We start from the raw sequence: 144,179 nt of genomic DNA, 5'->3' as shown, positions 1-144,179 counted from the left end.
CTATTGTATTCTACAGAACTTATCTGTTATCTGCTATGTAACCTGTGCCTTTTCTCCTTTTTTCCAGCTTGAATGGCTGCCCCCGTGGCTACACAGCAGCTTATTATATAAATTATAGTAGTGTTACTGTAGCAAACACACCAGTTTTACCAGTGCAGGGCAACAGTGCATTAAATTTTTATTACTTTAAAGCTCTTTCATTTTTTGGTGTTACTGTTCCTTTAAGTACTTGAGATTTGTGGACAATGTGCTAGTTATTTGAAGCAGCACTGATTTCCATGATATTTTAAATAAAGCAAACAGAAAGCCAACCAAACTTTAAAATTTACAGTAGAAATTTCAGAAACATGTTTCATTGCCCAGAAATATTGTAATTCATGTTGGGTAATTTTTATAGGCAAAATTGGTTTCCTCAACGCAGAAGGTTTATGAAGCTGCAGGACTTAAACTGACACACAGGTTCACAGTTAAAGGGTATAACCAGAAATATATATATATATATATATATATACACTATAGTCACACAGGTTGGACTGATAGACTGAGAAAGCCTTTTGGTACAGAACAACTAAAAAAGTCTCATAGTAACTTTATGCTAACTGTTATAAAATACTGTGCCCAATGATATAGATAGACATGAAGCAGACAAAAAATTCTTGGAACAAAAAGATTGGATTTGAGGTGATGTTTTAAGGTTGCTGCTCCAGAGGGAGACAATTTGGATAAAATAATTAAATACCCGGGTGACACTTGGAATGAATGATGCATGAAGTCTTAAGTGCGTTGGCTAAGAATAGAATGGAGGTTAGACCAGTTAATTTCTGTATACAGACAGTCGCTAAGCTCATAAATTCCTCTTGCTTTTGTAATCATATTTCGTGTAGCAATTCTAGGTAGGCCTTAAAGGCAGTACCAATTTGTCATGTATCTATCTGCATGTTAGGATTTATGCAATGGACTACAATGGGCAATTGTATGGACACCTGTTGGGATTTTGGCCTTCTCCACAAGTGTGATTGACATTATATGAACTGGTGTTGAAGGCAACTCGAGTGCTGGGCACTTCAGACTACTCAAAGGTTAACATGGATGCAAAAAGAAGGTGGGGTAATGATAATGTAACTTCTTGTGATGTGGAAATTTTACTTTTATACACTCACACAAAGGCTTCATGCTAACCCAAAACATGTCATTTAAATAAAGCCCTGGCCCAGTATTACTTGTGTTATATATTTACTGCATGATAGCAACACCACATTTGTAAATCTCCCCCTAGGATGGAATCTGACCTGTCTTACTCAAAGTCCAACCCTTTAGCAACTGAGTAAATGAACATTGTTTGCAAACAGTGAAACAATCAGAGTGTAGGGGATAAGATTCACCAATCAGCATAAATCTTCTTTCAGTTACAATAATGAAAGTGAATGTCATTGTACTATGGGTAGATGAGTGGAAAAATTACCTATGGATGAATTCACAGCAGAAGCTCTGAGTTTTTCCATTGCAAAGTTTTTGTCTATTTTTTTTGTGAAAATTCACAAGCAGGAGATGCAATTGGATTTCCCTGGCTGTCAAAGCAAATGGAGAAAAAGGTTGCCATCTTTTCGCTCTGAGTTTCCAAAATCTCCAGGATTTACTGCAGTTCTACAAATGCATACAGTGTTGTTAAATGTGCCACATTCTGATGGCGTTTTGTTCCCTTGGCATCACTATTATGGTCTACAACAATATTAATCACTATAAATATTGTATACAGGATTCCATCATTATTATTATGGCCATTAAAATACCAGTGCAACTGTTTATATAGAACATTAAAGGATTTGAACTGGAAAATCCGTCTTATTTATATAACTAGAGATTACAAATGGAGAATGGAACTTTATGAAAGACCACATTTGTGCGTATAAAAGGAATATGTGCATCAACATGGTTTTACTATTATTAAAAAACTTTTTCCATAACAACAGAATGTGCAATTCTAAGAACATTTTGAATATATATTTATTTAAAGGGGGAGTTCACATTTCAATGTACTATTAGTATGATGCTGACAGTGATATTTTGAGACAATTTGCAATTGTTCATTTTTTTTTTCCTTTTGCAAATTTGGCCTTTTTTACAGAAGCTCATCGACTTGCTGCAACTGTTGTAGGGTGCTATATGCCATTCACAGCCCGATCCACTGTGCAACACTCTACATGCCAAGTTTCCTTCCATTAAAATCATTTATTATATCTGCCTAAGGAAGGGAGGTGGAACGCCAGCAAAATGTTGTGCCACCAGAGCTGCCATCAGAAACTTTGTGGCCATGTACATGGGGCAAAACATAAGCGTGCAGTACCCACATTTTTGGCCATGCCTTTTATGTGTGCTACACAAAATTGCTGGGTCTTCAACCATAGCTACTATGATACAAACTCATCAATCATTTTACTGAAAGGAAACAGGCCCGGCTATTGCTGCTAAGCAGCTGCAATATATGTCCATGGAAAAAGTCTTTTTCTCAAAGTTTAGGGTCCCAATGATGTTGCTGTGGGGCCTAATAACCAGTCATTCCACTGCTGGAAAGTTCATGTAGGAGACACTCATATCATTCAGTAAATAGGTCCCAATATAAACAGCTATTGTAAGTCTAAAATAAGTAAATAGTTCTATTAATGAATATGTTAATTAGTCAGCCAGTTTATTGGGGGTCCACAAAATTCACCCGAAGTTTAAAGCCTACACCCCTACCTGTCCCTGTTTTGTGCTGTCATTGCTTGATATGGAAATTACAGAAGTTTTTGCACAAGTTATGTAAACTGTGTAGGTTTAGGGGCCCAATAACTAGTCAGCAGTAGATCATATAAATATAAATAAAAAGATCATATAAATATCAAAAATAATTCATTAATGTGCTAATAAAGTTTAATTGTGGGGCAGTAGAATCTACTTTAAGTTTTTTTTTATTCATTGGAGGTCAGTGATTTGCCCTAAGTTTAAATCAACCCACCACCTACCTGCCCCTGTCAACCTGCTCTGCCTTCTCATTGCTTGATATGTAAGTTACATAACTTTCTTAAAAAGTAACATTTAGGGGGCCCAGTGATGTTGCTGTATTTCTCTGTACTGTTATTGACTGAAACGTAACTTACATAAGCTTCTGTGTATGTTATATAAGGTTATAGGCAAGTCAGGGCAGTTTCTGTGGTATGTAAATTTTACCAGAACTTTATACGTACCTTATGCAATTTGTTTAAGTTTTGAGATGCGGCCAGGCCCCCCTTCAGACAAAGATTTCTCTGGGCCCTGGGACAATCCCCTCTTCCCACCCCCCCACCCCCCTAGAGGGGGCCAAGCATTCCACTCACTGTTTGCACTGTACAACTTATAATAAGTAAGATTTATTAACACATGGTAGAGCTGTGCACAGAGCTCAGTGAGGTACATAATCTCTTCTGCAACAAAAATAAGTGGTTAATATGTAATGTCTCCCTTTTCACAATGGGTAGATTTCCAGGTTTAGGGAAAAAATCCCTTTCTTTTCACATTTTCACCACTGAAAAAAATTAAGTTACCTGGTACTTATCAATGACTCCAAGCATTTTTTTTCCATAAGGTGAAGATTTCTTGGTTGGGGAAAAATTAAAATTGTTTTCCCAAATTATATCACCAGTGAAAAAACATCATTTACATCTAAAAAAAAAAGTGGAAAAACTCTGATAAATGAGTCGTATTAATGTTTCAGAATGTAGGTAACAGAAATGTAAATGTTACATATTTTTGAAAAGAGGAAAAAATTCAAATTTTTACCAGAAAAGCAATTAGCTCTTTGAAATACTCAGTAAATATACTTATTCCTAGACAACTCTCATTTTTTTACTGGGGATAAAATGTAAAAAGTAAGTAAGTAGCTCCTCACTTCCAGTATTATTATTCCAGTAACCTACTGAGTTACATAGACAAAAAATGGATTTCCCTGTTTTCATATGTTCCCAAATTCATAAACATTTTTTCTGTTATACTGAGTTAAATAGTAATATGAAGGGTATTTATGAATGGAAGTAATAGAATCTAAACATAAACCATAGAAACATAGAATTATTTTTATAAAATGTTGTTGATAATGTTTCCTTCCCAGTCATGACATAACCTACTCCCATTCTTTCCCCTGTGATATTGGTTAAGTGAGTACATGAGGAACATCATGCACACTTGGGACTTGTTAGACAAGCTTCTGTAGTTTCCAGTACGAAACTCCAAAATCCTTTGAAAAGCTTTTGAAAAGCAATCATTTACATATTCTCACTTAATTGCTATAATCTTTTGAAAAAGAAGTGGGTCTCTCGTGGTACAGTATCACCTCTGGCCTGGAGGCAGGTTGGTGGGCGCATGCTTTAATCTGATTGGTTAAAAGCAGATGCCATCACTGGAAGTTGGCTTATATAATGCAAAGGCATCAGAGGTTGATTCATGTAGAGACAGCAATTTACATTTTGGAGGACAAAGGTAAGAAACTGTCCTTATTGTTTCTTCATCTTGTTCTGACTTTCCTTTATTTAATTAAATTAAGATGTTATTTACTTACAGCTATAAACTGCTCTTTGTAATTAAAAATGTAATTTCTTTTTTTTTTTAGGAAATGCATGTAACTATATTTCTATATATACTGATATTTTATTATTATCCTTTATTTATATTTTGTTTTTCCTCAGCATTTTCAGAGATTAAATGGGCCTTTTCTACTTGAGACAATTCGGATGTCTGCTGTTCTTGGGTGTGCACGTTCAGTGGGTTTCATCAGAGGTGAGTGTCAATTCAACTCTAGCACCCATTCCTATGGCCTGCCACTAGGGTGGGGATTATAGGAGCAGTCACACCAAGCATGCAGTCTTAAAAGTAGTTTCAGGTGTATCTACCAAAAACCTGTTGTGCACCACTATTTATTGTAACTTACTGACATGATTACAGTAACCAGTCTTAAGCCTCTGGGGAACACATTAGGTTTTCAATGCATTATGCAAAAACCAGTAATAGGATAGTAAAGCCTGGGTCACCTTTCTCTGCACTCTTTTTTCTTCCTTACCTCATCTGTCACCCTTTAATTCTGTATGAAATATACACTTAAAAACATAAATGTTTACTTATTGATTCCCATGCTTGGCCTAAATATCTAGCAACCACATTTCAATTAGGAACACATGCATCATGATATATTATATTGTTATATTATACCTAATATGTTTTTTTTTAACATAAACATTATATTCTTCAGCACTGAAATTATTTAAATAGCATTCTACTATTAGTGGATCTAAAATGATTATTTTAAATGAAGTAGTAGGAGTATAAAAGGGTGTGTACAACCGGTTAAGTCTCTATGTTGGAAACTCAGACTATCCTATTTATGACTTTTTCTGAAATATTTAGCACTAATTTCATTTTTATCTTTGTTATTACAGGTTTTCCCCACAGAAAACCCTCTAGGTGAGATTCGTTTTACACTTTACCCCCTATCAATTTTGTGGAAGCAGAAAAGCGTTAAGGCTAATATCTGCTTAATTGCCAAACCCTAATGTAATAATCCAGAACAGGATTACAGTACTTTTGTAGCACCCCTATAAATGATTGTCAGTATGTAAAGCCCTTTTTTAAATTCTTAAGAAAATAATTCACCTGCATCCTATAAGCTGATGTTATTAAGCCTTGCATTGAATGCAATTGAATTGAAATTGAATTGCAATTGATTTGAAAAAATGTATTTCTCTCAGGAAAAACACAACAAAGCAATCTCCAATTACATTATAGGCAATGGGTATACCAGGGTTTATGGTACATGTGAGAAAATATTAAGCAAATACACATCAACACCCAGTTTTGGGTCATGTCTGACATAATCAGCCCATCTTATATTATCTGTAATGAGAAGCAGTTTAAGGGAATCACAGCTATTTATTTAAGCAGAAAACCCTGTTACAAGAATACAAGTGCCATAGGCTTAAGAGTTCCCATACATTTAATTTAATGTTACTTTTGTTTACAGGTTATGACTGTTCGCATATCTGGGAAAGAAACAATGAATCTGTCAGTGGGATTTACACAATAAAACCTCTAGGTGCCAGCACATCTTTTCAGGTATACAAGTACTAAATGCCAGCAGATCTGTGCTATAATATCTATTACAGTTCTACAGATGTTGGAAAACTTGCCAGTCTGACATTCTGGATCTGGTTTACCTGCAGGTTTTCTGTGAAATGAAAGCTGATGGGGGCTGGACACTCATACAGAGACATGACGGACAAGATGGCCTTCTCTTCACTAGAACCTGGGCTGAATACAAACTAGGATTTGGAAACATCTCTGGTAAGAATTTATATGATCAGCAGAGTTCATTTATTGACATCCATGGTTACTGTAAAGTTCAATCTGCTTTACCAATTTAATGTTGGGTTTCTTGTGTGACATTCAGAGCTGATATGGCACAAAAACAAGAAAGGCATTAACAGTGCAATGACTGATATTTTCTGCATTTGTATCACTTGGTACTTGCAACTTCTATCTGATCATCTATCTAGACATCTATCATAATCCTAGAGCCCATCGCAAAGTAGGCCCCTCTTCTGTTGTTGGCCTGGGGGCCCCTCCTCTAATTCTGTCTTTGTTAGCATTGTTAAAGATACCTCATATAATACAGTATATATATCTTAATTCCCATCGTGTTTTTATTTATACCAATTAGTAAATATTAATACTCTTTGGTACGTATTTCTAAAACTACTGGGGATCAGATTTTGTGTAAGTTTGACAATAATATTTCATGTGCCTTTTTTAGGAGAACACTGGCTGGGACTGGAAAACATGCATATACTGACTAACCAGGATAGCAGAGCCTCAGAACTGTTCATCAGCCTTGAGGCCTTTGATGATAGTGATGGAGCCTTCGCCTTGTACAGCTCATTCATAGTTGCTCCTGAAAGCAAATTATACCAGCTCTCTGTGGGAAATTATTCTGGAAACGCAGGTAAGATCTTGAATTAAAATCACGAGGGGATTGTCATTAGGCCAGTCAATGTAATTATCCAGAACTGTACAATAGTTCCATCAATCATTTTAACTTAAGAAACTTGACATTACCCTTCTATAAAGTCACAAAAGATCATCCAAGTGAGTTACAGGTAAAACTTAAGGTCCCCATACACGGGCTGATTGTAGCTGCCGATATCGGTCACTTAGACCAATTCGGCAGCTAATCGGCCCGTGTATTGGCACTACAGATGAGCCTGCCCAACCAATATCTGGCCTGAAATTGGCCAGATATCGATCGGGCAGGTTAAAAAATCTAGTCGAATCGGGGACCGTATCGGCTCGTTGATGCGGTCCCCGGACCAACTTTGCCTATTCCCGTTGTTATAATTTGATCGTTTGGCCCCAGGGCCAAACAATCTAATTAGCCTGGATTCTCCCGATATTGCCCACCTGTAGGTGGGGGATATCGGTAGAAGATCCGCACGCTTGGCGACATCGCCAAGCAAGCGGATCTGAAGGTGTATGGGCACCTTTAGTCTCTTTGTAAAATGTAGAAATAGTGGAATTCGTAATGAATCAGATAAAAGTGAGTGTAGGACTGGCCAGACTGGGGATGACTTTAATGTAGTTGGCCAGCTTGAAGTATAGTGCAATATATGAACAAACAATCCCTGTTTTGCTTAAAGGGGAGGGCAATGCTTGGTAGCTTAATGCACAGAATGTCTTAATGTCCTATATATATTGATAATGGGTGAGTTCAGAGGATCTCTTGTTGTTGTCTGTATGAATTTTGTGGTCACATTGCACCCCCGCCTAATGGTTTAAAAATAATATTCATATGTTAGGTTGGCACGCCAAAATACTATTACATTCAAAAGGATGGGTGCAAACTGTAAAGAAGGCTACCTATAAGTCTCCAAAAAAAGATCAATAAATGAATAGAGGGACAGGGCACACCAATGTGTAAAACTAAATTCTTTATTTCATCTTAAGTACAAAAAAACCAATGCGGTTCAACTCCAGGGGCACATTTAAGGTACATTTTTTACCTTTAATATGGTTTCCCCTGACGAAGGCCCCACTTTGTGGAGTTTTTTAAAATAGAATAAAGATTTTGTTATTTTTACACATTGGTGTGCCCTGTCTGCTTAAAGGCAGCGCATTTTTTGGTGCAAACAGTAGCAAATTAAATAAATAAGTTGGGATGTTTAAAAAAAGCTATATTAAATTCATGGAAAAATTGTTGAAAAATTTAATGATTTTCCACATTGCACATATTTTTCCATTAACAGCTTATTTAATTCCCCCTGTTATGCAAATCCAGCAGCTATGTAATAGTAACCTCTATGTCTGTTGTTTATTGGGCACCAAGTAATGAGAGACCTTTGATTGCAGGAGATGCTTTTAGAACTGGAAACAACAATCAAGATGGCAACTTTTTTACCACCAAAGATAAGGACAATGACAAGTGCAATCCATGTAAGATTGGTGACACCAGGTTTTCAAGTTGCAGCCGTTATCAGTCTAGTTCTGGATGGTGGTTTAGCAGCTGCGGCAATGCGAATCTGAATGGTCAGTGGCGCCCTGAAGAAAATAACGTGGGCTGGGCCTCTTCAGTGCACTGGGGGTCATACAGAGCCACGGAATCACTGAAATACAGCAAGATGTTTGTTAGGAATTATTGATCCATTTTCTGGCTGTATCTTTGTAAATAGTTCTAAACATGCACAACAGGGATACCTCCTGCAACTCTAAATATTTGATATTTTGAAAGGATTATTGCAGTATTTTGATTACCTCAGATATCTTTTGTGGGTTTTTTTTTTAATTTAGTCACTTAAATGAAAACTATACCTTCAGAATAAATAATGAACCAACATATAATCAATATCATAACAAGGGACATCTTAAATATTTATCAAGTTGGCAGTCAAATTTGGCCTTGTATAACTTGAGCCAACATTCTGTAATGTTCTTAGTGTCACTCATTGAAATATGTAGGTTCTAACTGGAACAGGAATGAGCCCAAGTGGAAAAGACACAGCTCTGTCCATTCATTGGCTGACATCCTAGCATGTATAAGTGCCTTTGGTTGTGTGCCCACAGGGTAGTAGTTACAATTGCATTTTCTATATGGGATTATCTAGTGGTACACACTACTAGAAAAATATATTTTCCATGAAAAGGCTTTATTTATATAAAACAATGTTTTACATATGGATTGTTTTATGTGATATATTTGTAAAGAGACCTATAGTGTTCAAGGGCATAGGTGCCCATTAAATATATCCGTGCTAATAAGGAAACATTCTCTCACACAAGACAGAGAATGCAGCAAACATCTGATAGAATATGCCGTACTGCTGTAAATAGTTTATTAGATGCTTGTTGTATCTGTTTTCTTTTTTATTTCTATTAATGTGTTTTTTTCATTCTATTGTGTTTTTTTAATTAACTTTTTATACGTTATTGTATTCACTGAACACTTGAATAAATGAACAAAAGAAAACATATTGTGTATTCTTTTATGGAATATATTGAATTGCTATGTTAAATAATGAATTATGAATGAATGATGAAATATGATGAATTTTGGTTTTAAACAACAGTACTGCCTTCAGTTGCCCAACTAGAAGTTACTAGGTTGTACAGCTCAGTTTACCAGCGCACTGCTCACCTAATGCTAAAATCTGCATGTTGGTGTCATTAAGATTCTGTAGAATGGCTACATTTTAGTCTTCTAAACTGTTCTCCCATCAGCGCTACCTTTGCAGAAAAGGTGGGTGTAAGGTAACTTTCTTCTAGAGGGGCTTATTGACAGAATAGCAGATCCTGTTACTGCTGAGGGGGGAAGGGAGGCACAGAGTGATAATTGGTTTAATATCACACCAAGTGGCAGCTCTGATTATGATACATGTCTTCTCATATCTGAAATTAAACTGATACTAATATCTAATATTCTGATACTGTCTATCTATCTTGTATTTAAACCAGTTTTGAATGCCCCTTTTTTAAAGCAGCAGTGCTATTGTCTTTCATATTAGGGGTTATAAAAAATACAGTTATTTGTGAATGCAATTGCAGCTGAATGTAGTGTTTGTTTATCCTTTTTTATGTTCTCTGGCCCTGACTCTAAAGCTGGCCATACACGCACCGATACTATCGTACGAAACCTCGTTTCGTACGATATTCGGTGCGTGTATGGCATGTCGGCGAGTCGACCGATATCGCAGGAAGCTGCTGATATCGGACGACTCGCCGATCGGCCAGGTTAGAAAATTTTGATCGGGCGCCATAGAAGGCGCCTGACCAAAATCTGCCGTCAGGGCTGAATCGGCAGAAGGAGGTAGAAATCCTATTGTTTCTACCTCCTTATCTGCTGTTTCAGCCCTGACGGTGTGTGGCGGATCTGACGATGTTTCGTGCGACCAAACATCGTTAGATCGCCACGTGTATGGCCACCTTTAGGGCCATGACAGATGGGGAGATTAGTCGGCTGCATGGGATGGCATATGTGGCGCGGTGATTTCCCGAAATCGCCAAAGTTGCCTTGAGAGGAAATTTCAGCAATTTTGGCGCTGTGTATGCCATCCCACCAGCGATTTACATTCTAGCCAGTGGGATGGCATATCAGGGAGATTTGTTGCGCGACGACTAATCTGCCCGTCTGCCATGGCCCTTAGGCTGATGCCACACAAGGCTGATTATTGACCTGCAGGAAATTTTCAATAAATCAAACTGAAATGAAATGAAACACTACTTTTTTAAGCACTTTCCTTCTATATTTAGAGGAGTATAATGCACTGGCACATTCTAGTTATTCACATAATATGTCTCTTTTAATAGATCTAGAGGAGGCGCAGGAAAGGTAGGAGGCTCATGCCAGCGGAGGGGCTGATTCTCAACAAGCGTTTTTCTTTTGCAGACTGAGAATCAGCCCCATGTGGCATCAGCCTTAAACCAATGTAACAAGAGTCAGGTCTCCTCCAGATCTCCAGAGGAGAAATATTGTGTGAAAAAACAAAAATGTTCCAGTGCATTATACTTCTCTAAATATAGAAGGAAATGCATAAAAAGTAGTGTTACTGGTTAATTTATTGAAAATTTCTGCAAAAATCCTACTAGTCCTGCCCATCTGTTCCCCTTCCTGCTGCCTCCATTTCCAGGCTGTGCAGGAGGACTGGCACCACTCAGCTCACTGCACTGTAGGATTGGAACCAATAAGCAGCTAGACTGACCTGATAGGGAACTGAAGCCTGTATTTGTTTGTGTGACTGCAGGGCTGTGATTGGCTACCCCCTCCTATCCACAGACAGGATATATAGGGAGCTCCAATTAAGTGGTCTTTTTTTAGGGATTCTGTCAGGATTTTTTATGATATACTTTCTAAATTACACTGTTTACATAGCAAATAATTCACTCTACCATTTATAATGTTATTCTTGAACCAACAAATGTATTTTTTAGCTGTAATATTGGTGTGTAGGCGCCATCTCAGTGCATTGTGCCTGAGTCTGAACTTTCAGAAGGAGCCAGCGCTACACATTAGAACTGCTTTCAGGTAACCTATTGTTTCTCCTACTCCCGTGTAACTGGAGGAGTCCCAAGCTGGACTTGGATATCTTACTATTGAGTGCTATTCTGATACCTACTGGGAGCTGATAGCTTGCTGCCTTCCTATTGTTCTGCTGATCGGCTGTGACACCATGGGAAATGAGGAATATGGCTATTCCCATTTGAAATGTCAACATTAAATATAAAAAAATCTGTATGTGCTTTAGAAAAATGTATTTCAATGCATGATGCTGCTGGAGAAGCTCTATCAACTGATGTGTTTTGGAAAAGAACCTGTTTTCCCATGACAGTATTCCTTTAAAGATAATGTTAAAGATTTTTAGCCCAAAAAGCAACACCATATGTTACCATATGTACCGAATTTTACCTAAGAAAACTGGAAAAACTTATTGACTCGAGTATAAGCCTAGGGTGGAAAATGCAGCCGCTACTGCTAAGTTTCAATAATCAAATTATTTAATAAAAGGACACTCACAAAAAGTGTGTAAGTAACAGGAATGATACTGAGAATTCTACAGTGTATTAAAGATAGAAACAAAGATATTTACATGTTAAATTATACAGAACCATACGCAAAGAAACAGGCATCTTACACTTCTTATTTGTGCATTTACATGACTCCACTATGAATTGGCAGTTAATTTTTTTTGTACACATCGAAAAGCAAAACTGATACCATAAGAAATTCCAATTATCAAAACTTCTGCTTACCTCATACTACATGCCCTCTCAATGTTTTTAAGAGGTGGTCAGCAACCGAGTACAGCGCTCGTGCAACTGATGCGGCGTTGCTAGTAGGTAGGATTGCGAGTGCTCGGGCGACCCACGGGGTGGTGGGGGTGGCGAAGGCGCACCATGCATGCATGACGTGCCTGATGTGCTCGAGTATAAGCTGAGGATTCCTTTTTTTGCACATTTTTAGTGCTGAAAAACTCGGCTTATACTCGAGTATATACGGAGTATATCTTCTGGCTTGCAACATTGTTTTGGGTTCAGAGTACAGTAAATGCACACAGTCAGATACTTCTTCAATAACAACTGCATTTGCAAACATTTTTAAAACCACTGTATTTAGAATTACATTTTCTGTCAGTATCCAAAAAATAGTTTTGGGTAGAGGGCTCCTTTAGGCCTAAAGTGAATTAAACATTTACATTAATTAATATAGACCCCATCTCTGCATGCCAGCCTGGTGATGGAACAAAGGTGTGAATTCTTGTTTTTCTGGTATTCCTCCAGCATTGTTGGCAAAACTAAAACACAGTAGGCACTAACCTTTGCATCATCTTTTCAAACCCATTGATGGAGAGGATTTTGGCACTGGGCATTTGGTAGGTGAAGAGATGTCAGTTGTATGGCCCATTAAGTAAAGGAGTTCCTGGGGTACTTGAGGTTTCAGAATGGCCTAAAATGTTGCCTATTATTGTGAGGTTTTGAGGCAATAAATTACACTTCCCAACACTTCATTTTTTTTAGTGCAAAAAAAGCACCAGAATCCTCAACTGGGCATTAGTGTGGTTAAGAGCGTACCAGTTCTAGTATTATCCATGTTAAAGGACACGTAAAGCTTACATTTGCCTACAATGTATATCAGTTGGGCACGTCTCCCCCTCCCAAATGGCATTATTTGTACTGCATATAGCCCTTCCTTTTGCCAGCACCATCACATTTTCCTAAAGCAAATAGCAGCTTTTACCCAGTGGCCATTGTTCCTCTGATACATAATCAGATACATTTAAATCTGCAAACAGCATACACACACAGACCCTTATTCAGCATACAGCAGACAGCTAGAGCTGAGTTTCTATGGGAACCAGCAATTCCATCTCTTTACTCAGGGCTCATTTATGAATACAGAGCAATGTGCAAAATGCTATAATTGGATGCAAATCACCATGTATGTGTATTCCAGTGTAATAGCGGGTGCACACTGCAGGGCACATTTATGATCCATTTATGTTGGTGGGTGGGCAAACCAATAGCAGAAAAGACAAGGTATTTTTTGGAGTCAAGTGCAGGAAAAAACAGAAGCAACTGCAGAAAAGATAAGCAAGTTCTTATATTTTCTGCAATGATTTTACCTGGCACAAACATGATGGATCATAAATCTGCCCCTTATAATGGGGATGGAGTTAAGTCCAGTCCACCAATGCAGCAGGTGTCATTAATGGCATTAGCTTTCCAGTCACTTGTCACAAGTCAGATGCATCCATAAATACAACCCCTTAGGGCAGTGATCCCCAACCAGTGGCTCGGGGGCAACATATTGCTCACAACCCCTTGGATGTTGCTCTCAGTGCCCCCAAACCAGGGTGTTATTTTTGAATTCCTGACTTATTGGCCAGTTTTGGTTTAATAAAAACAAGATTTACTACCAAATAAAGCCTCCTGTAAGCTGATAGTGTGCATATAGGCTACCTAATAGCCAATCTTAGCCCTTATTTGGCACCTCCATGAACTTTTATGATGCTTGTGTTGCTCTCCAAGTCTTTTTACATTTGACTGTGGCTCACAAGCAAGAAAGTTTGGGGACCCCTGCCTTAGGGAAACCATACTCACAGGTTTCTGTAGTGTGCAGTTGTATGTAATTCATTAGGTAGACTGAAATGGTGCATTCAAAGTTGCAGCAAGTTGCTAGGAGCATGTATGGGTGCCTTTCTAGTTAATAGCATCAATGAGTGCTCAATTTTGCATTCTTTTTAGCATTTTGCATTTATACTGGTTACTACTAGTTGATTTCCAAAAAAGCTCACTTTATCTAGCACCTGAAACAAGACTGCCAATTTATGTATGTGGTAGGCAGCACTGCACAGTCCCAGGAGACAGTTCTTTTATTTCAAACCAGGTTGTAACTTTGAATTGAAAGGTTCTACTGCTCAGTCATTGTGTCTTTGTGATTAGCATTAGAGTTAACTAGTGCCTAAAACAAGACTGAGGTCTTTTTAGATAGGGCAGCCAGCACAGCAGAGCGTGCTAATTACTATGTGATCTAATTGCTGTACTGATTGCTATCTGTATTATTGGAAGCTGAAAACTCAAGCATCCTGTAAATTCATCATGGAGTTTTATTACTCTTAACAGGTCTTTCGTGAAATTATCCAATTATTTTGAAACATCTTGGAGTCAATCAAAGGAGCCATTTACTAGATTCTTATCAGGCGTTGTACTGGTTACCCTTCATTTAAGTCTAGGAATAGGTCCCCTGTGGGGTAATGGTTGGTATACTGGAAACAAGGAATACCTGAAACCACCCAAGACACCATCCACTAAATACAATAGAAACTGCATGTAATCACTGGTACAGGTAAATTTTGGTCTCAAAACACTAGCGGCCAATTGTGAGCGGGAAAAACACATTTTTTTCACTGACATTAGCCTTTTCATTAATCTCAGCTGACCACATAGAGCCAGGGTCTTTCCTCTTACCCCTCAGCTTACTGCAAGGTAGGTGGTTGGGGGGTCCTAGGATAGAGGTTAACTTAGTTTTCTAATCTGAACCCAACACAACATTATGTATCCAAGGTACACATATGTCTAAATGTCTACTGCAGTTGGTGTATTTGTATGTATGCATATACAGGGTTGGCCCAGAACTGATCCCTGCTGTGCGCTCCCTTGGGGGGGTGTGGGGCCAGTCTGACCATGTACATATATATGAGTGCTTGTAGGTATGTGTCATATGTCAGGTTTTGTATCGATGCATATACTCTCACCTTTTAGCCACATGCTAAATTTAGTACTAATTGTGGGGGCCAAGTGACTCAAAGTGCTTCCCATTCAAGTAAACAGGAAGAGATCCAGGCCTGGTAGATTGTACTGACAATTAAAGTACCAAACATGACACAGCACATAGAAAATCTATGGGGATATCAGGAAATGTACCAGTATATTAGGCTGTATTAATATCCCCAAGCCAGTTAAAAAACAGCCACCTTGTTATCACATTTTTTTAAATTTTTTATCCAAAAGATTGCAAAAAAAAAAAATAAACATCTGATAATATCATTAATAATATAATACAAAATAAAAATAAACAGGAACATCAAACAGCAATATCCTGTGACTGTACAAGATATTAGAGAATATCTCTAGTAATACTATATAACAATAGGTGCAAAGATTTGGTTTTGTATGAGTTATATAGAGGGATAATTCCCAACAAACATCTTGCTGTATTTCAGTGATTCCACGATTCGGTATGTCCCCCAGTACACTGAAGAGGCCCAGCCCACATTATTTTCTTCAGGGCGCCACTGACCATTCAGATTCGCATTGCCGCAGCTGCCAAACCACCATCCAGAACTAGACTGATAACGGCTGCAACTTGCAAACCTGGTGTCACCAATCTTACATGAAATACACTTGTCATTGTCCTTATCTTTAGTGCTAAAATAGCTGCCATCTTGATTGCTGTTCCCCACTCTAAAAGCATCTCCTGCAATTAAACAGACAATTGACTTGTTATTTTGTGCTTGTGTTTTATCTTACGTTAATCTGTTTCAGTTGTTACCACATATTTTGTTCAGCATAATAGGAATGCCATCTTGCCTCTTTAATATTGGCCACATATTGAATAGACACTAACTGGAAAATCAGAAAATATTGCTCTTTTAAATCCTTCCCCTTGACCCATCATTTTGTGATGGGCTATGTGCTGCCTCAGAGATCACCTGACAGGAATTGATGCAACTCTGACTGTAACAGAAAGTAGTGTGTAAGCAAAAGGCAGAACTCTATCCATTCATTGGCAGATGTGCCCTAGCATGTATGTGTGCCTTGGCTTGTTTGTGTGCACTGTGAATTCTATGATCCCAGGAGGCGGCCCTTAATTCTTAAAATTTTCTATTTAGGAGTACCCAATAGCACATACTACTAATAAACTATATTTTTATGAAAATTGTTTATTTAGATGACGCAGGGTTTGTTTATGCTATATATTTTTATACAGACCTACATTGTTTGGGGGTATAGTTTTCCTTTAAAGGGGTGAGTTGGAAACCCTATCTATTAACCAATGAAAACTTGAAGCATGTATTTTTATTTCCCCTGCTTATTTACTCTAAAAAGTCAGTAAGTGACTGGAGCGTTCTTGTTACTTTATCCGCAGAGCTTATGGGGCAGATCTTTGCAGTCCCTGTTTGGGTAACCAATTGCTAAAAAAACAAGTAGTTCCTGAACTCATTCGATTTTTCTGCAATTGATTGTTGTGGCGCATTGGATTTTAAAAACTGAGATCTTTTTTCCACAAGTGGGTTTTTTACAATAATAAAAAGGTTGTCGGCCTTTAGGTGTCAAGCCTTTTAGTTTGTCAAAAACCCACTTGTGTAAAAGAAAACTTAATTTCTTGCAGGCCAGAGAAATTGTTTGCAGAAAAGGTGAGTTCAGGAAATCAGCAATTTGTCAGCAAAAGGATGACACACACGTGGTATATCTGCATCTATGTATGTGTAAGTTCCCCTCCGTTTTCTCTTGCAGTTACTAACACATTTGTAAGGTATATTAGTAATCCTTCAATAAATTAAACTCTCCACTTGTAGAAATATAAATGTCAGGATCAGTTTAGATTGTTAGGTAGTGAAGATTGAAGCAGACTAGAAGCACGTTAAAAAAAGTAGAAAAGACAGGGAAAGTGAGGGTAAAGAGAAGAGCAGGAGAAAGATGGAGTAAAGGATAAGGAACGAACAAACGAAAAGAGCAGAAGGGAAAAGGTGCAGTAATAATAGAGAGATCAGAGTAGAAGAAGCAGTTGCATAACTTGACTTTCTTGGGCCCCCTGCAAAAATGTTCTGCAACCCTCCATATAACACTATGTCACTGGGTAAAGTAGAAGAAAAAGAAGAAAAAATAGAGAAAGGTTTCAAGGAAAGGAGAGATAATAAGTACCGTAGTAAACAAACAAATAATTAAAGAGAAGACAAAAGAGAAAGCCACATGAAATATGGAAGGGTGAAAAACTAGGAGATAGAAATGAAAACAAAATGAACAGAAAATAAAATGGAAATAATAATTATTGTAGTGTGTAGGCCAAGGGCATATGGAGCATGTGCCCCTGGCTTTAGACATAGGAAGAACAGAAGAAAAGTATGAAAGGTAAAATGGGCTGCAGAAGAGAAAGATAGCATAACAACTGAGAGCAGGCTTGTGATGATTGGTGTTTTACTGAGCACCTAGCACCCCTGTCTAACAGTTTTCTTACCAGCACTTCCTGAATATTCTCCCACAGAGAGCTGGTACAAATTGCTCTGAGGACCAACTCTGAATGAGCTGTACAAGGAGAAAGCTTCATTTCCCTCAAAGGTGCCAAGGCTGATGAGTAGCTTAGAGGTTCTGCCATCCTGGTTGGTCAGCATATACATTTGATCTAATCCCAGCCAGTGCTCACCTTAAAAGGAAGACAGAATAAAGTAAAATGTAAAAAGATATTGCTTATCATCTTTTGCCTGTTACTTTGACCAAACAATAAATCCTTCTACTTGTAGATCCTTCAAACTTTGAATTATGGAATTGTAACCTTTTTGACATTTTGTCCAAGACCATTTATTTTGTACACTATGCCACAAGCTGACCCATTAGGGCTATGACAAACAAGAAGATTAGTCGCTCACGATAAATCTCCTTTACCACGGGCAACTAATCTCCTCCAAATGCCTTCCCATTGGCAATAATGTAAATAACTAGTGGGAAAATATATCTGTTGGTTTAGATTTCCGAAATTAACTGAAGTTTCTTCAGGCGACTTTGCAAAGCCAAAGTAACGCATGTTATTTACATTATTGCTGGTAGGAAGGCATTTGGAGGAGACTTGCGACTAATCTTCTCATCTGTCATTGCCCTTAACCATCAAGCAATTGTGAGAGCTATGTGTAAAGATGATAATTACTGTGACCATCTGATTAAAGACAGGGAAGGCTGCAATGTAAAAGGGTGGCATTTCACTGAAGAAAGGTTTAAAGCATCGCAGCAATTACACATATTAAAAGCTCATACCCGAGATGTTTCCAAATCCAATTTTGTAATCAGCCCATACTCTGTTGAAGAGTAGACCATCTTGCCCGTCATGTCTCTGTATGAGTGTCCAGCCCCCATCAGCTTTCATTTCACAGAAAACCTGCAGGCAAGCCAAACAAAGCGCGTGATGCTGACACGTTTGCTATTAACATCTACAGAGTAGCACACTTTATTTAAGCACTGATCTAGCCTAGATCAATATATATATATATATACCTGAAAAGATGCGATGGCCCCCAGAGGTTTTATTGTGTAAATCCCACTGATAGAGTCATTGTTTCTTTCCCAGATGTGGGAACAGTCATAACCTGTAAACAAACGGAAGATTATTTTAGTCCTGTCTTCGATTATGCATCAACCTCAAGTAGTCTGGTTATTCTTTAATGTAACTGGTGTGATGGGATTAAACTTGCTAGTAGGAGAAATCTTTGGTAGGCATGTCCTTCTTCCAAATACATTTTAAACTTCAGTAAAATAGAGCTAACAGACAGGATTTTTTTTTGGTCCTCTGTTGTTTAGGCAATTCCAATTTGATGCTAAGGGTAAACTATGCTGCTTAGTTGGCAAAGGTAAGTTAAAGAAGTTGTCCTCCAGTTTGGATTTCAGAGGCTATCTTATTGCTAAGGTCCGATTTAACCTAGCAACCAAGCAGTGAATTATAAGAAAGAAGGGGATATGAATAGAGGGCCTAAACAGAAAGATAAGTAATTCAAAGTAACACACAGAGCAATAGTTTTTTTGCTGCTGGGGTCAGTGACCCCCATTTGATAGCTGGAAAAAGTCAGAAGAAAAAGGCAAATAATGCAAAATCTATAAAGAATAAAGACCAATTGAAAAGTTGCTAAGAAAAAGTCGTTCTATAACTAAAAGTTGGCATTCCCTTTTATGAAAATGTTTAGAAGGAATATATATCTCACCTTGAGCATTTTGGGAAAGATCAACCTGTAATAATCAAATTAAAGCAAATTAGTAAGTAATATTTGCAGAAAAAATAGAAGTAAATTCTGCAGCACATAGCTAGGCAAGTAAAGCAAGGCACATATTTAGGCAAGTAAACTGAACAATAGACAGAAAAGATGGGAATACACAGATATAAGCCTTCCAACTGCCTGCTAATGTTAGGCATATACTCACCTGAGCTATAACATACTGAACATGAAATCCCAATAACAGAAGACAGCCAATCTGGTTCAGCAGCAAAAAGTTCATTTCTCTAACAGGAAAAAAAGGAACTTAGTTATTGATAGCCAACAATTTAAGACCTTACTATTCTGATTTACATTCATAAGTACTAAAAAAAGGAATTGAAAAGTCAAGGAGATGTACACTGAAGACAGATGCTTACCTATGTCAGCACACTGTACACTCACTACCCAACCTGGTGGCTTCCCATTATATAGGCCAGCCTTCCTACAGAATTTTATGTTAAGACCATCACATGCTATTGTAATATCAATCCCTAATCTGTCTTTTACCCTCCAGGCTGGAAGTGATACCATGTAAAGACACTGAAAAGAGATTACTTTCTTTGGGAATATGTTAATTACTGCTTTTCAGTTTCAAAGACTTTCCCAGTTTTGCCGGTCTAGCGTTCAAAGAGCGCATGCCAGTAAACATGTACTCACTTTGTCATTCTTATTCTAAAAGAGAATGGAGCATCCAGTAAAGTTATGGCGGGGCTGGCTAATGGGAGCCAAAGAGCTATCCACTGTAAATTAAATACAATAAAAAAACATTACTTTGCAATTTATATGCAGAAATTACAACATTTTACATATATATCTTTAAAAATTGGTGACTGCTCCATATACTGGTATAGGTGTCAAAAAGCCAGCAATTACTTATTAGAGTGACAGATCCCCTTTAAGATAAGGATCAATAGAAATATATGCATTTTAACTATACTATTACATTTGCTGTTATTCTGTGAGTATACCAAGTTGTGTGGGCACATTGTGTTTAAATACTTAAAATACATATGTACATCTGCGCTATTATATGCTTTTCCCTTTCAAGATTAGGAATATTGAGTGAATACTTTATGATATCATGGACTCAGCATGAAATTGGTTGAAGCATCATTATTTTTATGTTTGGTGTGCAGGCCTAGACTGCGAACTGTAGGAGTCTGACTCTGGTAGCCCTTATACTGCACCTAACACTGGCTGCCCTCATGCTGCATCTGATTTTCATGGTCCTGAAGCTGGCTTTGGTGGTTTCCTAGCATCGATGCTAGTGGCTCCTAGTTCTTGTACCGATACTAGTGGCTCTCTTAATGCCATTAACAATAGTGGCTCCCTTGCTGCCACGGGTAGTTCCGTAGCTGCCACTGGCACTGGTCATTTTCTGCAACAAATGAGTTTTTTTTAAGCCCTTCTACTCTGGCACCTGACCCAGACACCCGCCTGCTCTGTCACTGCTTAAGTTCCTGTTATTGATCTTTAATTCCTGAGCCCTGAATTTCTTCCCTTGTCCATGTCTACATCAAGTGGCCTGTCCTATTCTGTACTGTATGCATAATATCAAAAATCAATTTGACCGTGTTCACCCAAAGGCAAAGCTACGGGTTTTATTTTGGATAATATAAAGAGTTCTTGTGTGTCACCACAAACAAAAGCTACAATAATGCAGCTTTTATGGACTTCTAATGAAGAATCTTTAAGACATACATTAACCATCAATCATTATTCTTCTAACACATACAATGAACTGTAGGTAAAAAAATATTCTAAAGAAAAGTTGCCAAAGGCTAATTCCCCTTAGGTACATTCTTTATGGTATTTCCAGTAGTAAAACAAACAGGTTTGCTCTTCTCAGCATATATCATTAGGTCATGAGTATTATTATCTGCTAGAAAAAGACAGACAAAAGCAAATGTTAATTTAGTGGACATGAGTGGATTCACATAGTGTCTAACAGTAAGTGCCGAAAGTTTCTTTGTAGTGTGATTTGCATTTAGCTTTCCACTACACACATTATATGAACTTTGTTTAGAGATCATAGCTTAGTTTCAGCACCTAGTATGTGATCTCTGGGGGAGCGCACATACCTAAATGGTGCATCAAGGGAAAAGATGTAAAAGGGCAATATTTACGGGTATATATATATTCCAGTTTGGTAAAATTCTTTTATAGGTCACTTAACATAATATGCATCTGTTGGTTAAGTATTCATTCTGGGGGTATAGTTTTCTGTTTAAGTCAGGCATTAAGACAGACATGGCAAAAGTGGTCACTTCCACCAAACAGCAACAGTTAGTGAACATTTGTTTATATTATGAAGATTAATAAATAGAGACACTTTGGTCGTGTTACAGAAATTTGTTTGGAAGATACGGAGGGCATGTTCTTGATGAAGGCAGAAAGGAAAATAATTCCAAATATATATAGTGCACTTTGAGAGAAAGGTTTAAACATGAGAAGTCAAAGTGGTGTTGGAAGAAAACTACAGGTATGGGATCCCTTATCCAGAAAGTTTCAAATTACAGAAAGGCCATCTCCTATAGACTCTATTATAAGCAAATTTTAATTTTATAAAATGATTTCATTTTTCTCTGTAATTATAAAACAGTACCTTGTACTTGATCCTAAGATATAATTAATCCTTATCGGAGATTGGAGACAAAACAAGCCTATTGGGTTTATTCAATATTTAAATGATTTATAGCAGACTTAAGTTATGGAGATCCCAATTACGGAAAGATTCCTTATCTGGAAAACCCCAGGTCCCGAGCATTCTGGATAACAGGTCCCATACCTGTACTGTGACTCTGTCAGGAATGGAGGAGATTTCTCACCACAAGTGACACACAAGGTGCTTCAAAGTCAGTGGAAAATCATGTATGGTACATAGCAGGTGTTTGGACCTCCATACTGCTAGCTTTCAAAGGTATACACTACATACCATATCTGACAGTTTTGATTTAATAAAATCTTTACTACAATAACTGTTAAAATAGTTCTCCTTTCTGTAAAAAGCTAGGCTGACAGAAATGAGTTGAAGGAATCTGTTTTCGAAGGGCTGTCTGGGCCAAAACTCCTGCCCGGTTTCCCAATTTAGGAAAACCAGGTAGGACTCACTAACCCTGACGCGGCGATCGGCTAATCGCTGATCATGCGTCATAGCCCCACTCCTCTGATGGCACGGCTCCACCTCTTCTCGGGCCCCGTGACATCACAGCCCCATCTCTTCTCCACCAAGTGACATCACAGGCTGTGATAGATCGCTGCTACCGCGGGTGACTAACTGCTCCAAAATGCCTTTCCACCAGCAACAAAACGAGTCACTGTCGTTAAGCCCGGCACATCACTTTGGCTTTTCGAAACTGTGCAAAGTTGCCTGCAGGAAGATACTTTGGGCAACGAACTTCAGAATGCCGAAGTGATGCACAGATGACTAACTCGCTCTGTGGGTCCTTAGCAATACAGGTGCCAGGTAGTTGCTATTTTAAAAATGATTTTAATGCAGGAAAGAAAAATGTATCATCATAATGATAATTTAATACATTCATTGCAATTCATGAAGAAAAATATAATAAAAAAAACATAATAGGCAGAATTAGGCACATGTGTGAGAGGCAATATATATTCTGCACATATACAGTAATAGAATAAAAGCCAAATGTATATGGCACATGCTGCATATTTCTGGCTGTTATTGTTTTCTTCTTGCTAAAACAATGGCATCACAAAGCTCCAAATAAACCCAAGAGGCTCCCTAAGGGTTATGTTTATGTTTATGGTTATGTGTGAAAACATCAGCACCAAAGAGCAAACACAACAGGCAAAACATACAAAATTGCACAGTGTACCATTGCTCTCTGTTTAATATGTTAATAACCAAACAAGTGGCATAAGAGGACACAGAAACCATAATGGCTAGTGCATAGGAAGACACCATCAAAATATGCCACAAAGATTATAAAAAAGCAGTATTAGTTGAAGGAAGCCACATGGCAAGGATCAACTTAACTGTAAGTGCTTCTGAGAGACGGCTCTCAAGTTTGGAAGGAACATATAGATGACAGACTTTGCATATTGATTCAGTCCTAAAGATGAATTAATAACCTTTTATTCAGAATACTTAGAACCTGGTGTTTTCCAGATAAAGGGGTCTTTCCGTAATTTTGATCTCCATACCATGAGTCTACTAAAAAAAAATTTAAACATGAATCAAATGTTTTATGATTATTTTGCCTCTACAAAGGACTAATTATATCAAGTAAGGTACTATTTTATTATTACAAAAAAGGAAATCATTTCTGACAACTAGAGCTATTTGATTAAAATGTTTGGAATAAAAATTGGAATTTTCTGGAGGACAGGTTTCTGAATAATGGGTCCCATTCTTGTAATCATTTTCCAGTTATTTCAAACTCTAGTTAGAATGACGCCAGTGTCAGTAGACATAATTTATACAGTGAAATGTTTGGATGGATAAATATTGACTGGAATGCATTTGTTTAATTCAAGGGGAATCCTTAAAAAAATCCTCAAAACAAACAAACAAAACAAGAATGATTGTTTCTCCCAACTGGAGTGTGGTCTCTATTAGCCTGCACCTCTGGTGGGGTAAAGACTTGCCAGGTGATAGGAGCCCTTTAATGGCTTGGACATAAAGGTGATAACATCTGAAAAATACACAATAACAGAGATTATGAGACAAAACGGAAAGAGGAATGACCAAAAGACACTGCATGAATTCTAAAAAAAGTTCATGATGTTCCCCAGTTTTCCACTATTTCACATGTTAGTTCATCAGAACGTGTTTTACAGCTTTGTGAATTTGTTAATCTTTTGTTGATGGGGTGGTAGTGCTCATCAATTCAAAGACTTACTACCAGATTTAAATCACATGTAGACAGAAGGATTCAGACAAAACGATTCTGCGCTTGAGCAAATGATTCAATCACTCGAGAGAAATTATTAAAAAGGAAATCCCTGATTTTTGTATACTGGGCAAAATCCACGGGCATGATAAATTGGTCCCGTACAGTCTGTTACAAAACAAACAAGTACATGTAATAGTCGTTTCTTTAAGGCCATTTCTAAGTCATGTGTCTTTCCACATAGCTCTAGTAATGAGAGGATCAGATTTCTGTGCTATAAACCCTTGGCCCAGTAGCAGCTAGGGAGTTAGAATCTTACTGTGAAAAGCGACTTTAACAGAGCATGAACACTGTAAATTAAGGCTTTTTCAGAAAACCACAGACAAAAGTAGTCGCTGCCTAAAATGTGAAGAAGGGTTATGCTGTTTTATCCCTTGGGTTTGACTGTTTCTAACTGCAATATCTAGAACAGTTGTCTTTGTCATAACCTTTGGATGTAAAACCTTCTGTTACATGTTATAGTATTTTCCTTTACTTTGCCTTAAAGGGGTGGTTCACCTCTAAGTAAACTTTTAGTATGTTAAACAATATATCATTCCTAGTAACTTTGTAATTAGTCTTAATTTTTTTATAGTTGTTGATTTATTGCTCTTCTGACTCTTTCCAGGTTTTAAATGGGCTCACTGTCCCCAGCGGCTTAAAACTATTGCTCTGTGAGGCTTCTATTGTATTGTTATGGTTACTTTTTATTACTTATTTTTCTATTTAGGATTTCCTTTATTCATTCATTTATTATTCATTTATTTCCAACTCTTGTTTAAACAACTGGTTGCTAGGGAAAACTGCACCATATACCAAATACCAAACTGGAGAGCTGCTAAACAAAAACCCTAAATAACCAAAAAAACATAAAAAATAAAGACCAATTGTAAAATGACTTAAAATAACAAAGTTGAAATCATACTAAAAATTATTTTAAAGGTGAACTACCCCTATTCAGGTACATATTCCTTTTGGTAGACAGATTTTGATTTTCTCAAAGCAAATGCTAATTTTGTGGACATGAGTGGATTCACATACACTGTAGTAGTTTCTACATTGCCTTTTCCCTGTAAGTTTCTTTGTAGCTTGATTTGAATGGAGCTTTCATGGATGTTTCAGAGTGATTTGAATTCAAATGAAATTAACACACTTTTATATTAACTGTGGTTAGAGGTCATACTGAACTCTCAGAGCCTTAAGCAGTTTTTCATAAATCACTTTGGTAAATTATATAAAGATAAAGGGCAATGGACATAACCAAGCTGGCTAATCACAGCTTGTGCAAAATTTCCAAACAGACCAGCATATATCTTCAGTTTTGTAGTTGCTTATCATCAAAACTGTTAAATTGATGGTCTATTGACCTACAAAGCCTGGGTTTCAAGCTACTGGTACATCAAAACGGCAAAAAGAAGACCAATGGCAGGGCCAGTGATATAATACACAACACAGTCCCTAGCCCATTTGATTCATAGTTAAAGACCTACCACTCTTTGTAGTGTGCATTTGTATTTTACATAACACGGAGGTGTTTGAGATGCAGGTGCAACAGTCAGTCAGCTAGAATCTCAGGCACCATTTTGCCAACAGGCTCACATATTCCAGTGCTTTACTACCAAGCAAAATCTAGGTTGTGGGCTAATCTTGCAAGACTATGGGAAGGATACCAGGGCCATCAATGTTATGTTGACAACCATTCATCACCATTGGCAACATGGTATCAGTGTTGCCAATGGTAATGAATCCTAAGTTAAAGACAATAAAGCATAACTGTACCATATTGGTTCAGTACAATAAAGTGGAAAAGTCCCAAATCCATTTAACAAAGACAAGTGGATGACTGGTGTCTTTATGTACCTTAGGCAAACATAGGTAACTTGTGTGACAGTATGTTTATTCATCAATAATTTTCCCTACACCTACAAGTATTTTTTGATTGCCTTTAACCTGTGTAACTTGCTACACACTGCCACCTCAGGCAAAGTTTTCGCCCTGCCTCATGACAAAAATCGCCCTGCCTCATGACAAAAATAGCCCTGAATGGCACTCCTGTCTGCCACCTACTTTTTTTAAACCTGTGCCCAGCTTTATTTTGAGGAATTTAGAAAGACACGAAGGTGGACATTTCCATCAATCTGCTTAAAGGACATGTAAAGCCTACATTTGCCTACAATGTATATCAGTTGGGCACGTTTGCTGAGAATGAGGCAGATCTCTATGAAGACAGAAAGAATTCCTGTACATTGTGATCATAGTTGAGAGATAATGGAATGGCAAAATCACATTTTCTGGTCAAGGGAGACAGTACAGAGATTACAATAACTACATTGCTGCAGAGGTATTAGCTATCAACTATTAGTATCTGACCCAAGAGTGGTAGAATTGTGGGGAAATGCTGCATTGCATGGGAAAAAAATGTAAATTGCACCATTTTCCTTGGCTTAGCAATTTGCCTCACCAGTAAATGGTACCTTTGCAAAAAATTGGGCCCTATCAAATGGGAGTTCTGGAAAATATAGAATACATGACAGTGCTCCATCTAGTGTCCAGTGGCACAATTGACCTAAAGATAGGAGCATAGATTAACAGCATGTTATAAACAATACATATATAAATAAATATGTCTTTATAACCAAAATTCCTTTGGGTCCATTTGTAAACATAGCCCTGTTTATATCATGCAAATATTTCTGTGCTGTAACCTCCTGGCCCAGGATCAATGGAAAAAGTTGCAATTTCACAATGAAAAAAAAAAACACGTTCCATACCATACATAGGGGCACATTTACTAACCCACGAATCCGAATTGGAAAAATTCCGATTGGAAAATGAACATTTTGCGGCTTTTTCGTATTTTTCGAGTTTTTCGTAGCCATTACGATTCGCTCGTATCTTGTCGCAACTTTTTCGTATTGAGCGCTCGTAAGCAGCGGGCGAAACTTTCAGACTTAGGGGCTGATTTACTTACCCACGAACGGGTCGAATGGAGTCCGATTGCGTTTTTTTCGTAATGATCGGTACTTTGCAATTTTTTCGTATGTTTTGCGATTTTTTCGGATTCTTTACGAATTTTTCGGATCCAATACGATTTTTGCGTAAAAACGCGAGTTTTCCTATCCATTACGAAAGTTGCGTAAAAAGTTGCGCATTTTGCGTAGCGTTAAAACTTACGCGAAAAGTTGCGCATTTTTCGTAGCGTTAAGTTTTAACGCTACGAAAAATGCGCAACTTTTCGCGTAAGTTTTAACGCTACGCAAAATGCGCAACTTTTTACGCAACTTTCGTAATGGATACGAAAAACTCGCGTTTTTACGCAAAAATCGTATTGGATCCGAAAAATTCGTACAGAATCCGAAAAAATCGCAAAACATACGAAAAAGTCGCAAAATATTCGTTTTCAAGTCGGAACTTTTCCAATTCGGGTCGGATTCGTGGGTAAGTAAATCAGCCCCTTAGTATGATTTTGGAAGCCTCCCATAGGACTCAATGGCACCCTGCAGCTCCAACCTGGCCCAAGAAAAGTCACCATACTGAAGCTTGAATGAATCCGAATCTTTCGTACTCGGCGCGAAAGTTGCGAAAAAGTCGCAACTTTTTGCGCAACATTCGGAATGGCTACGAAAAAGTCGCGACAAATTTCCGAAAAATCGCAAAATACCAATCATTACGAAAAAAACGCAATTGGACGCATTCGGCCCGTTCGTGGGTTAGTAAATGTGCCCCATAGTGTGTACCCATATACCAAAACCTTACAAGTAATAGTAGGCACTTAAATATCCTAATATAATAAAATTTAGCATAGACAGCCCAGTTATATAACCCTATATACATATAGATAGATCAAAATACCAATATATATCTGATTGACAGGTCACATGGCCAGGGCCATATACACTGTCATAAAATTAACTTAATATTGCTGGGTCATCAGACAGTATTAACCTACTCAAAAGTACAATTATGACCAAGTGTTTAATACTCATAAGGATAATAAGCTGACCCACCCTCTAAAATTCAATATTGTAAATAACCAAGGTGTAAAATCACAATTTCATCAAAAAAGTGAATAAATAAGTGAATAAAATTTATGATATACTACTTAGAAATGAAAAATGCATGTATCAAACCATAAAATATTAAAAACAACAAGGAAATCGATACACATAGGACCATGGGCATCACCTAGAACAAAATCAATAATCAAGGTCATGATTCTTTATATCACATAAACAGCTTAGATAGGAATCAATCAACATCCAAATATATTAGCTTCATAATTATCAATGATCTTATCCCCATAGCTATCATAATTATAATCAAACAAGCAGCATTCTATTACATGTTGAAAATGACCGAGAACATATCAAATAGTTTATATAAAGCAAAAAAGTGAGAATCTCTGAGGGGCAATGGTGTCAAGTCTGCACAGTGACAAATAGCAGCTGGGGGCTGACGGAGCACTGTTTACGGTAAGAATCCACAGAGCAGTTCAGTCGCTTTCCACCGGCAACACCAGAAGTCACTGGTGAAAAGCCCTTGGCATCGCTTAGGTCAGTGGTCCCCAACCAGTGGCTTGTGAGCAACATGTTGCTCCCCAACCCCTTGGATGTTGCTCTCAGTGGCCCCAAAGCAGGTGCTCATTGTTGAATTCTTGGCTTGGAGGCAAGTTTTGGTTGCATAAAAATCCAATATAATGCCAAACAGAGCCTTCTGTAGGCTGCCAGTCCATATAGGGTCTATTAAATAGCCAATTAAAGCTCTTATTGGCACCACCAGGAACCTTTTTCATGCTTGTGTTGCTCTCCAACACTTTTTCCATTTAAATGTGGCTCACGTGTATAAAAGGTTGGGGATCCCTGGCTTAGGTATTCTCATGCTTTCCTCCTGCAGGTAACTTTGGAAAATGAAGTGATGCGAATGCCTTTCCACTGGTGACTCGCTGGTGGAAAGCCATTTTGGAGCGGTTAGCAGGCGACCTCTTCTTGGGTTCTTACCCTTAGGGGTAGGCAGAAGAGGTATCTGATGGTGCCCCCCTCATCACTGCACCCTAGGCAGGTGTCTCTTCTGCCTACTCCTAGATCCAACAATGGACAGGAAGGACATTTTGCTGTGTGCAACTATACGGAAGTGTGCATCTTGACGCAAGTTCTTTTAATAAGAGTGGTTTTAGAAGCAGCTCTCTAGGGAAAAGTGCAAATTGCGCACTGCGTCTTTGGACATAAATAAGCCATTCAGTCTGTTCAAAGGAAAATAAGTGCTGGATATTCACCTTATATACTGTATATATTTCACCTTTAGACTGAAGCTGTCCAACTCTTTCCTTGTGGAAGCCCACTTATCCATGACATCAACATGTGGTCTACAGGTATATCCTACTTGAATAATAAAAATTATTTTTATATAACATTTAAATATAAATATTTAAATAATGGCAGCATACCAGAGATATCTATGGATGCATGTGTCTGTTCCCAGGCCTTTAGATCTGTAGCTGTATTTTATTAAAACCATCTGCCAGCTACATTTACCTCACTCTTACTTATTTATGCACTCATTTATTCCTCTCTTGATCAAAACATTTCTGCATAAGTTTGGCTTTAGGTCTAGCTACACATAAACAGCAGCATTCACCCAATGCTCCTCTAGGATAAATACCACACTGAAGTAACCCCACCCCCCATATACTTATAAATATACAGCTACATTCAGATATTAACCAACTTGCTTCTACAGACCAATAATGTACAATAATGTACAGCGTTTCCTGGCATGCCTTATGCTTTTTGGGGGTTGCAATTTACCTTGGTGCTTGGCATTAATATACTTAACAAAAAAAAATCTCAGCAAAAGCCAAAGAGAGAAAGGAGAAACTTCTTATTTTGAGTTCTCACTCTACAGGTTAGATTGGTCTGAAATTGGCCATAGGGAGAATAGTTTCAGCCTCTGCAGCCTTCTTCTTTAAGTTATGACAGGAATTCTGTAACTAAATGTAAACATATCCAAATAAAAAACCCTCTTTCTAATTACATCCAATAGACTTGGGAGATTGGGTGGGTGGTTTGAAGGTTTATGGATAAGTAGGTTAGCATGATGGGCTTGCACCGAGTGCAATACTCCTGTTGCACTTAAAGGAAAACTATACCCCAAACAATAAAAATATGTAAAACCCTCCATCATCTAAATAAACCATTTTCATTAAGCCAAGGCACACATACATGCTAGGTCACATCAGCCAATTAATTGACAGAGTTCTGCCTTCTGCTTCCACACTTCTTCCTGTTACAGTTAGAGCTGCATTATTTCTGGTTGTGTGATCTCTGAGGGAACACACAGCCCATCACTAAATGGTGGATCCAGTGAAAGGATGTGAAAGGGCAATATTTACTGATATATATATTCCACTTTGGCCAGATTTTTACCCATAATAAAAGGATTAATCATAGAGATCCTGTTTACTATTCCCAAAGGTGTGCTGTGATGAGACCAGCAGTATCTAGAGCACCAAAGGTTTCTAATCCCTGCATCAGTGTGAAGATATGAATTATGAAGTTTTATTCTGTCTCCAATTTGTATTCATACTGCTAAACTAGTTTTAATGCAAGTGTTCACATAGTAGGTAATAGAATTTAATGGAAATACTGCCGTACTATATGGAATTCTGAATTCTTATAAAAGGCTGTGGGATTTCTATACATTTATTAATTTTTTTAAGATTAAAAATCTTTCAACAGTGATGAACACTTTTCTTTTATATCCTCTGAAAAATTATCAATGAAAGTTCTGATTGGTTCCCACTGTGCTGATAAAACTGAGAATAGCACCTGCTGCAACGAGCATTGTAGGCAGTGCTGTCTAAGGCTGCTTGAGCCATAATAATGAATTGTTTTTCACAGAATTCCAGTGTAAAAGCAGCCACAAGTGCCTGTCGCTTTAACTAGTGTGTATGAAAAATGGATATTACTGGGCCCCACAGCAGATTCAATTTAGGGAACCAAAACATTGGTATATTGACTTATTCTATGAAGATATATTAACTTTGCCCATTAATTAGGGCCTCACTGGGCTCGGGCTCTCACCCCCCTATTCTGGGCCCCCATTCTGCTCTCCCGTGTTATCCTGCTGATTTTTCCTCTTGCTCTCTAACTAGTTTTTATCCTGCCTCAATTGCTTTAATTCTTTGAAATCCACTCTCTCTACTTTTATTGTTATCCGACATTACCTATGCATAGTTTTTTTTTTTAACTACTTTGTTTCGTGTCTCTTCTTAATTAACCTTCTTCCTTCCTATCAATTATTATATCAGCTTGTTTCCATTCTACTAAACTTGCATTTTGATGTCCTTCCCAATGTTTCTGCACTCTAACTTCCTGTTTTCTCTGACTAGTAACGCCTGCTCTATTCTTTTCATATTGTTTTCTGGCTGATGAGAAATGGGGTAGAAACTAAATCAAAGTCTAAGAATAGAGAAAAATTAGTACCTTGGTGATGTCCCTGGTGCATATAAGCAAGGGCTTTTAATTGTTAATAACAAGTGGGACTCAATACAAAGATAACAGATTCCGGAACTTTAGCTTTTTTTCCCCTGAAATTATCCCGGGTCCTGCCACTAGGTGATTGGCTAGGCTGGAGGAAGGTTCAAATGTATTCCTTTTCAGCCTAGCCAATCCCTTTGAGGTAGAACCGGGACTTACAGCTTCAAGAGAAGAACTACAGTGTAAAGATATATTTTTTTCACTTGTTTTTCCCCCCTTCTTACTATTTTTTGTTAGCCAGGTTTGGGGAGGCTTAGCCTTCCCTAGCTTTAATGAAAATCCACCTATGTTAAGGGGGTGTTAACCTTTTTGTTAACTTTTAGTATGGTGTAAAGCAGTGATCCCCAACCAGTGGTTTGTGAGCAACATGTTGCTCCCCAACCCCTAGGACGTTGCTCCCAGGGACCTCAAAGTAGCTGCTCATTTTAGAATTCCTGGCTTGGAGGCAAGTTTTGGTTGCATGAAACCCAGTGTAAAGCCAAACTGAGCCTACATACAGGCTACCAAATAGCCAATTATAGCTCTTATTTGGCACCCCCAGGAACGTTTTCCATGCGCGTGTTGCTCCCCAAAACTTTTTCCATCTGAATGTGGCTCACGGGTATAAAAGGTTGGGGATCCCTGGTGTAAAGAGTGATATTCTAAAACAATTTTCAACTGGTCTTTATTTTTTAGTGTGTTTTATCTCCACCACTAGGTGGCAATAATAACCTTTTCAATATAATCCATTTTGGTTTCATGGCATAATCTCCCACTGGAAAAGAGTGCTCGCACGAAACATCGTCAGATCGCCACGTGTATGGCCACCTTAAGGATCAGGTAGCTTCTGAAATTCCAAACTGCTGGACAAAAAAAATAAAAGAAAAACAAAAAACATACATAACCATAAATAATAAAAGAACCAAGCCCAACTGTAAATTGTCTCTGAGGTCGAACCTTTGTGGCAGAGAAGTGACCAGTACCTAATTTGTTTTATATATTTTCTGCTTTAATATTCATAATGAACTCTTAGCAATTGAATACAACTTCATTAGTTGTAGTATTAGGTGTAGTTGTAGTTATAGTTTTTACTATATGTATACTTCCTTATTGGGATATATCAATTTATTATAGTAAATTATTGCTCTATATTTTTGGTGAAGCAAAATTTCTTAATGATACAGCTTGACTATGTTCAATCAATCCTTAGATGGATGCGACCCCTAGGATCTCAGTAGTGTCAGTTTATACATGTTTTGCACGTTTTCAACGCGTGATTAGTATACGGGTATAAATATATGTGTACATAACAAATTTCTTAACCAACAATATTAAATTATATTTTATCATATTTTATCATATGTTGACCAATACTGAATGTATAAGTTTTCAACGGCTGTTATTATTTGTACTGCAGATTATTTTTCTGCATAATGTAAATATTAATGTTTGAAAATATTTTAATGCCTTTATTTGGCTATAATGTTTAAAAAATCCCAATAAAAATGATTGAAACTAATATTCATAACGCAAAAGTACGCTCTTGATGAGAAAGTAAGAGCTATGGACATTTAATACTTTTAGAGTCCTCCATATTTATTGTGTCGCCAGATCAACACTATGGTATCATGTTCCTCACACAACGGCGGCGCAACTCTCTCAGCATCACGTTTCTCACTTGTGGGGTTGCTACAGCAACTTACCGGAAATAAACCTGTGCAGTCCTTCACTCTGCCAGAAACCTTTCAACTTGCCATTTAGTTCCGACTATGGTTTACATACACCGGTTTTATTAATCATGTACCTGAATAGTGATACGTTTTATTGTTTAGTAGAACTAGTGTATTGCACAGTAAGACAAAAGGCCAAACCACGAATCCACAATACAGTTGCCTAGGTTTGGTTTAATTTACCTTTACACCACTCCATTAAGTGCTTCCGGTCCACGTCTAAACTAAGTATACAGCCTTTGCAAGAAGGCGTGGCTGCAGAACGTCACGTGTTGGAGACCGTCACTTGATGGTGACGTCACTCACGGCCATTCGCAACTAGGAACTAGCAGCCACGCTGATTTGATTTGATGGCAGCCTGTCGAGCGAGTACTTTGTGCGGGGGGACTTTTCGCTCTGGGCTCCCGGCATTATGGCGCCTTCGAAATATGGAGCCGATAGGAAGTGAGGAGATAACTCACGCGTGATTTTATGTTGTATTAGTCAGTGGTTATTATAGGAGCATTCACTTAAGAAAAAGGCTTGTTTGACGGTGACCTTCTGCATCCTGTACGTCCAGAGTAGTTTAGGGTATGACAGTAGTGGGAGAAAATAATTCTGAGCAACTTCCCTGTTCCTTATAAATGTAATTGCTATTAAAGCATTATCTGCATGGCTTCCATGGACTTTATGGTTGCAATTTATTTTGAGAACACAGATGGAAAAAGTAACTTGTCACTGCTTTAAGAAACGTTGTCATTTAAAAATGTTTACATTAATGTCCATATGTTTTTTTAGATGGAATAGCAAATCCACTTTATTACAAATCAACATATGCAGCACTTCCAGATGATTACAATTGGTATGTATTTTATTTATACTCAGATTCTTAGTTTGATAAAGAATTTACATTATATACTTTTACTTTCCATTAAATTGTATGTAAAGCCAAAAAACAGAAGCCGGTTTCAGCTCCTCCTCAAAAACAAAGCTATCTTTAGTTTACTTCCATTTCAAAATTGGTGCCATTTTAATGAATATGGCAATTATTTGCATACTGGGCATAGAAATCCTTAGATGGCTGCTGGCTGTTTTTTGTTGTAAAACATCATTGCTGTTCTGAACTGCATAAAAGCAGTGTGCGGAGTTGTTTCATGTGTTTGTTTCTCGCCTAATCTTTGTGAGAACCAATCCTGCTTTCCTGCAGTGCTGATCCTTTACAACAGGGGTCCCCAAACTTTCTTAATTGTGAGCCATAGTCAAATGTATAAAGAATTGGTGAGTTTATGGACGTGCCAAATAAGAGCTAAGATTGGATATTAGGCAGCCTCTATGCACACTATCAGCTTACAGGAGGCTTTATTTGGTAGTAAATCTTGTTTTTATTCAGCCAAAACTTGCCACCAATTCAGGAATTTTAAAAATAACTGCCTCATTCAAGGGGTTGGTGAGCAACAATGTTTCTCACAAGCCACTGGTTGGGGTTCACTGTTTTACAAGTAAAAAGCTGGTGGCTGCCTGGAGGTTTCTATGCACAGTAATTGGAGGTATTGAAGGAGAGAATGCACCAGAAAGGATATTAGTTTTCATAAAAATGGTACTATTTTACAAATTGAAGTATATTGAAGGTAGCTTTGTTTCTAAGGGGGGGATACATGAAAATTGGCTTTCATTTTTTTGACTTTACATTCCCCTTAATAACAACCATTTGTGTTATGCCATCAGCAACAGAGCTTTCCATTTATGATCATTAGGCAAAAGTCTCACTTGCTGACACATGTCAGCAAGGTATATAACATACCTTAAATAGGTTATAACAGTTCATGCATCATACTCTATGGTGGCTACTTAAAGGACAAGGAAAGTCAAAATCTATTAAGCACACTATTAAATAGTACTACTATTGCTGTGTAAAAACGCAGCATGCCTGTATGGGGTATTGCTGAAAAGCACAAGCCAGTTCCCCCCCCACACCCCGCCGCTCCGATTCCCGCACCTGCTGGCTCACAAACCCTGATCGCCCCCCCCCCCCCACACCCCGCCGCTCCGATTCCCGCACCTGCTGGCTCACAAACCCTGATAGCCCCCCACCCCGCCGCTCCGATCCCCACACCTGTCGGCTCACAAACCATCCCCTCCCGCTCCGAAAACGCACTTTTATATTGTATTTTGTAAATTCATATAAAAACTCTCTAGTGACATATATCGGCTCTCAAGGCGATCAGCAAAATGTCTCCTCCTTCATATTTTTGCCTGACACTTGTGTCTGCCATGCTTCCCCTTCTGCCACAAACCACATCCCCCCCCTCGCTCCGATCCCCGCACCTGCCGCTTGCCGGGTGGGCATGGCACAGAGTATAGCACTTATATAGCATGGGGTATTGCTGAAAAGCACAAAACTAGTCCCCCCCCGCTCACCGTTCCTCGCTTCTCGCTCCTGTCGGCTGCGTCCTCTTCTGAGTCGCCATAGCAACCAGACGCTCCTGGTGTGTGCGCATGTGCAAGCTAAGGATCTGGTCGTAGTGTCTGTGCAGGAGCGTTGCATTATGGGAATCATCTCTACCCAGCTCAACGGTTTGTTTTTTTTTCCAATTTGGCTTCTGATCTTCTGAACAGGTGAAATATGGGGAGACTTAAGGGCAGCATTAAGACAACTGAAGGTATGCCAGCAGCTTGAGATTAACTCTTTACTAGCCTTTCCTTCTCCATTAAGATGCTGAATGTTGCAGTATTTTAAAAGGAAAAAATAAATTCTAGCACACGAAAGAAACAATGCAGTTTTTCATTCTTTAAATTGTGCTTCTTCAGCAAGGTGGAGTTGGCCATGACATCAGACGGGAAAACAATTGTCTGTTACCATCCATCAGTTGAAGTCCCATATGAACATACAAAGGTAGAAAAATTAATCTGTTGAATAGTTATAGCTTCATGTTTAAAGGTTTTATTTTGTGTGCACAAAAACTAAAGCAAACCCATTTATGCTATTTTTGAGGAGAAACGTGTTCTATAGGGCAGCCAATACCCCCCGCGGAAAAGTTACTTTAGCAGCCCATACTGTGCTATTAGTGCTTAGAGATACTGAAGCCCTAAAATTATAAAGATACACACCTCCATTGCTGCTTCCACACTGCCATATCAATAACCTGGCGCCACCCTCTATGTTTTACATAAGTATTTTGAAAAAATACACAAACTGAAATTGTAACAAATAAAAGGTACAGTTTGGCAGTATTTCATAGGGTTTGTAAGGGTGATTTTGTTTTGCTGGCCTAAAGTTATACCCTGTGGGGAAAAAAAAAATATGGCTAGAAACTTACTGCACTGGGTGGGGTCACCATCTTGGATTTTGTTTGGAGTGCTCTGGGCAGCTGTTAAGAAGCTAAGCTTTGAGATACTCAAAAATCGTGAAGCACAAAATGAGGTTCATATCAGAAAAAACTAATGCTACAGGTGATGAGACTTTGGATGAAGTACTAATCAGCCTTGTATTGTGACTTATATTACTGTATATACAGTATATTGTGTGTTGGTCCCTAAGCTCAGGTGAGTGACAGCAGCAGTGAGTCAGCAGAGAAGACGGGGGCGTACTGTTGGCATCTTTGGAGGCACAGATCTTCCCTGCTAAAGGGCTGTGGTTGGCTTGGGGTGGCACAGAATCTCCAAACATAATTTGCAATATTTACTTCTTTGTAAAAACTTTAGTTCTTTTAACGTGAATCCATATTGAAGGCAGAACAACCTTTTTTTATTATTAATAGTGTTTTTAGTAAAGCAAGTAAAGCATGGAGCCTTATGGATGTTACCCCTGTATTCCAAATATTATAACCCAGTGCAATAATTGTCTATTGGTGTCATTCACAAATGAAGAATGTGTTGCAGTGTTTGACTATGTTCTTGGCATAGGAAGCTCATTAAAATGCCATAAAAAATAAATGGTGTAAAACATGATGAGTGTATGTCTAAGTTACCTTACTTGTTTTTCAATAAAATTACAGTGAGTGATCTGTTTATGGAAAACTGCAGTACTTATAACAAAATATGATTTAGTTGGGCCATGCTGGCTATTAAGTTCCCAAGCATCACCAATTCTGAAGTAGCGAACCTTAATGACAAACTGAGTACTAGATGCTTAGGGAATAATATCAGTGGCAAACTGCAGCAGTTAGCCAGTGTTTGTGTTTGTCATTGCAATCAAAAAACAATACTGTGATATAAGCCATAGTCACTTGGTTTGTATTGAATGCTTAATTACCAATGTTTTATTACAGCCTCTTCCCCAGAAGGACCCATTAACCAGCCACACACAAACACATGAGCTTGTCCTAAAGGCCAGGCTTAATGAAGTTAAAGCTAAACCTGAGCCAACAAAAGAAGAGCTTAGCAAAATGTTCTATACAACCAAACATCAGTGGTATCCAGTTGGACAGTAAGTAACTTCTGATAAATATAACTCACAATATTCCCTTACGTTTTGGAATTAAATGTAAACTGATCAAATATGTAAGTTTAACTACTGCAAAATATGTAGCTGACATTAAATCTATTACAATACATTATTGTTAAACACAACCTGTGCTGAGCCATGATGGAATCATTTGATTGGTTCGTTTGATTAAATTAAAAGGATATTATGCCTCTGCTTTACCTGACATGAGATTGTGTCAATATTAAGGGTTACAAATAAATGTAGTGTGAATTTTGGGAGTTTGATGTGATAACATTTAGGCACAGTATGAATAAATTTCAACTAAAATGTAGGTTATCTGTAAAGACTTTATTAATAGTGCGGTGGAATAGATAGTTTACTAATAGTGTGGTGGAATAGATATTGTTTGGAAATTTTGTAGTCAGAAGACTGTACCAATGTTTGGCTGCTTTCTCAAGGTTTAAGGAAAAAGCCAAATTCATCAGGGTGTGTCAATTTTTTAGGCACCCCCAGTGAATAAAAACATTAAATTTCCTTACCCTGGCCTAGTGCTCCTCTTCTATAACAGGGTGGTTTACATCTGATTGCTGTGCAACCATCTTATTTTATGTTGCCTGGCATGGCATGTAAAGTATTGTACATACACTGTCTCAGGGTGTCTTATATGATTCCTGACAATTGTTTTGTAATTGCATGGTGATTGGTTGTTAACAATATTTTAAAAACCATACACATTCCAGTTATTTACAAAATAGCATAATCTCCAGTGATGCTTTGTAACCATATCAAATAATGCCATTAATATAGTGACTAGAAGTATGTGTACCGATGCTATATGTAGTGTTTACCTTTAATTCAGTTTTCCTTAAATAGATGCTACGTTCTTAAATTAAAGGTAATTTTTACATATGTAATTTTAAGGGACTTGGCAAACATATAAGTAAATATTTATCAGTGCTGCACTTAATTATAATACGTGCACATTGTTTGATTTCCAGGTACCACAGAAGACGTATGAAGAAAGATCCCCCAAAGGACCGATGATATCTTCTATTCCACATTTGTTACTCTACATATTTATCTTTTGGCATGCAACTGTGTTAATAAATATTGCACATTTCTTCACAAAAAAAATCCTGTATGCAAGTCTTTTGATAAGGTTGTTTTTTAGCAATGTATTACTGTGCAAGGAGAAGAGAATAATTAGGGTAGATATTGGGAGATGCAGCATATGATAAGGAGGAGCAAATGGGTCAGGCTTGAGGGTAAGAGGATTAGAAAGTATTACTGGAAGGAGCGAAAAGACATAAGGAAAAAATGGGAGGACAGAGTTTATTAAAACAGAGGAGTGAAAGGAAGAGTTCACTATTTGATAAATACGCCTCTAAAAATCCAGTAAAAAGAATAAAGCGTAATGGAATGCCACTCTGGTGAACTGTGGCAAGCTCTAGTTTCAATATATCATAAATATGCCCTATAAGATGAAGGAAAGCCAGGGAGGATAAGAAACAACACGAGAGTAAAGGTAAGAAAACAGGAAGAAGATATAAGAAAAAATGAGGCGTGGAAAATAAGAAAAAGGGAAGAGAAGAATCCAAAAATGGCAAAGTAGCACTAAACATTATTTTTAATACTGATCTGGATATGCACTTTTATGTATGTATTTATATAGCACCACAAATGTACACAGTGCTATACAAGGCCTAAACACAAACAGGGGTATAGTAATATAAATTAAAGGAGAAGGAAAGGCTAAGTCACTTGGGGTGCCAAAATGTTAGGCACCCCCAAGTGACTTTTATCGCTTACCTTGTACCCCGGGCTGGTGCCCCTGTTAGAAAAAAACGCACCGGCCCGGGGTACCTGCAGCGAGCACTTCCTTCTTAGGTATGTCTTCTGCAGGCAAAATCCCTGGGCTGGTGCATGCGCAGAATAGTGAAAACCCGACTTTGTTGTTAAAGTTTGGCTTTTCACTCTACTGTGCATGCGCAAGCACATAAAGCAGGAAGAGGAGACGCTTGCAGCTACCCCGGGCTGTTGCGGTTCTCAGGTATAATATCCAGTCTGTGGGCCACATTGGTCTTATGTACCCTGGTGGTTAGTGCATTTGGCACAGCAGGCTTTGATGGGACAAGTCAGAAGCTGAGGAGGAAATTAGTGCAGCATATGTTAATAAAACTATAGTATAACAATTGAAACTTGTTCAGCTTGGAATTTTGGGAACTAAATGGAAGATATAAATTACAAGTTAGTAAAACTAACTAACTTCAGTTCTACTTAATAACTGATTAAAATGTAGGCAGTTTGCAACTGTACAACTTGTGCAAGCTCATTTCCGTTTCCAATACCTATACCTCTTGTGAAAAAAATAGTATAATGATATTTTTCTGAAGCTTATTATAAATCATTTCCTGGATAGAGTAAGCAGACTGATTCAAAAATAAAAGTTCGTATATAACATTTTACAAAAATTAAAACAAAAGTGCTTGCATCACTGTTAAAAGATTGCATACATCTGATGTTATGATATTTATGTATGATGTTATGAGAAGTTTGTTGAAAAATAGTATACTGATATTTTTCTGAAACTTATAAATCATTTCCGGGATAGAGTAAGCAGACTGAATCAAAAATAAAAGTTTGTATATAACATTTTACATGTTACAAAAATTTAAACATTGTTAAAAGATTGCATACATCTGATGTTATGATATTTATATATGATGTTATGAGAAGTTTGTTGACCAGAGAATAAACACAAGCACACTTCTCTGCTTGTCTGAATAATGTTTTACAGTCTAAGGAAAACCATAAACTATGAGAAGTATGCCATATATTTTCCAGCATGAATCCAGCCATACAGACTTAAATTTGTTAATAGGAAATCACCCAGCCCTTCTCCCTCTTTTATTTATTTATTTTTTTTTCCTGCTGAAATTCGGAACTCAATTTCTTCTGAACTGTAGTTCTAAAAGCTTGTGCAGTGACTAAATCTGCTGTAGCACAAAATAAATCAAATGTTTTAATCCAAACAAGTAAATTTTTTTAACTGTGAGATGCTAACAATTGTAATTAGTAAGTGCTACTGAAATTTAAAAAAGTGGAAGGGAATTTTGGAAAAAGACTATGTAATCTATATGTGACTATTTACCATGGGCACAAGTGGTACAGAGCTATGGGGTGCAAAATTGCATGTATCATTAAGACTTTGCATTCGAGCCCTGGCCCATAGTTGGTTCTAATGCACTTAATGTCTGATTGGGGTGTTGAATCTGGTGTAAGGCATAAAGTACAGGGCTCCCTGGCATCCCTTGATACACATTCCTTTCTCATGTTAAATGACACCCAATCTAGGGACATATGCCTCCCATGCAGTGCTATCAGGCACTGTCAGTGCCACATACAGCGATGCAACCATTTGTGCTCCATTGTGGGAGCACAAAAAGTTGCTTCTAAGGGCGATAAGGTGCAGTATGGTGAAAAATATAGCACATTGTAACTCCTTAGTAAATCAGCCTTGATATGTGACTCTAGAAGTTTCATTAACATAAACCACTGGACAAAAGCGAACAGGTGTCAGGTTTTGAGTCACCTTTAAATAAACTTTTAGTATGATATAGATATTTTAAGACAATTTCCAATTGGTTTTCATTTTTTAATTTTTGTGGTTTTTCAGTTATTTAGTTTTTTGTTCAGTTGCTCTCCAGTTTGGCAGCTGCAGCTATCGGATTACTATGGTCTTATTTACCTTAGCAACCAGGCATTGGTTTGAATGACAGACTAGAATAATATTTTTGCTTCACAGAGCAACAGTTTTTGGCTCCTGAGGTCAGTGATCCCCATTTTGAAAGCTAGAAAGAGGCAAAAGATGAAGGCAAAATAATACCAATTGCAAAGTTGCTAGGAATAGGGCATTCTATAAATATACTAAAAGCTAACAGTGAACCTCCCTTTTAAAATGGGTTTTTTCCAGGTCTGTTAATTGCCTGGCTTCTGCTGCATCATTTAAGGAGTAAAAAACAGAGAAAAAAATATACACAAATACTTTAAGCTGCAATTACATTTACAGATAACTTTCAAAACACTGAACATTTTTAATTATAATTGTTTATTGTAGCTTTTTAAATAATGCTGTTTTTCTGATTACTAGCCATCCATAACTTCTCATTCCTTCATATCAACTGTTATACTGTACAGGTATGGGATCCCTTATCTGGAAACCCATTATCCGGAAAGTTCTGAATTACAGGAAGGCCATCTTCCATTGACTCCATTTTAATCAAATAATTCACATTTTTAAAAATGATTTCCTATTTGTCTGTAATAATATAACAATCCTGTTATGTTAATTCAATGTTTAAGTGATTTTTAGTAGCTTTAAGGTACAAAGATACAAATTACGGAAAGATCCCTTATCCGGGAAAACCCTTGGGCCCCCCAAGTATTGTGGATAATGGGTCCTATACCTGTACTTTTATTAGCATAGATTGTACTGTTTTCCTCCACAGCTTCTGACTGTATGTATTTGTCCACATCAAAGCCTGCCGTGCCTGGTCCTTTGTAAACTATGTCTGGCTATTAGTCAAGTTTTCCCTTTGCATATGCATCTGTGATGGAACATCTGTTGTTTTGAACACAATCTTTGAATATTGCAGTGTCATTTCCAATTTATAAATATCCAAAAGGACAACTGATATCATCCTTGATAGAATGAATTTATAACAAAACATGGGTCCAGGAAATGTGCAATTATCAATACTTTTTTTTTGTACATTTAAAGCAAATATGGCTAGGCCAGTTGTACTTCCTTTATACTTCTCTAATTAGCCTTGAAATGCTTCCTCAGCCCCATTTGTACTTTTGCAATAAAAATTGTTAGTTCATTTACAAAGCACGAGTGCAGTTGTGATTAAGCAAAGTTTGCCACAGTTGTTGCAGCAAGTTCTTGCACTTCCTCATAGATGCTCTCAGCAGCACTGGGTCCATATCTCCTTTTCTTCATGCAGGGTACCCACAGTGAATCTTACCTGTATTGTCTAAATGTATTAGGCGCCTAGTATTAAAAATAAGGAGAGATAAGTATTTTTAAAGGTAGTTTACCTTTAAATTAACATTTACTATGTAATGTCTTATTAGCAACTTTTTAATTTTAATTTGTTTATATTTGCCTTCTTCATTTGCCTCTCTTTTCAGCTCTTAAATAAGGTTCTATAACTCACAACAGTTTATGAATCTCACTGTAAATTACAATTATTACGATTAAACAACATTAAAATGTTAAGATCACATCACTGTCTAATTTAGTTTAATTAAAAAGTACTTCCCATTCCCATAAAAACAAGCAAGGAGTAATACCAAAAACTTTGGAGGGGCCCCTCTGTACTGAGAACATCAATTGTGAACTGGCCAAATGAATGTACATTATGCGCTTGTGTATATTAAAGGCCAGCTTCTTTATGTCACATGATTGTGTGATGTCACAGGATGTGTGCTCCTTTGAAGGGGAACCCTCCCTAGTTCCAAATGTAACTATAGTAACTCCACTTTGCTCCAGATTAACTTCTATAATAACATTCAAGTGCCCATGCATCCAGTTAACCACTGTGTAAAGCACATTATATAACCAAAAAGGTATCCGTGAGGTTGCTATATTTAAAGGAGCATCAATCCACAATAATTAACAAGAATATAAAATAGGTATTCCTTTCAAAAATCTGTAAATGTATTACTAAAATTTATCATATGACTAATACTTATAAAGTACTCAAGATCTCTTAAAGACTGCAGGGAAGCTGCAACAAAACAAAAAAAAATCTTTATGTTTATACGTACAGTATATAACCAATAATGTGCCAAGACTTCCTTAATCATCTCAGTTTTTAACCAGAAGCTTTGCTAGCATTTCGCTGCCCTACTCAAGAAAGAAAAGAGAAATACAAGATACACACAGTGCATGGCTAAGGGCCTATTCCAAAAAAGGTTGAAAATTAAGACTCTTATTTAGTCCACAAGGCGCTTGCGAGGGGATATGATTACTCTGCACAAGTACATTAGAGGGGATTATAGACAGATAGGGGTGTTCTTTTTTTCCCTTTCTATACAGACTTGCTTCAATCAGCCTATCTCCATTTACCTCCAATGTGACATCCAAGAAGTTTAACTTTGTTTGGTCATGTGTATGTGAACTTCAAATGGAAACTGTTTATATTTAAGGCATCCACAAACTCAGTGGGGGACCCTGCTGCACTGTAACAATATCATTAATATATTGATGTAAGACTTGTTCATCCATTTTACTATCCTTTAATAACCACCTTTCCCATGATCCCAAATATAAATTGGCCTAATTAGGGGCACATTTTGCCCCCATCGCCACTCTCTGAGCCTGGAAATAGTATATGCCATTAAAAGCTAAAACATTTTTTTAATTGAACTAAATAAAACAGTGATGTGATCTTAACATTGTGATTTACAGTGAGATTCACAAATTGTCATAAATTTTGTAAGTTATAGTTTCTGGACTTTGGAGATGTTTACTGTTTCTTACTGTGGTTGGGAATGTCCTGCATTAAAATTAGAAGTATATTACTAACCCTTAAATTAGGGTCACTGACCAAGGTATTATCTCAAACTGTCTCAGAATGTCACTGTCTGCATCATACTAAGGGACAGATTCATTCAAATTCAAATTTGTGTAATTTTAATGGATTTTTCTACCATAAAAAAACTCTCAAATTAAAAAAGCACTAATGTTGACTTGATAAATTAACATAAATTGGTGTTTTTGATTCATTTGTAAAATACACGATTTTCAGCACCAAAAAGTATGATTTGTGAAAATGAAAATAAATGCAAACTTTCGTAAATCTGGCTTTACAATGTAATTTAAAGGTGAATTACCACTTAAAGTGAAAATACAACTGTTAGCACACAAATGTAAAATTTAGCTTTTCAGAATCCCCTGCTTTTTTTTTTTTAGGAAGCAGATAAAGGCCCTTTAAAAAAAGGGCAACTAATTTCAACCTGTGTAAAAGCAAGAATGTTTTCATGTTTAAATTGAAATAGGATACAGGTTATAGTTGTCTTTATAAAAAATAAATAAATAAAAAATGAAGTATTTTTCATGTGAGTCATCTTGTGTTATCTATTTGCTTGGACTGCTGCCATACTGGAGGCTTGGACCAACGCCACAGGAACTGAACCAGGGAAAAAAATATGTAGGAAGGTATGTAAATGATTCCCAGACAGATGTGTCTTCAGAAAATGGTCATAAGTCCCTGGTGAAACGCAACCTCAGTAAAGACAGAAACATGCAGATTGTGAGCTCTACAGGGCAGGGACCTTCTTGTTTCTTTGACATTTAAATCTGGGGAATCTTTAATTCAGCTGTACTTTGTATTCATTTGGACCTATTATTGTAATGACTCCCTGTTTATTCTATTTATTTATTGCTGTAGAGTACTGCATACATAAATAGCACTATATAAATAAAATTACACATAAACACAAATACAGGGATAGTGCTCATAATCCATAGACCTTTCTGCCCAGTCCTGATTGCCGCTCAAAGGTACTAAAGAATGACAAGAAACAAAAATTTCTTTGTGAGCATAAAGTCTGAAAAAATATATTATCTCCTTCAGTAGAAATAGGTACAAATGTAGGTCTGTGATGCAAGGTTAGCGATTAAATTCACTAGGGCACGAGTAACAAATTGAGGCCTGCCAAGTGAAATTTTTAGAATGTTTGTATTTATTTCCTGGTATTTATGCACCAACATATTTCTGAGGCACCTTCTGCTTCATTGGATATTAGGGTAGTGGCACACAGGGAGATTTGTTGTCTGTGGCTAACTTTGGCAACAAATCTCCTTAAAATGCTTTCCCACTGGCAATAAAATGAATCTTTGGTGGGAAAGCACACATGGCTTGAGCACTATCTGCAAGGAGTTAGTATGTTCCCAGAGAATGTACCCGCCTTCCAGCCCGCTTCAACATGGCACCCGCAGGGTGGTATTGGGCCTGTAATGATGTCTGATGTGTGTCACACCAAAAACATACAGGCAAGTTAATTGGTTACTCATTTTACTGACCATAATGTGATAGGGACCTTAGACTGTAAGGGCAGTGGCACACAGGGAGATTAGCCGCCTGCAGTTAAAGTCAGATCGCTGGTGGGAAAGCACACACGTCACTTTGTTTTCCAGTCATGCAATGTTTTCTGCACAAGAAACTTTGGCCAATGTAGTGCTGCATATTCCTTTCCACCAATAAGTCACTTTATTGCCAGTGGGAAAGCATTTTAGGGAGTAGGCAGTTAACTTATCTATATGTTTTTGGTGTGTGAGATGGAACTGGACTAGCCAGAGCTACTCCAGACACAGAAAGAACATACCAACTCCTTGCATGCTCAAACTGGTTTTGAATACAGGATCCCAGCACTGCAAGGCAGTCCACTAAGCCACCATGAATTAAGCTTTTGTTGATGCTGGGGTTTCTGCAAAATGTGTAAACAATTTCTGATAGACTGGCTCTATACACTATTACCCCGACTTCTATTCAAGTAGAGTCTTATATTCTGTTACCAAAAGAATCAAAACATTTGCTACCTGCCTAACATTACATTCAGAGGGTGTTAATATGAAGTTGCTTTTTTTTCTGCTAATATAATAGTGAAGTCATATGGTTTTATTCAAGGTGTCCTACTTTCAGGCCTTATAGCATAGTCTGACTCCAGTTTCATTTCTTGTCTCGCCAGCTGTATGGGGTGGGGTGAAGCTGAAACCTCATCATGCTAACACGACTGTTCGTTTCTTACGTCTTGTTGGTTTTCAATGTCTTCTATGCTCGCTACAGGCAGTGCATAGAAGACATACTGAAACACTTAAGCATTGTTCCTTGGGCTAAAATGAACATTCTGACTACACACACCAACAAGCGTGATTACATCATTATACATGAGAGGAATAACGAGTCCCGTTACAACTACATCTCCCATGAGCCTGTGGGCTGTCGCAATGACGTCAGCGGAAGCGGATGCCGCGCTCTCACTTGTGCGTGACAGGGGGATCCGGTGGCACGCAGAGAGTTGGAGGCTGCACGCATTATAAGACAGGATGGCCGGGCTGCCTCGCAGGATAATCAAGGTAATTGGCGGCTTGTAGCTAGTGAAGTAGTAGCGATTGCTTTACGTTATGTCTTGGGCTTAGATCAGCGGCATTGATCCGAATGAATGGAGACAAGGCCCGGGAATGTCCCCGCCCTCCAGCCCGCTTCAACATGGCACCCGCCGGGTGGTACTGGGCCTGTAGTGATGTCTGATGGGGTTGAGGGTCCGGGGTCGCTATGTGTGCGCGCCTTGTATAGGAAACCACCCCAACGGGGATATGGGGACAACGTTATTTTTTGTGCTTGAAGTAAAACCTTGTGCCGACCACACCCACGCCATTTGCTTGTAGTCTGTTAGCGTTAAGGCTACATAAGGGTACAGATATGGGGGGGGGGGTATATAGGAATGAGTTACACTGTAGCACATAGGGTGACTCCCCCAGACACTGCATGCCATTACTAATACGTGTGCTTAGTGTTTAGGAGCTATATCGCATTTTACTGCATCAATTGACGGCAGAGGTGTCGGCAGTAGACCATTTTATATATAGGTAGGCTATTGATTAGTAAGGAGGGTATATTTCATCTTGGCTCACTATTTATTGCACCTCATTTAGTTAAATTGGGAGCCAAATAGTTCTGCTTGTCACTGTACCCCAATGTATTCTACATTTTTACATGGCTGTTGGTTGAGCCATGCTAAGGGGGATTTTACCCTTACTAAATACTAGCGCAGAGCTGCTTCTAGGTAAGTGTTACGTTTTTCTGGGGTATCCAGGTGACTTTGGAACAACTCACGAACCACTAATTAATTTAGGATCCTTTAAGCACCATATTATAATTCGTAATTACTGTTCTTCAGTGGCGTTTTCGGTCAGGTAAAGGTTATGGAGACCCAACCTAAGTAGCGTGGACGGGGATTCATTGTGGTTCCCCAACACCTAGATTAAGAATTCTTATTCTAGGTAAACTACTTAATGACACACAGAGCTACTAGTTGCAGCCACAAAGTACCAGAAAATACCCTTCTATAGATAATACTGAGAATTGTCTCTGCTGAAACACATATTGAGAATATTTACTGTTGTCTATTTTGTAGCCACAACAAGTAGCTCCATCTGTCAATGCTCTAAAGAGGCAACCAGGTTCCCTCTTTTGTGGTGTCTCTGCGTAATGTGCAGTCTCTCAGAAGACCTGTTCTTGTCCCAGCAGCTTGTGATAGGTTATATTTTGCCACAGGATTCACTATTAGCTTTTCAGAACTTCAGCCACAACATTTATTTGTGGAACGCATGGCATATACTTTATTCTGAAGTTGCATCATCCCTTTAAGTCAAATAAAGATACAGTTGAATGTCATATGATGTGAGGCACTGAAGGAAGCAGATATCTGTCCTTTAAATCTTCATGCTAAATGGTTGGGTAACTTAGGTTGATAGTATTGCCATTTACAGTGGTTGGGAAATTGGCCTATGAATATCAATATTGGACTAGGTACTGTGCTGAAGCCCAGATTTTACTTAAATTCTAATTAAATATTTTAAATGTTCATTTTTTGGGATGTCTGCCTCTGCTAAGCTCTATCTGCTTCACTTTTTTATGTGAATCAGTGACAACCATCTTCTATATTGTCAGCAGTGTTTCCACATTTCCTGTCTAAATTATATCATATATTATGCAAGATACTTTTAACCAGTATTTGAACCTTTTTTCCAACCTCACATGTATAATTAAATATTTTTGCTGGACTTCTTACATACATCTGATATACAAAGAAAACATTTCGCAAAATACACGGATGAAATGGAAGAAGTTTGTGGCTGGATGTGATGAGATTGAAAAATATAGCACACTCTTGCTTTCAATATAGTAGCTATTTAAGTGCATCGCTGTAACACATGCAGAAAAACTGGCATATAAACCATGCACCAAAGTGGTATATGTAGTTTAATTCAGCAGGAACAGATCACCAGCACTTCCTGTCATGATTCCAGCTTACACCACTTTAATTTCTAAAGCTAATTGCTGGCAACCTGTCAAAATGCTGCACTGAGTGCTGGGAGAGAGATGTTGGTGATGGTGTAGACAGCATCACTAAATAAAATCAAACGGTTAAAATCATTTGGCTTAAAAAGCCCTTAGATGTTTTGTTTTAATGCATATTATCATTTAATGCATATTTGTTGTAAAAGTTTTTGGTTTGTTTTGCTGTTGCAGTTAAAATGAAACCGTATTTTACATGTAAAATATTTATTTGAAGCTACACAGCAAATCTGAATCTCACTATGGCTTCCTTGGAGTATTTCTAACATACATAAGATAACATGCAGTGAAATAATGTGCCATCAATTGGGTGTTGACCCTTGGCAACAATATAGATATTGCCTGCATGCATTTTATTTTCCATTCAACGTTTATAAATTGTCTAATGCAATTATCATGATCTTCTGATATGTCTAACATAAGAAAGCTTCAGTTTTCTTATTAGCGAATCAAGTGGAAAGTCTGGTTTGATCTTGTCAAGGATCCATGTTTGTTCCTTGCTATCTGTGGTATTCTCAAAAGTTATTACTAACTCGAGTTCAAAGGCATCAGTACATTTACTGGCCTGCTTCTTTATTTTTCAGTTTTATTCACTATTACATACCATTTTTTCATGATATTTCTTGTCCTGATTTCTATTTCAGTTTATAGCTAGTTCACATGATTTTGCTCTTTTTTTTTTAGTTACCCTACCTGCCTACTGAAGATCTTTCCCACAACCATTCCTTATGGGAAAGATTAAGCCTTTTACTGTGTTGAATATTTATAGAACCTGTTGACAAAATGTAAATGCAGTTAGACCAAGTTGCAATTGTTTGATGTGTCAGAGTTGCATATTGATCATAATCCCTCCACTTTCCACTGAGGACATTCTAATTCAGCAGTCTTGATGAGCGAGCTGTGGAGACTGGTATGAACAACACGGTTCTAATATATGTTTGTTTAAAGAAAAAAAAGTGCGTTTAAAAGATTGCTAGGCATTAACCATTTTTCATTTTGAAAACCTATATAATGAAGAGCTCTCTCACTTGGTTAAGAGATTGTAAACCCAAAATTATATTTTGACTAAATAAAATGGCATTTTACTACATTAAGAGTTAAAACCACCCCTGTAGAACTGGAAAGACATGCTGATTTTAAATGCATTTTACATTTACAGATAGCAGAAAAATGTTAATGAATGTAAATTAAAAAGTTGCATAGAATGATATATTCCTGTATTAAGCAAAATTTAGTTTGGGTTTACATCCCCTTAATAGCAAGGGTTATTGAAAAGATCAATCAGTGCGGCTAGCTAGCCTTTATGAAGCTTAGTTTGCATATGCAATTATCAAATATTCCCATGTGACTGAAGGCAAGCAGCTACAAAAGATAAAATTGTATGTTTTTAGTGCTTGCTAAGAGGTTGCTGCTGCTGTCCAACACTAAAGCTGGCCATACAAGCACCGATGATATCATACGAAACCTAGTTTCGTATCTCAATAAACATGCATACAGTTTTCATCCCTGCACCCTCTCTTCCAGCTGTATATCTTAAGGGAGGAAAATTAAGAGGTGAAAAGTGTGCAGTTGAAACCTGTGCTATATATTTAATTTTGCTTGTGAAATTTACTGTTGATATTTACTGATTTTGACTAAGTATTATGGTTGGGCTTGTTTATCATTCTGCTATGAGCCCTATTTATTCTAATGGGAGGAGAGGCATCTTCTTGTCTACTGTACTGGTATGCAGCACTGAGCAAGCTAAATAGTTTTACTTTGGAATTATAGAGAATTGTTGATGTGTGTATAGTGGAAACACTTTCAATGCATAATACACATTAAAAAAGGTTGGTGAGACCAGTAGAGAAGCCCTTGAAATTGCCCTTCATTTATTTGAATGGGAAATGTCTTTTCAGCCTGAAAGCACTCACCAGAGCATCATTGACAAAAAGCATCAGTACTGGCACTGTCAGTAGTTTCCTATTATGTGAATGGAAGGCTGCAGAGAGCAGTTTCAAACACACAACTGGCAGAAATTGCCATGTGTGCCATCTCTGTACCTTTGAAACAGATATTTATTATCATTCATTCAGTTGCTGTTTCTCTAATAATAATACAGTATTTTATAGTTGAGGGTAAGTAAGCTTGCATAAATCCATGTTGGTGGCAAAATAATCTTATACATTTTTATTTTGTATAGACTGTCATTGTGTTTTTATGGTGTGGTTTTGAAAAGTCCCTTGGCATAATTACAGAAACGTAATGATGCAGGGAACCTGCTTATAATGAGGTACCTTGTTCCACATATTCATGCAGTGACACAGAATTGCTGGTTCCATCTTGCTTATTTCATCCACATATGGTAGTTGCATTTTAATCAATACTCATGGAAAGTTAATGGCGTTTTTCAACCAACACCAAATATACACTGTTGTGTAGTGAGAAATGCACATTTTTGACATTTGGCTGACGCAATTGATTCCCCTATGAATGCACAATTACACCAATGAGGGAATTTAAAAAAAAAATACCACATTTATTTTTTTTATTGCCTTTTAAAGCATAGTGCACATTATTGAAAGACCCCTCATTATCTCCAGGTAATTCTGCATAGTAGATCCTATACCTATAGTAGATTCTATTCTAGAATAGGTTAATGTTTTTTTTCCATGGATTATTTTTTCATTTTAAATTACTGTTATGAATTGATAATTTAATAGAAGATTAAAAATACATTAAAAAAATTAGAGCAATTTGCAATAGGAAGGGGCAAATAGTGACTCTTGTTCTGAAACTGCAATATACCTTTATTTTCTTTCATTCATTTGCCACGTTATTTTTGGCCTTGATGGTACTGGGTAAGTGCAGCAGCAGTCCTTCACTAAGGTACCCTTCTCTCTTGTGGAATTTTAGTGTTTGACGTCCCCTTTTGATAAGTCAAAGTGGTTGCTAAATTATTGGCGTCATTCGAGATGCATGCTCTTCAGTTTTTAAAACCTGTTATCTATTAGATATGGATATGAGCTTTTCTACATCCAGGATTTTTTCCAGTTGAGTTAAAGGGTAAGTTTAAAGTAAAGCTCATCACATAATTTTACTATAAATGCAACCTCTTATTACCAGCCCTTTCTTAGCAAAGATCTGTACATGAAAAGATACACCCAGGAACATTTACATACAGTATATAAAATACAAGTATGGGATGCTTTTTCCGGAAACCCATTATCCAGAGAGTTCTGAATTACAAAGGCCATTCACTATAGGCTCCATTTAAATCAAATTATTCACATCTTTGAAATGATTTCCTTTTTCTCTGTAGTGATAAAACAGTACTTTTGTTCTTGATCCCAGCTAAGATCTAATTAATACTTATTGGAAGCAAACCCATCCTATTGCGTTTATTTGATTTTTAAATTAACTTTTAGTATATTTAAGGTATGGAGATCCAAATTAAGGAATGACCTGTTATCTAAAAAACCCGAGGTCTCAAGCATTTTGGATAACCGGTTCCATACCTGTAAGCATTTCTGCTCTTTTCTTTTATGCAGTGGAACACTATTAGTGATTGTGAATGAGTTTCAGGAGGCGGGGCATATTGCAGGGTTACCAGATTAGTTGAAAATTCAGGAACACATCTAAAAAATCCAGCTAGATGCAACAACCCCTTGGTTGTTGCATAGGGGCCTATTCATTAAAGTACGATTGTGTCCGAATGCTAAAAATTCTTATTTTTTTTCTAAGTTTTAGAACTGTGCATGTTTTCTGCAAATTTTTTTTTCTTTTTTTTTAGTTTCCCAACTTTTTCATACTTTGCAACAAAATTGTATTTGACGCAACAAGTACAAAAGTTTCGTTACTCATTCAGTAACGGTCCTATGGGAGGCTTCCAGAAACATGCACTGAAGGCTCAAAGTCAAAGTTTTTTGTTTACGATCATTCAGATACGAAAATTTGTGAACTTTCGGATCGTACCACAAAATTTTTGTACGACCACAATGCGAGTTTTTGCGCAATTAACGCACATGAGAAATTTTCATACTTGATACAAATTTTTCCTAAACGTACTTTTAAAAGTCTGAAATTCGGACTTTGATAAATGGGCCCCTTGATGTACCACCAAACAAACCCTCCTGTAAACTGATGGTGTGCATAGAGGCTACCTAATAGCTAATCTTAGCCCTTATTTGACACCCCCATGATCTTTTATGATGCTTGTGTTGTTCCCCAAGTCTTTTTACATTTGACTTTGGCTCACGAGTAAGAAAGGTTGAGGACCCCTGGTTTAGTGCACCCAAGGGCAAACCCACAACTGATGGTGACTTTAAAGCTCTGGCCTGCTGAAAGTGGCAATATCTTACTTAGTTTTATTTGGATTTTTATCCTCTTCGACTGTGCAAATTAGGGTTTGAACTTGATTTAGCGATCAACCAAACATGGGGGAGAATGTGGCATTTAGCCTAGTCTCAATGGATTTGGTGCGATCCCTATTACTAAGCTTATAATACTAGAAACTTGCATCCTTATTGCTAAGCTTATAAATGAAAGGGGTGTTTGATTGTTGACCTTAGACCCTGGCCAGCCTGGGTGCTGTTCTAGTGAGCACCACCATCATCTTTCCCTATACAGGAAATATTTTGCTGCAGCCCTGGGCATGTGCAGTAGGGATAGAGTTCAGCTTCCAGGTTCAAATTCTGATCTGTCACTCTAGCACCAGCATACAGACAAGCCACAAAGGATGCCTGGGGCAGGTGAAATAGTAGCCTGGGCTGGTGTGGTTTATCAGTGCTGAGGAGTGCCATCCCAGGGTCTGAATTATGTCCACAACTGCCATCTGGTGGAAAACAGTGGCATTTGGTCTGCCACTCTCATTACTCCTAGTACAAGTGAATAAAAAAAATAAAAAGCACCCTACTGGACATACATAAAGTGGTGACCAGTGCCAGATTGAGATGGCTGGTTTTTTTCTTTTTTTTCCTCTAGGCATTAGTCAAAAAAGGACTTTTGGCAATTACTGATATCCTTATATTTAGCACTGGAAGGCTTAGAATTTTTTTTACTGTGCTTTTAAATATATATATTAATTTCCTGTTATTTATATAGCACTGACTGATTTCCACAGCACTTTTCAGAGATTATTCATCATTCCTGCCCCAGGGGAGCTTACAATCTAAGGTCCCTAGCTCATTCACACACACTCTGTTTATATTTATGGAGTGTGGGAGGAAACTGGTGTACCTGGAGGAAACCCATGCAGACATGGGGAGAACATACAGACTCCAGGCCAGGATTGAACTCAGGACCCCAACGCTGCAAAGCAGAAGTGCTAGATAAAATGTAATAAAAGTGTGTTTAGTTTGGTTCCTAATGTTTAAATATTGTTGTGGGTTTTAGAGATGATAGTCATAAAAGTACCTTTAATTTTTTTAACATAAGTTTACTACACATGTATTGGCATTTATATATCTATATCTATACATATCCCTAAAGAGGAACACAATTAGTGTTGGAAACGTTGGATTAATAAAGATTTTTTGTTCTTTTTTTAAACTCCCTGTGTGTGCGGAACTCTGTTCTTCATTTATATAATATATGTGTATTATCTCCTCAGTCACTACACATTTTACATTTGTCCTGGTGTTTTCATTGCAGGAAACCCAGCGTTTACTGGCAGAGCCAGTCCCCGGAATTAAGGCTGAGCCAGATGAAAACAATGCTCGCTATTTCCATGTGCTTATCGCTGGTCCACAGGATTCCCCCTTTGAGGGAGGGACATTTAAACTTGAATTATTTCTTCCGGAAGAATACCCAATGGCAGCGCCTAAAGTACGTTTCATGACCAAAATCTATCACCCTAATGTAGACAAGTTGGGAAGAATATGTCTAGATATTTTGAAAGGTAAGTTTTTCCTCTTATTTAAAAGGACGCTATTATTTTTCAGATTCTTTTTTTAAAAATGACTTAGGCATCACTGTATACAGCGTGCCTTTAAGTGCTGACTATTAAATCATTTTAAGAGCCAACAAAAATAAGTTGTGCTACCTTCTGAACTGTTGCATTGTGGAGTTCAGTTATTTTTTTTTTTATACACACTGACATTGTGTAACTATTGCACTAGCATGTTACAGTGTTCTAATGTGTTCCATTCCAGTTGGTAACTGCATACAGGTGTATGCTAATATATGCATCAGAAATGCCAGTGGAGTAAATGCCAATTAGGTTTAATCCATCTTGTTCAGTTATCATTGACAGACATGGCATCTGCCGTATGTGCATAGAGAATACACCACATGGTGTTAGTCTTATTTCTTTAAGTGCCAGTAGCAGTAAGAACTTGTTTAGACTTGTTGCTAGGCAACATGTTGTTTTCCCCTTAGATTACAATGTAACCCAGAAATGTATATCTATTGCATTGGTATTTTAATACTACTTTGTTAAAACCATAAATGGTTAAACATTCCTTGCAAGTTTTTTTTTTTTTATTATTATAAATTAAAGTCATGAATTTATGTTAATTAAGATAAAAAAAAACCTATCTGGGATGTTGCTCAGTATGCCTTTTTCTTGGGATTTTTCCTTTTGTTTGCCGAACACATTGTTTGCTGACACCTGTCAATATAATGGTAATAGACGTGTTTTACTTTGTGTAAAAACTGTGGTTTTGGGCTTTACTATGTTCTTTAAAGGGATACTGCCATGATTTTTTATGGTGTACTTTTTATTTCTAAATTACACTGTTTAAACAGAAAATAATTCACTCTACCATTTAAAAAAATTTTCTTGAACCAACATTTATTTTTTTAGTTGTAATATTGCTGTGTAGGCAGCCATCTCAGTGGCTGAACTTTCAGAAAGAGCCAGCGCTACACATTAGAACTGTTTCCAGGCAACCTATTGTTTCTCCTACTCCCATGTAGTCCCAAGCCAGACTTGGATTTCTTACTATTGAGTGCATACTATTTAATTGCATATTTACTCATAGTAAGGTACCATATAATTTGTACTCATAATAAATAACACATGATCATGTGAACATGAAATGAATGTTTGAATTTAAAGGCAAAGAGTAGGGTCTTATTTTCTCTTTCTTCATGTATAGATAAATGGTCACCAGCTCTGCAAATCCGTACCGTGCTCCTATCAATTCAGGCTTTGTTAAGTGCTCCCAACCCAGATGACCCATTAGCCAATGATGTAGCTGAGCAGTGGAAGACAAATGAAGCCCAAGCCATAGAAACAGGTATTGAAAAGCGAAGATTTTAATTTTTATTTTTTTAATATTATTCTGTATTTTTTACATTCTTGCACAATACTGATTGAAATTACCAAAATACAGCTTTGGGGTGAAAATGAATCCCCTCTGTGCTTTGTCATTTTATGTTTTTTATTTAGCTATAGCTTTGTTGTGACCAGTAGATTGCAACCAAACAGTGTCAGAAAAAACACGAATTTGAGCATTTTCAGTCTCTAATGGTGCAATTGTCTTTAGTGATCTTGTTTTCTCTTAGACAGATTTAAAGAAAACATTCTGGAATGAGATTCTGGAATTTTCTGACCATTTTATAGTGTGTTTGTGTATGTAATATAATACAGTGTGTGCGCTCAGTGTATTGCATTGTATGCATGAACGTGAAGGACTGGTAAAAAGGAGAAATTTGCTGAATATCTCTGCAGGTAAATGCATAACATTGTCTGTATAGGCAGGTACTATGTTGTTCTCATTGTGCTCTCTCTTCCCTTGCAGCCAGAGCATGGACTAGGCTACATGCTATGAATAATATTTAAATTCGGCTTGATCTTCAAGTGCACATCATTTCTCCTGTTCTGCCAAGACCTCTTCCCTTTATTTTTGTTTTGTTTTTGTTTGTGTTTAATGGACACAGTCTTAATAAAATATATGGAATAAAAAGCCCAGACATGGTCATCTTTGGTGATTAAATGCACATTAGCAAATAATATGTCTTGTTCTAATTCACTGTTGTATCGCATGCGCAGAGGCTGTAATCCATCGTGTCAGCATGTTCCACAATGTTCAAAGGGGTGGCAAAAGTTCTTGATGTCCATTATACCCATCATGATTTGAGTATGAGCACTGTGAATGAAGGTAGAGTTAGGTTAGTTGCTGAAACAGTTGGGTTTTTTTTTTTAATTTTTAAGATAAAACAACTATTTGTTTGGCTCTGTTAACTTTAAAACAATGTGTCATTGCCCCTCCCTTTCTTTTTAGATGCACTTTTGTTTTTGCATTGGTCAAATCTGTATTCAAAGTAACATGTACTTGCACCCCATCCTCCCTTCCCCTGTAGGAACGATTTATTAAACAGAGAATTAGAGATGATTCTAAAAATCCATCCATGAAGCAGAGAATGCTTATATCATAACATTTTTTGTTTTATACACTGTATATTTACATTCATCAAATTTCTAAGGAAATGTCAGCATTGTACCAAGTTAATGAAGCCTAACATGTTTGCATTGAATTTACCCTTTTTATTATTGTCTTTAATGTGTTTGGTAGCAGCTAACCTGCGCTTTGTGTATATGCTCTTAGCCAGCTACTTCAGACCAAGTAGATGGGAGGGGCTTGTTTGAAGAAAAATGCGAAAATGTATTTAAAAAAAACAAAAAAAAAAAACTTTCACTAATCTCTTCCTTAAAGTGTTAGAACATTCAGAGCATGTGACCATTTTATATGGCTTGTCTTGAAAATCTGTAAATCTTATGTTTTAGTAAAATATTTTTTGTTATTCTATTTCTGTCTTTGTACGGTTTTTGTTTTATTTTGTCAGTTTTGTGTGTAAATGAGGTTTTTTTTTTTTTTTTTTTTTAAATTTATTTATTTATTTATTTTTTTACACATGTCCACATTATGGACATGTCTTTTCAACCTCGTTTACCATATAAGAATGTCAGGTGGCCTGTAGCTGCAATAGCATAAAAAAGCTCCAGAAACAGTGTCAAATTAACAGCATGCTGAACATTGAAGAATTATATATGTGTTAAAGGGCAAGGAAATATCAGATATTGGTATGCTATGCTGCACAAGCCTAAAGGATCCAATCCGTAGGAAAAAAAAAAGTAAGATGGCAGCTCTTCCTTAGAGTTATCCCCAGGCTGGTGCATTTTTTCCCAAAAAGGAGCACTGGTGTGGGGGAAAAAAACTTGGGCACCCACCCCACACAGAACTAATCTGCTATCATTTTTTCTCCTCTTTTCTCCTCCTGTAAGAGACTTGCCATTGATTTGCTTGATAATATTAGCAATGGAGTATTTTACATTTTCTCACACAGTAGACTCCCCCACTGAATAGAATCACTTACCTTTTAATCCTAGGCTGATGCTCATCTTCTGTGCAAAATACACCAGCCTGGGGGTACTTTGCATCTGTGCACCAACCTCACTTTCCCAGGGATCCCTTGCACTGCTTTGGCCTGGTATATGCACTATGTAGTAGTCCGTTAATGATACTATAAGCATGCATTGACCCAGGGCTGCATAAGGGGTTGCTGGGTAAATAAAACAAGATGGTAGTCCGATCAAAAGAAAAATCCACTCAAAAGATATTTCAAATGTAAAGACAAAAATCTCCTAGACCTGAATTCTAACTTGTTATAATAAAGTTTATGGACATACTTCTGGTAGTTCCAGCTTATAGCCTGGCTTTGGGGCATAGCCCCATTGATAGGCACAGTGTCTGCCAGCGTAGAGCTGTGCGTTTTCACACTGATATCTGCACAGTGTAGCTCCACACAGGCTTATGCTGTGCCTTTTAATGTGGCTATGTGAAAGAGCAGATCCACATTCCACTGCCTGTATACAAAATGCAGACAGACAGAAGTGGATGATCTGCTTAGTGTGCCCCTGCCCTAAATAGTAAGTTCCCAGGCTAACAGAGTAGTTTAATACAATCACATAGTACTGGGATGCACCTTGAGGTATTTTGCAGAATGAAAGTAAATTATGTGCTACAAGGGAAAACTTAGATTTAAGTTTATGAATAGCTGTTATGCCAATTTAATTTTATTTGTGCAGTCATATTCATTACTATCTGGATGTGCTGTTTCAACAACAAAGTCAAAGAATAGGAGCAAGCATGGACAGAATAAGCTCTAGGATTGATAATGACATTCAAGTTTCTGCTGGTTGTAAGTGCCAGGTTGGAAGTAATCAGAAGGAAAATACGCAACCTTACACACTGAGAGCTATCAGTTGTATTCCTATTTCTGTTGTACTAAATATACTGCTGCTGTGTTTGAGGCCATTTATACCAATGCAGCCTTCCCAGTACAGTGGGAAGAATTAGCACTTGGCTTGATTTGTTAGCAGAGAAAATGGCCAATCATTAGGGCACTTGCACAAAGGTATTTTTGTATGCATTTGATGCACATTTAAGACACAGGTTTCAACGCATCTAAATATATCAGCTAATGGGTGTTCAGAGTTGCATTTAAGGCATTCACGTTCATTGGGGTTTTTGTTTTTTTTTTGCAGACACCACATACTGCATTTTCTTGCATTTGGCACATATTCAGAAGACAGTAGAAAGGAGGTGGTTGAGTTTGGTAATGACACATACATTTAGGTGCGTTAAAAAAAAAAAAAAAAGATTTTATGCACTCAGCGTGTTTCTAAACGCATATGGGAATGCCCGTGTGTAAGAGCCCTTACTTTAGCTAACATCAGAATGAACATCGTTTAGTTTTTTGTTTTTTTTTGGTAAATTAGTTAACAACATTGGCCTGATGGTTTTGTGGTTCTTTCTACTAAAAAACAACTATAATAAGGACAAGTGTCTTGTGTATTATATACACACAAATGTGTAACAAAAATGATGCCTTAGCTAGTAAAAGGATTAGATTTCATATCCAGAATGCCTGGGATTTGGGCTCTTTCTAGATAAAGGGGTTTTTCTGTAATTTGGATCACAATACCTTAAAGCTACTAAAAGAATAAATATCAAATACACTCAACAGCATTGTTTTGCCACCAATATGGATTCATGCTTCTTATTTGGGAACAAGTAAAAGTTTTTAGACTGTTTTATCATTATTCATAAAAAGAGAATCTCTTTAAAAAAATTAATAAATACTTGAAATTGACTCTATGGTAGATGGCCTTCCTGTAATTTGGAGCTGTCTTAGTTTTTGCATAATTGACCCCACATCTGTAGCAGTATTTGATTGTCAGAAAGGCTGTGGGAAATGGTGATCATCACTGAAAGTCAGATAAACAAGCACTAGTGCCTTGTCATATTCTGATGAAAGAGAGAAAAAACATCACATGTCTGACTTTTATAGACATTATGCTAATGTTTTCTCAGTTTGTAAAACCCATGATGATGATGTATCTGCTGGCCAACGAGGGTTGTACTATAACTCTCTATGTTGCTGCTGCAAGACTAGTGACTAATTCTTGGCCCCTGATCTCATCTTAGATAAAGGTTGTGCCACTCTATGGCACCGGTTAGTAGCAGCAATGGCAGGGTTTGCTGTGGAGTATCTTCTAATAACAGCAGTGGAATCAATTGTAGTACAATCCTAATCTTTTGATCATAGGTACATATTGGCTGTGTAACTCAGCAATAATTTATTGGGCTGGACTAAGAAATGGTGAAGGCAGTGTAATGGAAGATGTTTAAACATTAATAACCAAAACAGTATACCACAAAATTAAAAGTCCTGGAATCAGAGGAGCACACTGATCACTTCCCAAATCAGTATAGTCTGCAAGTATGATGAAATAGCCTCCCACAATACAGCTCTCTGAGCAGTTAGCAGTCAGTAACCAATCAGTGACTTGAGGGGAGGTGGGGCATATGGGACATAACTGTTCAGTTAGTTTGCTTCTGAATCTGACCTGCATGCTCACAAACTAACCGAACAGTTATGTCCCATGTGGCCCCACTCCTGGAAGCAGGAAGTAGAGTTCTTGGATATTAAGTTAGACATCTGCTCACTCCAGCCTTTATAGATTACATTAATAACTTTATTACAAATATTTTTTATTTTGCGCAGTCTTTTTTACCTAGTATCGTTTTTACACTGAACTGTACCTTTAAGGAACTCATGCAGCGCTTTGGACAAAAATCCTGGTTAGCTGAGGTTTTTTTCCCCTTGCAGGTTTTCCTAAATAAAAAAAAGTTTGGCTTGGGGGACATATCTCAGCTAACTAGGTATTTTCGCCCAAAACCCAGCATAAGTTCCTTAACACACAAGATGTTATGATTGCTCAAGACGCCATTTAAATAGCATATTGCAATTTGAGGGAGGAAATTATTTTGTCAAGATCAAAATTCCACCACAAAGTCTCTTTAGGCCCACTTTTATTAAATTATTGTGAAAGCGGGGCCTGTTTTTGCCTAGCAGTCTTGGCTTTGTTATGCCCTTCAATGGATATTCTCATTAAATGAGCCTTTTTACATTCAGCTATTAAGATACTTCTGCCTGTAACTGACTGTTTTACTCTTATCCTTATATCCTACATATATATGTATACAGTATACAGTTACATTTCCCTGGAGACTGCATCAAAACTGTAAATTCTGGGAAAACAAATCAGGAAAAGAAAACACAGCTTGTCTGAATGGGCCCATGAAAAATGGCGTCATTTCTGGGACAATGTAAAATCCGAGGAAGTGAAATTGGGGTTTTATTGTGTGTGTAAAGACCCTGAATATTGTGTTTGATATATTGACTCCTTAATTTATGTTGAAGTCTTTAATATTCAGTCTGCACTGCAATGGTAAGCGGTTAGGGGTCTTATTTAGACACCCACAGAGGCTGCTAAATTGTAGCCCTGGTAAATGAACAGTTCTGCATTTGTACAAGTGAGCTTCCTAGGGAATGAGCTATTACTTGCTTTATGTTTCTTTAAATGTAGTATAAACTATATTGTCCACTGTTTGTCCTATTCTTTTTCCTAGAAACCTAACAGATCCTTATAAAATGTGTCTCTGAGGTCTTTGAAGGGTATATTTGGTGTCAAATAAGTGTTCCAATATGAACAGAGTAAGGGCAGTGGAACTGAGCAGTTTGTAATTAATGCATTAAACCTGCTAAACATGAATAATTAATGTGTAATAGCCACTAATGCTGGGTGTGAATAACTAGTTGTTCTTCAGTTAAACTACACATGTACACTTAAATGTGACTATTGCTGTGAATGTCTGTAGCAGTGTTGTCTGATAATTACTGTATATAATAAATCAGCCCCCTCCCCCCTTGTGTTGTGCTGTACATTTAATGATGTGTAAAACATTGCGCCTGTAAATAAATGTCACCTTCCCTTATTGGTTATTACAAGCCACCAGAAAAAGAAGTTGACCCATCCCACATCTAGAGAAGAAACTACTGTCCTTCTGGCACACAACGGGGCCAATCTGTTGGGATTCTTGCTTGCTATTTAGGCCATATTTCTTTCTACAGTGTACCATTTTCTGCAAACAATTGTATCATTTCGTTATTTTAACAATGTGCAGATCTGTAACATGAAAAGTACTGCTTTGGATTTGGTAATGTCTTGTGTGTGCCCAAGAGTCATCATGTAATACATTAGCGCTACATCATATCGACAAGTTGTTTTTACCCAAAACTGAGATCTTTGTTCAGTGTTTGAACACGTTTGTCTAAAACAAACTCTGTTAATCATTGGAAAGATTTCATTGTGCAGTTGCTTACCTAAAAGTGTTATGTCCATCTTTTAACTGAATATAACACATTGTCATGGCTCAGATAAGAAAGAACATTAGAGTTCATCCTATTATGGCATGGTTCTGTCATAAAATTCTAAATAAAAGGAAGAAATTTGCTTTGTGTCCTTGTGTTACTTTTTTAATTCAATACACAGATCTCTCCCACTATTTTGTTATGGAACACTAATACACATACCTGCATAGTTATACTGGAGGTGTAACTTATAATTGAGGTGAGTATTAAATTTTAACACTCACATTCAAAACAGTTCATAACTCTGCCCCACCCTACATCTCTGAACTCATCTCTAGGTACCATCCAACCCGCTTGTTATGCTCCTCTACTGACCTGCTCCTCAACTCCTCTCTCATTCCCTCCTCACACGCTCGCGTTCAAGACTTTGCAAGGGCTGCCCCCCTTCTCTTGAATTCGCTCCCACAAACTATCAGACTTTCTCCCAATCTATCTGCCTTCATGAGGTCTCTAAACGCATTTATTTAGAGAAGCTTACCCTAATCTTGTTTAAAATAACCTCAGTGTGCTGCTAAAAGCAATACCCTGTGCCACTTCTCTCACAACTCTGGTCTTGCCCATTCCCACACCTTGTGTCTCAATCCTTTCTCCTTGTAGATTGTAAGCTCTTTTGGGCAGGGCTCTCTGCACCTCTTGTATCGGTTATTGATTGCTTTATATGTTACTCTGTATGTCCAATGTATGAAACCCACTTATTGTACAGCGCTGCGGAATATGTTGGCGCTTTATAAATTGATCTTAATAATAATAATAATAATATATGACCAACATTATGTGGGTATGAAGTCCCTTTGCTTTCCATGGTGAGTGAGACACTGATTCTCTGAAGAACAGAGGGAGTCCTAGGGTTACCACCTGGCCGGTATTTCACTGGCCTAGCTGTAAATACTAGTCAGGGCTAGTGCCCTGATTATTAGTGCAACTGATTATTTGTGTTATGCAACTGGAAAATTCTAAGCAGTGAGAAAGTGAGCCTTGAAGGGAGGCCAGATAGAAAGGCAAACACAAAGGCACAGTTTTTTGCTTCTGGCTGCATTATTAGACAGAGGTAGAGATGAAGGACAGAAGAATCTTATCCGGGTAATAAATAATGTTTATCTGAAGAATTTGTATTATTTTATCATCAATCCAGAGAGAAAGTCTTTTCCTTCAGTAAGATAACTAATAAACAGCAATATTTGTCTTATATGTTCAGATTCAGCATTCCAGGGTATGCAGAAGGTCATACCTCTGGCATCTGCCAATGGTGCAACACACATCACAAATTCAATTATGCAGTTACTAAATTGGCCATGGTCAGTTGCATGAAAAAATCCCATTCATTAAAGGCAGTGCTGTTCAACTTTTTACATGTAGTGGGCTGATTTTTCTTATATAACATGTTCTAGGGCCAGATTATATTAAGATGATGTTATAGAGTAAAGTCTTTGGGACACCTGAGTAGACTGGGGGCAGTTGGACAGCCCTGATTAAATGCATTGGTGCCAAATGGGCTCCTTGCACTGCTGTAGAGTTGCATGTGGCCCAGCTTCCTTATTCCTGGCTCTTTTTCTAATTTAAGTGCATCAATTTATACCTCAAAATCAGTGGTAGTTCAAGGGTTCCAACTGCTGGTTGTGTTGATGGAGCAAACTTGTGCATAAATAATTGGCCACAGATTTTTTTAGACTATTAAGTACCATTAATTTGTGCCAAATTCCATTAATTCTGAAGCATCAGCCTCATTTATGTCAGCTGCAATTCCCCGTAGCAACCACAATGATGCTGGAATTATGAAACAAAATGCTGTAGTGCTGGTAAAAAAAACACAATTGCTTTGGAACTTGCACTTTTTATACCATGCTTGTGCTTTTGCTTGTGGGTTGTAAATCACCTCTAGTGGCCTGTCGGAGAGTGTATTCGGAGTGTTAAAGGGGTCATTCACATTAGTAGAACAATCTTTGCCATATACATAGTAATCCAAAATGTGCAGCTGCAGAGATATTCACCTCAAAATCATTTGAAAGCTGCAAAGAGTTAGACGAAGGCATATAATTAAAAAACTTTGAAAAACAAATAATGAAGACTAGTTTAAATTTGCTTAGAATTGGCCTGTTTTATATAAATGCCTTCGTCTAACTCTTTGCAGCTATCCAAAAAATGATTGTTCTGTGAAGCTACAGTTTAATTGTTATTGTTACTTTATATTACTTATTTTTCTTTTTAGGCTAATGCCACACGAGGCGTAGGGCTGAAAACGCGAGAGAATGCAAAGTCTCGCGTTTTCATGCGTATATCAGCTACATGTGCCTGCACCCGAGCGTATCCCATTCATTCGGGTGCAGGCACAAGTAGCAGGCGTAGGGCTGAATTTTCTGCAAGCGCTTTTCCGCTTGCCGAAAATTTCAGCCCTACGCCTCGTGTGGCAGTAGCCTTAGGTCCCATCCTATTTATATATGTCTTTCACTCAAACCACACCCTGGTTGCTAAGGTAATTTGGATCCTAGCAACCAAATAGCTGTTGAAAGCTGGAGAGCTGCTGAATAAAAATTGAAATAATTAAAAAACTAAAAATAATAAAAAATGAAGACCAATTGCTAATTGTCTGAGAATGTTACTCTACATCATAAAAGTTAACTCAAAGGTGGACAACCCCTTTAACGGTATAAAAAGTAGTTTTTACAGTGCCCTTTTTACTTTCTTTTCTGGAAAATGGATTTTCTGACACCCTGAGAGCACTTGTGAAATTATTTGGACATTAGAGGGGAACAACCACTTCTCTCATTTTACTGAATTAAAGCACCAACATATTGCTATTGCTAGGAATAGCTTTCTTATTGCTTTGCTTCCACATCTCTCAGGTTTTGGTTGCAATTTTTAGAATTTGAGATTATTTTATCTGAGCAGCCTATTTTTTTTTTGCACTTCTTTATATGGGTTCCCCCCTTCCAATCAATTTTTTAATCAAAGTACGCTGTTCTTCTGAACAATGTCTGGAACAACCCATTTTACTCCGATTTTCAGAAAGAAATGCATTATAATCAGCATGTACATTTGCTGCCTTCCTTCCTTAAATAAGGGCCTTAATTGACACTTGTTTTTTTCTCAGAATGAACAACCTCACTAATTGAACTCCACACTGCTATTATTTTGAACAATAATCTATTATTGTGACCAACAATCTGTGTAATTGAATCAATTAATGATTCAATTACATAGAATCAGCAGCATGCATGTCTTGACTGTTGGGTCTGTTGGTTTTCTATTACTCTACTACACCTATTAGTAAATTATTTGCCATGTACTAAATCCCCATAACCATTCCCCTCCCTCCCTACATGCTCCCCAGTCTCTTCTTGGCTCCGTCTCCCCTGTGACTGAAGAGGAAGTCTCAAAACTGCTGTCTTCCTCCCACCTTACTACCTGCCCGCTTGATCCCATTCCTACCAAACTTCTACGTAATGCCAACCCCTGTCTTATCAAAGCCTTAACTCATCTATTCAATCTCTCGCTCTCTACTGGAATCTTTCCCTCCCAACTGAAACATGCACTGGTAACCCCTATTCTGAAAAAACCCTCTAGATCCTTCCAATCCTACTAACCTCCGACCTATCTCTCTGCTCCCATTCATTTCCAAACTGCTTGAGCGCCTAGTATACAACCGACTGGCGCTATTCCTCTCTGACAATAACCTCCTGGATCCCCTACAATCTGGTTTTAGACAACAACATTCCACCGAAACTGCTCTAACCCGACTAACAAATGACCTCCTTTCGGCTAAAGCCAAAAAACACTACTCGCTACTAATACTTCTCGATCTCTCTGCTGCTTTTGACACTGTGGATCACCCTCTTCTCCTCCAGACTCTCTGCTCTCTTGGCCTTCGTGACACTGCCTTATCCTGGTTTTCATCTTATCTCTCAGATCGATCCTTCAGTGTCTCTTACAATGGGGTATCATCTTCTCCCTTGCCTCTTTCTGTCGGGGTTCCTCAAGGCTCTGTCCTGGGCCCCTTACTATTTTCTCTCTATACCTCCTCACTTGGCAAACTAATCAGTTCTTTTGGCTTTCAGTGCCACCTCTATGCTGACGATACTCAGATCTATCTTTCCTCTCCTGATCTCAACCCAGAGCTTCTAACTCGCGTCTCTTCCTGCCTGTCCGCTATCTCCACTTGGATGTCCCAACGTTACCTCAAATTAAACCTCTCTAAAACTGAACTGGTTCTCTTTCCCCCATCCAACGCCCACATTGTTCCCGAGGTATCTATAACGGTTAACAATTCTACCATCACCCCATCTTCCCAGGCCCGGTGCCTTGGGGTTATCCTTAATTCTGCCCTGTCCTTCACCCCTCATATCCAATCACTTATCAAATCATGTCACTTTCACCTAAGAAATATCTCCAAAATCCGATCATTTATCACCCAAGATGCTGCCAAAATTCTTATTCACTCTCTTATAATATCTCGCCTGGACTACTGTAACACCCTATTAATTGGCCTTCCCCTCCAAAGACTGTCCCCTCTCCAGTCCATAATGAATACTGCTGCCAGGCTCATACACCTCTCCAACCGCTCCTCCTCTGCCATGCCACTCTGCCAATCTCTGCACTGGCTTCCCCTACCATCCAGGATAAAATTCAAGCTAATGACCCTCACATTTAAAGCAGTCCATAACTCTGGCCCACCCTACATCTCTGAACTCATCTCTAGGTACCATCCAACCCGCTTGTTACGCTCCTCTACTGACCTGCTCCTCAACTCCTCTCTCATTCCCTCCTCACACGCTCGCATTCAAGACTTTGCAAGGGCTGCCCCATTTCTCTGGAATTCGCTCCCACAAACTGTCAGACTTTCTCCCAATCTCTCTGCCTTCAAGAAATCTCTAAAAACACATTTATTTAGGGAAGCTTACCCTAATCTAATTTAGCAATACCCTGTGCCCCACCTCTCACAACTCTGGTCATGCCCATTCCCACGCCTTGTGTCTCAACCCTTTCTCCTTGTAGATTGTAAGCTCTTTTGGGCAGGGCCCTCTTCACCTCTTGTATCGGTTATTGATTGCTTTATATGTTACTCTGTATGTCCAATGTATGTAACCCACTTATTGTACAGCGCTGCGGAATATGTTGGCGCTTTATAAATAAATGTTAATGTTAATGTAATGTAATGTAGAAATGGCAAAAAACAGTGATTGGTCAGGTTAGTAATGTCGGACTGCTATTATTCTGAACACAACTGTATGTGATTTATATGTCCAAAAATATCCACATATTTTTATCTTAAAGTATCGTTCACAAACACATATTCTTAGTTGAACAGCCGCCGCTGAGTTTCAAACTGTCTCTGGAAGCAGTGTCCAAGAGCAATTTGTACTGAGCATGGGATTATTGAGCGTGAGCAGGTGCAAACAAACCTATCATATATAATGGCAAACATTGGCTGCAGGAGTAATAAATAGCATTCCACATATCTGGAGTGATAAATAGCATTTCCCCATCTGGCAGTCTGACAAAAAGCTAGTAGTAACGATGGGTTGGGTATGTAAAGTATGTGATGTTGCACCTATAGTGTATGAATAGGTATGGGATCTATTATCTGATCTGAAATGCTTGGAACCAGGGGTTTTCTGGGTAAGGGATCATTCCATAATTTAGCTTTCCTTACCACAAGTTTGCTAAAGATCATTTAAACATGAAATTAACCTAATAGGATAGTTTTGCCACTATTATGGATTCATGCATGTTACCAATGTGGAGAACTGGTAAATTGTGCCCTTTCTCACTGGTAGTCCCATAGTTATTTGAACAGCTATAAAGGGTCCTTAATGTAATGGGAAGTAAGTTCCTTTCCCTGGGTCATAGCAGTTCCACAGTTTGGCCATAAGGTGGCACTATGGTATAGTATAAAAGGCTGAGCAGCCATGAGGCTGGAGGCCATTTTGGTAAAAGCTCTCCACTTGAACAAGGAGGTGGGGAGATTGTGTGGGACCTGGGTTTAGGTAGGCCCAGAACAGTTAATTGTTCTATGTTAAGAACCTCTGGCACCCATTTCTTGATACAGTAACAGAACTACCTGGCGTACCTGGGTGAAAAAGGGTGTGGCTTGTGGTAAACAGAGAAGCTAATTTACCATAAGCTTACACCATCAAGTACAAGATACTGTTTTATGATTATTACGAAGAAATAATAAATTATTCTTAACATTAGAATTACTTGCTTAAATTGAGATGGCTTTCCCGTAATTTGGGTTAAAAATGAGTTTTTTTAGATAAGGGATCCTGTACCAGTATAAGGAAGGCTCCTGGCTTTCATATCCATGATGATTTCCTTTCCTAATTAAGGATTTTTGGTGGAAAAATGCTGCAAAGTGCAGCTATTGAGTCAATTTTTAGATATGTAGTTTGCTTGTTCTGCATGCATTGCAATTTTATTCTTTCCAATTATATAGGATGTGGGTTTCCTTTAGGGTTTAAAACACAGATGATAACGTTTGATTTAAGTTTAGATTTTTATTTTGATGTGGGTTAACTTCAGGGTTTGAAATCCTGTCGAAATGGCTAACTATAGCTGGTGGTTTTGTGCCATAGGCTTTTTGGTAGGTGACATCACAAACTCACATTTTAAATTCTCCACAATGTAATTTCTTTAAATAAATAGGTTTCTGGGGTTATAGTGTGGTTAGGGGATTTTTGTAACACACACTGCAGTGGGAAATCACTATTTTTGATACCCTATAGTTACAGTTATGGGATCCATTATCTGGAAATGACCACTAAATACTACTTGCTGATTGGTTGCTAGACAAGTAGCAAGCTTTAGAAAGTTACATGTAGTGCTGTATGTGTGCCCCCCCAGTTCTTCACCACCCTGCTGCTTCACCACCCTGCCTCACATCCTCCCTCCCTTGGGCTTGTGCACAGGAAAAAGTGTATTAAAGTGTGTAAATACCCCCTCCCCGTCCCATCCCATAAAAGGCTAATAATGTGCATGTTTTGTTTTATTAAGATAAAAACCACCTAAATGCAGAAACCATGTGAATCATTAAGAGGTTTAGGAAAGCAGAGAATGCAATAAAAAAACCACATTGACCGGGGATCATTTACAATTTTAATGAGCTGGTTCAATCCACAAACGAAATTCAAGAATTAACATCAGATTGTTCCATAAAAAATAATATACAGCCAAATTCTGTATAATAAAAGCTTTTGTATAGTCTATACATGGGCTCCCAAAATTGAAATATATATAAATATATACACATTCCCACTGGCTTTTTGCAGGTACCATGAAAATAGTAATGACAAAAAATGAAACGAGTTTTTCACATTTTTAACCTTTACTGTTCAGCATGTTAAAGCGTTTGTTCTTGGATGTAAAACTAGACCTCACTTGCCGGTTGTTGCAGTTCAACCGCACACTCACACTTTAGATATTATAGCCCTTCAGGAAAGCAAATCTTACCAATAGTCAATGAGTTTTTATTTGTGCAGCTTTCAGCGCTTCCACTGCTAATAGTGTAGGTCAATGTTATGCCACTAAAGGCCAAACAGGCGTTCCGCACCACAGGAAAATTCCAATGACTACCCTTTGGCCTTCCCTAAAAATCTGCTAAGAGAGTTGTGAGTAGAAAATCATATTCAGTATCGTACATTTGTTACATGACACTTGCTGCACATCTAAGCAAAAGAAAGACTACAAAACCCAAATACAGCAGCAAAAGAGCCGATGCAACAAAAGGGACACACCTTTGAGAATATTAAGTGCACTGAACTAACCACGAGCAGCAGGCTGTTTTCAAGGGCCGCCCATTAGAGGATATGTACTTATGTTGCATAGAGGTTGTGTGTACTGAGAGAACATTTTGGCACAAGCAAAAGCCAAAGTCAATATGGTGCCGAATCCTTAAACCACAGTTCCCAAAATATTCAACAAGAAAAATGTATGCGCCAACAATTGTGGCGCTGAAAACCTTCATCAGCAATGTCCAACCTGTGGCCCCCTATAAAGCTGTCGGGACTCCCAGCGTCCCTGGGAATCGTAACGCTGGAGAGACAGCCACTGGATGGACATTTCTGAGCTATACCAATACTGTACATTATTTCATTTTTTACACATTTATCAAATACATAGAGTTTGAGTTACAAAAGATCATGCATTCTAACCTCTAAGAATACGTAGTCACAAGCTTACTTCTTTGCACTTTACACAGTTTCTTAAAATCAGTTTGGTTTCTCCATATTTGCAGCGGAAAGAGGAGCATCTAAAACATATAAATGATTATTTGAGAGGGGAAAGAGATGAATCCATTGAAATGAAGGGTCAGCCAATGAATGGATGTGCCATGTGACAGAACCATAATCTTCTGTAGGAAAACCAGTGGAACACATGCACTAAGTGACACTCCAGTACAAATACCTGAACAGTTTGCTACAAGGAATAAGAGATTTGCAAGCAAAGGACTTTTTCTATTTGAATGTACATAAGGCCCAGTTCATTTTTTGATGTTTGGAATAACACAAGTACCTTTCCATTACTGGAATTGTGTGCCAACACTGATGCATGGCCCCTCTGTGCTGGGTGGAGAAGCAGTGCCATGACCGAAGGCAGAAGAACAATAACAGTATCTCCAGCCTATCAGCGCCATGCACTGCCCCCTAGACTAGCACATACAGCACCACCACATGAATGACAAGAGTATTAGAGCTGGGCACCTTAAGAGTGCCAATTGCAGTAACAAAATCAGTAAGAAGAGTTCCTGTTAAGGTGGGGGGCATTTTAATATATATATATATATTTAACCATTTGCATATTCTAAGAGATACTTGATAAAGATATATGGGTCCTTGATGGAAGAGGCTGTACTATTTGCAAATGGCACATTCTGCACACAATTCTGAAAACTACACCAACAACCTATACAAATTATAGGGTGTAGGAGTATTTTTGGGAGATATGCATTTTTCCCCCCATTTATGTTTGTGAATTGGGGTTTAAAGACAATTTAAAAAAATACATTGAAAATACTCCATCCATATGAATGGTGTCTAAACATTTGGGACTTGAATAAGTTTATTATTCTTGGGGCACTCAGCAGCTAGGACAGGAAGGCAGTAGGATGACACAAGCCTACTCATTACCCATACACAGTTTCCAGGTATGAACATTCCCTCAAATTCCCTTTCATCGTAAATGAGAAGAATTAAAGTGTACAAACTGCAAAATAAAAATCACTATCCCATCAAATATTCTCTAATGCAATGACCGTAGGAGATGCTTTGCAAGGCAGATTTGATTTCTAGGGTTCATCGGTACCTACAAGTCACATGTGCACACTGGGCCCCAAACAAGTTTAGGATAGACAAGGCTGGCTCAGTAAGAGAAAGGATTTGCTGACAATTCTAGACTGAGAATGGAATATATATATATATATATCTTACACACACAGTTGATCTCCCATATAACTGCGTGAATGTGTGCAGTACATCCATAACCAGCTGAAGACCTTAGATGATGAGGGCATGTGGAGGTTTTACTTTCCATGACAGCTTCCAGTGAGGATTCATATTGGAAATGCCACATGGCTTGAATAGAAAAAAAGACTTCAGCTGACATATATAAATATACATGATACTATTACTTGAAGGTATAAAGGCAATTAATTGGCACAAGGATAATTAACAAAACAACTGTGGCACCGCTCTTTCTTTAACAAACAAAAAAAAAAAAGTGTAACAGCACTCAATTCTTTTTAATTTATAGCAGCATTTTACACAATGTGTGTTAAAAAGTAGAAGAAAATTTGTGTTGAGTAACAAAATGTCTAAATTACGAGCATCCTTTGTCCGCGCACTGTTGATTTACTGGTTTATTTACAAAATGTGTGTTTATATTTTTCTTTTTACATGGAATATGAGAATTGCTGGATACAAAATATCTACAGAAAATCAAACACTGTCAAAAAGGGACTGGTCATTCACACAGCTAAACATGAGGTCTCCTATAGCAACAGAGCTTGCAGGAGGCCAAAACATGAGTGATTGGCTAATAGTGCTTGTTGTGAGAGACTGCCTGCGCTGAGCAATGACAGTCTCCCCTAACAGGCTGAGCTCCATGAAACTCTCAGTAAGGTCTCAGGCAGCAAGCCTCCATCTCATAGACACCTATTACATAAGAGTGTGCTTTCCTGCCCACAGTTTTTTTCTGATGACTTCCTGGGAGCAAAATGGGACTAGGAAATAATGGCTTTGATGGAAGCAGCCCTGCAGTCTATGAGCAATGGAGATGACTTTTCCTCTTCAAGAACGTTAGGAGAAGCAAAAGGCCCCATTTTTTTTTTTATATAAGTTAACCCTCTCATGCAGTTGGCAAGGACACGTATCTCACTGGTTACAGGCTCCTCTGAAATTCAGTCCCAGACCCCTGCCAAATATCCTGAAAGCAAACTTCCCCAGGGAACATCATTTTAAAATTGGAATAACCTGAGAAAAGTCAAATGCTGCCTATGCATATGGGCACAATTTTATGTTTAATATTAATGCTACATTGGCAGGAAAATCATCATCTGTACCGATGGTTTTATAGCGACAGATTTAGGTTAAATTTGTTATATATTCCTCACTAATAAATACCATGATAGCTGCTAAAAACACCTGAACTGCCTACCATTACATGTGTTTCTAAGCCCCCTGCACCCTATTCATCTAGGTTTCTGCTAAGTATGTATTCCCCATCATAAGCTGCACATAAAAAGCTTCTACTAAACAAACTTAGTAAAACAAAAAGAACAGTACTATTACACATCCTTTAGTGCACATCTTGATCTTGCAGTTGTTCATTTAAGTAGTGGGTTTTTAGAGTAGAAACTATATTGTTGGGTAAATCCACCTTTTGCTATACATGCCCCTAAGAAGTCCTTTAGAAGCAGAGCACTTTGGCGCCCCCTCTGGCAAACTATTGTATTGTGAGCCCTGGAACAATATGGTCTATAAATCACTAATTGAGCTGGGACAATCTGTGGGCACCCAATAATAATACTCTCAGTATGAACCTCACTAACACACTGTGCCATGCAAAGGTTTCAGACCTTTACTTTACTTACCAAATCCTATACAGAGGATAGGATGCACCCTCATTTTCTTTTTCAAAGCACTAAAAAAAAAAATATGTCTTTTGACATTATATATACAGAATAAAGTTGGCCAAAAACAGGCTCATAGAAGCTACAAACTCCAGACCAAGTTGCCAACTTATTGGCATGTGTGTTGATGTGGTCCTCCTTCAAAGCCTCCATAGGCTTCAGTACACAGTAAAATTGTTGGCAGTTAAGCTGTGTGGGTGGTGAAATGGGCCAGCTCAAAAATGTCAATCCCTCCACTTTAAGATTCATGCTCAATATCAGTATAGAAAATTGACATTAGGCGACTTTGGGTATGCTTCCAATAGTGGTGGCTGCCTAGCTCATGGGACTCTTATGGTTATTTGTGCTTGAATTTGTATGTGGCAGTTGGTGGTAGCAGGAAGCAACAGGCACTAGGTTACTTTGATGCAGTCACAGCTGAAGAATGTGCAATACCTGTAGCAGGAATTTTGTAAATCAGCACCAAATACAGATGGTTAACAGCACTAGTGCAGTTGTCCATAGGAACCAATCACCTATTTGATGAATGCACTTTTAAACCATGTGGATAGCCACCTATCATCTCATGTACAACACTCAGAACCTTCATAATGCCGCTCCTGTTCTCTTTAATAATAGCAATGGCTTGCAAGTGATGTTAACTCGGATTCATGTTAATTGAAGCTAAGCTAAGTTAAGCTTATCCTTAATAGATTTTAGGCATGGTAATCAAAATAATGAAAATATGGATAACTGGGAAGTGGCAAAAAAAATGAAAGTATATAATGTAATGTTGTCCTGCACTGGCAAAACAGGTGTGTTTGCTTCAGAGACGCATATACAGTGTAGATAAACAAGCTTCTGTGTAGCTATGAGGGCAGTTATAAAACCTGCTACTAAACCTGTGCCATTTAGTGCAAAGAGATCAGCTCTGTAGAACAGCATTATATTCTACAGAGCTTATCATCTGCTATCTAAACTGTGCCATTTAGCCCTATTTTAACTGCCCCATGGCTACACAGTAGACTGGTTTGTTTCAGAAATGTTACTATAGTTTTACATGATCAGTTTTCCCAGTGCAGGGCAACAGTACATTATATTTTAAATACTTCAAAACACAATTTTATTGTTACTATTCCTTTAAGCAAACCTAATAAGAAGCCCATACATTTAGCCCAGGCCCACTAAGTGAGCGAAAAATACCCAATATAGTTAATTTCAATCTTCCATTAGCCTGGAGCCCAGCTACTGTCAGCAAAGATATCATGATAGCAGCAGCATTCAAGAACTAAAGGTGGCTATACACGGGCCAATTGTAGCTGCCGATATCAGTCCCTTGGACCGATTCGGCAGATTATCGGCCTATGTAGGGGCAAAAACGACTGGCCTGCCTGACAGCTAATCTGGCATCTATCGCTCGGGCCGGTTAAAACATTCAGTCGGATTGGGGACCGCATCAACGACCGACTGCGCCCATTACAGACGTTATAATTCGATTGTTTGGCCCCAGGGCCAAACGACCAAATTATCCTAAATTCCCCCGATATTGCCCACCCGTAGGTGGGGATATTGGGAGAAAATTTTTACATGTATGGCCACCTTAAGAGCTTGTCTAATGACAGGACACTTTGGCAGGACAGTTGTGACCAAAGAGGACAGTTACTGCAAAAACATAAAAACTGAAAAAGGTTCTATTTGGTCCTGCCTAAAATAAGTGATTTTATAATAACGTACCCACTACCCACAGGAATGACCAAGATGTGCACTAAAATACCTTATACTCTGTGGATCACACAGCAATAAATAGGTGCACTATACATAGTCATCCAGAAAAAGGGCTAGCTGCATTTTTGTAGTGTCAAGGTATAAAGAGCTCACAAAGACTATTAGAAATACATGTATTCAAACTTTTTTTGGGATTAGTCCTACCTTTATTCAAAAAGCCTTATCAATGTTCAGAATGTTGCTTAATCTGACTTGATTGCCATAAATATTCATTTGGAAAAAAGTGCCTCTTGCTATAGCAATTCAATATTAACTGCACCAGACATAATTTAGTAGTTAGGCACTGTAAAATGAAGTGTCACTAAAATTAAGAGGCAAACTTTATCTGGCCATACACAGATCAATATTAGTCACAAACTCAGCACCTGCAGACAAAGTCAGTAGCTTTCCAGCCTGTGTTTGGGACTTCCGATCAGCCTGTCTGACCAATATCTAGCTGAAAACCAGGCAGTCTAGGGCTGCACCATCCATTTGCTGCAGTTCTCTATCAAGGAGTCTGCACATTATGATCTGGTATTTGGCCTGGTGGGCCAAACAATCTGCTCAGCCTGATTTAACAGGTGGCCAACTGAGGCAAAGACTCACTTGCTGGCTAACCTCACCAAATGAGCAGATATTAATGTGTATGCCCACCTTTACATGCAGCTATTGAAGCCACATAGCGCACATTCTGCTCTTTGTCAACCTAAAAACAACAAAAACCAAGAGAGTAGTGGACAACTGGGCAGTGGGTTAAAGTCTTAAACTTTCATGAAACAAGGGCCAGCTGTTTATGAGTTCAATACACAGGAGATGCAAATACATGTCTCTATATGACATTACTCAAAGAGCTTGAGCCTATGGAAATAGCCTAACACTCACTGCTATTTGTCCAGGTTTGAAACCTTGCAGAGGGTTAAGCTGAAATAATGCAGCAAAGTTACTGGATGCTACTATATGGTTTTTCAGTGCGACACTGACCAAATGCTTTGCTAAGTGTTTTTGCCCCACTTCAGCATTAAACTAGTCCACTGTCTCAACACTCATATCAGAATGCATATCTAGTTACAGAAGCTTCCTTCCTACTCCAAAAAGCTGAGCAATCTGAAATAGGAAAAAAGTAACAAACACACTGAAAGTGATGATACTAATGCATAAACTGACTACTAGAAAAAAAGGAATTCATTGACATTCTGACAGATCAGTAGCAGTGAGGCAATCTGAGATTCTTACAGTAAAATATTAAAATGTAGAAATGGCACACATTTTGAAGAAGATTTTCAGGGAAAAGCCATATGAACCATGCTACAATATACTTGTGTTGCTATCTATACAATCAAACCATAGATTATACTAATTCTCCTATTGCCGCTAACATACCACAGTTGTTTCACTGTAAATTGTATCATACTAGAGTAAAAACATATTTTGAAAGCCAGTTAATTTTTCTGGTGCAGTTAGCAAGGCAAAAAGAGCCTCCCCAGAGCTAAATTTGGTAAAGGCCACACTTCTAGTAGAGAACAAGGTTCTGTTTTCAAGATTGCCCTTGTACGATACAGGAGGAATCTTTAATGCATAGCACCAAGAGTCCACCTTGCATCTAGCAATAAAATAAAGCCCTTCCAGCAACCAAGCAGGTAAGGAAAAATGGCCACCCAATGAAAAAAAAAAAAAAGTTATGTTAACGACAGCGGCTGTATATACATAAGACAGGAGAGAAAAAATGTCCATTGGGGCATCTTAAAAATCCACTGGGCTTTGGTTTGATGAAATACTAATTTACATTGTTAAAAACAAAGAAAGGATGGCAAAATTGTTGAGAAAGAAGAAAAACAAAACATGGAGAATCCAGGCCTCATTGTAAGGATGTCGGCATAAGAACATCTAGGACCATTTTCTCTTATGATGTGCCATCCCACAATGCACAAAGCTTATCTCACAGTCGATGGCAGGCTAGAAGTCTGTGCAGATGTAACATAGAGAGAATTGTTGTCTGGGATGGGGGGCACCACTGAATTTCCATTAGTTGGTGAGCATCCCAATTTCAGTTTTTCCAAATATTCTGCATGTACAGGCTTGTGGCACTGTAAGACCTTCAGGGCATCTTCCACTTTGAACCACTCCCTCTTCCTCCCTACAAATAAATAAATACATTTAAAAATATTGTATGTTTTGACATGACAGGTTTCAAGAGTTACAGTAAATAGTATCTGCCTGAAATAGCCACTTTTTCTGAATGAAGAAAAAAAAAAAAAAAAAAAAAAAAAAACACAAATACACCTTATCAGCCCTGTAGCATCAGCTTATATGACAGGCAATCTAATTTTCTGCTTGATATTTTGCGATGATCCCTAAGCTTAGCTTGCCAACAGCTGCCAAGAGCACACTGAGCATGTGCGGTGTCACTGACACTTTCCAAGATGAGGAGCTCCTGGGACAACTGTAAAGGCTTTAAAGGACATGTAAACCCCACACACAAAAATGTAATCAGTGAGCAGCCTGTTTGAAATCTTTCAATACCTGCCAACATCCCCTTAATCACTTAGATTTCCTTCTCCTCCTGAAACCCACTTGGCTCCCTTCCTCAGGAATTTGCTTTGATTCCTGGCTTGTGGGCATGCTCAGTTTACTCAGATTACTAAACACGTCCTCCAGTCTAGCAGCCAGTGAAGAGGTGGCATTGCTGGTTTCCATAGAAACTTAGCTCTAACTGTCTGCTTCAATTTTTTCTCTCCCAATCAACTCTCCTGCTCTCAGCTTTACCATTACAGTGCTCAAACAAAGCAGAAATTTTATCAGAGACAGTTGTGCCTGTGTGAGCCTGTATTCTTGATGAAATGTATGCTGAATAAGGGTCTGTGTGTGTATGCGGTTTGCAGATTTAAAGCGATACTGACAGCCACTTAAAATTTATTTTTACAGCTGCTGTTGTGTTTTAATTTGGATCAGCTTTAAATTCATTATAAACTAAATCTGCAAAGTTTTTTTGCTTCATAATTATGGTAGCACAAATTACAGACCCACAGAGCAGCCATGTGTGTTCACCTCTTCCAGGTTTTAATTTAATTTAAATGCCTCCCAAGTGAATAAATATGCCCAATCACAGACCTGCAACGCCCCTTCTGCTTTCAGCCGGTGTGTGACAAGCTCAGCTCGGTTGTCTATGTGTAAAGGGGGCGGGGGGGGGGGTCAGTATCAGTTTAACTGTATCTGATTATGTATCAAAAGAAAAATAGCCACCGGGTGAAAGCTGCTATTTGCTTTAGGAAACTGATGGTGCTGGCAAATGGAAGGGATATATGCAGTACAAATAATGCCATTTGGGTGGGGGAGACGTGCCCAACTGATATACACTTTAGGCAAATGTAAGCTTTACGTGTCTTTTAATCATTACTACTATAGAGAGGCTGAACCTTTAGGCTGGTGCAGTAAGCTCAGTACATATAATATGGCATTTCTAGCTATATTCATTTTTTGGTTTTAGTTCTCCTTTAAAAGACTGCATTTATCCATTTTGAATTTGCCAGAATGTTTACTTTCCAAAAAAATTTTTTTAAATATACCTATTTTTGGAGCTGTGCTTTGAAAATCTGGCAGTGTATTACTGGGGTTTTTTTTCTTACCATAACACTAAACATATATGGTATTAGCCTGATCAGGAGACATCACATACTCAGATATTCTATGAAAAACAGTTTTCTATTTCTTAGGCATTTAGAAAACTATATTTTGTCACAGAAGTGGAATTACACAAACATTCAACCACATGTAGAAAGTTAATTCTGTTAAAAAAAAAATAAAAAAAAAATATATATATATATATATATATATATATATATATATATATATATATATATATATATATATATATATATATATATATATATATATATATATATATATATATATAGTCTTCATATGTAAACTAAAGTTCCCTGCAGGAATAGCAACTAAAGAGAGAGACAAAGCACAAAATGTTGAAAAAATGTCTAGAAGTAACTGCAAACAAAGTATGAAATTCAGCCGGCAGGCGGTTAAGAGGTTATCACAGCTTACCAATATTTACAGAATCTTCCCAATCTTCCAGTACTTCAGTCACAGTGAGCACATAAACGTAAGTCCTATGCTTTCTATCTTGGTTCTGTTTGGATGAGAGAAAATGAGCTGTCAATGTGAAATACATAGAAACACAGCAAGTACAGAGCTGTCAGCAACAATTTACCAATAACACAACAAAAGAATCTTTCTAGAAATGTACACAAGGGAAAATTGCTGAGTTACTGCACTTGAAGACTGAAGTAATATGGACAGTTAAGGGGGTTACTGTATTGTGTCTATGCCTGTAATACTAACAAAGGAGACATTTTTACCCTAAAAATCACAGTTTCAAAAGCTGACACTGTGCTTTCAAATGGGAGAAACCAAAAATGAAGATGTTTCATAATGCATTTAAACATAATGTTTTTGTTTCCCTGAACTGGTAAAAGTGTTGTGTTTACTGCAGAAATGCTACTATAGTTTATATAAACTGCTGTGTGACCATGGAGCAGCCAATCAAGCTGAAATAGGGCAAAGGGTAACACAACAGGCTTAATTTTTTTACACCGTTAAGGTGCCCATACACACATTGATGTGTGCATGTATGGTGGGTTGACAGGACTATGATAGGTCTACAGGACTAGAGAACTAAATGTTTCCCATGTCATTGCCATGTTTGTTGCCAAGTAGTTTATTTGGAAGGTACTTGATCAACAAATGTACTTTGTAAATGTAGAAGAAAATACTTTTACTGTTTGATTTTAAAGCAGTAAAGAACTTGAAACATTCCACTGTTTAACTGCTGACAAAAAGATATTTGAATAAACTGGTTTCTGCTCACACATTGCAAGAACAATGGATCCTAAGAGCTCAAAATTGTGGCATTGTCAGTAAAATACTCACCTCGAAAATTCCAAGAAGTCTTCCTAATTTACCCTTTACTCCAGCCTGGTGGGAAAAAAGTGACATATCTTATGGTATCAAATAATTATAATACAATCGTTTATGATGACATTACATATTAGGAAACTATGCTGCTGGATCAATCTTTATTATTATTAACATTTATTTATAAAGCACCAATATATTTCACAGCGCTGTACAATAAGTGGGTTTCATACATTGGACATACAGAGTAACAAATAAAGCAATCAATAACCGATACAAGAGGTGAAGAGAGCCCTGCCCAAAAGAGCTTACAGTCTACAAACTCTGAAGGGGCCTCTCTGTTCACATGTTCATTTAGGTAGACATGTTTCATATAAACCAGCTTCAACTAAGTTGTGAGGTGCTTATAGGTAAACTGGCTACCTAACATTATACAGGTATCGGACCCCTTATCCGGAAACCCGTTATCCAGAAAGCTCCGAATTACGGAAAGCCCGTCTCCCATAGACTTCATTTTAATCAAATAATTCAGAATTTTAGAACCGATTTCCTTTTTCTATGTAGAAATAAAACAATACCTTGTAATTGATTCCAACTAAGATATAAATAATCCTTATTGGATGCAAAACAATCCTATTGGGTTTAACGTTTTATTCATTTTTTTAGTAGACTTAAGGTATGGAGATCCAAATTACAGAAAGACCCCTTATCCGGAATGCCCTTGGTCCCGAGCATTCTGGATAATGGGTCCCATACCTGTATTGCAATTTGTGCCATTGGGTAATTAAAGGGAGTATGTTATAAAATGCCCAATTCAAAGTAACTTTTAATTGGTCTTCATTATTTGTTATAGTTTTTTATTTTATTATTTGCTATCTTCTTCTAGCTTCTTTCAGCTTTTTAATGGGGGTCACTGACCCCAGCAGCCAGAAAACTATTGCTGTGTGAGGCTATAGGTTTTAATGTTACATTTCATGACTTATTTTTGTATTCAGGTCCCCTCCTATTCATATACCAGTATCTTATTCAAACCACTCCCTGGTTGCTAAGGTAATTTGGACCCTAGGAACCAGTTTGCTACTAAAAATCCAAACTGGAGAGCTGTTAAACAAAAATTTAAATAATTAAAAAATTACAAATAAAATGTGAAGACCAACTGAAACTGTCTCAGAATGTTACTCTCTGCATCACACTAAAAGTTAACTCAAAGGTGAACATCCCCTTTAAGTCAAACATACACATGGTAATGTTCCCCCACCTACAGTTATATCCATTTTGTTTCCAGCTGGAAAACATTGCAGAGTATAATGAAAATCTGCTTGAAATTTAAAAGGACCAGAATACCTGTGCCAAACACATTTTTGCTTATTGTTTTAATCACTAACTAAGTCTTTTTTTTTTCTTTTTTTCTCTTCTTCCTTACACTAAACTGCGCACTTCAAGCTACCCCATATTTGTTCCTTGTGTGGTAGATAATTAGATGCACAGCTAACACCCCTCCATAATGGACTCCTGCTAACAAAATAGTAATAACAAAGTGGAAAGGAATCTAATTGTTTGCTTTGCAAGGACAACACAATGTAGCTACAATTTTACTATAACCTTGTTTATCTCAAGAAATAATAAACAATATATTTTTCCTTATTAAAACAACAGCCAAAAAGTATGTTTAGCAGAAGCACTATCCAATGAACTTATCTTAGGCTGGCCAAACATTATAAGATCTGCTCATTTGGTGAGGTCACAATGATGGGGATACAAGCTGTTGGGCTGAGACCACATCAATAAGCCCATGTGGTATTTGATCCAACTTGAAAATCAAACTTGCCCGATTTTCAGCCAGATATTCGTCGGGTAGGCCGTCAGAGGGCCCCCATACACAGGCAGATAAGCAGCTGGATCAGTCTAAAGGGCCAGAATTGTCATTTTAAATCTGCCTGTGTATAGCCTTTAAACAATGCTGGGTCATATTGTTAACATGGTAATTATTTAAACATGCAGTTTGCAAAGAAACAAATTCCTTCTATAAAGCTGCCCACATATATTATATATATCTAAAACACTCAACAGATGGTTGGCTTATAATATATAGTACACTCTAGTTCCCATTTGAAAGAGCAGTTTTTTAGTAAAGAAATCAATAACAAGTCTTTTTTTTTTTTTTTTTATAGCAGTCACTCTCAAAAAACCATGTAAGCAGACTTCGGAAAAGCCAAGAAATTCCATTCACATTTTAGGCAAGGTACAGACTTACACATTTTGTGCTTTATGCATCGCCAAAAAAAAACCCAAAGAAAAAACAAAAAACTTATACTGTTATGACTTCCACCACTAAAATAATATCACAGCACTTAATGCTGAAACTAGTTGAGATATATAACCCTGGTGCTTCATTTAAGTACAACCATAAAGTAAAGTACTTTGGACACCCATGGTAATTCTACATGTACTGATCACAGCGTTGCATGGCAGCCAAAGCAGAAGGAACTACATTCTATAGACTTGACACATATATATCACACACATATACATACAAGACAAACCTAAGATATGTACTTATTGTTTTTTCTTAAATTAAAATTATTCAGATCATATTTTAATTAAGTGTTGTTCCTTTAGTTATTAGTATATATTTCCTGGTGTTTATTTGTGCCAGGAAAGCGGCAATGCACTGACACAGAAAAACAAAACAGCCAACTCCAGTTCTAGGTTAATGAATAACTGCTTCATATGCTATAAAAGAAATGCTCAGCAATGACTTGACTGTATCTATTGCTAGATGCAGCATGGGTGACACCGTGAAGGTCATGAAGGCAAAGCATATGCCACACAGGGGAGGACGAACAGGATGTTCTCGTTTAACTACAATGCAAATAACTGAACGTATGCATAAGGTCTTTCCTTCTGCATTGCATTTGCTCATTAATAGCATCTGGGTCAATAGATGTTTACTATCTTTAGTACACTGACTCATTTTAGCCTCTTGCTCATGCTTTTTTATTGCCAGCTGTAAAAATAAAATGCAGGGTCAAATCAAGTCAAATTTATAACGGGTTATATAGTTTTCTATCTGGTACCTCTTCATAGACTTCTCTCACAGCAGCACCACCTGGTTCCTCTTCTGGCTCCATCCCTCCTCCAGGAACAATCCACTGATCTGGATACCGACTACTGCTCACCAATAGCACCTGCAAAGTAGGGTGTACTGTTAAAGGAACTGCAGACACTGAAACACGGTGATTATAAACCAAAGAGACAAACATAAAATGGCTACCATGTTAAAATGTGGGAAGCAAAAGTGACACTGTTGCAGGTACAGCACACTAAAGAGTACTGTACCTGTACCAATAGCACTCCAGTGCAAACAGGAGGCCAAACATCTAGAATCGCTTGCTATTGATCTGAACTGCTTGAACTTATAGACAAACTGGGCAGGAGAATATGGTGTGTAATGGTATGCTGAAATAAATCACTGACTTGATTGATGCTATAGCTGTGAGTGCTTTCTACTGTTGAGTTTGATGTATTATTTTTGTCAGCACAACGGCTGGGTGCTGACAAAAATAATGCATCAAACTCAAGTATATAATATATATATAATTTTTTTTTTTATGAATTTTTTTCAGATAGAGTATACAAAACTTCTGTTACATAAGCTCAACTGAATGATCTTATGTCAAAATGAGGATTATCTTTACCCATTAATAGTACTGACAAACATAGGCTGCTTCAAGGCTGGCATCCCACATGGGCTTTACAATGAGTACCCATGTACTAAATGCAAAGAACAATGTTAACATTACACCATGTACTGCCTTCCATTTGTCCAAAATGTTAAACTATACTTTAAAGTGGACCTGTCACCCACATTAAAAAGCTGTATAATAAAAGCCCTTTTCAAATTAAACATGTAACCCAAAGTCATTTTTTTTATTAACACATCTATAACCATTATATAAGCATTTAAAAGTCCCAGCTGTCAATCATATATTGCCTGACCCGCCTCAATGCCTTAGGCATAGGGGTGGGGCAGACAGTTACTTTCACTTTCAATTCAGAACTTCTTAGATGTCACTGCACTCCTCACATTCCCCCTCCCTCCTCACCATCTCATTTTGTAACCAGTGGATGGACATGGGTATCAGGTCCCCCCCCCCATACTGGCACAGAAACAAGATTTTGTGTCCACAAAATTGAGCCTGTCTGTTTTCTGCAATGGTGAATTCCAGTGCTGAAGAAATAAGTTTCAAAAACTTTATATAGTGTAACTGAAGATTATTTTGCTTGACAAACACAATAGAAAACAATTTGTAATTATTTCTAAGGGTGACAGGTCCCCTTTAACCATATTTAATATACACCTTATAATTACATCATGTGATATAAATGGCATAATTACACATTAACAATAACCACATTATTAACCAAAAAACCTACACTGGCATAGGGTATTCTGTTTTACATCTTCACCATTTTGTTTGGGTTCTTTCATATTCTCCTCGTTCCAGGGACGTGCATGCTAGAGTGAAAGCCCGACTTAAATGCAAAAAGCCAGCTCTCCACTCTACTATGCATGCCTCTGTCCGAGACGGATAAACATCTACAGAAAAACCCCAGGCCAGTTCAGATTTCTGCTGACAGGAGCAAAGAGACATTGTATCAGGTAAGCAATTATAATAACTTCTCCTTTAATGTCCATTTAATTCCGCGGTTACAGGTTATATTTATAAGAATTCTATGGCACTGTATATAATCACACTTGCATATTAACTTAGATTTATTTCTTTTACAAAAAACTTGAGTATGATGCTACAAATGCTGTATGGCTCATTACAATTTTTTTTGTAATTCAAGTTAAAGGTAAAAGGGTGTAAATTATTGTGGTCCGATTCCCAGAATTCTGCTTAGCAGACAAGAATGCCTTTCAGTCATGCCACATTTCCCATAAACAATAACGAAGCGCGGAAGGAAAGCATTACGCCAAATTAGCCATGGCATTGTAGAATATTTCTGATCAGCATTTGCTATGGTATACAAATCCAAGGCGAATAAAAAAAACATGGTGTGAGATGCTTTTTCTGTAAAGCTTACTGTGAAATTATAAAATATTCAAAGCAAGTTACACTGCTTGCAACAGTTATAATTAATTAAAAGGAGATTGGTATGAAACCATACCTTCTACTAAGACGTGCTATCTGGTACATTATAAATACCATACCAAATGTGTTCAATACCTATACTTTAATGTATATATTTAAAATGCTGATATGCAATTGCATTATGCAAGCATTCTAATGACATGATATTAAAAGCATGAATGTTTTGATTTTTATGGTATACTTTTACTATTTCTAAAGTACACCGTTTACATTGCAAACAATTCACTCTACCATTTAAAATTTTATTCTTGAACAAACAAATGTATTTTTTTTTTAGTTGCAATATTGGTGTGTAGGCAGCCATCTCAGTGCATTGTGCCAGATTCTGAGCTTTCAGAAGGAGCCAGCACTGCACAATAGAACTGCTTTCAGATAAGCTGTTGTTTCTCCTACTTTATGTACTATCAAGAAGACACCAGTCCCATAATACAGAGTTTCTCTTGTCTGGATGCTATTCTCATGTCTACCACCAGAAACAATTTCTGATTTCTGTTTTGACATCTAAAATGCTGAAATCTTCTCCTGACTGCTTTGTGGAAGGATAAGGATCTGGGGTTTCAGAAATCATTGCAATCATTGTATTTAATGTATTTGGGTGCTTCTCACTGTGGTGCCACTACCCAATGTCTCTCACTTTATTTAATGTTTTTTGGGTGTCACTATGAAATGTACTTAGGATCTGGAGTTACTGTCCATACAAGTCAATGTACCATTATTTAAAGGAGAAAGAAAGGTAAAAACTAAGTGAGCTTTATCAGATATGTCTATGCTAATACAGCCATAAGCACTCACAGAAACGCTGCACTGAGTTCCCTTTCAAAAGATTAGTTGTGTCTGTTTTCCACTGCCAGAGACACGCAGCTCTCTGCTTTCTACTCTCTCCTGTTCCACCCTCGCTCAAGAATGCTAAGAACTCACTCCACCCCCATAGTAATAACTTACTAACTGAGCATGTACACTGGTCTTGCTTTAGGTGCAGGAGTGAGGCATTATGGGAACTTTCTTTACAAAGCTCAGAGTTTTTTTCTTCCTGTTTGGCTTCTGATCATCTGAACGGGAGAAATATGGGGAGACTTAATGGCACTATTGAGACAACTGAAGGTATGCCTGCAGCTTCAGATTAACTCTTTATTAGTCTTTCCTTCTCCTTTAAAAGTGCATACCGTATGTATATGCCTATATTTTCTTTATTATACAAGCTAATTGAGTCTAATGGCACATAGGGCAGTTTTCCTACAGTGTAATTTAGCTAACACCTGAAGCCACCCTAAATTATTGGGAGGCAGTATTGTCGGATTTTCAGATAAGATAATTATTAATTACAAGAATATTCTGATTTGTTAATGATAACGTGATGATGTTACTTAATAGAATATATATTCATGAATGATATTATGCTTTTTGATGAATCATATAGGAATAAATAATGAATGTTATTTTGTTTAGTTGATCAGAAACGTATGTGTTGAAAAAGGAGGTTTGTATCGGATTACTAGCCCAGATGTATAACCTTTGTGTTAAAGCAAATATCAAAGGTTATATAATCCTTGGTGTCTAGGTGAATAAGATGAGAACACCTTGAAGGATCTTACAAACTCTCCACAATATAGAGCACACCTGTTGAGAGGGTAATAATTAATCAAGGACAGACCAATGACATATATTGTATGTGTACTAAGGTATTAAAGTAGTTACACAGCATTGTTCTAGTGTGGAACAATGTCAACAATAGTGTGTAACATCGAATTAAGGAAGGTCAAAAGTTATTTTATATTTTCTGAATATTTTCAGACCACAATATTGAGGAAACAGTGACATCCACAGATGGTGGAGGACATTACGGGTCCAAAGGTCACTGTAATAAATATTTAAATCAACTGGTGATAGTTTAACTTAAAGACTACCCTTTGATGCCAGTTGGCTAGTTGATAAATCCCAGAGGTGGAGTTTTAGATAGAGATGAGGGATAAGTTAGGAGACAAGAGGACTGGAAGGGACTAATAAGAAGAATAAGAAAGAAAAAAAGAGGGATCTAAAAGAAAGAGGGATCTAAAAACTGGAAGAGGAAGGAGAAACTACTCTCAACTATAAGAAAACTCTACTCTGGTAAATATAAATTTTGTTATACTTTTTCTCGATTAAGTTGTATGCTTGGATATTTATTATTCCTATGTATATTATAGTCTTACCCTAAACATTGACTTTCCCAGAGTTGCAAACTGGGAATAATCTGTTTAATTTGGGTCCATTTTATTTTTCATTAGTATAGATATATGATATCCAAGTTAACAATCTAATGGGGAAATAAGAACATTTAAAGATAGAATTCCTTAAGACTTCAAAATCAATCATTTACCCTTCCTTTGATTCAACATATTTAATTACCTTGTTATTAAGTATTGAAAGTGAACGTACATATATTATCTTGTGGATGCTTGCCATTTATTGAATAATGTCTATTGGTCAATGTTCATTTTGATTAATTATTATTAGATAGATATCAGGGAGTGTTAAGTAATAATTTCAATTTTTGTAATATTCATATTTAAATAAATTATTTTATTAAATAATTGTCATGATTTTTCACCTTTATACCAATTGATTGGGAACGCTCGATATCGAATTCAGAGTTGGGCATATATTATTTAAGACTCCTCCTGTTTTACTAATAAGGAGCCTTAAATTTTTTATCTCATATTAAAATTGGAAATTTATCTAATTTTATTAAATATACGCAGAATTAGCCCGACAGTATATGCAGTTTTGCCTGTTTACCCACTTGCTAACATTTAGGACAGTACCAGCAGTGCTACTAGCCCACGGAGGCACTATCAGTTCAGGCAGCTGAATCCTTCAACAGAGGTGTTAGGGAGCTACTATTGTGTTACCTGCCCATTGATCTCCTAAAGCTACTGGGGGGCGGGGGGATGTCGGGTGGTATCACTCCGACTTACAGTGAAGCAGTAGGGCCGTGACACGCGGTGCCGCGATTTGCTGAAGTCACCAAAGTTTCCTCTCACGGCAACTTCAGTAAATCGCAGCCCTGCGTATGCCATCCCGCCGGCGTTTACATTCTAGTCAGTGGGATGGCATTACGGGGAGATTAGTTGCCCACGACCATGTAGATTTGTTGCGGCCCGACTACTCATTGATGTGGTCCCCAAACCTTCCTGAAGAAGTGTTTCTAGTCAAGGTTCTCTGAGCAGAAACAAAATGTTGATTTGCAATAGATTTAAATTGATTTTTCATAAAGTCCCTATACCTGTAAATAGATTGGCTGGGCACCTTTGGTTTGTTTGCACATCTTGAGGAAGGTTCTCTGAAACATCAACCTAATAAATAGTTCAAAGACTTGTGGTACAATCATAGATGATTATATGATATGATGTCATTTGGCTCCAATTTTACATCTGGAAGACAGTGTTTAAACTTTCATGTCACCATTGTATCATCCTTGAAAAATTAGAAATCATAAAATAAAGATACTTATTAAATCACAAATGGGAAAAAAAATATATATAATTAAACAGATTCCAAAACAGACCACAATGGCTGTTATATTCAAATGTTAAAGAATTTGAGAAATTTTAACAAATTATTAATTTATGAATAGTTAATAATATCGTATCTTTTGTCTTGTTGGTTGCAAGATCATTTAGATTAATTGATGACTATCTGTGCCTTTGTTTACTTTTGCATATAACTCAACCCTTCAAAATAATCATCATTAAAGGAACAGTAACATAAAAATATTTAAATACCTTATAAGTCACAAAACATCTCTAACATTAGGTCTAGCCTTTCCCCCCCTTGCCTTTTTTTAAATGCTTCATGTAGAATTTTAGTGACAAACTGCTCCATAGCATCACAGCGAAAAGGCGACGGGTGCTTGAATTCCTGTGTGCAATGACCCGGAAGTGTAGGAGGACCTTCAGCACTTTTATCAGTGTATGCAGTTTAAATTTATGTTTCTATTTCTTCAGACACTTTTCGGGGGTAATGTTGCAATCATAAATTTAAACTACATAAGCTGATAAAAAGCTTAAGTGCCGAAGGTCCTACGACACAAAGACAACTTCGGGGTCAGTGCACAGAGGAATTCAAGCACCCATCGCCTTTTCGCCGTGCTGCTATGGAGCATGGGTTGATATTGATCACCTCGTCTTCCACCATACATGCACCCAATATTACACATGCTATAATATTGGGGCATGTATGGCCACCTTAAGTCTATAAAAGGGATGCCAGAGAAAGCCAGGCATCTTGTAAATCATCTTCACTGTGGACTAGTAACAATCCAATGTTAGCACAAGGGTTTCCAGGTTTTTATTGACTAGAACTACCAGCATGCTCAATAACACAGACCAGCGCTGTCCAACTGGTGTCAGGCCCCTTGTCTGGCTGCTTTGACGGCTTACCTTTATGTAAGCTATAAAGATGAAAACACACAAAGTTACACACTAAGCTGCTACTTAGTAGCAGCTACTTAATGCCAGAAAATACCCTGCCACAGACAATACTGAGAATTTCCTCTGCTAAAACACATGTAGAGACAATTATTAGTAAATTATCAGCATTGCCTATTTCACAGCCATGACAAGTAGCTGCTACTAGTAGCTCCGTGTGTCTTCCCCCTAAATGGTATCAGTTTTGAGATTAACTGCCACCCCCCCTTGCATTATTCAAATCCCACATTCAGGCTGTAAGCCCCTGCATTGGTCACATCTGTGAGGCCCTGCATTGGTCACACCTGTATAACCTTAGACCCACACTGTTTGCCTGTTCATACCTCAGACTGTTTGCAGCACCGGCATTGTGTCACTGTACAAAGTGCAGTACAGACTATGTGTGCCATACTCTGCCTGCGAGAGGTGAACCTGCCAGAGGTTTGTTCTGGGAGTATCTTAGCAGTTCGAATTAGTAGCTGTTAGGGGTTCCTGTGGTGTTTTAATTATGTGCTGGGGGTTGCTGTACTATCAACAGAGTATGTCTGAATAGGACATTAAAACTTCTTTCACATGAGTGATGGGTGTGCTACCGGTACCACCATTATGAAGGTATTGTCTTAAAAGCACATGGGTGTGGTTTTAAAAGGGGAGTGGTCAAAACTGGCTTCCATTATCTGCCCTCCACTGCGAAGTCCAGAGAAAATCTGGCCCTCAGTACTATAGAAGTTGGACAGCTTTCCTCAGCCTGCAAAGACAAACAAACAAACCAAAAAACAAGCTAAGAGCAGCATAGCCTTAGAAAATCTATTTGTTTTAAGATAATTACATTGCAAAAGTGCTTAGGAGAGAACTATATATTGAATTCTGTTTAGTGTATTAGAACCCTTTAAGATTGTTTTTATGCCTTAAACATAAGCGAATTCCATTCGATTTCGATAATTGTGAATAAAGCAGGCTAAATATAAAGCAAATTTTACCAGTTCTTTTGATGCCGAGCAGTGCAAACACATAAGGGAAAATTCACAATGCCCAACGAAGTGTGAGAAATGCAAAAAAAAAAAAAAAAAAAAGGAAGGGTGCAATTTCAATTTGCATTTTTTCACTCCTTGCCTATTTGGCTTTAGAAGAGTAAACCAGAGGGGAAAAACGGTTTTGTTGGTCAAACTGAAATACCATGCACAGGCTGCCACCACAACTAGCACTCACCTATATTTAATAAAGTACTTTGCAAAACCCTTGGTGAGTATGCCACCTAACCAACTGCTATCATGTAACTTGGCAGTGTCCCCCTGTTAGCGTTCAAGGCTGCCCAAACCTCAAATATATCAGTCTATAATCACCTGCCAGTGATTACAGGATTAAACTGAATCCACAGATAGGGTCAAAGCTGACCCTTTCTGTATCCCTCAGCACTGGCAAACACAATAATATGCCTGCCATGTCAACCTCATGGCCTGGATGCATTTAGGCATTACACACTTTCATGGACTTGAGGAAGTTTACGGACATTAAAGAGCAGTCAATGTTTTATAAACCTACAAGTCGCTAATTGCCTCCTACACGGGTGAGAGCTATACTCCGGGGCACAAAAAGCCCCCTTAACTAACAATGCCTAGACTCCCCTCACCTCTCCCTTATCGCATACTTTTTACGTTTACACTCTGTCCCTATCGCTAACCCCTAGCTAAAAATGCAGAGAAGTGCAGCACTTCTGGTCTCACCGCTGACACCTAACCGGCTTGCGCATGCGCAGTTGAAGCGGATTTCCTGCTACCTCCAACTACGCATGCGCCAGCAGGTTCGTATCGGCGGAGAGACCCGAAGTGTCTTCAGTGGGTAAGATGTCGGCAAGGTACACGACTGCGCTCCTCTGCATTTTTAGATAGCAGTTAGCGATAGTCTTTAAGTTTATACTCTGTCCATATGTGATAAGGGAGAGGTGAGCAGGGTCTAGGCAATGATAGTTAAAGGGGCTTTTTGCGCCCAGGGGTATAGTCCTCTAATGTTGAAGAATGTGGATTGCAGAATAATAAACTTGCCTGCAGGAGAGGTGATCTTGCACAAACAGCAAAGCAATATGAGATCATGTACACACAAAAAAACACTCGAAGCAAGAATCTTGGTATTTAATTGCAGCACGTTAAGTCATATTTTATCATTTGTCATATCTGCTACTGTTAATGCTAGTAAAAAATGTTTAAAGTGGACCTGTCACCCAGACATGAAAAGCTGTATAATAAAAGTCCTTTTCAAATTAAACATGTAACCCAAAGTCATTTTTATATTAACACATTTAAACCCATTATAAATGCATTTAAAAATCCCAGCTGTCAATTATATACTGCCTGCCCCGCCTCTATTCCTTAGGCATAGAGGCGGGGCAGACAATTACTTAAACTTTCCATTCAGTACTCACATTTTCCCTACCTTCTCACCATCTAATTGAGTAGCCAGTGCATGGGCCTGGGCATCAGGTCCCCCATTCTGGCACATACACAAGATTTTGGGGTGATACAAAGCTTGCCTTACTAACAGTGCCCACAAAATGGCAGCTGCCTGCTTGCTGTGATTGTATATTCCCAAGACTGAAGGAAACAAGATTTATAGATTATGTGAAGTCAATTTTGCTTAACAAACACAATAGAAAAGAAATTGGAATTATTTCTTAGAGTGACAGGTCCCCTTTAAAGACTACATTCCAACAACCCACAGTCTAAACGAAGTAAAACCTCATCTATTTAATTAAAGGAGAAAGAAAGGTAAAAACTAAGTAAACTTTATCAGATCTATGCAAATACAGCCATAAGCACTCACAGAAATGCTGCACTGACTTCTCTGAAAAAAGATTTCTTGTGTCTGTAATTCCTGTGTCAGAGACACGCAGCTTTCTGCTCTCTCCTGCTCCCCCCTCCCTCAAGAATGCCAAGAACTCACTCCCCCCCCCCCTTAGGAATGTGGATCTGAGCCAATCAGCAGGAAGCTTTAAGTGGAATCATAGATTATAAATTTTACTTAACTGCCCTCTAAATCCCTGCAAAACAAGATAGAAGTTACAATCATATGTGAATTGGGTGGTGCTTTGGGGAGGTAAAGGAATATTCACTCTGATCATATCAAACAGTCATTCATGGGCACAATCATATTTTCACTCAAGGATTAATTATTTTTGATAATGGGTTTGTGCTGGATAACCGCTGGAAGGATGTGCAAGAAAATTTAAGAGAAAATTATACATGCAAATAACATCAATTTTCCATTCCCTATGTATTCCTAAATAATTGTTTGCATTAACATGTTTACATAACATGAATTTATAACCAACCCCCTTGAACAGGAAAAAAAAAATGTAAACTTCCTGTGAACTGAAAACAATGGCTGCCAACTCAAGACTTTGAATCCACATTCAATATTGGTCAGCAAATGTCGCACACTACCCGTTCGCCATTTCTAACAGCTGCTACACATGGGTTGATCTGGTATGCTCTCTGACCCATCTGACCCCTTTGAGAACCATGTAAAATAGTTTGTGCATTAATTCTTATAGGGATCAACTAAGTGCAATCTGGTGCATTCATATTTGCTTGAACAAAAATGTAACATGGTCAAATTGCAAGAATTCTATCTCTGCCCAGGAATCTAAAGGGGTATTTTCACAACTATGAGACATAACAGTGAAACTCCAACATAAATAAATGAGTTTTTTGTCACATATAGCGAAAACAGAGTTTGGATACAAATGTTTTGTGACCTTCAGCAGGGTTATCATGAAATGTTACCCTTTGTAAAACTATGCCCCAAAGTGATAGTCTATTAGTTGCTAGGTCATACCTAACATAGACTTTACTTCTTAGAAGTTTTTAAATAGCTGGATACAGATCACTGATGACAAGAGTTTTCAACTTGAAAATTATTGAATGGAAAAACAATGGTAACAGTTAATTGTCTTGAGAGTTTACAGTCTGAAAGCATACTCGAGAACCCTCTGATCAAAATCCTATTAAACATGCATAGCTAATTATCCTTTATATTAAGTGCCCAACTTAGCAAATTGGAGAAAGCACACAATGAAAAGGCATGCAGCACTAAATTTCAGCACTGAAATTTTTACACAAAATGTGTGTTTGTGTGTGCATGAGAAAAGGAAATTGAAAAAACACAAAAGAATTTCTAACAGTATTTAAAGAGTAATCTGTGGCACCATTGAAGGCTGAACCAAGGCCAGAACACTGTGTCCATTGAGACAATTGCTTAGGCTAGATTCACATTCATGTGTGCACACATGTGGAGCCAAGTTTCTAATCTACATTGTTCCCAATAGCCTAGCAATGGAAACTTGCAAAACAGAGCAGGCTGACAGCAAGATAGTTGGGTGAAGTCTGTCACAATGATTCTAGCAATAATTTCAGCTGTGATGTCTCAGGATGTCTCCTGTCAACATACTGTAGCCAAACTACTAACGTTTAAACAATGTAACTGTAATCTAAAGTCTAACCTTCACTTTGACAATGTGAAAAGCAACCAATTATGTTTAAATAAGGCTACTAAATACAGATAGAAAAAGTATTTTGTATCATCAATACACTACCCTGAAACACAGGCAAAACCTCTCACTATAAATAGGATAACATTAAATAGTTTTATTTCATGCACATTTGTCAAAAATATGTACCTGGTAATAAGCAAGAGTTGTGAAAAGTGCAAGTGAGCACTCTAATTACACAGCAATTATGTCCTATGGGACTTAAAGCACTTTACACGATTTTCAGCAATTAAGGCAGGCATCAGTGTGTTTGGGGGCTCTAAGAGATTAAATCACCAGTCCAATCACAAGGAGCTCCCAATGCAATTTAAGCTTAAAGGAACGGTAACACCAACAAATGAAAGTGTACCAAAGTAACTATATATTATGTACTATTGCATGATTCCTTCAAAAACACCACAATAGGTTATATAAACAAAGCTCCTGTGTAGCCATTCAATTTGAAAAAAGGAGAAAGGGCACAGGTTACAATGCAGATAACAGATAAGTTGCATAAATTCCCATTGTATCTACACAGCTTACCTGTTATGTAACAGCAGCTTATTTATATAAACAATAGTAGTCTTTCTGATGCAAACAACCTTTACCAGTGCAGGGTACATTATTTGTTAATTACTTTAAAACATTTTTATTTTTTGGTGTTACTATTCCCTTAAGATCCAGTTTCAGAAACACTTATTTCTTAACATTTACTGTACACTAGACAAAGACAGTGGTTCATTAAAGTTACCACATGCTGAAAATGTGTGCCTTATTTGAATAATAAAATATCTATGACTTATAAATTCTTGCACTAAGCACTTCAAACAGTGAACACTGAACTACTGTAAATGTTGGACCTTTAGTTCATTAGAGCAATATAAGTGGGAGGAAATTACCTGTACTTAAGGTGGCCATACACTCTACAATAAATATCTTTACCATGACCATTGGTTGTGTGCTCATCCACTCTACTAATGTTAAGAGCTGAACTGACAGATATGCAGGTAAAAACAAAAGAATTCTGTACCCCTTCTGAGGATTCAGCTTTAATGTTAGAATGTTCAGGCACCTTCAAAAGGCGCCCAAGCAAAATTTATTAGTACTGTGTGATCGATGAGATGACCAATATCCACATAGAGACTGCAGTTGCTAACCATGTCTTGACCCAGGGGCCAAAATATTGGAAAGACCTGATTTAGCCCAAAACAGGAAAAGATCTGCTTGTTTAGCAATATCATAAAGCAAGCAGATATCCAGCAATGGAAATAGGTGGCTCACAGACAAATACTCTATATCAAGTGCATGATTGTGGCAACAGGATCCCATGCATCAATTCAGCTGCTTCCTTGCAGAATTCAGAGTGTAGGAAATAGTCCTTTTACCTAGCAGTACAAAGGGCCCTAATAATATTGCTATGAAATAAATTTAGATACGAGCATACAGCCAGTTCACAGCCTTTGGGAAAAAAAAAATCACTTTCTACATTTTAGATGTTTCCAAAATTAGTTGAGAAGCATTCAGCTTACTTTGCTTAGAATCAGACAATTCCACCCGATGCTGCATGGTGTGTGCGGTTACATGGCTTATAAGGGTAAAGGTGGGAGAACTCTGACAGAAAAATATAGACATCTACCCCCTGTGTTTACAGTGACAGGTGGATGTCATTTTTTTTTTCAGTGACAAATGGCTAGTGGGTAGTGATAAGTGAAATTTTTTGCCAAGTTACTCTGTGAAAAAATGCCCATAGGCTCCAATGGGTGAAAAAAAAGTTGCGGATAAGAAAATAAATTGCTCGAAAAAAAACATTGACATATATGTATTTGGCAAAAAATTTTGGTGAAGTGCTCATCACTACTAGGACATTAGCCTTAAAGTAATAAGTCAGAGGGCCCTACTAAAAGAAACCTTACAATCTAAAAAAATATGGAAACAAAGAAACCAAAAAATACAGTTTGGTTGTGGGTGCTAAGAAACATTGCTATTGGGGTTACAAATGAGGTGCAAACCCATGAAACATACATGGAAATTAATGTTCTGTGTAAGTCTGCTTTGAAAATATCATGTACAGTCCAAATTAAAAAGTGTTGTGGGAGCTTCAGAAACGGCTAAAAATGATCTTCAAAGTAATTGTTTATATTGGGCCAAAACTGAACACAAATACTGAAAGAGAAATGGAAACAGTAAAAATAGTGGGGGGAAAATCCAAAACAAACAGAGCATCATTGTATTTTGTGATGTCATAACTGCAGTAAACCTGAACATCTTAACATGCATCAAATGCAGTGTCAACATTGTGCTCATGGGTAATAGCATAAACAGTGTTAATAACTTCAGTCAGTCATACTTCTGCGTGTGTATTATGTAAGTACAATCATTTATAATAATATACAGGCCATAAGTCTTCTGCATGAAATGTGTGTCTGAAAGTGCACCTTTTCAGTTGGAAGGTAAAAAGTTTTATTTTACCCTATAAAATAAACATAATAAAGCAGTCCACTTTAGAAACGTTTAAATCACCTTATATGCAATTCTATAAGAAGCGACCAGAAAAGAAAACTAACTTGAATTCTTTGTATTCCACTACATCAGTTGCCTTTTATCAATGATTAGTGAAGTCCAGTTATTATTGCCATCAATATAAAGCAAGTTTTGACAGGACTTGGACACAAGCTCTAATGATGTTGAAAATCAAGGGTAGGTATGAGAGAGAGAACACCAGAACACCAGACTGAAGCCCAAAATTGGTTAAAATTAAGAAAAATTAACACAGATAGTGAGAGAAGTAGAGGGATTATTGAGCAAAGCTGAAACTGTAAAATATGGCAGTAATACCGTATAGCATTCTATTTAAGCTAAAGTGATAGCAACATTTTAAGAAAATTGATAAGAATGTGCCAGCACAAAGACATCATTTTTTTATGTCAAAAAAAAAAAAAAAAAAGTGCCCCAAAACCACCACAAGCCCAGCACTATCTGTAGTCCTCTTGACCAGTAGAGTGAGCTGCAGGAGCACTGCTACTTCCTCTGTTCCTCTGGGCTGGGGGTACCAAAATCCTTCTAATCCTTAGGCTATAGTAAAAATGAAAACAGTATTCCAACTTATTAAACTAATGATGCCAGCTTCCACCCTTGATAACTGGCAGTCAGTTCTTGACTCCCAGGCCCCTAAAGCCATATCAGTGTCTGCTGCTGGGGGCACAGTTCTAAAAAACCTATTAAGACTTTTTCCTTCAATATAGTAACATTCTAATGGATTTACATAGGAATCTGTCACTACTATTACATAAGTGGAGCTTACAGTCTAAAGTACCAATCGCATTCATGCAGACTATAGTTAACTTTATCAGGAACCAACTAACATGTCTGTATATTTATGGAATGTGGGATGAACCCACTCAGACAGGTGAACATACAACAACTTCTTACAGATAGTGCCCACCACACATTCAGCTTTGTCTCTAATCTTCTGGCTTTTCATAATAATAATAAAAAAAAATGTAACTTTAAGCTTCCTTCCAATGTACATTCATTCAGCAATTCAACAATTGTTTTAAAATTGTTTGTAAATGTAATTGCTAAGGAAAGCAGTGTCTAGCTGTTTATATTTTCTTCACTACTGGTCTCACACCTGAAACAATGGAACCAAAGCCAGCCGATTAATAGACCTGGAAGAGAACTCACTTCTGCTACACTGTTTCATGAATCAGAGCCAGAGAGTAGAAATAAAGTGGTTTTAATAGCAATTACACTTACACATAACTTTAACACCACTAATGGTTTTTAACGGATATATAATGGAAAGTTGCTTAGAATTACATTTTCTTTAATTATGCAAAGAATTGTTTTGGGTGGAGATAACCTTTAAAAACATCTCCAAGCCTGGTAAAGGTGGCAAAAACACAAGTGCCAATGTACCTATTGTTACTTTGTCACAGTTTAGGTGTTGCTTTAATGGATGGGGCTCTAACACCAAAAAGCAAACCTAAGAAAACAAAAATGTGACATTTAACTTTGCCAATAATGTCCTCAGAAGGCACCCTCTCAAGCCTTCCAAACTGTCAGGGAAGAGCCCCATATAGGGAACATGGGAACTTGTTAGCAAAAAATGACCACATGGAAGGGTCCAAAAGAATGGTTTCTGTAGGCACTGAACTATACAGCTTATAGGGGAAAAAGAGAAGATTTTACCTGCAATTTACAATAGGCAGTTTCCTTCCTATACCGGACACACAAAGAAGATCCCATTATCACCCCCCAAACACCAGACAAAAATGGTAGGAGATCAGAGGCAACTACAACTACTATAAAGCAACTAGGACCAGCCGAAGTCATCTGGTAAATGCCATTCAATTTGCTTCGATCCGACGAATCCATTAAATAATACTGTTAAATGAGACGTGAGGCGCAACACGCTAAATATAGGAAATGTCACCCAATCCCAGCCTGTCAAATAGGCAATACTCGGCTGACAGCAATGGGTTGCTTATCAGCCCAGAAACACATGTAGAGCGTTAATGTTCAACCAGCCCTCCAGAAGCAGTGGGTGAACTACAACTCACAACGGACCACGCCAGCCCAGGGATGGTGTACAGTCTGCGGAAAGCAGCATGCAGGGCATCCCCCTGCTTTATACAGATAGGCCCAGATAAACAACCCAGCCGCTTGGGGGAGCCAACAGGTACAAGAAGGCCGGGTGCCTCACCTCATCCTCCCGCTCGTTCCTAAAGCAAAGGCAGGCCGCCCGTTTCTTAAAGCCCTCCCGGTCATACGTCCGAGTCTGGTTCGGCTTGAACTTCATCATAGAGGCGGCGGCGACTCCTCCTCCCTCTCCCGGCTGCTTCTGCTGTCAGTCGCGATCCCCGCAGCACCGCTCCTTCCCCACACACAGGGACACAACGCCCCCTCAGCCGCCCACCGCGCACCGAGCGGAGCAGGAGGAGAGCCGGCCCAAGGTTAGAGAACGATGCTACTGCCGGCGCGGCTAGCGACACGTGACCCGGGAAATACGGTCTTCTCCATGGGTTCGAGTGTATATCCCCGGTGTGACTGGCCGTACTGTTGCTTCGGACCCCGCCACCTATACCCCCTCCCGTGACTTTCCCCGCCCGCCCCTGCGCGCGCACTCCGGCTGCTGCTACTGCACGCCCACCCCCCTCCTCCTCTCCTCATTTATCAAGCTCTCGCATTCCAGCGTGCACACTCGCCTCCTGTTGCGCCCAGCTACACGCGTACGCGCAATGACTGTACTACTGTAATTAGCAGGCTAGACGCCGGGCCACTTCTGGTGCGGAAAATGGTTGCGCGTACTAGAGAGGCAGGGGGCGTGGCGCGCACATTCCTCTAGCCAATAAGGTCCCCGCCCCTCTCAGCGTGCTTACTACGCGCTCGGCCCCGCACAGTGGTTACCCATTGAGTGTGCGCGTCATGGTAACCAGAGACGTCGCCTTCGGGGAAGAAAATATGATCTAGTCATAGTGCAAGTCTTGTAGCTAGCATCCAGTTGTGTTGTAGTTGTTATAGTACGGGGCACGAACCCTGAGTGTTATTCTGCCTGGTTAACAGCTCGTACAGCATCTTTCTTTTGTGTCTAAAAAGCGTCTGGTCTGGGGGCTTGTTGGCGGGCGGGTTAGTGGTGTGTTGGTCTTTGTGTCCCCCCTCCCATGCAGGGTTAACTCTTGGACTTCTATTAAATGGAAAGCTCTTATCGGGCCTAGGTTGCCATGGTTCTGTGTGTAGGAACCACATTTAAGAGTTGTGTCCATGCTTGCGTTGCTGAATTGGGGCCTCTACACTGCCGGAGCCACTGCACGTATATAGGGTTGCCACGTTTTTTGGAACTAAAAGACTGGCTTTTTAATTTTATCTATTCTAACTATTATTAGCATTGGCATGAATCATTTCTGTGGCCAGGCAGCTTGAAATCCCACATCCATCTATTTTTATGTTTCATTTAGAGTCATTTACTTAATTTAGCGCAGTGTGCAGTTTTGGACAACATTTGGCATTTTTTTTATCCCAAAATGCAGCATTTCCCTCCATAAATCCAGCATAATTGCCGCTGCAAGGGGCAGTTGAGTTTTAATGCACTTGCGGGCACTGCCTCAAAGCATTCAGAATTGCGCCAGAAATGTTTTGGTTGGGATCAGTCTTTATCACTTGGTGTCAGAATATCATCTGTATTTTTGAGGTGAGAGTGCTTCATGTATATTGGTGATTTGTACCTTTGCAGTATAGTTAGTCAAAGGGTTCCCCCTGCATGAATAGTTGTGATTACATAAGAAATACTAACCTATACAAGAATTAAAGACCTGTTCATAGAAAAGTTTATGAACTAGAATTTTAAAAGGCTTGCTGTATAGTGTGTAATGTTATAGGTTCAGTTGTTACAATATCTAAGTGGGCATTCAGTTACCTAGACACAGTGTGCAAAGTGCAATTTTGAGCACACTTGTGTCACATACTGGGAGAGAATTCTGTCCCCTAGACATAACAGACCTTTTTTTGTTCAGATTCTGGCAGATTTCCCTATTGCTGCTGCATTTCATCTATAATATGCTATAATTTGTCTTCTAGGACTTTCAGAAGCAGCAGTTGTTATTTATTAGATTATTGTAGGTAATAGATTCCATACCTGTAATTTACAGCCACACTATTTTTTTCCTTTTGTTTTGATTCAGGTGAACCTCAAAATAAGAGTGCCATTTCACATAGTGTCCTTTATAAACCATTCTTCATTTTTGAATCTCTGTACATTTTACTTTATGTTAGCATAAATTCATGCTTATAGTATAGGTATCGGACCCCTTATCCGGAAACCCGTTATCCAGAAAGCTCCGAATTATGGAAAGCCCGTCTCCCATAGACTCCATTTTAATCAAATAATTCAGAATTTTAAAACTGATTTCCTTTTTCTATGTAGAAATAAAACAGAACCTTTTAATTGATCCCAACTAAGATATAATTAATCCTTATTGGATGCAAAACAATCCTATTGGGTTAAATTAATGTTTTATTGATTTTTTAGTAGACTTAAGGTACTGAGATCCAAATTACGGAAAGACCCCTTATCCGGAATACCCTTGGTCCCGAGCATTCTGGATAATGGGTCCCATACCTGTAATACAATCCTATTGGGGTTTGAATGTGTAGATTTTTTTATAGAAGGCAAACCCTGGCTTCCAAGTAATGTAGCTCAACAGATTTTTTGTCAAATATTATTTGTTCCACTCTTCTTTACATTCCAATGTTATACAGATCTCTTGATATTTTTGATCCATATCTAGAGTAAAGTATAGTGCTGATAGCAAACAGGATTCCGTATCTTAGATCTTAGAGTGGGTGTTGTAAAATTCTGGTAAAAATGTTGCCCAAAAACTGACTCTTGAGGGAAAGTTTACCTTTCAGCAGAACAATGAAACCTAGTATGTGTGTATGGCAGATCGCTGAGACGACCGATATTGCAAAGGCTTCAGATATTGGTTGTCTCGTCGATCAGGTGGGTCAAAAGATTTTAATGGGGTGCCATTGAAGGCGCCCAAGCAAAATCTGCATTTAGGGAGGTTTCTACCTCCATATCTGACGATACAGCCCTGAACATAAATGGAGGGAACGAATGATTGGTCGCAGGAAAGATCTTTATTGGTACATATATGGGCCACCTTTAGTGAAACTTCAGTGGCTCAACAACAAAAAGGATAAAATTTGCCAGTAATGTTCCCTGTACACGGGCCAAGCGAGCGGATCTTCTCCCGATATCCCCCACCTACGGGTGGGCGATATCGGGAGAATCCAGGATAATTTGATCGTTTGGTCCTGGGGACAAACGATCAAATTATAACGATGGGCATAGGAAAAGTCGGTCCGGGGACCGCATCAACGAGCCCATGCGGTCCTCGATCTGACTAGATTTTCTAACCTGCCCTATCGAGATCTGCCCAATTTCAGGCCAGATATCGGTCGGGCAGGCCCGTCGGTTGTGCCCATACACGGGCCGATTAGCTGCTGAATCGTGTGTGGGGACCTTTAATATGTAAAGCAGCTATACACTTACCCCAAATGAAATGTTATTTCTGCAAAAGATACTTAAGGCTACAGCAAATATTACTAGTACTGACTTAAGCTAATTCTAATAATTGTGTGTGCAGAGACAGAAACCTTTTTTTGTAAATGTAATTGCTACTGAATGCAATATCTGTGCCTTGCAGTTCTATGCATTTCTGAATATTATTATATATTATAAATTATAGCAGAAGCCAGCTGAAAGTTGCTTTAAATTACATTTTCATTCACTAAATACTGATATGCAGATAAGATGTAGTAAATAATTTTGCAGTAGCATTGAATCTCCTGATTTTTTTTTAAATCCACCCCAAGTAATTCACACATTGTGTTGCACCCCAGAACAGCATTGAGAAAAAGAGACATTACACACTAGGTTGAATAGCAAATGCGCTGCTAACTTTGAAAAGTGTTACATAGTAACAAAACATGATATGATTCAAAATGAATAGTTCTGCTTTGGGGCATGTAACCTGCCAAAACCAGTTACCTGGCACTGAATGTTATTTTTATATAAACATCCAGAGCAGTGCCTTTTGTGTAGTGAGGACACATAGAGTAAAACCTATAGAATAAAATAATATGTGATGTACCACAGGTCTCTGCACTCTGTTTTGGAACATAGAGACATGCAACCGGCCAACAAAGTCAAAATACAGTGCTGTATCAGCCCCATAACGTCCACCTCATGGTGAGCATAGTTGTGAAAAATAAGCTGGTTTGGCAACCTTACTAAACGAGCAAATTCTTGCATTTATGGACAGCTTTAAACAGTCTACTACAAGTTGGAAAATTAAAGCAAAGACCTGATTGCTACTGGTAACTGCACCTGCTCAATTTAGCATCTATGTACATGATCTGTGAAAGAGAAATATAATTCTTTATGAATGTTTAAAACATGGAAAGGAAGGGAGTTACAAAGCTTTTTGCTCACTGTGTGTGAGAGTATATCATGACTAAACAACTATTCAGCTGTGAGGATACAGGGGCATATTAGCCAATGTAAATGGTGCCGCGTATGCCATCTCACCGGTGATTTACATTCTCGCCGGTGGGATGTCATATCGGGGAGATTAGTTGCCCGCGAAAAGGGAGATTTGTCGCAGGCGACTAATCTCCCCATGTGCCACAGCCCTTAGCCATGTCTTCACTTAAATAGCTTGTTTACATTTAATAATTACAGTGTGATATTGCATTGGTTTCTATGGTTTGACACACTGGTATGACACACTTGAAGATAATTAAAATAGGGTTCTAACAACAAACAAGTATGTAATGTAAAATCTATGTGTACCAGATATGAAAGTTAAGAAAACTCATAAGAAAAAGTATTTTAAAAAAAGTGGTTAAATCTGTCCCCAATGTCCCCTAACACTGCAATAGCACATCATTTCAGGAGATCTTTAAAGAACATAACAGATGGATCAATGGATGAGTCACTTGGGCTGTTTTAACCATACAGCCAACCTGCATTCCTGCATGGAAAATATCCTGAATGTGTTCAGTTTTTTCCAACTGGGAAAAAACTGCCTCAGTATAAAATGTTTATAAGTTTATATATATAAAAATGCAAAAAAATAGCTGCACTCACTTATTAGAGAGGGTGCCTGGGTGCACACCGCAAAAGAGTAAATATAGACGTATAAAGCAGGGCACTCACAGGACTTAAAGTATGCGGAAAAAGAAATTAACCTTATTTGTTATTCCAACATTTCGGTCTTCCTTGAGACCTTTGTCTCCAGTAGACTTGGGCACTAGTGATGAGCGAATTTTTTCGCCAGGCATGGATTTGCAGCGAATTTCCGCATTTCGCCATTGGCGAATTGGTTTGCGAAACTTCAGTGAAAATTCGCTGTGCGGAATTTTTTTGTCGCGCGCAAATTGGGCACGGTCTCATCCAAAAAAAAAGGGCGGGGCAACAAAAAATATACGCGGGCGACAAAAAAATCATGCGACCGATGCGTTTCGTGAATTGTGTTGCCGTTTTGCAAATTTTATGGCGAAGCGAAACGGGACAGATTCGCTCATCACTATTGGGTATTCACTCATCACTATAAGTCCTTCACCGGTGTAAGATAGAATGGTCAGTGGAGAGGGGATAGGTGCGCATGGCCAGAAGTAACTTACTGATGAATATGATGTTAAAAGTGGAAATAAAATGGCTCTATATCTGTAAACGCAGACTGAGAATCTGTTCCTACACTATGGGGTATATTTATTATGCTGTGTAAAAAGTGGAGTGAAGCATTACCGGTGATGTTTCCCAACGCAACCAATCAGCCATTATATTTCAACAGTTAGAAAACCAAAGCCAAGCAACTGATTGGCTGCTATGAGTAACATCACCGGTGATGTTTTACTCCACTTCTTATATATAGATTGTAAGCTCTACGGGGCAGGGACCTCCTTCATCTTGTGTTTCTGACTCTTATTGCAACTGCACTTTGTATTTATTGTATTTATTGTTGTACTTTGTATTTATCCATTATCTTTAACCCCCCTGTCTGTATTAATGAATTCTACTGTACAGCGCTGCGTACATAAGTAGCGCTTTATAAATAAAGATATACATACATACATACTTCTTACACAGCATGATAAATATTCTCCTAAATCTTACTGATGTGTCTGCACTCTGAGTCATTGTGTTGTCCCGGGTTCAGGCACAAGTAGCAGAATCCCCCATGTGTGGCTGGAACCTTATGGATAATGTAAGCCAAAACAAACACAATTTGCTGGTAATCAAATGATGTAATTTGCAGTGACCAAACATGGAGTACCTTCAGTCTATCTAGTTTGACCTGTTTAGCTCAAGAAATAAAGAAACTTTTTTTTGTCAAAAGAGAAAACATACAATTAGCACAAGCCATATTTATTTATGTTTAACAAGAGGGGGAATATACTTCTCCTTTATTATATTTCTCGTGTATTATAATTAATCATCATACAAATAAATCTGCTTGTCTTAAAGGGGACATATTGGATAAATGGGGAAAAAAATGGCAATTATCCATAATATATGGTGCTGGTTTCACTTTGTGCTAAAAATGAATCTTATCTGTAAAAATGGCCCTTTTATTGGAGCTCCCTATCCTTCTCTGTCCGAGTTTGAAATGAAGAGTGGGCGTGTCCTAACGGTCCCAGCCAGAAGCCCATTAGGAGGGGGAGAGCCAATCACAGCCCTGCACTCACACAAGCAAAGACAGGCTTCAGTTCCCTATCAGGTCAGCCTAGCTGCTGATTGGTTCCTATCCTACAGTGCAGTGTACCGAGGGCCGCCGGCTCCCCTGCACATTCAGAGATTTCAGCCAGCAGGAAGTGGAACAGATGGGCGGGGCTAGTGGGGTTTTGGTTAAATATTTTTTTAATAAATCAGTCTGAAATACAACTTTTTAAAGCACATTCCTTCTATATCTACAGGAGTATAATTCACTGGTACATTCTTAATTTATATAGGATATGTCTCCTTTAATGCTGCAAACTAGCAGTATAGTAGACGTGTTAATTATGCTGCAACTTAAACAAATAGTAGCAAGTGATAAGGTATCTATCATGAACAAACAAATAACAATAGAAACCCATGCTTCACAGCCATTCACTAAGCCACAAAGTATGATAATGTTTTGTTTTGGGTTTTTTTCAGAATATAAGCTACTTTATGGGTTATATCACACTTTTTTCACATCGTAAGAGCAGATGACACATAGGGCATTTTGATTGCTGCTACTTTAGACCGGAAATTATATAGAGTGACTTGAAATTGCAGGTGATTAGTTGGCTTTTGTGTCAGCATGCACAGATCATGCTGACTTCAGTAAATAAGATTTTATTTTAGCTAGACTAATTAGATCTTAGTAAACACAAACCTCCATATCTCTAGAAGGTCACCAGTGCTATCATTAAGATCTCTGACATGCTGCTTTTAATATGGACTTTGACAGTTCTTATAGGGGGTTGGTTCCCTTGACTTATCTAAAAAAAAAATGTAATGAACAGTCTTCATGCATTATACAGTGCCTATTAACACAAACACAGAAATAAACTAGTATCACATCCATGACTGGTTGTCATGTGAATCTTCAGCAGCAGCTAGTGATACAGGAAGACAAAAGTCTGGGCATGGGCCCTGAAGGCTGTGATGCCATGGAAAGCGATGTGGGCCTCCTGGTATTCTTGCAGGGCTACCTGTGGCTATTCCTGATCAAGCAAACAGGGAGCCTTCTGTGGAGGGTAGTGTAATTTCCGTTGCCACTCGGCTTGCATCAACCAAAGTGCTGCCCATGTCTCAGCCCTGAACTAGAAATAAGGAGCATTGTTACTCTATAGGCCTGTGTCATACTGGGTTTGACAGGGGAAAATCTTGCCATGCCTTCAACAGCTTCTCATTCAAATACTGTGTTACATTCTTAGCCTATGACATATCACATCTCAAAGTTTTGGCTAAGATCAAGGGGCACATTTACTAACCCACGAACGGGCCGAATGCGTCCGATTGCGTTTTTTTCGTAATGATCGGTAATTTTGCGATTTTTTCGTATCTTTTGCGATTTTTTCGTAGCCATTACGAAAGTTGCGCAAAGTTGCGATTTTTTCGTAGCGTTAAAACTTGCGCCTTTTAAGTGTTAACGCTACGAAAAAATCGCGACTTTGCGCAACTTTCGTAATGGCTACTAAAAACTCGCGTTTTTACGCAAAAATCGTAAAGACGTTGAAAAAATCGCAAAAAAAACCGCAAAATTACCGAAAAAGTCGCAAAATGTTCGTTTACAATCGGAATTTTTCCAATTCGGATTCGAAATCGTGTCTTAGTAAATCAGCCCCCAAGTGTATTATCTGTACTTAAGAGGGGCCTCTCTTACTTTGATCCTCTGGCCAAAGGGCCAACGCCATGAAAGCCAGAGGTGTGCTGTTCCTGGGTGCCTGAATACTGCATAGTGAGGTTGTGGCTTATGCTGCACTAGTGCAGCACATGACACCAAGGGGCACATTTACTAATCCACGAACGTCCGAAAAGCGTCCGAATGCGTTTTTTTCGTAATGATCGGTACTTTGCGACTTTTTCGCGAATTGTCGCGACTTTTTCGAGCTCTCAATACGAAAACCGCGAAAATCGTAATGGCAATGAAAAAGTCGCGACAATTCACGAAAGTCATAATGGCAATGAAAAAGTCGCGACAATTCACGAAATTTGTAATGGCTATGAAAAAGTCGCGACAATTCGCGCAAGTCGTAGCGGTTACGAAAAAGTCGCGGCAATTTACGGAATAGTTGTAACGGCGACGAAAAAATCGCAAAAAATACGAAAAAGTCGCGAAATATTCGTTTTCCAATCCGAATTTTTCTCATTCGGATTCGTGGATTAGTAAATCAGCCCCCAAGAGTTATTATGCTGCACTGCTCTTTTATGCTTCGGCCTTCTGGCTGATGCATTAAAGGGGTTGTTCATCTTTTAGTATGAAGTAGAGAGTAATGTTTGCAATTGGTTTTCATTTTTTATTATTTGTAGTTTTTTAATTATTTCAATAATTGTTCAGTTTGGAGATATAACAGCTATCTGGTTGCTAGGAGCCAAATATATAACAAGAGAGGGAATGAATAGAATTTTTTTTATAAAAAGTAGCAGAAACAATAAAACTGTAACCTATCTTGAGTAATACTAAATACTCTGGCTGCTGGGGTCAGTGACCCCCATTTGAAAGCAACAAAGTGTTTGAAGAAGGAGGCAAATAATTAAAAAACTATAAAAAAATAAATAATGAAGACCAATTGAAAAGTTGCTTTAAATTGTTCATTCTATAACATACTAAAATTTAAATTAAAGGTGAATCACCCCTTTAAAGCAATTTTTATCATGCTGACCTTTGGCTAGGGCTGTATCACTACACTCTTTTATCATTTTACTATTTATTTATTACGCACTTTCACTTTTACCTTTTCTTTATGTGATTCTTCACTGGAGTTATGAGGGTACAGTAGAACCATTAGGGCTCTACTCAACAGTCCTGGAGGACTGTATGTCCATCAGACTTTTGTCCCCCCTCAAAAAGACTTTGCTTTATAAAATGCTCTCAATATATTTACATTATATAAACCCAGGGGGAAGATTTGGCCATCCTCACTAGTCATGAGGCGAAAGAGGTCTGAAGACCCTTGCCCCTTTGTGCCTTTTTGGTTAGGAGTTTGTGGATAAAGGGGCCCTCCCTAGCTTTGGCAAAGGAGTGCCTGAAGACTCACATTTTTTGTGGAGCCTTCTGAGTTTTGGGATTTAATAATGTGGCCTTTTCCTTTCAAGGAAGGGTTATTTTTGCACCTTTTTTTTGTTTTTTTGGTACATAAAAACAGTGACTGCAGGCTTTCACTAAAAAAATAAAAAAACTGGTGCAGTCAGGTGGCAATAGCTAGAGGAACACCAAATCCTTTGGGAATGCTTTCTTTTGGCATTGCCAAGTGACAGTACTAGCATCTGAAATAGAACTGGTTTCTCGTTCATTTGAATGGCAGGTGACTTTAGGCAGAAAAGATTTTTAACCACCATGGTTCTCTGCTGCTCTGCAGCAGCCATAGACAGTGGTTTGGAGTGGCTCAGTTGGCAGCTAATGTTGGCTGTATAAGACCAACTTTTCTTTGCATTTAACTTCTATGAAAGAGGTCCAAGTAATATTTTTCAGTGCCTTCAACTCCCTGCAGATGGTTGGAAATACATTTAACTTTTTTGTGGGGGAAGTAGGCTATTATAATTAAGATATGACTATTATTATTATTATTAACATTTATTTATAAAGCGCCAACATATTAATATAATATATAATATTATATATTATATAATATCAGTTATATATAAACTATAAGTAACAGCTACTAATCTTCCTGTGTGAAATAAGCCTAAAGTAGTGATACATGTAACCGATATATACTTAGGTAGTTCACTCAGTGGATTAATTAAAGACAAGCACTGTATCTAAATATTTTTTTTAAAAAAAGCAAATTCCTCTACATGTATATAGTGTCAAAGATAGAGATAAGAGGCCCTGGTCAGTAGAACAAAAGGTGACCTCCTTCATCTGATGCATTCTGCAAGTCTAGACATTTCCATTGAGATTCCTCACATTTCTTTTAGCCCTGCAGTTCTTTCTGCGTGTTAAGTTAAACCTGAGCAAAACAGACCACACTCAGGAAACCAAAATATCAGAGCATAAATGTGAACCTGTGTACCCATGTGCATCTTACATTTTCTAAAAGTGTAGGAACAAATGTTGAATAAAAACAATTTACTTAGCTCAGTACATGCATCATTACTTTGTGTAAAAGGTATTTATAAATTTCCATAAATGTTACTGTCATTGCATATAAAGTTGCCCTTTTTAATTTGCCCCACTGATTTCAAGACTAACGGGCACATTTACTAAAATTCTAATATTTCTAATCTTTAAAATTTTGAATGTCTGACATTTACTTAAAGCGGACCTGTCACCTTAAGAAATAATTCCAAAATGTTTTCTATTGTGGTTTTCAAGCAAAATAAACTTTACTTACACTATATAAATTATTTTAATCTTAGTTTCTTCAGCCTTGGAATTCACAATTGCAGCAAGCAGGCAGGGGCCATTTTGTGGACACTGTTATCAAAGCAGGCATTGCATTCTGCCAATATCTTGTTTCTGTGCCAGTATGGGGGACCTAATGCCCATGTCCATGCACTGGTTACAAAATTACATGGTGAGGAGGGAGGGGGAATGTGAGGGGTGCAGCAACATCTAAGAAATTCTGAATTGAAAGTGAAAGTAACTGTCTGCCACACCTCTATGCCTAAGGCATAGAGGCGGGGCAGGCAATATATGACTGACAGCTGGGATTTTTAAATGCTTTTATAATAGGTATGGATGTGGTAATAAAAAAATGATTTTGGGTTTCTTGTTTAATTTGAAAAGGGCTTTTATTATACAGCTTTTTATGTCTGGGTGACAGGTCCACTTTAAAAGTCTGAACTGAAAAGTCCGTGTGGGGAAAAGTTGCAACTTTTTCTACTTGTTGCACTGAAGCCTATACTTTTTTGAACAAAAAAACAGGGTCAAAAATCTGAAACCTATAAAGTTTCAAGGCAAAAGAAGAATCTTCTAGGGAAGGGACATCTTCTTCTACAAGATCTTGGCAGGTTTTAGCTGGTGAATTGTCAGATTTTGATTTTTAGCTGTTTTGACGCATGGTAAATGTTGAATAATTTAAGACTTTTTTTCTGCGACTTTTAGCATTAAAAAATCCAAATCATGAAAAAAAAATCTGACCTTTTGTGAATGGCCCCCTAAGTCAAGACTGATAAAATATTGCCATTATTTTTTATGTTATTCTGGCACTTTTTAAAATAGGTAGACTGGAGCTCTCTTCTTGTTTACATATATAAAAAAGGAGGTCAGAATTCTTTTTTACGTTTTACCTACAACAGAGGTAATTCATAATTAGGTTATGAATTTTACAGCGAAGGTGTTCTGTGTATTTAGTGTAATTTGAACAGTATAAAGATATAAAGATAAAAGTACAACATCCTATTAAAGGGAAACTATACCCCCAAACAATGTAGGTCTCTATAAAAATAAAACAAGCATAAACAAACATAAACAAGCTCAGATGTAAACCCCTGCTTTATCTAAATAAACCAGTTGCATAAAAATATACTACTTTAGTAATATGTGCTATAGGGTACTCCTAAATAAAAAAATGCAATTGTAATTAATTATCTACTGGTATTGATTCTGGGGGTATAGTTTTAGTTTAAGATATGATGCAAAATCTATTCAAATGCTATAAGTTTCTCTTTATTCAGAATCATGAGAAGCTATATGTTCACACCTATGTGTAAAAACTCAGCATGGCCTAAACCTAGAACAGATGATCAGCATTTGGCTGGGAAGTTGGAAATAAGAGGATGATGAAAGTTTGTAGGGTGAAGTAATAACAGAAGGTGCCAGTTGGTGAAGATTTATGAGTGCATGATGGGGACATCTAGTTTATTTCTGGCAATGGTCCTAATGCAGCAATGTCATGCAATGGACCTAATACCATTATAAGACAGTGAATGGCTGGCTCAGGATATTGTAAGTTGTAGTTCACAAGTACTCAGAGAGTTTAATTGCTACTCGTTTTCATTGGTTTGGAACATCGCCTTAACACTAACTATTTATGACACATTCTATTAGTACCTCAAAATGAGAATGTATGTACCTAATTCTGATGACCAGCAAATATAATAAAGAATACATTAGTGTTAAAGGGACATATCTACAGAGTGCACAAAAGTGTAATAAATGAAAAAAATCATGAAGTACAAAATAAGATAACTATATCAACACATTAGACACGAACTACAAGGCCATATGGCTTGTTTATTAATGGTAGAAGCCTTTTAAAGGACAAGGAAAGTTTAAAAATCACCGGGGTGCCAAATGTTAGACACCCCCCCTCGTGATGGCAATCGTATAGCTTTTACCCGGGGTAGCTGTGAGCCAGCAATCCTCTTTCTTCATGATGCTTGTGCATGCGCAGTAGAATGAAAAGCCAAAGTTTAACAGAAAAGCTGGCTTTTTCACTCTACTGCACATGTGTGGGCCCTGGGATCCTGAAGATAGAAGAAAGAGGATCGCTGGCTCACACCTACCCTGGGCTGGTGCAGTTTTCTCCCTTCAGGAGCACCAGCTCAGGGTATAAGGTTAACAATAACATTTGGTAACCCCCCTGTGATTTTTATCTTTCCTTCTACTTTAAAGCCACTCTTTTTTGCTACCTGGTGCCCAGTTTTAGCGCAAATCGCCCCGCCGCGTCTGCCATCCCGCCGGCGACTTACATGTTCGCCGGTGGGATGGCAGGGGTAGGCAACTCGGGGAGATTAGTCGCCCGCGAACAGGCAGTTTTGCCGCGGGCGACTAATCTCCCCGTGTGCCAGAGCCCTTAATCATGGTGGATACTGGTAAAGGATAGTGTGAAGAGGGTTGAAAACATTGCAATTTGTAGCAGCATTTTGCGTAGTAGATCAGTGCAATTCTCATATACAAGTTTATTGTCACTCATTTGTAACTTGGAACTTTACGGTCATAGGTGGGTAAGTGATTGTACTGGCTTTTAGGAGAACTGACTGCAGCACTGTGGCTAGCTAAATGCTTTTCAGAGTTGGGATCCTGGGTTCGATCTGCACAGAGTTTGAATGTTCTTTTTGTGTGCGCTTTTGGATTTTCTCAGATTATTTTGGTTTCCTACAGTCTAAAAATAGGCAGGTTCAAATGGCTTCTGATGAAATTGTCCTGGTAAGTGCCAGCATTTTCAAACTTTTTTTGGACTCAACTTCCCTTTTTATGAACACCTTTTGGTCTCACTAAAAGGCAATCTCACCAAACAAGCAGATCTTTTAGTGTATACCCATCTTAAAGGAGAAAGAAAGGTAAAAACGAAGTAAACGTTATCAGAAAGGTCTATGTAAATACAGCCATAATCACTCACAGAAATGCTGCACTGACTTCTCTGTGAAAAGATTTGTTGTGTCTGTAATTCCTGTGCCAGAGACACGCAGTGTCTCCTCTCTCCTGCTTCCCCCTCCCTCAAGAATGCTAAGAACTCACTCCCCCCCCTTAGGAATGTGGTTATTAGCCTTTCCTTCTCCTTTAAGGCTGATGGCCTACAGAGTGAATTAGTCACATTTGATAGATCTCTGCTACTACTGGTGACTAACCACCCTGAAATGCATTTTTTCACCGGCAACAATAGCAGTTGCCAGTGGAAAGGCATATATTTCCTCCTGTAGGCAACTTTGCTCGATTTCAGAAAGCTGAATTGATGCGTATTCCTTTTCACCAGCGACTCCTATTGTTGCCGGTGGAAAGGCATTTCGGGGCGGTTAATCGCCCACAGTAGCAGACATCTATCACGGGTGACTTACTTGCTCCATGGGCCATCAGCCTAAGACTTCTCCATTGGGACAGGGAATGCTGAAAAAATCCCTTTCCTACAAAATATGTAACTGATAATTGATAAAAGATAAGAACTCGGCCAACTAAGCTAATTGGATTTTTAGTTCTGACTAACCTTCTGTGATTCTAATGAATTTGCAGGACCAACTCTGTGCCCAGCATAGCTGGCTGATATACATAAGGGCAATGACATGCAGGGGCCTGTTTATCATACTGTGTAAAACAATTAACACAGGAAAAACAGTGTAAAACGCTTGAGAAAGGGTCCGGAGGGGCCCGAAACGTTGCTCTTGTTTTGTATGTACTTGGGCGAATAAAACACATTTTTACACGGCTTGCAATTTCAGTGTGCTACTGAATTTTTTTGCTGTTGTGAATTTCTTTTTGTAGCTTGAAAACTTATGTTAAATGTAAGAGAATTCTGGTAACCAAAGTGCAGATAAAAGAATACAACTCTAGCCAGGGGTGTAAATGAATGTCCATGAGCCTGCCCCCCCTTCCCCCCAGATTTCTTAATCCCTCCCAAGTTGTGTGAACTATCTTAATTTTGATTCATATCCCACTACCCACTTATACATCTTATTGCATAGACACACAATGGAGTGGTTCAGGTGTAATAGCTGAGGTTCGATACTTTCCAGATTGCCACTTCTCACTACTGGCTCCTCTTCTGCCATAAAAATAAAAAATATCACATTGGGCAGCCAAGTCAGTTATGAAACAGAATATTGCATGATAATATTTAATACTGTGTCAAAATATAAATAGGAGTTTAGAAATTTGTTTACTGCATCGCCCTTCAACACTTACATTACATGCATTTTGATATTCTGATTTGCCTGGACTTAACTGTACTGCAATTAGCAAATTTGAAGTATATAAAAAGACGTCATTTCTTGCGTAACATTGAAAAACTCCAGACCAAGCTTGAAGGTTTTGTCACTCATACTTAAATTTAACACAGAGTAGACAGTTTCAAATACCATCTTGCAAGGCGAGAACAGGTGTTAACAACCATGTTCCTCATGCTTCAGCCAAGAAAATAAGATTCCACTCTATATGCTTTGCAACTCATGAAGAATAATGGCAATGCCTAGCAGCAGTGGAAGAGACTGCTCTCTGCAATCATGTTTACTACATTTTTTTAGATTATCTTCAAAGGCAGCCATCAACTGGAGTACTTGAGATAAATGTGAAGAAACATTGTAAGAGAGGAATTAGCATTAAATAGGTATTGGGCACTTTAGGAAGTGAACAATGCTAGACAGATCTTCTGCATATCTTTAAAGGTCCATGTAGAACAATGTGTCTGGCAGGGCAGTTGGCTTGTATTAGTTTTGATTGCTGGATCACAGTTTTATTTACTGACCTGCCAGAATAAGCACAGCTGTAAAGTTACTGGCGGATTAAAGATTTCTAATCTGATACTGGCTACTAAAGCAAATAAAGTACTGGCTTACATAAAAAAGGGTAATATGAAAACATAATTTTGCCTCTTTATATAGTTTTGGACTCCAGTCCTTAAGAAGGATATTAATGAGCTGGAGAGAGTGCACAGACGTGCAACTAAACTTGTAAAGGGAATGGAAGATTTAAACTATGAGGTATAATGTCATACAAGTTAAAATCTCCTTGTATGGGGGGGTCGCCAAATGAGCAGATTTCTCTTCTGATATGCTCACCTAAGGTGGGTGATATTGGCTAATATAGGGCCAAATGTTTGAATTACAATGTCAAGTATAGGAGCCAACAGAGTAAGGACCATATCATTGAGTTGATGCGGCCTGATTTGACAGGAACATCAAACCTGCCTGATCAACACCAGACCAGATATTGGTCAAATCTGTCAGATGTCAGTCAAACCAAACCTGCTCGATCAACACCTAGCCAGATATTGGTTGGGGAGGCCTGCTTGGGGTCTGAAGGACTTGAATTAGCGCTTAAATGTGCCCATGTATGGCCACCTTATTTCTTTGTTTAAAGATGACCATACATCCTGATATCTACAGCCAGAGTGAAGATGGCCAAGTCAGGCTGATCCTATTGTTAACACAGGACCAACTATCAGATCATACTGTGCTCCTACTGAGACTTGTTAAGTGAGAACCACATCAGTCTACTCTTGTGGTTCTCACCCAATGGGATTTTCATACCAGCCTGACACATATCTGGCTAATATTTGCCAGATATAGATTTGGCAGGTCATCCTACAGTGGTCAATAGGCTGCCGACCCAATTTTGAGGGGCTGCTTATATCAGCCTGTCTATGTCTAGCTTTACTCTTGACACCTCACCAACCTCCTCCTCAACCACCCTGCTCCGCTACTCTGTACACTAGCATTTAAATTAAACTACTTTTATGACCTTTAAAGCTGCCCACAACTTTCCTGGTCTTTATCCATAACCTTATCTCTAATTATTCATGTATCCACTCCTTATGAACTGTACAGTACCTAGTACTCCAAATGGCTCTCATTAAAATATGCACACCAGTAAAAAATTTCTAGAACTGCACCCTGCTCTGGAATTCTGTTTCACTTTGAAGCATTTTCACCCCGTCTTCAAACCCTTAGGGGCTGATTTACTAACACACGAATTCGAATCCGAATTGGAAAAATTCCGATTGGAAAATGAACATTTTGCGACTTTTTGGTATTTTTTGCGATTTTTTCGGCGCCTTTACGACTTTTCGGAAATTGTCGCGACTTTTTCGTTACCAATACGATTTTCGCGAAAAAACGCGAGTTTTTCGTAGCCATTACGATTTGCTCGTATCTTGTCGCGAATTTTTCGTATTGAGCGCTCGTAAGCGGCGGGCAAAACTTTCAGACTTAGCATGATTTTGGAAGCCTCCCATAGGACTCAATGGCACCCTGCAGCTCCAACCTGGCCCAAGAAAAGTCACCATACTGAAGCTTGAATGAATCCGAACGCTACGAAAAAATCGCAACATTTTGCGCAACTTTCGGAATGGCTACGAAAAAGGCGCGACTTTTCGCGCAAGTTTTAACGCTACAAAAAAATCGCCAGATTTTGCGCAACATTCGGAATGGCAACGAAAAAGTCGAGATAATTTTCCGAAAAAATCGCCAAATACCGATCATTACGAAAAAAACGCAATCGGATGCATTCGGCCAGTTCGTGAGTAAGTAAATGGGCCCCTTAGTCTCATAACACACATTTTTTTAGGGAAGCATAACCTCTCTATCCATTTGTCCTTCAGGTACTGGCAGCAAAGAAATAAACCCATTTGCTGTTAGCCTAAATGCCCACAATTACTGCGTACAAACTCCATCTAAACTGAAACACGATGCCACATACGTCTCTTTTCGGTCTGTCCATCTTGCAAAATTTGCACTTTGTTTAGACTGCAAGCTCTAATGAGAAAGAGCCTCTTTACCTGTATTGGTTTACATTTGTTTTGTATGATGATATGGATATGTAGGATATGTTTTATTTGAATAAGGCTATGCCAAATGATGTAAATTAAAAATCATATGGTGATGATGATGATAATAGATTATATATTTGTGCCAAATTTAATCATAAAAGGAAATTGAAAATCTAAAGTACTGCATTTGGAGAATTTTGCTTTGTCAACAAACTTTTGACCTTGGCATCAGTTGTTTCTGGTAGCATACTGTATTCCTATAGAACAAATATTCTGCTGTGCATAGTATTATCTTATTCTTAGATTGCTCTAACTGTGTAAGCAGAATGAAACAACAGAAGTTTGAACAGCAAATCCCTGTCTTTAGAACAGTGCTGCTTGCTTTACCACACAAAATATTTGACTCACCGAACGTAAAAAATAAAGTAGATGGATTTGGCATTTCATTGATGTTATATTCAGAGCATTAACGCCAGTCTTCTTGTACATTTCATTTTAAGAGAAATGATACTGCTGCTGGACAAATATTGAGCAACACTGCCTATAAATACAGTTTTGGGAACCTCTGTTACATGTTATCTTATGTAGAGTTGCTCCGACAAAGGCACAAGCTGTCCTCAGATGGCCAGCATTTAAAACCGTTAAAGAAACCCAAGGGATTCGGAAATTTGTACCATAGATGTATCTGAAACATTGACACCATTACCCAACTTACACATAAATTGAAGTTTGTGAAGCTAGCGGAGCATTTCAGTTACTTAAGGAAAATGAACCTCAGTATAATCAGACCAAAACCAACACCTTTGGATGCATCAGACAATATAGCATTACGCATTTGGATAAATGGCTCCACATTTTTAGCCTGTATCTCTGCTATTAAGGCTAATACCACACAGGGCTGGTTGCTTTTTTTCGCAGGTCGAGAATCTACCTATAATTCCTTAAAGGACATGTCAACCCCAAAAATAATTTTTTGGCTTATAAAAGAAAACATAATTCTAAGCAACTTTCCAATATCAATTTATTAAAAATTATTAGTGCTCCTGATTATTACTTTTTAAACAATGTTTCAATGTTTCAAAATGCCAGAGCCACCAGGGCAGAGAATAGAAAAGGACAAGAAGACACTGCTTTTTATAGCAGATATATATATATATATATTTAAAAACCATTGCAAATATGTAATGAATGCATATTGCAAAGTTGTTTAGAATTAAGTTTTTTTTTTTATCAGGCAAACAATTATTTTTGGGGTTGACATGTCCTTTAAGTGAAGGTTAAAGTCTCTAATTTTTTGTGTTTAAGGCAGTGTTATCTGTGCATAAGGCATATAACATAGAAAGTTAGGTTGAAAAAGACACACGTCCACCAAGTTCAACCTTAATGCCTATACATAACCTGCCTAGCTGCTAGTTGATCCAGAGGAAGGCAAGTAACCCCATCTAAGGCGTCTCTAATTTGCTGTAGAGGGGGGGAAAATTCCTTCCTGACTCCAAGATGGCAATCGGACCAGTCCCTGGATCAACTTGTACTAAGAGCTATCTCCCATAACCCTGTATTCCCTCACTTGTACTGAGAGCTATCTCCCCTACCCCTGTATTCCCTCACTTGTACTAAGAGCTATCTCCCATAACCCTGTATTCCCTCACTTGTACTGAGAGCTATCTCCCATAACCCTGTATTCCCTCACTTGTACTAAGAGCTATCTCCCTACCCCTGTATTCCCTCACTTGTACTGAGAGCTATCTCCCCTACCCCTGTATTCCCTCACTTGTACTGAGAGCTATCTCCCCTACCCCTGTATTCCCTCACTTGTACTAAGAGCTATCTCCCATAACCCTGTATTCCCTCACTTGTACTGAGAGCTATCTCCCCTACCCCTGTATTCCCTCACTTGTACTAAGAGCTATCTCCCATAACCCTGTATTCCCTCACTTGTACTGAGAGCTATCTCCCATAACCCTGTATTCCCTCACTTGTACTGAGAGCTATCTCCCATAACCCTGTATTCCCTCACTTGTACTGAGAGCTATCTCCCATAACCCTGTATTCCCTCACTTGTACTGAGAGCTATCTCCCCTACCCCTGTATTCCCTCACTTGTACTGAGAGCTATCTCCCATAACCCTGTATTCCCTCACTTGTACTGAGAGCTATCTCCCATACCCCTGTATTCCCTCACTTGTACTGAGAGCTATCTCCCATAACCCTGTATTCCCTCACTTGTACTGAGAGCTATCTCCCCTACCCCTGTATTCCCTCACTTGTACTAAGAGCTATCTCCCATAACCTGTATTCCCTCACTTGTACTGAGAGCTATCTCCCATAACCCTGTATTCCCTCACTTGTACTAAGAGCTATCTCCCATAACCCTGTATTCCCTCACTTGTACTGAGAGCTATCTCCCATAACCCTGTATTCCCTCACTTGTACTGAGAGCTATCTCCCATAACCCTGTATTCCCTCACTTGTACTGAGAGCTATCCCCCATAACCCTGTATTCCCTCACTTGTACTAAGAGCTATCTCCCATACCCCTGTATTCCCTCACTTGTACTGAGAGCTATCTCCCATAACCCTGTATTCCCTCACTTGTACTAAGAGCTATCTCCCATAACCCTGTATTTCCTCACTTGCTTAAAAGCTATCCAACCTCTTTTCAAAGCTATCTAATGTATAGGCCAGTACAACTGATTCAGGAAGAGACACAACGTCACAGCTCTCACAGTAAAAAATTATTTCTGAATATTTAGACGGAATTAATCGGAATGGGTGGCCTCGTGTTAGTTGGAAGTACCTACTGGTAAATAAAGCATTAGAGAGATTATTATATGATCCCCTATATATCTATACATAGTTATCATATCACACCTTAAGCGCCTCTTCTCCAGTGTAAACAACCCTAACTTGGCCAGTCTTTCTTCATAACTGAGACTTTACCAGCTTAGTTGCCCTTCTCTGTATGTACCCTCTTTAACTTTTAGTAATGTCCCATTTAGCACCCTGATTGCTAGTTTCTCAAGATCAAGATCCTGCTGCATCCTGGATGGATGCTGCCCAGATTGCTAGTTTGTCAAGATACTGCTGCAAGGATGCTGTATCCTGAATGGAATTGATTGGGCTGCAGAGTTTTGTGTCATCTGCAAACACTGATGCATTACTTATAATACCCTCCCCTAAGTCATTACTGAGCTAGTTAAACAAAAGTGGACCCTGTACAGAACCCTGAGGGACCCCACTGAGAACCTTACTCCAAGTAGAAAATGTAACATTAACAACCACTCTCTGTACCCGATCCCTGTAGCCAGTTTTCTATCCATGTTCAAACGACTTCACTAAGGTCAACAGACCTTATTTTAGAAAGCAGTCATTTGTGGGGCACTGTATGAAATCCCAAATAGATCAGATCTACTGCACCCCCCCATTGTCCAGCTTCTTACTAAACTCATCATAGAAGGCAATCAGATTGGTCTGACATGACCTGTCCTTCATAATTTTGTATGTGATCCCTTAACAAGCCTTCAGATGACTTGCCCACCAATGATGTCAAACTAACTGGCCTATAATTGCCAGGCTGAAATCATAATCCCTTTTTAAATAAGGAATGGCATCAGCCTTCCTCCAATGCATAGGTACCATACCAGATTAAAGTGAGTCTGAAATATCAGAAACAGAGTCCATTGTAAACCTGAACCTAGCTCTCTCAGTACCCAAGGGTGTATTCAATCTGGCCCAGGTGCCTTGTTCACATTAATTCTGAGTAAACCTTTATGAACCATATCTCGTGTCAACCACTGATTAGAATGAGCTGAGCCAACATTGCAGCTATTGGGTGGGTCTTGGCACTCTGGCTCCTCTACTGTATAAACTGAAGAAAAGAACTGGTTTAGCATATTTGCCTTTTCTGTATTCATTGTAACCATATTGTTACCATAATAATGGGGCCACACTCAACCTGCATCTTTTTACTGTTAATATACCTAAAAAACCTTTTGGGGTCAGTATTAGCCTCTGCCACAATGTGCTCCTCATTTTCTATCTTTGCCTTTCAGATTTCTGTTTTACAACACTTGTTATAGTGTTTATATTCATTAAATGCAGCTCTTTTTATGAATACCTTTTGTTACTTACCCTAAAAATGTTCTTGTTCTTGTTTACAAATAAATGTTACATAGGAATACTGAATAAAATAGGAATTAAAGAGGGCCCTGCTCATTAGAGCAAAGAAAGGGGCATGCAATAAAAACTTTTAGGTATTTTTTTTTTTTTGTAACTTCTTTTTATTAAACATAATCAGTAACGGCAGTTTAACTTTTGGGGTATTTTGATGTGGGTAATTTTCGTGTATTTAACAAGCAATTTGAATTTTCATTCCAGATTTATATTACATAGATTCTACTTTATTTATTAAAACAGAAAACAACAATACACGCCAAGAATTAAACTCCTTCCATTACATTAGTGACCTGTTGGGTTGGATTCATATTCTCTGCTTACAGTCTCAGCTTTACTGTACTCAAATGAGCACAGATTTTCCACAGGATCAAGCTGGATTTTTGCTGATGCAAGACAACAAGATTATGCTGGCTGGAAATATAGTACACATACTGTTGTATGGCATTTATTCTGGTGCTACATTTTTTGTATGGTTTTTCAAGGGGTTAGAATGTGGTGTTGAGCAAAATTACTTAACTGAATAAAGACTAGACTGTAAGAGCAAAATTTTTGTTATATTTCTGTCCTACATATACTTTATTAGCCAGTGTATGAAACAAAAATAAATTGAAATTCTAGTTACTGCACCAACCTTGGGAGGATAAATAGCACTGAAATGAAGCAATGAAATGGGTTTAGTTCATACACAGGAAGATAAACAGGGGTCAAATGCCAATCATGGCTCGCTACAGGACTGTAAAATGAAAACCTTTCTTATATAAAATAGCACATTTGTCGCCCGCGACAAATCTCCCTGTTCGCGGGCGACTAATCTCCCCGAATTGCCATCCCACCGGTGAAAATGTAAATCGCCGGTGGGATGGCAAAAGTGGAAGTTGCCTTGAGAGGAAACTTCCCTGAAATCGCAGCGCCGCGTATGCCATCCCACCGGCGATTTACAATTTTTCCGGTGGGATGGCATTTCGGGGAGATTAGTCGCCCGTGAACAGGGAGATTTGTCACGGGCGACTAATCTCCCCGTGTGCCAGAGCCCTAAATGGCCAATGCACGGTTAAATTACCTGCAGAATTTTGATCAATAAGGTAAAATGCCAGTGTAGCCTTATGGCAGGTTTATTCATATGCAGATAATAGTGTTGATTTACCACTGCACCCACAGTGTAGGGAACCCTGAAAGCCTTTATCAAAAGCCCTGGAAGATGAGCAAAACTTTTACAAAAGTGCATGTTGACGCAAATACCTTTCATGAATGGGGTTTTACATGAAATTGACTGCGGGGTAATTTGAGCTTAAACAACTGCATTTGTGGATGTGGATTACCCTTACTGTTTTTACAATACAAATATGAAAGCCATGATGCAATCTGACATTTTTTATATAATTCTGAAGCTCTGGTTATATAGATTATTTTCACCATAACAAACTGTGCATTGCTTTGAAGATTTATAATTTGTGCATTTAGATTACAATATGATTTTAGTCCCTTTGTTAACTCTCAAAAAATGATTTCAGGTGAGAGGCAGAATTAGTTTAAAATACTATGTATGTGCCAAGGTCCCACATACAGAACTTGCTGATAAATGTACTACATTTTATATTACTTATTTAATAATACAATCAAACCCCAAATTTCCATCCCTCATACCTAGATTTTACATTTTATGCATTTTTTTAGTTTTTATTGTTGACATGTTGGCAAGCAAACATCTGATTGATTGGTTGATATGGGTAGCTAGACTTTTTGCAAACATTACTGCCTTTGTGCCAATTATTGCACCCTCATTAAGCACATGATAAGACTGAATTAAAATATCTGTTTTTCCATCAGAGACTCACTTGCTTTCTGTGGCCCCATACAAGTTGGACTTATTTAACTGTATATATACATGACGTTTGTAAAACTATGTAGCCATTTACAAATTCGACACACACAGCAATATAAAGCATTACCGATTTGTGCCACAATGCTGTTAAGTAATGTTGCACCCAGTAAAAGTAATACATCCTTGCAGCAATCATTGCTGGATGAAATTTTAACCGCAAGTTGGCATGCTGTACCACTTGGCTGTTATATAAGGTATCCAATTTTGCCGCTATAATGACAACATAGCAAAATAGAAGTTGCGCTAAGAAAAGTTATTTGGTATAGAATATATTTGGCTAAAAATACCTCATGCGTAGATTAGTTAATAGTTTTCCAAGGCTCATTGATTTTCTTGTGGAGTGCTTGGTAGGCAGCTCTAAGTGTAATGGAAAAATGTTTTAAGAATTGCTCATGGTATCAAGAAGAGGTAACTGCCTTCATCCGGTAAAAGTCAAGTACTTAAGAGGCTTAGACCAAGTATGAATTTCCCACTGCTTTCTTTCTTCAAGATCATCATATCTGCTGGACCATATCAAATGGTGTTGGGACAGTCTGCTAAATATATGCCCTGTAACTTGAATGCCATTTTCTGCTTTCCTCGTATGTTCGGATCAATGAGGTGTGCTATCACTAGTTTTGTGTACTGCCATGGAATCCACACTGAGGTCTACTGTGTAAATGGAATCTCAAGGTAAAACACGTTGTTTGTAATATATATAGGTATTCACAAGCACTGCTGTCACATGAGATATTACTGGGAATGTATTTTTTTAATGGTATTCTCTAGTAAAGATGAAAATGTGCTTCTACTACCTGTCTACTACCTACTGCAAACTTTTTGCTTTTTAATCTGCCTGGTCTGTATATGGAGCACAAATGCAGATCTGCACTTTAAATGAAAATGTTTTATTTGTTTAAATATACATGTCTTCTACATTTCCAGAGGCTGTCCAGCCAAATTCAGTGCAGTGTGGGATACCTGGTTAAATGCACAATCTGAATAAATCCGCCAGGCTCGCTAAAGCTCTCTATACCCTTTCTTCTTGCTGCTTTCTTACTGTTGTTTTTTTGTTGTTAAAATGTTAAAACCTTAAATAAAAACTTATAAAAAAATATACATGTCTGCTGCCCCATAATGGAATCTATTGTGGTTTCTATGCATCGCTTCACCTGTTGTTTCTATCCGATCGTATTGTACAGCCTGACAACCTATCAGCCGAAACATTGATAAAGAAGGTGGAAGGCATGGACCTTAACACTGGTCCAAGGTCTCAAGTTCCATAATTCTGTGGCATTCTAGGGATGTCAAGACTCCTAAACCTGTAAGCATAGGTTAAAGAGCTTTCATATAATTTCATTAAATTGTACTATTGAGGCAGTCATATCTTCCCAGATTTGCCTGAGCAATTTGACCCCTCCCTACCATAGTTATCGGCAGTCTTGGCATGTAAGGGGAAAGGGAAATCATTTATATGTCCTTTTCTCCCATGAGAGTAAGGCAGCCATTATAGGCACACATAAAAGCTGATTCACTAAAGCGCGTTAAAACGTGCGCTTTTTATAGCATGCGATAAAAATTTTATCGCATCTAAATTTTCGCCACTTAACGCACGATTCACTATAAGCATACTTGCGCTAATTTACGCGCAATATTGCATGCAGCATTTACCGCATGCGCGCTAATTAACGCCTATTATTATGTGCGCTAATAGTCGCCGCGTATAAATAGTAGCATATAAATAATAGCCACATATAAATAGTGCATATAAATAGTAGCATATAAATAGTAGCCACATATAAATAGTAGCCACATATAAATAGTGCATATAAATAGTAGCAAATAAATAGTAGCCACATATAAATAGTAGCATATAAATAGTAGCTCAAATGTGCTGCGTGTACTGATGCAGGGTTCTAAGGGAACCCTGGTACCACCTGGTCAGGAGGTGGCAGTAGCTCCAGGGTTCTCGTGTCAATAGGCACAGCAACTCCCAATACGAAACAGAAAGCAGAAAGGACTGAGCCCACTGCACTTGCGCACATAAATGAGCCCTTAAATCTTAGGCCATAGGAAGGCTTAAACCAAAAAAAAAGTTAAAAAGATTGTTCCAAGATAACAATAATTTTGGCAAGCCCACATCTACGTGAAGTCAATAAAATACAGGGATGACTGGATATTTCTTTCAGGAGGCTGCACTTTTCAAACCCAAGTTTGTTAATTAACCAAAAACATAAAGATTTGTTAACTATCAGTTAGAATGTTCCCTAAATCTTCAGATAGGGGTAAAGAATTCCTTTGTTTTTACCTTTTTTCTGACGATTCAGCTCTTAATGTAAGTAGAGTGGCCGAATGGTCTTTCCTACAAACAGTGGTCATGGGAAAGATCGTAATTGTAGAGTGTATGGCCACCTTTAGGTACCATGTAATCTAATTCAAACTGTTGTGTATCTTTATACAAAGGCTTTTTCATAAAATCATGTGCAAAATAAAGAAACTTTTATAGGAACAAAATACAGTAAAAGAATTTTGTTGACTTGCCTCAACAGTTCATAAAAGAAAAGAACCATAAAACAGACACTAGTCATCAAGAATGCTTTATCACAAAGAAGGCTAGATATTTATACCTTTAAATCCTTGAGGAATGTTTATGGATTGTTTTTGTTTGTTGTTGCTAAAAAGTTGTAAATGGTTTTATACATTTCCCTAAATACACTGATGTAGTAAATGTGTTTTATCTGTAACTACACAGTGATTTGACATTGTTTCAATGAATAATTCAGTGCACCATAGAATGAGACTTAGCATATCATTGACATTGTGTTTCTTCAAGAATAAACAGCAGTTTTGTTGCGATCACACAGCTGAAGGTTAATAATTTACAAACTCTTTGATCTGTGGTAAACTAGGCTGAACCTTACAGCTGACCAATTTTTGAAGAACAATTTTGATCTACTGAGCTTCTCTGGAAAATTCATAATAGATCATATTAATATTTATTAAAGCACTACCATTTCCTTTATGGATCATATTTCTAATAAAAAAGGCTTTGAGAGCTTGACCAAATCATTAATCAGCTTAAACAAACAGCAGTTTGTTAAACAGTTCCTGGTATGCACTGATATTTCTGCATTATAGGAAACCATTATGGTAGCACTAGGTGAAATAATTTGAAAAAGTTGTCTAACAGACTTCAAAATAAATGTAACATGCACACTTATTGACTTACTGGCGGACTTACCAACTAAACTGAAGGGTTTCTGTCATGACATTAGTTGGTAAACATTTGTAGGGATATAATCACCCATATGATATCCCTGCTAGCTAGAGAGTAACCCTGTTGGGTAACTTAGACCCAATAGCAGGGTCTAAAATGTTTATTCCAAAGGATATCAAAGCAACTTTGATTGTAAAATCCAAAAGACAATGGGGCCGATTCACTAAAGGCTGATAACGCTTATCGCATGCTTTTTTTGCATTAAAAAGCACGCGATAAATAAGTACATATTCATCAAAGGCATTTTGCATGCATTAAGACGCATATCGCATGCGCAAAAAAACGCACTATCGCATGTGTTATTTACCTCGCATTGCGTTAATTCTCGCATAGAAATAATACTAACGCATGATTCACAAACACATATGAAGCGTTAAATGCGCTAAATATCGCATTAGTCTGTGCGAAGATTAACACCTACTTGGGGCGGTACTTAAAGAAAATTGAGGTTCGTGAGCTTTTGGCAACACAGTATTAAAGGACATGTAAAGCCTACGTTTATATCAGTTGGGCACATCTCCCCCACCCAAATGGCATCATTTGTACTGTATATATCCCCTCCGTTTGCTAGCACAATCACATTTTGCTAAAGCAGATAGCAGCTTTCACCCGGTAGCCATTTTTCCTCTGATACATAATCAGATATATTTAAATCTGCAAACAGCATACACACACACAGACCCTTATTCAGCATACATTTCATCAAGAATACAGGCTCACACAGGCACAACTGTCTTTGATAAAAGTTCTGCTTTGTTTGAGCACTGTAATGGTAAAGCTGAGCTCAGGCGAAAAAAATTGAAGCAGACAGCTAAAGCTGAGTTTCTATGGGAACCAGCAATGCCATCTCTCCACTGGCTGCTAGACTGGGGGCATGTTTAGTAATCTGAGCTTAGAACAACTGAGCATGTCTGGCAAGCCAGGAATCAAAGCAAATTCCCGAGTGGGGAGGGGCTGAGTGGGTTACAGGAGGAGAAGGAAATCCAAGTGATTAAGGAGATGCTGCAGCCTTACTATTAACCTCTGGACAACCAGAGTGGCAAGTACTGAAAGATTTCAAAGAGGCTGTTCACTGATTAAATTTTTGTGTGTGGGGTTTACATGTCCTTTAAGGCAACAGTAAGTTCTAATATATTCAGTATTGTATGGAGGGATGGTAATGCCCCAAGCATAAAAGCAAGGAGCCTGAACTTGCTCAGACCTTTTTCTTTGTTCCCAACATTTCCAGTGATAAAGCAATGGCCCCCAGATATGTGGAATCCAAATGATTTATCTGGTTGTTGTATAACATGTCCTCTAAAGGGGACTGAGAAGATTTCCATTAAGTGAAAACATTAAGTTATTCTTTGATATACTGCTGTGTATCTAATGCATGGGGTCCCTAATCTTTTTTTACCTGTGAGCCGCATTGAAATGTAAAAAAAATTTGAAGGGCAACAGAAGCATGAAAAAGTTTCTGAGGGTGCCACATATGGGATGTGATTGGTTATTTGCTAGCCTCTATGTAGACTGGCAGCCTACAGGAGGCTCAGTTTGGCAATTACACATGGTTTTTATGCAACCAAAACTTGCCTCCAAACCAGGAATAAAAAAATAAGCACCTGCTTTGAGGCCACTGGGAGCAACATCCAAGGGGTTGGGGAGCAACATGTTGCTCATGGTTGGGGATCACTGATCTAATGGATCAGCCTAGCTATCCCTACCAGTCCTAAATCATTTATGGTAAAACTAGAAAATAAATTCTTTTTGAATTTGTAGTCAGATTGATATTTTAATTTTTCATTCCTAAATGTGTAATTATTATGACCGAAATCTGTTCACGCATATAATTAGTCAACTATAATTATTATAGGCAGTCGCTGTAATTACCACAAGGAAGCACTGTTCCTGGACTATATTATCCATTATCGCTTCCAACATTTCCTTAATGAGTTCAAACTTTGCACTTGCTTGATTTGGCTATATGATCATTGAGCAATGTAGCTATAAATGATAAGAAAATATTCCACCATGTACCTAACCCTAAAGGCTACATGTTGTTATTATTATAATATACTTTACAGCCAATAAAGGTTGCTATATGTGTATAAAATCATTTGTAACATCTTCTGTTGGATTTTCCTTTTTCTTGACCCTTAAATAAACAAGATGTTTTGTGGTCATGTAGGAACTGAAAAAAAATGACTGAGTAATTTAATGCAACATTGCAATTAAACAGTCTTGTATAAAAATTAAAAACAATTTCAAGCAGCCTTAAAAATATAGTTCACCATCCTAATAAACTCTGGTACATGCTGCGCCTTGCACTGGTCCCTATTTTGACATGGCATATTTATTAAAGAGTGAAATTCCGATGCTTTTTATTAATTTCTATTGCATTTTTAATGGAATGTTTATCAAAGGGTGAGCTCTTACTTTCACCTATTGGTAAATATGCCCCTAAACTCTCCATATAAATGAACAGAAACCATCCTTTTCACTCTCTGATAAAAATGCACCATTATCTTATAAACTTGTCTGTCTGTGTATGGCCACCTTTAGACACCACCTCTGATAGCAGGACTAATTGCCTCAAACTTGAAGGAAGGGAGGGCAAATTGGAACCACAGTTGAGAGAAATAGAAACAGGCAGGTCACTGGTCAGGACAGGAAAAGAAATCATGCTTGGTTGGCAGCAAACAAGCAGACTTGATAAACAAGACAAGGTTATTTTCAGACAGCAGACATTCATGAACCACAACTGACAGAAGGTTAAGTAAGATGTTAGTGAGATGCACTGGTTGCATGGCTGCCGGATAAACATATTTTTAACTAACTGCATAATAGATGAGGTTGACAAAAAAGCACTTGAACATCTAGCTCAATTTTCCCAAGATTATTTACCTAATTTTTGATGACCTGTGCATCCCCCAAGGACCATAAGTGTTGACCAGGAAGAAGCAATAAACTGATCCAAGCATTAGTCAAAGGTCAAGACAGGTAAGTCCAGGTAACAGTACAGCATGGATAAAAAAGGGAAAATCCGTGTTTTCATAAAATGAAACCTCCTTTGTTAATCTTAGAAGATTCCTTTGTGTCCTCTTAAAAGTTCTACTGATGGATTAGGCATTTGAGCAATTATTATATGACCCTCCTACATCTTTATATATAGTGATAATCCCCCCCCAAACACTCCCTTTCCAGCTTAGGGTGCTCCATAGAATTTACTAGACTAAGGGGCACATTTACAAAAGCACGAACGCTCCGAGCGTATTTTCGCCGATTTTTTCGGGCGTCCGCACGACTTTTTCGTACAGCGAACGACTTTTTCGTACAGCGCACAACTTTTTCGTACAGCGCACAACATTTTCGTACAGCGCACGACTTTTTCGGACGTTTGCACGAAAAAATCGGAAAGGTTTTACCGTTTTTTACAATTGTTCGGTACGAAAATTTTGTGACTTTCGGATCGCCAATACGATATTATCGTGACTAATACGATTTTTTCGTAAGCATTTTCGTGATATGCGATCTTCCGAAATTTTCGTTTCCAATACGATTTATTCCCATTCGTGATTCGGATTCGTGGATTAGTAAATGTGCCCCTAAATGTTTTTAAGACAGGGCCCTGCCAGTGTTTACCATACATATTTGTAAAAGAAAATTATTAAGCAGCTGCTATAGTTTAGGTGCATTGTTATATCAATCACCCTTTAATCACCCTGTTCTGTCTTTAGCTACTACCACACAAAATACTGGGGAAAAGTGCAGGGAAGGGAGAGAGCAGGAGGGACAACCAAGCTTATATAATATTTAGTGCACAGCTTCTCATTTACTGGAAGTAAGTATTTTACTTGGGCATGTAGTTACCCCGCCGCCAGCCCTTTAAAAATGATGGCTTAGAAAAGCTTGTCCTAGCTGTGTCACCCATGAAAACCTTTGCCATAACAATCATTCCTTACATGGGGAAAGCACTGGTGTTTTTGTACCAACACTGAGCACATTGACACCCAAAGCAATTAAAGTAAAACTTTGGTTGGTTGTTATGGCTTACTGCCCAGGTGCAAATTTGCCAAGTGTTGATACACAAGCCCCATTAGTTTGTTGCTAGTATTAAATAACCTCTATGTTGATGACATAAGCTATACATTTAAGTATATGTTGTACAGCTCTTCCAGTTGATTAGAATGACCAGTGTACCAATTCTGGGAGATTTCTCATTTAAAATTTAACATTTGTTTGGAAAAATTGAACAAAACAAAAGTGATACTGCATCTGAAACAAATAATCTATAGACAACACACTGAAAATTGCCAGTTTGCTTTAACAAACAGCGTTAGAATTTATTTTATAATAGCAAACTCATTCATCAAACTTGCCTGCAACTGAAATCAGAGCTAATTAACTTGTCAACTACATTTTTAATTGTCACTAAAATGTAGAAGATGAGGAACCAACAGGATAAAGTATAATAGATTAGTCTCTGCATGTTAATCCAGAGAAAATAGTTAACTTGAGTCACAGGTTATTTTTTTGGATAAACAACAAAATAATTGGGCAGAAGCTCAAGTTATGTAAGGTGTTTATACCTTCTATCACAAACAGTTTAACAAAATGTTCAAGATCAACATGGAGATGTAATGTCTTCCAGGGTTGTATAATTACCACAAAATCCCTTTTTGTTATTGCTCTGAGAGAAACTTTTACAGCAATTACCTAGGGGACTATTTTGATTGCCAAAATGTTATTTGGTAATGTCATGTAAATCAAAGGCCTGTAATTCTATACAACTCTAATGGGAAATGTGTGACTAGGTTATACGTGCACAATTGTCACCAGACAGGGCTGCTTCATTTTAAGCAGATTATCTCTTCTAGTCTCTTCCAGTCACATGGACCATGCACCACTGCCCTTATAGAGCTCAGTATTTGCTTTTCAGATGGATGGACCTGCACATAAATGACTTTCTAGACAAAAGTATCCAGTAAAGATGTGATATAAGTCACTATCACAGGCTCATGACTGATATATAAAAGACTAAAAGAATAATGTGTTAATAATAACTGAGTACATACAGTGGTGTGAAAAACTATTTGCCCCCTTCCTGATTTCTTATTCTTTTGCATGTTTGTCACACAAAATGTTTCTGATCATCAAACACATTTAACTATTAGTCAAAGATAACACAAGTAAACACAAAATGCAGTTTTTAAATGAGGGTTTTTATTATTTAGGGAGAAAAAAATACAAACCTACATGGCCCTGTGTGAAAAAGTAATTGCCCCCTGAACCTAATAACTGGTTGGGCCACCCTTAGCAGCAATAACTGCAATCAAGCGTTTGCGATAACTTGCAACGAGTCTTTTACAGCGCTCTGGAGGAATTTTGGCCTACTCATCTTTGCAGAATTGTTGTAATTCAGCTTTATTTGAGGGTTTTCTAGCATGAACCGCCTTTTTAAGGTCATGCCACAACATCTCAATAGGATTCAGGTCAGGACTTTGACTAGGCCACTACAAAGTCTTCATTTTGTTTTTCTTCAGCCATTCAGAGGTGGATTTGCTGGTGTGTTTTGGGTCATTGTCCTGCTGAAGCACCCAAGATCGCTTCAGCTTGAGTTGACGAACAGATGGCCGGACATTCTCCTTCAGGACTTTTTGGTAGACAGTAGAATTCATGGTTCCATCTATCACAGCAAGCCTTTCAGGTCTTGAAGCAGCAAAACAACCCCAGACCATCACACTACCGCCACCATATTTTACTGTTGGTATGATGTTCTTTTTCTGAAATGCTGTGTTACTTTTACGCCAGATGTAACGGGACACGCACCTTCCAAAAAGTTCAACTTTTGTCTCGTCGGTCCACAAGGTATTTTCCCAAAAGTCTTGGCAATCATTGAGATGTTTTTTAGCAAAATTGAGACGAGCCATAATGTTCTTTTTGCTTAAAAGTGGTTTGCGCCTTGGAAATCTGCCATGCAGGCCGTTTTTGCCCAGTCTCTTTCTTATGGTGGAGTCGTGAACACTGACCTTAATTGAGGCAAGTGAGGCCTGCAGTTCTTTAGATGTTGTCCTGGGGTCTTTTGTGGCCTCTCAGATGAGTTGTCTCTGCGCTCTTGGGGTAATTTTGGTTGGCCGGCCACTCCTGGGAAGGTTCACCACTGTTCCATGTTTTTGCCATTTGTGGATAATGGCTCTCACTGTGGTTCGCTGGAGTCCCAAAGCTTTAGAAATGGCTTTATAACCTTTACCAGACTGATAGATCTCAATTACTTTTGTTCTCATTTGTTCCTGAATTTCTTTGGATCTTGGCATGATGTCTAGCTTTTGAGGTGCTTTTGGTCTACTTCTCTGTGTCAGGTAGCTCCTATTTAAGTTTAAGATTTCTTGATTGAAACAGTTGTGGCAGTAATCAGGCCTGGGGGTGACTACAGAAATTGAACTCAGGTGTGATAAACCACAGTTAAGTTATTTTTTAACAAGGGGGGCAATCACTTTTTCACACAGGGCCATGTAGATTTGGAGTTTTTTTTCTCCCTTAATAACATAAACCTTCATTTAAAAACTGCATTTTGTGTTCAATTATGTTATCTTTGACTAATAGTTAACGGTTTTTGATGAGCAGAAACATTTAAGTGTGACAAACATGCAAAAGAATAAGAAATCAGGAAGGGGGCAAATAGTTTTTCACACCACTGTAAGTAGCGCTATATAAATAAAGATATACATACATACATAACATATATTTTACCTTTTATTGGTCAAATGATAATTATTTTTGAAATGGGTGGGTCTTATCAGTGAAAAAAGTCACATGTTCAGACATCCCCACAGTAAGAACTGAATAACTTTAACCACAAAGTCTATTCTAATGCAGTATGTAAGGTGGAACCTTGACTTCACTGTTATAATGCATATAACTGGTGCAGCAGGTTTAAAAGTCAACAGGGTCAGGTAGTAAAGTGCAGATTTTCTCCTGGTCTAGTAAGCCGCAGCAACTAATAACACTAGTAAATGCCACTTGCTGGTTTGTTGTTATGGGTTGCTAGAAATTCCACCTATGTTTAAAGAGAAAACATCAAGCAAGAAATGCTCTGCTGTGTGCCACTGCCCAAAGGGAAAGTTCTAGCAACCTATAGCAACTAACCATGTGCCATTAAGGGTTCATAAAGAGTTTTAGAAAATCATCCTCATCATGTATGCAATGACGAATAATTGTACAGTACATGACTTTGTTGTGGGTTTGTTACCATTAAAAATGACACCTTCTAATTGGAGCTGCCCATAAATCTCTCTGGTCCATGTCTATATTACAAATGAATGGTAGAAGTGTCCTAATGATTCTCCTCTAGAAGCACAGTACTGTTGGATGTGAATAGCCAATTGCAGCACTGCTTTTACACAAGGGAAAAATTGCATTCCCTGTCAGGTCCATGTAGCTGCTTGGTGGCTGGCATCCTACAGTGCAAAGTGTTGAGAGCTGCAGGCTTCCTGCACAGCTTGGGAAAGCAGCCAGTAGGGAGTGGAACAGCTGGTGCTAGCAAGGTTTTGGGGGAAATTTGATAAAAGTAGTATAAAAAGCAACATTTAGAAGCACATTCCTTCTATTTTTAGAGGTGTATTATGAAATGGAAAATACTTGTTTTTTGTGTTGCCAAAAGCTCATTAACTGTACTTTTCTATAATTACCGCCTGCCTCAAGTAGGTGTTAATTTTCGCATAGACTAATGCGATATTTAGCGCATCTAAGGGGCACATTTACTAATCCACGAACGTCCGAAAAGCGTCCGAATGTGTTTTTTTCGTAATGATCGGTATTTTCGCGATAATTTGTGAAAGTCGTAATGCCTATGCAAAAGTCGAGACAATTCACGAAAGTCATAATGGCTATGCAAAAGTCGGGACAATTCACGAAAGTCATAATGGCTATGAAAAAGTCGCGACAATTCGCGCAAGTCGTAACGGCTACGAAAAAGTCGCGTCGGTGACGAAAAAATCGCAAAAATACGGAAAAAGTCGCAAAATATTAGTTTCCAATCCGATTTTTTCCCATTCGGGATTCGGATTCGTGGATTAGTAAATCAGCCCCTTAAGTGTTTGTGAATCACACGTTAGTGTTATTTCGGCGTGCGAATGAACGCATGTGTTTGCGTGCAAATTAACGCGGTAATACTGTAGTGAATCGCGCGCTAATTGTCGCATCTATTTTACCGCAAAAAAGCATGCGATAATAATTAACGCACTTTAGTGAATCAACCCTTATATGCCTTCTTTAAACATTTAACTGTGCTCTTGCTATTTTGTAATTTTGGGGAGGAAAAGACTCAAAATATTTGCTAGGAGTTACATATTACATTATATAATTAGTACATTCCTAGTATAAACCATTAACCACCTACTAAATATTCAAACTCCTGCTGTTTACACTGGATTGCCATGCTCCTTACAACACAGGCATTATCATTCCATATGTGACGAGCCTGACAGTACGATCATTCAAACAGAAGCAATGCTTGGCCAGTGTATTAGGGGAGAGATGAGTAGATTAGTCACTCAACATGGTGAAAGCAATGAAGCTCTTAGGTCAGTGCTGACCCAGGTCAAATGTAAGTTTCCAAGTTTCAAATAACTTTGCATAATCCATAATTAGAAATGTAATATTAGCTACTTGAACACTAGGATTTCAGAGTGCCTGGGAGCAATACTGTTAAGTCCCACAGTCTTTCATTCACATATTCCTCTTTTCTGTAACAAAAACAGCTTGTTATTGTGGATCTACATGTGTCAGGAGTCAGTCTTTAATAAGGAGCCATCAACACCCTCGAAGGAATACTGTTATGGGAAAACATATTTTTTTCAAAACACATCAGGTAATAGAGCTTCTCCAGCAGAATCCTGCATTGTAATCCATTTTTCAAAATTGCAAACAGATTTTTTTACATTTAATTTAGAAATTTCACATTGGCTAGCCATATTCTTACTTTCACAGGGTGCCACAGCCATGTGACCTGTGCTCTGATAAACTTCAGTCACACTTTACTGCTGCGCTGCAAGTTGGAGTAATATCACCCCCTCCCGTAGTAGATCAGCAGAAAAATTGGAAGGCAGCAAGATAGCAACTCCCAGTAGATATCAGAATAGCACTGAATAATAAGAAATCCCAGTCTGGCTTGGGACTCCATTTAAGATGGCCATACACGTTCAATTTTTAGTCTTCTTCTGATGAACGTTTGCATTTAAATGCAACATTCTGAAACTAACATTCAGACTGAAATTGTAGGATAAAGCTCTTAAAATACAAATCAAAGGATGTTCTGAACAGTATGAAAGTGACTTCCACTGCAGGTCTCCAAAGGATATCGTCCGATACACAATACATGTGTACATTTTATTATCCGACTAAAGTTTTAGCTGGCCGCTTTACATGTGAGTAGGAGAAACAATAGGTTGCCTATATTACAACTGCCTACACACCAATATTACAAAAAAATACATTTGTTGGTTCAAGAATAGCATTTTAAGTGAATTATTTGCTGTATAAACAGTGTCATTTAGAAATAAAAAGTACACCATAAAAATCAATATCTATAGAGATCTATATAGAATTAAGGTTTAAAATATCACTGACTGTGCCAAATATCAAATGCATTTCAAATGTTTAGAAAATAAATTAGGATTTAGCATAGCATAAATCAGACCATGCTCACCTGGTGTTTAATGTAAAGAACAGGAAATATAAGAAAGCCTAGCTGGACTAGACTAGCCATGAATATCCTGTAAATTATATCCTTATAAAGAGTGCTTAGTGACACTTATAACTGGTTCTCAGTGATGTAATTTGTGTCACATGACTCAGAGAAATTCTTTTATAAAACACATATGTACCCCTGTTGTAAAATATAAGGGTGGTTAGAAGTCACCTCAGAGTTCCATTACCCTTCATATGGTTATTGAACTTCTCAGTGACTTATAATATCCTTATATTTTACAACAGGGACTACATTATTTTGTATATAAAAACTGGCAAAGCACTTTTATGTTAGTAAAGTAAGCATGGATCCATAGACAGCTAGGACCTACAGGGACTATTATATGTCATTTAAATTGACTTTTTTGTTTGGGGAGACTAAAAATGGGCCATACAAATACTGACCTAAAGCTAATGTGAGCCTTAGTGGATTAGTTGCTGGTGTAAAAGAAATGAACCCGCATACATGCACTTCTATAAGGGTTTTTCCATCCATGTGTATTTGTGATCAGTTAGCTTAAATGTGTTTTAGTTATTTTATAGCGAGAAAGGCAGTGGGTACTGACATCTCAGGCACATTATATACAGTGAGATGCAGTCTATAATTATGAAACCAGCACATTGTATGCAGTGAGATGCAGTGGTTACTGATGGCAGATATTCAGGCACGCCCTTGCATTATAACATTAGCACAACATTGGTTTGTTTCCCAGCTATGCAGTCTCATCAGGACTCCACTGTAACTAACTAGAATGACAAAAGCAAACAATGACAAAAGCAAGAAAAGGTAAGTGCAAAAAAACCAACAACAAACATATAAAAGCACAATTAGCTTTTCAGGGGAAAAGAGTTAATTTAGGACTGGAGCAAGAGTGATAGGAATATTATAGATGCCAGGTGACAAAATATTATTTCATTTCAGCTAGTGATTCAGCCTACCCGTGGGAGTGAGATGAAATCTGCAGTAAAAGTTCAAAGTCTGTGAGGATCTTACAGTAGATAAAGTTACAGCCTCCAAATCCTTCATATCAGTCTTCATTTTTGCAATGCCTTCAGTTTGTAATATCTCCCCAGCCCTACCTACATCTTTGCCTTGATTGGTCAATTTTACTGTCTACCAAGAGAGATGTAATCTGATTGGAGAAGCCAAAAGAAGAAAGATCCAATCAGAGCATAGCTGATTACAACAGAACCGGAGCTTGCAGGAAGGAGGTATGAAAGAAGATTTCCCAATGTTAAAGGTTCCAGATTAGTGCAGTTTTTAAAAAAAAATTATTTAAAGGTGCCAAGCAGGTTTGGGGAGGCTAAGCCTTATTAAAAATCTGCCTCTGTTAAAGGGGTTGTTCACCTTTGAGTAAACTTGTAGTATCATGTAGAGAGTAATACTTTAAGACAATTTGCAATTGAAATTCATTTTTTTATTCTTTGATTTTTTAGTTATTTTATGTTTTGTTCAGCAGCCATCCAGTTTAGATTTTTAGCAGCTGTCGGGTCCAGATCAAATTACCTTAGCAATCAGGGAGTGGTTTGAATGAGAGATATATTTATAAATAGGGAAGGACCTGAAAAGAAAAAGACAAGTGATAAAAAATAACAATACAAATAAAACGGTAGCCTCACAGAGCAATAGTTTTTATGCTGCTGGGGTCAGTGACCCCCATCTGAAAGCTGCAAAGAGTCATAAGAAGGCAAATAATTAAAAAAACTATTAAAAATTATGAAGACCAACTGAAATGTTGCTTAGAATTGTCCATTCTATAACATACTAAAAGTTAACTTAAAGGTAAACCACCACTTAAATTCTTTGTTGGGTTTTCAGTTTTAAAAAAAGAATCTGTATTTGCACCAGACAATCACAGAGAGAGAATTATCAATATTGGCTATAAAAATATAACATCCTCTATCCCACTAAATACGCCATTTATGTTATAGTATTAAACAATACTGGCAAGTAACAAGTTAAATAGTTACATATATGTGTAAAACTGAAAAATATATAAGTGAAATAAAAATGATTTTGCAAATACCAGCTTCAGCAAATATTTGTAGTGTCACACCCAAATGTCAGATTTACAGCAAATGAAATTAAAAGGTTTGTGCTCCACACAAATGTGTAGAATGTGGGCTGTGCATCTTACATTAGAGTGTAAGGCAAGCAGATCCACTCGGATATAAATACCACATATTTTTTGTGTGCACTAATTTTACTTCAACATAGATGTTTTACCTACTGAAAACCCCAAATATATCACAGCACATAATAATGTACTTGCCCTATTTTCTATTTTAGCCTTGCTCGCAAATAGGTAAAGTCAGAGTTGCTATTGTGTTGTTTATTTTTAAAGGGAAACTATAATCTTTTTTAAGGATATTATATTAAGGAGGTCGCAAATTATATATTATATGCCCACCTAAAATGGACAACCTTGAGGGTGATGGCACACACCATGGTAAAATTTGGGCAACAAATCTCTCCTGAGTGCTTTCCCACTGGCGATAAAGTGGAAAGCTACGGTAGACTTATGTTTTGCTACTGGTAATTCACTTTATTTTTGGTGGGAACGTATTCAGGGGAGATCTGTTACCCACAGTAGCCTAGAATTAACCCTGGGCAACAAATCTCGCCATGTGCCATCACCCTAAAGGTGGTCATACATAGGCCAATAAAAGTTCTAAGACAGGCCTATCCAACCAATACCTGGGTGAAAATTGACTGGATGTTAAAAGGACAGGTTTAAAAATTCCATCAGGTCAAGGAGCAAATTGGTGTGTTGCTGCAGTCCTCGTCCCAATGGCCTTCATCCTGTCAAGAAACAAATTCTAGCACTGATTCACAATTTTCACTAAAAAACTGTACAAAGTGAAACAGTTCCCTCATTTCTACTGATAACATTTTATTGGTGGAGGAAGATTATCGCAGCTCACAGTCATGTGGATAAAGGGAAAATACATCAGAGGCAGAATAATTCACAACATAATGTTTTACGGAGCATTTATTTATAACGTTAATTGAAACCTTACATATAAATAGAGATTGTTTTCTAGACAGTTCAGAAATTACTAGGCTGTCTAGGCCCCTGCAAACCAGTAACTAGAAGGTGATGAGGTAAAGGAAAATTAGAAAAAAGGAAAACGAGAAAGAGACATAACAAAACCATAACCATGCAAATACGCATTCACCTGTCATGTTCTGTAGGTCCTACACACACTACTTGGACATTCTACATAGCTAGTGCCTTAGGTGTACCCAGGGGGGCCATAAATCATTTCTACATTTGTAACATCTAATCCATTCCATAGATTCAGAACATTTCCAGCAAGACACTTGTGCACAATCAGGTCACTTGCTTTACAAAGAGGATGGCAAAAGTGTGTCATATCCAGGAATATGACCCTGAGAAATTAAATATAGCAAAAGTTAGTGTAAGTCATTCATGTTATTCATTGCTTCTTTTAAGTTAGTGGTCATTAAAGTGAGTTTTTATAGAAGCCATAAAATAGTTGAAGGACAACTAATGCCCATTGCTTCAACTCCCTTCAAAAGGCTGGTGTTAGTTTCCAGTTCTACAATGACCTTTTGATGCTAAAGAATACACTTCACATGTTTTGTGCCTGCAGACACATACAGATCACTAACAAGTGTTAAAGTATGATATACATATTCATTCAGGCTGCAGGTACCCTTTAGAAAATTTGTGTACATTTTTAAATTATTAGGTGTTTTACTTTTTAACTGCTCTCTTTGTTTCTTGAGTAGAGAGATGAAGAGAAGAGATGAAGTGCTTTGGCTGAGAATGCAGGTCAATGTAAATTTGCAGGCTTGGAGGCAAACAATGAGTATTGCATGGAGCTTGGTATCTTTGTATTTTCCTGCAGAAGAGAGGAAGGGGTTGATTTCCTGGGACAGTCATGCACTGACTCACAACTGCTGTCTAGTGGAGGGGGAGAGTAAATAAACGCCTGTAAAATAAATTGCCTAATCTATGACCCTTAATATTCCTCTTGCAAGTGAGGGTTAGAGGTTGTTCGCTTGGTTCCTGCATTGTTAGCCATTGCAAAAGACAGTTTTTTCTGGCGAAACAGAGCATGTGGCAAAAGTCTAGCACTGAATTTCACCACAAAGCTGTACAAGGCAAAAGAGTTTGCTGATTCATATTGATAAAGATAAACATTATAGCAGCGCATAGTCATGTGGAGAAAGGGAAAATACAAACACATTGCTAATATTATTCATTAAAAAAATCTTGACTGACTAGAGGTTTTCTTTTATAAAGTGCTACCATATAGCGGAGTTTTAGCAACCCTGTGACATTATAACACTCCTTTTTGGCACCAAATGCAATTCAAATAGCCATAACCAAGTTCCAGCCTTTCCCCAATTCTAGGTCTGTTTTTGTTTGTTCCTAGGTGTGCGTAATTGTATTCATGTCATCATAGTCTGACTTTGGGCCTGTGCTGACCTTCATTTTGTCTAAACCCTTTGGGTACCACACTACTGTATGTATGTATGTATGTATATCTTTATTTATAAAGCGCTACTTATGTACGCAGCGCTGTACAGTAGAAAACATTAATACAAACAGGGTGTTAATAAGATAATAGATAAATACAAAGTATAATAATAAATACAGATAAATACAGCAGCAATAAGTTAAGAGTCCAGGACACAAGAGGAAGGAGGTCCCTGCCCCGTAGAGCTTACAATCTATATGGGAGGGTAACTAACAGACACAAATACTGGACTTCTGTTTTGTTTGGACCGTCTGTTCTGAAAGCTCTGGTTCCTTGCTTCCACCTTAATGCACACTGCCTGGTCCTGACAGCCTTGCGGCCCTGACATAAGGAATGTGATGGATGAATATACTCTTAAATTGATAGTAGAACGGCAGCGATATGGCTACTGCAAGGCTTAGAAAGTTTGGGTGATACTCATATGAGCATAAAAGCATAGTTAGAAATGATAATAGCATCCTTTTAAGTTAGAATGCAAGAGGGATTTTTTATTATGAATTCTTTAAGAGGAGCTGTTATCCTTTCCTTGAGATGTCAATATCTCTTTCAAGAATTAAGTGGAAAATGTTTTCAACTTCTACATAACTGTGATTGATATAAATTTTTCTTTATATGCTGAAAGCATCTATGGCTGATATTGTGCATACTGCAAAGAGAAAGTATTATTCAGCACTTCAAAATTAAATATATTTTTACAAAAAAGTCTTTGCCTTTAATATATTTTTATTGAGTTATAACTACTAACTGTCATTCCGGATATCTTTTCTGGCCAAAAAGATCCTGATCCCTCTTATAAGAATTCCATACTCACATCAACAGGCAGAACCTTTCACAGCCTTGCTGTCCTCAAATAGAATATATATCCTATATAAAGGAGTGGCCTCTTGTCCTTTGTACATTTTCTGTATGACATGTCTGTTGTAACCTCTTATATATCTGTAACGAGCTTCCATATCAATTTGTAAATATTGCCCTGGAAACACAGGCCAAAATGCTAATGCATATACAAGAATTCCATTTGCATAAATACATTAGAATACAGGAAGATTTTATCTGTGAAACTTAAAACAGTACTTTGTACTTGAAAGTAACTAAGCTGCATAAATCTGCTATCAGTGAAAAAAACTGTTCTATTGGGTTTTCTTTAAAGGGACAGTGTATACCTCTTTTCAACATGACCTCTATGAATAAGGCTTGTGCTGAACAGACTTTTGCCTATTGTTTTAATTAAGAAATATCTATGTTTTTTTATTTTTGGCACTAAGCATGAATATGAAACCAGTTTCACTTGAGTACGTCCTGTCCTTTCTGGTGCCAAAGATCTTTAAATGAGCTGATGAAACAGATAACACTGAGAAGCCCCTGATAATATGCTGCTCAAAGGCTACTGCTTAGGTAAGGGAGCTTTGAACAAATTACTTTGTTTATAAAGGAAAAAAAGGGCTAAAGGCAGTGAAAATAGCTCAACTTTCAAATAATGCTTTATAATGGCAAAAAATATAAATGTTTTAAATTAAAACAATAGCAATAATGTGATTTCCACACAAGTCCCATATTGTGTTCATTTTTAGCAAAGGTGTTTTTAGGTGATTGCTGTCCCTTTAATGCTTTGGTGTCTCAAATTATTGAAAGGCCTATTCTCTTGAAAACCCCAGTCTCCCAAGCATTTCAAACAATAGATCCCATACCTTTACAGATTTAGACAAAATGCAGTATCAACTATTGCTCAAATTACAATGTGTTTTTCTGCCTACCTCACTAATTGTCAGTTGGTTATGAATCAACATTTCAGACTCTCCACTGACACCTTTGTAAAAAAAAAAAAAAATATATATATATATACATTCTGTTGTCAGCAGACCCTGCCTTATGAATGCATATCAGTTAGATGTCTTGACATAATGTATACATTTTACTGCCCTATTAACACTAGAAAGCTCACTCCCACTGGCTGTTTGATAGAGTGACCACGCTGTAGCAAGCTTTTATTTGCTCTGGATTAGTGTTAACATTTCTTATCTCCCATAGTCTGTCATTTGTTTTTTATTGTTGCAAGCAATACAATACAATAAAAAGAAGGATTGCCGTTGCTCTGTGGGATCTTGTTATTCTCAACTGACTGGACAGGAATGTAGTTAACAAAATATCACTCTAGTAATAAAATAGACAAATATGTCTAAAGTGCTTGACATTTAAAGGGGCAATGGGCTCAATGTTTATGCACAAGCTAAAAAATTAGGGCTTTTGCTGAATATGACTTTTCACCTATTTTTTTTATTGAGAATTAATTTATCGGTTATTTGTTATTTCAGGTATTAAACAGGGCAAACACTAAAGCTGAAACCACTTACACTCTCCTTCTATTGAATCACCATTTGAAGGATAAAGTAGTAAAAAATAGCAGTCGATGTCCATATAAGCTTCTGTATAATTAGCTATTCCTTATTTCAAAGCCTAATAATGGCTGCAGCTCAGGAAAGGGAGAAATGTCTTCCTTTTTGGGCCTGGGGGGCTAAATATTTGTATAAGCCTGATTTGCCAAAAAATCTATATCTGTGTACCCAGGTTAATAGCGTCCTAGACACAGTGTCGGACTGGGCCCCGGCAGCCCAGATCCGATCCCCCCCAGGGCCCTCCTGCGATTCGCCGTCTCCCTCCTGTGATGCGCTTCAGGTAAGTTTCTTTTACGAGCACTCGGGGGAGGGGGTCAGAGGGTTTTGGGTGCCTCTGTGGGGGGGGGGTGAAGGCAGCGGGGGCCATTGGGGGGTGCAGGGGTCCCTGAGGCAGAAGCCCCAGTGGGCCCTGCACCCCCCAGTCCGACCCTGCCTCGACAAATATAGCAAGAGTAGTAGAGCACCCTCTGTTTAGAAGCACCAAGGCACTGATCTAGTGATCTAGTGTTTGTTTACAATAGCAACTTTTTGTGCATTCTGTTTTAAACAAAAACTAAGGCGATTAATCCCATAATATGCAAAATGTGTAGTTCAATTTTATCCAGTGGTGTACGCAATTACATTTCTGTAATTACCAGTAAGTGGCCTCTGAATGTAGGACTTTGTATTTCCATGACTAATTTTAGTATCTTTTTTACATGGGTCCAGTCAGCCATGGTGCAGTGGCAAGTTTCATTAGTCCCATGGTGCATTTAAAAAACAGCTTTGCCATAAAATAGTTTAGAGCTCTTGTAGTTCTAGGTTAGTGATTCATGTTAATGTTTCATGTTAAAATAATGGAGCATAAAATACATTTGGGTGCATTTCCTTTCAAATGAACAGGACTGCTTATGGCTAATAAGTTACTCCCAATGGAAAAGAACAGAAATGTTTCAAGAGGAGAGGGAAGCCCAAATGA

General features: G+C 38.0%; 5 protein-coding genes across 9 annotated transcripts; 3 read left to right on the top strand and 2 right to left on the bottom strand.

The window, feature by feature from the left end:
- The first annotated feature begins 4,383 nt into the window (after window positions 1–4,383).
- On the top strand, window positions 4,384–9,519 carry angpt4.2 (angiopoietin 4 gene 2). Of its 2 annotated transcripts, XM_012958734.3 has the most exons (7): window positions 4,384–4,491; window positions 4,698–4,788; window positions 5,445–5,469; window positions 6,026–6,117; window positions 6,225–6,345; window positions 6,815–7,003; window positions 8,404–9,519. In XM_012958734.3, the coding sequence occupies exons 2-7, from the start codon at window positions 4,714–4,716 to the stop codon at window positions 8,691–8,693; spliced, it is 792 nt and encodes a 263-aa protein (XP_012814188.2). In that variant the 5' UTR covers window positions 4,384–4,491; window positions 4,698–4,713; the 3' UTR covers window positions 8,694–9,519.
- Window positions 9,520–15,516: 5,997 nt separating this feature from the next.
- angpt4 (angiopoietin 4) lies at window positions 15,517–20,239 on the bottom strand. Of its 3 annotated transcripts, none has more exons than XM_031898004.1 (7): window positions 20,217–20,239; window positions 19,726–19,804; window positions 19,509–19,533; window positions 18,808–18,899; window positions 18,571–18,691; window positions 17,780–17,965; window positions 15,517–16,018 (listed from the first exon to the last, which is right to left on the bottom strand). In XM_031898004.1, exons 1-7 carry the CDS (start codon window positions 20,222–20,224, stop codon window positions 15,720–15,722), a joined length of 810 nt encoding a protein of 269 aa, XP_031753864.1. In that variant the 5' UTR covers window positions 20,225–20,239; the 3' UTR covers window positions 15,517–15,719.
- Window positions 20,240–34,124: 13,885 nt separating this feature from the next.
- mrpl42 (mitochondrial ribosomal protein L42) lies at window positions 34,125–39,240 on the top strand. The gene is made up of 5 exons (NM_001078932.1): window positions 34,125–34,145; window positions 34,479–34,542; window positions 36,489–36,573; window positions 37,949–38,106; window positions 39,105–39,240. The coding sequence occupies exons 1-5, from the start codon at window positions 34,130–34,132 to the stop codon at window positions 39,148–39,150; spliced, it is 369 nt and encodes a 122-aa protein (NP_001072400.1). The 5' UTR covers window positions 34,125–34,129; the 3' UTR covers window positions 39,151–39,240.
- Window positions 39,241–47,203: 7,963 nt separating this feature from the next.
- Window positions 47,204–57,983, top strand: ube2n (ubiquitin conjugating enzyme E2 N). Its single transcript, NM_204044.1, is given in 4 exon segments — window positions 47,204–47,251; window positions 54,888–55,134; window positions 56,336–56,476; window positions 56,981–57,983. Coding segments are annotated over 4 exon segments (459 nt in total). The 5' UTR covers window positions 47,204–47,221; the 3' UTR covers window positions 57,022–57,983.
- A 12,053-nt stretch (window positions 57,984–70,036) lies between these two features.
- nudt4 (nudix hydrolase 4) lies at window positions 70,037–99,917 on the bottom strand. Of its 2 annotated transcripts, none has more exons than XM_031897809.1 (5): window positions 89,170–89,269; window positions 83,826–83,936; window positions 80,764–80,808; window positions 79,879–79,963; window positions 70,037–77,956 (listed from the first exon to the last, which is right to left on the bottom strand). In XM_031897809.1, exons 1-5 carry the CDS (start codon window positions 89,233–89,235, stop codon window positions 77,754–77,756), a joined length of 510 nt encoding a protein of 169 aa, XP_031753669.1. In that variant the 5' UTR covers window positions 89,236–89,269; the 3' UTR covers window positions 70,037–77,753.
- Window positions 99,918–144,179: the final 44,262 nt, after the last annotated feature.

The sequence above is a fragment of the Xenopus tropicalis genome, chromosome 3 (assembly GCF_000004195.4).
Source record: "Xenopus tropicalis strain Nigerian chromosome 3, UCB_Xtro_10.0, whole genome shotgun sequence".
NCBI classification, from domain to species: domain Eukaryota; kingdom Metazoa; phylum Chordata; class Amphibia; order Anura; family Pipidae; genus Xenopus; species Xenopus tropicalis.
This window is presented reverse-complemented; position numbering and strand designations above follow the sequence as displayed.

Bases quoted from the DNA above. Each gene is read 5' to 3' on its own strand.
- angpt4.2 (XM_012958734.3), top strand. From the start codon at position 4,714: ATGGGCCTTTTCTACTTGAGACAATTCGGATGTCTGCTGTTCTTGGGT. The intron at 6,118-6,224 runs GTATACAAGTAC...GTTTACCTGCAG, and splicing joins GTGCCAGCACATCTTTTCAG to GTTTTCTGTGAAATGAAAGC. The intron at 7,004-8,403 runs GTAAGATCTTGA...CTTTGATTGCAG, and splicing joins AAATTATTCTGGAAACGCAG to GAGATGCTTTTAGAACTGGA.
- angpt4 (XM_031898004.1), bottom strand. The intron at 19,534-19,725 runs GTGAGTATATGC...TGATTATTACAG, and splicing joins TTCAGTATGTTATAGCTCAG to GTTGATCTTTCCCAAAATGC. The intron at 17,966-18,570 runs GTATGAGCTTTT...CTTCCTTTTAAG, and splicing joins TGGATTTGGAAACATCTCGG to GTGAGCACTGGCTGGGATTA.
- mrpl42 (NM_001078932.1), top strand. The intron at 34,543-36,488 runs GTATGTATTTTA...GTGCTTCTTCAG, and splicing joins CTTCCAGATGATTACAATTG to CAAGGTGGAGTTGGCCATGA. The intron at 38,107-39,104 runs GTAAGTAACTTC...TTTGATTTCCAG, and splicing joins CAGTGGTATCCAGTTGGACA to GTACCACAGAAGACGTATGA.
- nudt4 (XM_031897809.1), bottom strand. From the start codon at position 89,235: ATGTTTCAGAGAACCTTCCTCAAGATGTGCAAACAAACCAAAGGTGCC. The intron at 79,964-80,763 runs GTGAGTATTTTA...TCATCCAAACAG, and splicing joins GACTTCTTGGAATTTTCGAG to AACCAAGATAGAAAGCATAG. The intron at 77,957-79,878 runs GTAAGCTGTGAT...ATTTATTTGTAG, and splicing joins GGAAGATTCTGTAAATATTG to GGAGGAAGAGGGAGTGGTTC.